This window comes from Perognathus longimembris, chromosome 3 (assembly GCF_023159225.1).
Source record: "Perognathus longimembris pacificus isolate PPM17 chromosome 3, ASM2315922v1, whole genome shotgun sequence".
NCBI classification, from domain to species: domain Eukaryota; kingdom Metazoa; phylum Chordata; class Mammalia; order Rodentia; family Heteromyidae; genus Perognathus; species Perognathus longimembris.
In genome coordinates this window covers 75,846,178-75,955,714 of record NC_063163.1, presented here as the reverse complement: position 1 = coordinate 75,955,714, position 109,537 = coordinate 75,846,178, and the positions used below count along the sequence as shown (strand labels likewise).

The window sequence follows — 109,537 nt, the reverse complement described above, 5'->3', positions numbered from 1 at the left end:
GCAGTCACTCCATAAACGAAACCCCAGATGTCCAGGGGGACCTGAAAGCAGCACAGGCCCAGGCCCTCTGTGTCCTGGGGTGGGGGAAGGGCAGTGTTGAGGCAGTTTGTGGGGGACAGGGTCTTGGGGTGCTTGGGGGTAGTTTCCAGACTCTGTCCCCTGGGCCAAACACTTCAGTCCCCAGGGTTGGCTAGCTCAGGAGAATGGGGCTTTGTCCCTGGTTGTCCTGGCTCTGGCCCCATGGGGGAAGGAGAGGGCTGTTAGCGGCTAGACTAGCAAGGGTGGGGGAGGGGGCTATAGCCTCCCCTCCCGGACCAGCTGTCCCCAGAAACTTCTCAGACAAAACAACAACTTCCATCCAGTCTGCAGCCCACTCAGCCCTTGGGCTGTGTAGCTGGTGCTCTCCAGGGCCTGGGGACCCTGAGTTCCAGACTCTTCCCCCGACCCTCCACCATCTGCCACCTTCCTACCTGTGTCCACTTACTGCACCCTTCCTCCAACCTCCTCAGCCTCTCCCAGCCTTGTGGCCCAGGGCCCTGCCTGGCACACAGGCCTTGCACTCCAACCAACAGACCACTCCCACAGAACAGCAGGTCACACTCACCCAGAGCAGCCACCAACCTGCCCACCGGCCATGCCTACACCTGAGCCCCCCCAGCCAGTGCCAAGCCCTCTGCCACAGCCACTTCCTGTTGCCATGCTCCTTGCGTGGGCCTGCTGGGCCACACGGTCACAGTCTGAAAATCTGGAGGGGCCTCGGCCTCCACACAGAGAAAATCTTCCAGATAAAAGCTAGGAGATGGGGCTGGGGATATGGCCTAGTGGCAAGAGTGCTTGCCTCGTATACATGAGGCCCTGGGTTCAATTCCCCAGCACCACATATACAGAAAACGGCCAGAAGTGGCGCTGTGGCTCAAGTGGCAGAGTGCTAGCCTTGAGCAAAAAGAAGCCAGGGACAGTGCTCAGGCACTGAGTCCAAGCCCCAGGACTGGCAAAAAAAAAAAAAAAAAAGCTAGGAGATGGAAGGACAGCTGACTCAGAAGATGATGTCAGATGAAAGACTCAGTGCTCCACACAGCTGTTTCTCCCTCCAGGTCAAACCCAAGACTGAGGAAATGGTTCACAAACCCATTAAAAGCCAGTCACAGGTGGCTCACATCTGCAATTCCCAGCTACTCAGGAGGCTGAGACCTGAGGATTGCGGTTTGAAGTCAGCCTAGGGCAGACAAATCACCTCCAGTTGACCAGAAGGAAGCTGGATGGGTGGGGAAGCTTCAGTGCCAGGCTTGAGGAAGAAAATCAAATGAGACCACAAGTTTGTGCTCAGTACTGGCACGCAGGCACATGCCAATTATCTACCTGGTCCCAGGTGGCAGCACAGTGACGGGTGCGGATCAGAGGGTCTCAGGAGCGTGGGGGACACTAGGGTGATGCCACATGGCGTCACACACATGGGGATGAGGATGTAGCTCACAGCCACTGAAGGGGACTTTCTCCTGCCTAGGGGACCAGGCAGATACTGACCCCAGTGCCCGGCACATCTCCAAAGCCAGGTACAGAAACCTGGGTAGCCAGGCCCGCACGCCATGCCAGCCCCAGTTCCTGGCCTTCATCAGGAAGCTGTCCCTACACCAGAACAGGCAAAGGCTGTGCGTGTCCCTTGAGGCTTCGGCTGCTGCACTGTAGATAATTCAGAGTCCAGAGTGCTGCTGCCCATGGCCTCGGGGGCAGCTCGGGTGACCCACTCACTGGGGCTAAACCTGAAACAAACGTGCAGAGTCCAAAATCCAGCTTTCAGGGCAGGAGGCACAAAAAGGCGGCTCCCCAGAAGATAGAAAAGACTTTTGGTGGCCAGGCTGCAGTGGCTCACACCTGTCATCCCAGCTATTCAGGGACTGAGGTCTGAGGATCACAGTTCAAAGCCAGCTCAAGCAGGTAGGAAAGACCATGAGGCCCTCGTCTCCAGTTAGCCACCAGAAAACCAGAAGTGGAGCTGTGGCTCATGTTAGGAGAGCACTAGTTTTGAGCAAAAAAGCTCAGGGAAAGCACCCAAGCCTCAAGTTCTAGCCCCATGACCAACCCCCCCCCCCCAAAAAAAAAAGAGATGCTTGGTGCTGGCTTTAGCCAGTGGTTTACCCAAGGAAGTATAAAGGAGGCATAAATTATAAATTACCCCAGAATAGTGCTGTTGTTTGCAAACAGAAACCAGCACAGTGGCCTCCGGGAGGTGGAGGCAGGAGGATTGTGAGTTACAGGCCCGACTGGGCTACATAGCAAGATCCTGTCTCCGAGAGAAAAGAGAGAGAGAGAGAGAGAGAGAGGAAGAGAGAGGAAGAGAGAGAGAGAGAGAGAGAGAGAAGAATGGAGGAGGGAGGGAGGAAGGGAGGGAGGGAAAGGGCAGGAGAGGGTTGGGGAGGAGAAGGGGTGGCTGTGTCTGGCCCTGGGGTCATGGCTCTGTGTCACGGTGAGTTCAAGTACAGCTGCAGGTAGGGTGAGCTCTGGATGTCTTTTGCCCACAGACTGGCAAGGCTGAGGGTGGGTGGCCACAGCGTGGATGGCACAGTACAGACCGGCCACCCTGGTTCCCTGTAGTGGCCTCTCCACAAGACGAGATGCCCAGTGGCCAGCTCCAGCGTGGGGTTCCAGTGGACAAGGCGTGGGAGGTAGCTGGCCCTTAGTGCTGGTGGCAGCAGTTGATCTTGCCCTCCGCCTGTTCCAGCACGTCGAGCATCTCCTCGATGATGGCCTGCAGGGCCCGGCCCAGCTGGCCCGCATTGTAGGGCTTGCCCAGGGGCGGCACGTGGACAAAGGCAGAGCGCCCGTGGCTCTGGTACAGGGAGGTGTAGTAGGTGAAGTCGCATAGGTACCTGTAGTGGAGGGGGGGAGCAGAGGCATCATTCCACACAGGCCCCTGCAGTGATGTCCCTGGGGCGTGGCCTGAAAGGGATTGTGAAGCCACGGCCCCTGCCTGTCTTTTTCAGACAGGGTCTCACTTTGTAGGCCCATCTGGCTGGGACCATGCAATCCTCCTGCCTCAGGCTCCTGAGTGCTGGCTGGGGTCACAGGCAGGGCCATCACACCCAGTACCCCTTTTCCTCTTTCTGCTTCCTGTGGCTGTACCCTCCAATAGAAGAGTCCCAGTGACCATAAGCCCAAACTCTGAGAGGCTGAGCCAAAGCCAGCTTTGCTTCCTCATCAGTGGTGCTGCCGGGCATGTGGTCAGTGATGGAAGCTGACACACACAACTCCCCCCAGCACCCTAATGGTCCACAAGCAGTCCCCACGTCCCCAAGGTAGTGACAGTGGCCAGCCTGGCCTTCCCAGGGCAGGGGCAGCATGGAGTCCTAGGTTAGTGTAGCCAGAGCTGGTGGTGGACACTGGCTCCCCAGGAAAGGCAACCTGACCAGCAATACAATCCCAACAAGGATGCTTTCTGGGCCTTTCGATATAAGAGCAAGGAAAACATCCCAGTGCAGACAATTCCAGTTGCTCAGGAGTTGGAGACTAGCCTGCCAGAGCAAAACGTTAGTAAGATCCCATCTCCGGCTAGGCTGGACATGGGGGTCACACATGTCATCCCAGCTGTGCAAAAGGTATAGGGAGAAGGACTATATTCTGAGTCCAGCTCTGAACACAACACACGAGACCCTGCCTGAAAACCAAGTAAAGCAAAAGAGCGTCTGCCTAGCCTGTGTGAGGACATTCCAGCAAAATGAACGCCTGTCACCCATCCACAGGAAAACAGCCCTGGGGTTTGAACTAAGCAAGGGCCTAGTGGTTCCCAGTGCAGGCCTTCTAAAGTGGGGCCACGCCCCCTGTGTATAGGCCATGCCCACTACCGAACACCCCCAATACCTGCAAACCCTTACAAAGGAACCAGGCTGTATGCTTCCACTTTGCCTTGTTCAGTCATGCCCCGGGGCAGGCCACATCCACCAGGGAGCCACCCCTGCAACCATGAACCACGCCCCCTGTCCAGCCACGCCCTGGGCTTGGAGCTCTTCTCTAGCCCGTGCCTCCCCAGGGATGTCTGGAGTTCAAATCCCTGGTGTAGCATGCAGACCCGACCTCCTCTGGGGGCTCCGCCCACACTCTGACCTGCAGGGTCCCGCTGCACCCACCTGCCCGCGTCCCTCGAGATGGTCACAGACACATCCAGCCCCAGCATGGTGACACGCTGGCACACCACATCCATGTCGATGATGGAGTCGATGCTTTCAGGCCCATCCTCCACACAGCACTGGGAGCCGGGACAGAAGCGGCAGTTGTCGAGGCCCTTGTAGCCTTTGTTGTGCCCACATTTCTCCAGCGTGATGGCGGTGGCCATGCCCGACACCCCCACGTGCACCACCAACTGCAGGGAGAGGCTCTCAGTGCATGCGCAGGGTCCACAAACACACACAGGTTCCACACGGGGTCCCAGCACACACGGTCCCAGCACACAGTCTCAGGACATGCATGAGCTACACACAGGGTCCCAGCTCACAAATGAGCTCAGCATGTGGGATCAGAACATGCACACGGGACTGGAAGACACAGGACCAGCACACGGATCAGCCCACATGCGCTCAGCTCACACACGCTCAGCAAAGGTGATGCCCCCTGGCCCACCTGGGGGCTGTGCTTCTCCCACAGGGCAGGGATGAGCTGCTGCACAGTCTTGTACTCCACGGGGATCTCATACACATGTAGGTCCACATGGTCACCGAGGCCCAGTTTTTCCAGCTCCTGGGGAGAGGAGAAGGGCGGTCACAGCATGTTCAGGAGCAAACACCAAGCACCCCTCCCATCCCACAGAACAGGGCATACTCCCCCTCCCCCTATCTCCCTGCATCTGAGCCCCACTGTGCAAGCTAGGGCAACACATGCGCCCCCCTCTGGGCCCCATGCCTTAGTGGTAGCACTTATGGATCATAGGGCACAGGGAAGAAAGAGAATGTTACATAAAAGGCAGGTGTTTGAACAAACTGAATATATACTGGGACTGGAACCAGGGCCTCAAGTGCAAATGCTCACCCCAGGCTGCCCCACGGTCTTACTTGCTACTTTAACATATGAATGTGTTGCCTTTAGAAAGAGATCAAGGCAAGGCTCTGATGGCTCATACCCGTAATCCTAGCTACTCACTAGGTTGAGACCTAAGGATTGTGGTTCAAAGCCAGATACAGCAGAAAAGTCTCCTTGAGACTCTTATAACCAATGAACCACTCAAAAATCAGAAGTGAGGCTGGGGATATGGCCTAATAGCAAGAGTGCCTGCCTCATATACATGAGGCCCTGGGTTCGATTCCCCAGCACCACATATACAGAAAATGGCCAGAAGTGGCGCTGTGGCTCAAGTGGCAGAGTGCTAGCCTTGAGCAAAAAGAAGCCAGGGACAGTGCTCAGGCACTGAATCCAAGCCCCAGGACTGGCAAAAAATAAAAATAAAAAAAAATCAGAAGTGGTGCTGTGGTTCAAGTGGTAGGGTGCTAGCCTTGAGTACAAGCAGCTCAGGGACAGTGCTCATGCCCCAAGTTCAAGCTCTAATGCCGGCATAGAAACAGCAATCCCTCCAGCACCACACCTCCACCTTCCATTGGTTGACATAAGGGTCTCATGAACTTCTTGCCTAAACTGGCTTTGAACTAGGGCTCATGTGATCTTCCCGCACAGCCTTGATTGCTGTCACAGTGCCCACTTTACATTACTGTGTGAACACAACCTTTGGACTCAGCTCAATCCTGACTGGTAATGAGTGGACTTGGATTCCAGAAACGCTGAGCTTACAGTGGGGCCAGATTCTACCCTTCTAGAACACAGCCAGTCAACCCTGAACGCCAGGATGGGCCCATGCCTGCAAGGACCAGGCTGAGGCTGGAGAGGGTGCCTCCATCTGCTGAGCTTCAGCCAGGCGTCTGCTGTCCCCTACCCAGGCCTGTGGGCCTGGTAACATCAAGTCCCCAGGCTGGGTGGGCAGGGTCGCGGTGCCCATGGCAATTCATGGCTGCTCAGGAGTCCTCTGATGCAAGGTCAGCTGTCCAGCCACTCTCAGCTCTTTCTCTCTGTGGGGACAGAGCTCGCAGCCATGAGCCCACTGCCACCAAGGGTTATTCGGACCAGGATTAGGGCCCAGGCATCTTGTTGTCTGTGTTTATTTGTTTTTGTCAGTCATAGGGCTTGAAATCTGGGCCTAGGTGCTGTCTCTGAGCTCTTCAGCTCAAGGCTAGAGGTCTACCACTTGAGTCACAGTGCCACTTCTGGTTTTCTGGTGGTTAATTGGAGATGAGAGTCTCATAGACTTTCCTGCCAGGGCTCGCTTTGAACTGCGATCCTCTGATCTCAGCCTCCTGAGTAGCTGGAATTATGGGCATGAGCCACTGGCACCCAGCATCTGTGTTTATTTTTGGATACCAGCTCTCACTATGCCACCCAGGCCAGCTTCAAAGTCTTGCTTCTCCTGCGTCCCCCGACCCACCTCCCTTTCTTGCCTGGCCTGTGCAAGGCTTTGGGTCCATTGCCAACACTGAAACACAAAAATTGCTCAGCTACCTGGGAGGCAGAAATGGGGAGGATCACGGTTCAAGGCCAGCCCAGGTGAAAAGTTAATGTGATCTCCATCTCAACCAACTTGTCAGGTGTGGTGCTTCACACTTGTCATCCAAGCTAGGGAAGGCCAAGGCAGGAGGAACATGGTCTAGCTGGCCCCACAAAGACCAAGACCCCACTGGAAAAATAACAAAAGCAAAAAGGGGCTGGGCTGGGCTATGGCTCAGCCTGCCTAAGCAAGAGTGAGGCTTGGGGCTCAAACCTCAATACTACTAACTAAATAAGGTTACAGGTTGGAGGGGCCACAAAGGGCAAGTCAGTGATTGGGATCTGCAGGGCAGGCCAGGCCTCAGGTGACCAGCTGGGGGTGGGGGAAACACTGGACAGAGTGGCTGGATGTGCAGGACTGCCTGAGCCCAGGGCACAGGCTTCGTCCTGTGCATGGCCAACCCCGCCCCCCTTGGCAGGGCAGCACCCAGCACAGTTAGGAGTAAGCACGGGGCTGGGTCACCACCTGGGAAGCCCCTTGGCACAAACACTCTCTTTGTTCACGGGCAGTGCCCTTAGCAGGTGTGTCTACTCACTGTGCAGCACCTTCTGGGACCTTCTAGGAAGAGAAGGCTGCTGACGGGACTCCCTGCCCCCAATTCCTCCCAGAGCCTCCCAGAAGAGGGGCTCACAAGCCAATACCCCAGACCCCTGGAAGGACAGGACTGGGACATGGGGTCCTGGGGAGGAAGGGGGCATTTCCCCCACCCCCAGACCATAGTGCCAAACAGAGGCAGGGTCCCCACTGAGCAAAAGAGACAGGAAAGAGACAGAGGAGAGGGAGAAACAGACCTGATAGACAGATGGAGAGGACAGAGGGACAGAGAATCTTGCAGCATGGGTCACCCGTGACCCGCTCCTGGGGGCTTCACCTCCAGGCAGCCTGTGCTGTGGAGCCTGCCCCAAGTCCTTCCTAGGGGAATGCCAAAAGAAACAGGGAGTGAGGTGGCAGAGGGTGGTGGGGGTGCTGCCTGGCACATGGGGTGGCCTGGGTTTCCAACTCCTAACTCCTACAGGAAGAAAGCAGCTGTCAGTCACCTCAGGGGAGGTGACAGCCACTGGCATCTGAGTCCCCCTGCATCCTCTGCAGCATGTGTTGCAACCACGGCTCACACCCACCCAGGTACAGCCCCCCCCATGCACACCATCCTAGGGCAGCTCAGCCACTCACCAGGCCACTCACAGACCAGCAGAGGTTTAAACCTGGGGTGCAGAGCCTTCTGGGAACAAGTGTAGAGGAAGGAGAGAATATTCTAGATCCTATATCTCTCAGGGTGCACACTTAAACTTCACAGACACTTCATGCAAGTGTACTCTGTGTGCCAATATCAGACTCTAGTTTTGAGTGTGTGCATGTGTGCGTGTGCTGGTACTAGGGCTTGAACTCAAGGCCAGAACACTCTCCTTTAGCTTTTTCACTCAAGGCTGATGCTCTACTACTCAAACCATGGCTCCACTTTCCACTTTTTGTTAGTTAATTGGAGATAAGAGTCTCCTGGGGCTGGGAATATGGCTTAGGGGTACAGTGCTTGCCTAGCATGCATGAAGCCCTGGGCTCGATTCCTTAGCACCACATAAGTAGAAAAAGCTGGAAGTGGCACTGTGGCTCAAGGGATATAGTGCTAGCCTTGAGCAAAAAGAAGCCAGGGAGAGTGCTCAGGACCTGACTTCAAGCCCAGGATTAGCAAAAAAAAATCTCCCGGACTTTGCTGTGAAGGCTGGCTTTGAACTACAATCCCCAGATCGCAGCCTCCTGAGAAGCTGGGATTACAGGTGTGAGCCACCAGAGCCTGACTGGGCTGATATTGGTTTGGGGCTGCTCTGGAGCTCAAGATCCAAGTGCTGAAGTCATAGGCATATCTGCCACACCTTGCTTCCACTTCTATTTTTCTGTGTTGAGGGAGACTGTGGGCTCCGAGGTTGGCATCTTGTAACCAGACAGTGGTGGGGCGCTTTCTCCTTGTTTTCAACAGGAGGCACCCTGGGTCTGTACAAGGAGGACAGCAGTAACTGGTGTCCCCTGTGGCCGCAGGATGAAAAGCCCCACGGAGCTGCAGGATCTCCAAAGATTGTTTAATTGATTTCACTCTGATTTAGATGCAGACAGCAGCGTCTGAGGCCCAGGACGGCAGACACCGGCTTTGTGTGCACGCAGCCCGTGAAGCCTCCTGTCTGACTCGCACAAAGCCACATATACAGGCTCCAGGATCACGCTGATTCTTTTTGTCTGGGTCTCTGGAGAGCGGGGTGCACGCCGGGCCCTGGCCACGCTCCCATCTCCAGGGCCCTGACCCCCTCCATCCTGCTCCCAGGGCTGGGGGCGGGGGGGGGCACAGCCCAAACTTTAAGGACTGCGGTGGGAAGCAGCAAAGTACAGGGGTGCAGCTGGGGGCTGCTTTTCCTCCAGGACTCTGGGGTGGGGCAGGGGTACTTTAAATCAGGCAGCCAATGGTGAGGATTAATCTGGGCTTGGCTCAGTGTCTGTGGGCTGATTTATAGAAGAAGGAAACCCCCACTCCTTCTCTGCTCATTGTTCCCTGGTCCCCTTTCCAAAGTCCCAGCTGGGAGCACGTCCGAGAGTCTGTTTCCCCCAGAAGCCCCAGCCGAAAACAGCCAGGGGAGCCCCAGGTGAGGCCTTCAGGGACCAGCCTGGTCACAGCCACACGTGGAAGAAATGGGGAAGAGTTTGGGAAATAAGGAGAGGTTCTGTAGTCAAACAAGTCCTGGGTAAAAGCGGGGCCAGCACCCCAAATCTGCAGCCCCTAGTTGGGGAAGGAGGTCCTCTAAACCCCTCCTCTGGGCCCTGGTTGTGAGTTCTCAGGTAACAACCTCGCAAGCTTGGGGGCTAGATTTCCATATCTGTGAAATGGGCACAGCTCCTACAATTGCTCTGTAGAATTTGAGCATCAAGCCCACAAAACCCACAAATGCTCATCCATTTCACTTTCTCTAGGGCCTGGTATTTTAGGGGACCCAGATGCCACGCCTGGCTCCCAGCCCCCCAGAACTTAAGTTACCTGGACAGCAATCCAGCTGGCATTCACAGTGTGCTCCCCAAAAGGCCCAAAACCTAGAACACAGTAAAATGCAACAAATCACCCACCTGCCTGCCACCTGTGAGAGAGGTTGAGGGACACCGGGGCAGCCCTGCCCCCACTGACCCTTGAGGGTCCCCAGAAAAAGCTGCTTGCTCCTCTACACTTCCTGCTGGGACCCTGACCCAGCCTGGGATTATTTCATCACTGGCTTTGTGAAGGGGGGGGGCCTCCTGGACGCTGGGATCTAGGGGTCCCTGCTTGTTGTGAATAACCCAGTTAGGCCCAGCCCTTCCCAGGCCAGGCTGTGGCGAGGTGGTGTAGAGGGCCCTGCCTGCAGCCTGGCACTCAGTGGTGTTTCCTGGCCCAGTTGACAAGAACAGCACAGAAAGCTGTGCCCCCTGCCTGAGGCCACCCAGCAAGAAGATGGAGAAGCAGGGACTCTTCCACCTTCTTCTAGTCTCTGGGTCCTAGGGGGTACCTAATCGTCAGCACTGCCAAACCTAGCACCAGTGGCTCTGCCCTATAATTTTAGCTACTCCGAGAAGGCTGAGATCTAAAGATCATGGTTCAAAATCAGTCCTTGACCAAAAAAGCTAAGGGTTAGGGCCTGAGTTCAAGCCCCAGTGCTAGCATGAAAACCAAAACCAAGCAGCATCTGAAGGGGGCCTGTCTGCTAGACTGTTAGTCACAGGGGTGCTGGCCCTGCAATGAGGCCCAGCTCCACCCTTGGCCCACGATTTCCGTGGGCTTGAAATGAACCCAGTGAGCTCCGGATTATTAAGTCCACCCCACCCTGGACATTCCTCAGTTATCCCACCTTTGGACAGGTATGGCCTGTCCTACTCTCCCCAAATTGCAGGGCCAGCCCTGGGCCACCAACTCCTGCTGGAAATAGCCCACTCTCCACACTGACCCCTGGGGGTAGAAATCAAGGTGCCCCCAAGCTGACCCTTTGGCCCAGGTCAAGATGCCCCCCCCACGCCGACCCCTGTGGCCTAGGTCAAGGTGCGCACCCCACGCTGGCCCCTGGGGGCGCGGGGCCAAGGCGTCCACCCCACACTGACCCCGGTGGCCCAGGTCACGTCGTCCCCTCACGCTGACCCCTGGGGGCAGAGGTCAAGGCGCCCTCCCACGCTGACCCTTTGAGGGACGAGGTCAAGGCGCTGGCCATCGCCGGCGGAAGCGACCCGGAGCAGGCGGAGCTCGGCAGCTCCAAGGAACAAGTGGGTCTCGGGGAGTCAGTGACAGCCAGTGTGGGGCTCAGCTACCCACGACCAGGCCCCCACCGGCCCAGGAACAGCCCTGCGTCCGCGCAGCCCCGGGAGCAGCGGCCGCAGTTCCTCGGCCACCCGGACACTTCCGGCCCGCAGGTCGATCCTCATCCCCAGGCCCGGGGCGGGGACGGGCAGCGGCTCGGTGACCGGGAGGTCGCTGACCCCGCTCCGGAAAGCCCCTGGATCGCCCCCGAGTTCCTGGCTGCCGGACTCGGGACCCCGACGCCCGCTTGGAACGAGCTGGGCTCCCGCCGGCGGTGACGTCCGCCCAGCTGGGGACCATCATCGCCCCGTGCCCGTCCGATCGCATCGCCCACGGCCCGCCCCTGTCCGCGGCCTTCACGCACCGGTCACCACCACTGCCTTCCTGGGCTGTTCCATGGCGGGCTGGCTGAGCCTCTGACCCGCCGGCGAACAGACTGGCGCGGCCGCCGCCGCCGCCGCCGCCGCCGCCGCCGCCGCCGCCGCCGCCGCCGCCGCCGCCGCCGCCGCCGCCGCCGCCGCCGCCGCCGCCGCCGCCGCCGCCGCCGCCGCCGCCGCCGCCGCCGCCGCCGCCGCCGCCGCCGCCGCTCTGCCCGCGCCCTGCCCTGGCCCCCTACACGGCTGCCAGTCAATGTTCAGACCCCGCCTCTAGCCCCTACCCCGCCGGGCCCTCGGCGCGCTCAAGTCACCCAGACCCCGCCCCGGACCCTTGCTCGGCTGCCAATCTCGGTTCAGGCCCAGCCCCTAGCCCCGTCCCCAGGCCCCACCCCGGCTGCCAATCCCGGTTCAGACCCCGCCCATAGGCCCGCCCCTGCCGGGCCCTCGAGCGGGCTAGCCACCCAGACCCCCTGCTCCGCTGCCAGTTGCGGCTCATACCCCGCCCCCGCCGGGCCCTCGGCGCGCGCACCCCGCCCCCTTCCGGCCGCTGGGCTTGCGCGTCCCCGCTGACAGCGCAGACCCTCCCAGGGCTCGCGGTCGTCAGTGCTCCGCTGCGAGTACCGGTCCCGCTCCAGCCCTGGCCACTGTCAGTCGCTCAGCGTGCGCGTCCCCGCCACAGCCCAGGGCCCTCGCCCGGTCGCGCGCGTCCCTGCCATGGCCTTGGCGCTTTCTGGAGGTGCAAAACCTGACTGGTTTTCCTCCTTGGGCTTCCTCTTCAGTGCTCCCTTGTCTCTTCCTCCGAGGGTCTCCTTGACTGCCGCCCCGCAATGTGTCCTCCACTGGGGCGGGGGAGTAGAGGGTCCTTTGCAATTAGGCCTCTCTCTATTCTCATTTCCTTGGGCTGTTAACTGGCACACAGTAGGCCCTTGCCTACTGTATCCTGTGCCAGAACTCCGAACTAAATACTGAGAAAAAGAAAACAGCCTCTGGCTGTGTCCATGGAGACTGGGTTGGACCTTGGACCTGGGGCCCTACTTCTCATTCCAGGCGTCCTTAACCCCAACTGCCAGGACACTGGGGACGGACCCCGCCCCTCCGCTGCCACACACACCCCCCCTCAGACCCAGGGCAGAGTTCTGGGCCCACCTCCGCCACGCTTGCCAGCTTGAGCCTGAGGTCACAGGCTCTGCTGGGCAGCTATTTCGGTGTCTGGCAGCTACAGGTAGAAGCTGGAACATCTGAGCTTGGCCAGAACCAGCCAGGGGCGCAACACCCAGTCTGGATGGGAGAAGCCGCCCGTCAGATAAAAGGAAACCTCATCTTTGGGATCTGGTGCCCCACATGGTGCTGATGGCTGTCCCCACGGGCAGGTTCCCCACCACAGATCCAAACAATCCTGGATGGATAACTTTCCAGCACAAACTGCACCAGAACTTCCCTGGACACAAGAGTATTTCCTGGTCCTTATTTCCTAAATAATGCAGTGTAAGGACTTTACAACGCCTTCCATGTAGTAACAGGATTCTAAACTACGGAGAGGTAGCCAAAATCTGTGAGGACAGAGGCAGAGTCTGTGGAAACATTATTTTGGGAGAGACACAGAGCTTTGTTAGGATAAGGCCCTGGAACCAATCAGCTTGCAGATGCCATCGCATCTGGTGGACCAATCCTCTTAAGGATACCATGGCAAAACCAGTGGATCAATCAGCCTGTGGATACCATAGGAAATGCCGGAAGACCAATCGGCATGCAGCTACCACACTAGGGTCTGGTGGACCAGCTGGAACCCTTGCTGGAAGCTGGCTTCCCACGGTCAGGCACCTCCATCTCTCCATGCACTGGGAAGAAGGGAAGAGGCCCGGTGCTGGTGCTCATGCCTGGGATCCCAGCCACGCAGGAAAGGTAGTGGCCAGCCTAGGCAGCAAAGTCCAACGAACCAGCAAAAAGCTGAAGGTGGCACTGTGGTTCAAGTGGTGGAGTGCTAACCTTTGTGGTGAAGAAGCTCAGGGACAGCACTGGGACCCTGCATTCAGGCTCCCTGGCCTGGCACACACACAAACAAAAGAATCAAAAAGTCATCATCCAACTCCACAGCATGCTCATCACTCGTCTTGCTTCGTTATTTAAATAGGGGGGGTCTCATTGTCTTGCTCTGGGCTGGCCTCAAACTAGTACCCTTCTAATCTCTGCCTCCCGAGTTAATTTTCTTCAAGGAGTCTTTTCTTTCATTGGATAGGTGCAGTGGAATTTAGACAGGAAAAAAAAACAAAACCCAATCCACCAGGAGTACATTGTATCAAATACTCGAGATCTCCTTGTAAAGAGCTGAAACAAAGTTAGGAATTAACTCCTTGGCCAGTTGGCCTTGTTGTTCTGGGGCCTGTGGCGAGGTGTGAGGTAGGGCTGACAGGTTGAGCTGGGGCCAGACAAGGTCTTCTCCAGTTCACACCTCTATGTACCAAAGGACCCCTTTGTGTCACCACAACCCAATTCCCAGCACCTCCCAATAGCACTGAGACGCTGGCCTTTGCAGATGGAACCTGAGACCCACAGGCTTAAACAGCTGGAAAGGAAAGGCTCTCCCAAGCATCAGATACAGCTGGACCTGGGATTCAATCCAGCCTCATGACTCATGGGAGCTGGGCACTAGGCAAAGTTTGTATCTGACTCATTGTGGCAGCTGAAGCCAGGGGAAGCTCCCTGATTGGTTGGGCTGGAGCCACTTCTCAGGTAGCTTCCTGATTGGCTGGGCCTGAATCATATGTCCCAAACTGGAGTTGGGGGTGGAGGCTGATTGACACAGCCTAAAATATAAGACAAGCAAATCCACCCACTCTGGCTTCTAAAGTTAACCAGGAGGCCTGGCAAGGTGGGGGTCGTGCTGGCAAAGCAGGGCCGCCTATGGCGGTCCAGTGTAGAAGAGAGGATGCTTCCATCTGAGGAGTCAAGGAGTCCACAATGGGAGGTGTTATCACTGTTGCATACCAGATACCCAGGTGGGCCTCGAGTCCACAAAAATAGGCACCAGCACTCAATCGGGCTAGGAGTCTTTATTTAGCTGTGCAGAGTGTCTGCTAGCCACCACCCGGATGGTGACAAACACCGCTGGGGCCACATAGGGCTGGGCTTGACAGTCATCACATTTACCACACACACGCAGGTGGTCCAGGAGGAAGAATCACATTTACCACAAGTAGGTGGTCTGGCAGGTTAGGCAAAGCAAGGAAGCAGAATTACTGTTAGTGATTACAATCCCAGTAAACCCCAGCCATCCAAACAATCAAAGTAATAGCGATTTCAGTAAATTCTAGTAAACAAGGCAAAGCAATACAATTCATGGTCCTAGGTGTGACTACTTAGCCTTAAGCTTTTTCTCTTCCTAGAACTCCCCCTAAACTGAGTGGTCTTCCTCATTCCTTTCTTTTGCCTAGGTCCAGCTGTTTTGGGCTCCTGTTCTTTGGCTTAGGTTTGCCCCTCCCCAGGCCCACTAGTTTGTCTAAGTCTACTGTTTCTAGGGACTCAAAGAAGGGCGTTCCCCTACACCTTTCACTTGGTTTCCACAATTGCAGACTCCACTAGCTGCCCTGGGATGGGATCTAAACTTCAAGTGGGTTAAGCAACATAGGCTTAGCACCCAGGTTGTAGTTCAGTGGCTAGAGCACTTGCCTAGAATGGGAAAGAGCCCCAAGTTCCATCCCCAGCACTGAAACAAACAACAAAACCTTCCTTGGGATCCTATTAGTGGAAATTCAGAGGGTTCGGCCTCAGGTATAGGTGGATCTAGGAGTCCTGAGCCCTTGAGTCTCACTCCACCAAACAGCTTCACTCACTCACCAGTCTTCCTTTTGGCAAAAAGCATGGACCAGAAGATGGCGCTGGGCTCTGCTATCTCATCTAAGCACACCGGTGTGGCTCGGTCCCTCTGCACCTTGTTCGGGAAGTTTCACTGGCCTTGACAGGGCCCAGGCGCCTCTTTCACAGAATCACTGTGGGGGGGGGGGGGGGGGGGGGAGGGGCGGGGATGGTGAATTCTCACTGCCGGCCTCATGTGGAAACGCCTGCGACCCAGGCATAGGGGAAACGGAGTCAGGAGGATCCCTAGTTCCCGGCCAGCCTGGGCCGGCCTGGCTCAACCTGGCCTCTTTCCAAAGCAGAACAGACTCAATACACTGCAGTGACCGGGCTCAGCCACTGGGAGTCACCCTCACAGAAGCTTCCCTTTGCGCTAAAGACTTCACACGTAGAAAAGTCTAGAAAAGTTCTGAAAGGGAGAGGCAGCTAGTGATTACCTTTCGCTGCGGTGGCTCCCCCAGCCTTCACCCAACCTCTGAGGCACCGCAAGGTCTCCCCCAGGCTTATCTCCAACTCTGCCATCCTCTAGGTGCCAAGGATTCACGTGACCCCTTTAGGCGATGCCTGGGGGCCTGGGACGCCACCGCTGTTGGGGGTGGGGGGGTCAGAGAGGTCCCCTTCAGGGCCACTTGAATCCTCTATGACTCCAGGGTAGTATTCTCTTATTCCGCTATTGGGTACTCCGTCTCAGACCTTGGGAGCCCATTCAACCAAGGGGTGGAGGGAAAGGATGCCGGGGAGGGGCCCCACGTGCAATTCTGAGCCATGACAAGTGGGACCCGAGGAGCAGATGGTCAGCTTTGCCCGGCCCTGGGCTGGGGACACCCTGAGTCCCCGTGGGGCTGGCCCCGGGACGCAGGGGGGATGCAGGCCAGGACGCCTAGACCCCCAAAGCTCTGCAGGGCGCCTGCCTTCGCTCTCTGCGGCTTCAATTACCCACAGACAACTGAAGTCCAAAAATAACACATGGAAAATTCCAGAAACGGACTAACCAGGAGACCCTGAAGCGACAACCGCCCCCCCACCCCCGTCCTCCTGGAGCTGGGGAGTCAGCTCCGGCTATGCGCATGCGCACGCCCCCTCACCCACAATGCCCGCGCGGCTCTTCCGCCTTTTGCATCATCGCCAGCGCACTTTACGGCCCTCCGCCCTACTCCCCCGGATAAGGACTGGTTCAACGTCCCGTCCCGCCTCCCTCCTCGACGATTGGTTCGCCGTCTCGCAAGCTCCACGCTGACTGGCTCGCGCGTCTGCCACTCCTTTTCGGCCAAGTGGCGCGCAGTGCGGCGGCGAGCGGTGGGAGCTTGAGCGGTGCCAGTGGCCGGGTAACCTCGACCGCGCCGGCGATATGGTGAGGGCGAGGCGTCGTTGGCGGCTTCCGGAGCGGAGTGTTGAGGCTCTCGCGGACCCTCCGGGCGGCGCCGGGAGTGGGGCGGATGGCAGCCATGTGTGGAGACCCGCCCCTTGGCTGGAGGCGGGGAAACTGAGGCGGGCGCCCCCGCGGCCTCCCTTCGAGTGGCGCGGTGAAGGCCGCGCACGGGCGTGGGCTCCGCCTCTCGTTAGCTGGGGGCGCGGTCCCCTCGCCTCCCGGGCCACCCATGCTTCCTCCCGGGTTAGGGCGCGGGGGAGCACTCTGCTCCCAGGCTTGGAGAGGAAAGGCGAGGAGTCTCCGATTTGCGGGTTTTTCTAGCGGCGTCAGAGCTGGGAAATTCTTGGCCGTCGGCACCCAGCTTCTGTAGGGTTTTGGGTTTGGGGTTGTTTTTTTTTTTGGCTGCGGGCGCCGTCCCTGAGCCTTTTGCACCCAAGTTTAGCGCTCCAGCGCTGGAGCCACCACAGCTCCACTTGTGGCTTTTTGGTGGTTTACTAGAGATAAGAATCTCACGGAGGGGCTGGCATAGTGGTAATGCGTGCCTCGTATACATGAAGCCCTGGGTTCGAATCCTCAGCACAACATATATAGAAAAAGCCAGAACTGGCGCTGTGGCTCAAGTGGTAGAGTGCTAGCTGGTGCTGTGGCTCAAGTGGTAGAGTGCTAGCCTTGAGCAAAAAGAAGCCAGGGACAGTGCTCAGGCCCTGAGTTCAAGCTCCAGGACTGGCAAAAAATAAAAATAAAAAATCTCACGGAGACTTTTCTGCCCGTGCTAGCTTCGAACCCAGATCTTCACTCAGTTTCCTGAGTCGCTGGGATGACAGGTGTGAGCCACCGGGGCACAGTCCACGGCTGCCTTTGAGGGCCCCACCTGTTGTCTGGTGGCTCTGTGTGTACTACCTGTCCCCACTTGAGCCTCCGTTCTCAGCCCCAGCCTCTCTGCCTGTTGAGAGTGTTTCCCTCCTAAGTGCAGTTAGTAATTTATCCTGGTCCTCAAAGGCCACACCCACCAAGAAAATTCTTCCTGTCTGGCTGAGCAGACTGGTAGTAAATAAACAGGGTAATTAGAGGTTGGCCGGGCCTTGGAAACGCAGGTGTCCAATGCAAGGTGGCCATTAGCAGGCCTGGCGGGTGGAGGTGATGTTCTGGGCCTTGGGAAGGTCTGGGGGAAGCTGCAGGATAGAGGCTACTCTCTGGCCTCCACAAGGTCTGGGAAAGGCACCAGGGTGGAGGCAGCACAGCAGTCAAAGTCAGCTGTGTATATGGAGGAGGCAGTACTGTCCCTTGGAGTGACACAGGTCCTTCCCACTGCCCTCAGTGTTTTCCTGGGGGGACAGAGCTCTGGGCTCTGGGTCCTTCCACCTGCAGTGCCTGTATATGAGCATAGGGGGAGGGGCCATCCCCTGTGGTGACCTAGGGTCACCTGATGGCAGCAGCCCTGGTGTGCCCCTGGGCAGGGCAGGTCCCTCCTACATAGCCCCTGCTTGGGGGTGGGGGGGCAGGTGTCTCACCCCTGCTAGGCTCCGTGGGAGGAAATAGGCCAAGCTGGGGTCAGTAAGCCCTGCAGGACCCCACTGTGGGCTTGGTGTCCTGGTTGGTGTCTCATTCAAGACAAACTTGTGGCCACCACCACCTTGTCATACCTACCTCTTAGGAAGCTGTGCAGGAAGAGGTTCAGTGCTGGCTTCCTGCTGACCCAGGCCTGTAGCTGAGCCTCTCAGATGACTTGGGGGTGGACAGTCCCCTCACAGGTTGTCCTGGTCAGCTCAGAGCCAGGTGGGTGGAAGCATCTGGGTGCTGTTGGCAATATGGAAGGGCCACTTCCAGCTGGGCCATCCAGGCAAGGTCTCATCCTCCACTCAGCACCTGGAGGCCCAGGCAGGAGGATCATTGGCCCTCTATGAAGGTTTTGTTCTCTACCCAGCTTGTGTAACAGCTAGACTTTCTGGAACCTTCTTGTGTCTGGCCTGGGGATCTTTGTGGCCCAGCTCACACATGGCCCCCCACAGGCTGGGCTGGGGCTCCCTGGGCCTCTGTCCTGTGTCCTCACCTATACCTTTCAGAGTCCAACCTGGGCAGGGAAGGGTCCCCGTGTAGGGTGTGGCGGCAGCTGCCTCCTCGTTTCCATGGTGTAGATGGAGATGGAGACTCTGAGGTGCCCTGGGCCCTTCTGGGATATGGTCTAGGGATTGGTTACGAGGAGCAAACAGGCCTTGAGTCTGGGTAGGTGTCCGTAAGCCTCAGGCTGTGGGGCTTCTGCACATGCTGCGTTACATTGGGGATGTGGGGGGGGATGGAGCCCCCACATCTAGTCACGCATACTTTATTGTCTGATGGTTTCCTGTGGCCCTGAGAGTGGGGAGGTGGGCACAACCTGGAGAATGGGGCAGAAGGGACAGTGACTGCTGAGCTGCCCTTGGATGGGTACATCTGGAGGCAGTGTCTGGACCTGACTCTCTCTCTTTGCAGCTTCCCCTGTCATTGCTGAAGACAGCTCAGAACCACCCCATGGTGAGTAGGTGCCCCTCCACATATGTCCCAGGGCCACCCTGGGACCCCAGGCACTGCCCACCCTCTTTCTCTCCCCTGCAGCTGGTGGAGCTGAAGAATGGGGAGACATATAATGGGCACCTGGTGAGCTGCGACAACTGGATGAACATCAACCTGCGGGAGGTGATCTGCACGTCACGGGTGAGCGTGGACGGGAGGAAAGGGCTGCTCATTCAGCTGGGACAGTGCCCAGGGCCTGGTGAGCATCAGGGTACAGTGGCTGCTGTGGCCAGCAAGCAGCAAGGATGCTGCTTAGGGCCCATGGCCTGGAAGGAGCCGCTCCTCCCCCCTCCTCCCCGTGATTATGGGGTCTCTCCGCTCCCACTTGCCTAGGGCTCTGCTCTCTTGTGCCAGGCAGGTGCTGGCAGCCACACAGAAGACTTGATTCAGATGGCCCAGGGGGTATCTGTGTTGGTGTGTTGAGGCAGCGTCTGGGTGTCTGGAACAGCAGGCCTCCTGGCACTGTCCTCCCTCCCCCTGTGTTCTGGGGTGACAAGTTGTGGGCGCGTGTCCACCTCTGGGAACACAGGGTCTGTGGCGGTCAGTGCTGCCCCCTGCATAGGCCCTGAGCTGGGCAGAGGCCGGGGAGGGCGCATGCTGACTATGGGCCTGGGGCATGTGGCAGGATGGGGACAAGTTCTGGCGCATGCCCGAGTGCTACATCCGGGGCAGCACCATCAAGTATCTGCGCATCCCGGATGAGATCATCGACATGGTGAAGGAGGAGGTGGTGGCCAAGGGCCGCGGGCGTGGTGGCCTACAGCAGCAGAAGCAGCAGAAGGGTCGTGGCCTGGGCAGTGCGGGCCGAGGTAGGTGGGCTGGGGTAGGTGGGTGGGTGGAGGTAGGGGAGAGCAGTGTCCCCCTCGTCCTTGGTGTGGGAGGAGGGCGACATTGACAACACACACTCCAGGATCTGGCTGTGTCTCCCCTGCCCCACGCACTGCGCACATGTCACCTCCCAAGCCTCCCTCATGTGGGGAGGGGTCAGGTGAGACACAGCTGCTGGGCTACGGGCAGGGACCTTGCTCTGGCCTGGCGTGAGCCTCAAGCCCAGGTGTCGGCTGCACCCCAGCAGTGGACACAGCATCCTGTGCTGTGGAGAGCCATGGTAGGGAGCCCCTCACAGCCACCCTGGGATGGGAACACCGCAACCTGCGTGGTGGGCACTCCTGTCCCCAGTGTTCCAGGGAAGGCTGCCCACCCATGGGGCCAACACTGCCTGTTTCTTGCTTTGGCTTGAAGGTCGTCATGTAACGTGGCTAGAAGGTTCTGTTAGGAACCTGCCCTAGTAGGGTGTGCGAGGCTGGCGGGCTGTGGCCCAGTGTAGGGAAGGCCCTGCACCCACCTGGCTCTGGGGGCACCCCTGCCCCAGGGAGCCCCCCCAGTCATGGCTGTTCTGTCCTCAGGTGTGTTTGGGGGCCGGGGCCGTGGCGGGATCCCAGGCACGGGCCGCGGGCAGCCGGAGAAGAAGCCAGGCAGGCAGGCAGGCAAGCAGTGAGGCTGGAGCCTCCTCAGGAGCCTCAGGTGGAGCCTCGCTTTTATGTTCAAGCAAATCTTCACCCACAGGACTTGTGGTGAATTTGCCGGACCTGCAGTGGAATTTCCGGAACACTCCATGCGGGGTGTCTTCGGTATGTCTGAGAACTCCACCGTGGTTATGGTCCTTATTCTGTGTTTCATATGGGAATCGCTGCATCCTGTGGCCAGCAGGGGTGGATCTTTATTTACAGCCGGTACCCCAAGACCGAGCAAGAAGGATCCTGGTCACCCCAAGTGGCCTTCTGCAAACACTGGTCCAGCCTGCCCCTTCCCACCTTCTCAGTGACAAAGTAAAGCATCTGGGGTTGACTAAATGGGGCTTGCTTTCTGTATTTATTTAGTACATATTATTAGTGCCTTGAACTGAGGACCTGTGTGCTGTCCTCTTTTCACTGAAGGCTGGTGCTCTCTCACTTCAGCTACAGCTCCACTTCTGCCTTCTTGGTGGTTTAATAAGAGTCTCACAGCCTTCAGCCTTTCCTGCCTGGGCTGGCTTTGAGTGGTGATCCTCAGATCTCAGCCTCCTGAGGAGCTGGGATGGTGACAGGCGTGAGCCACCACTGCATAGTTTTAATCAGACATGGCTAAAAATGAAAGTTTTCTAAAATCAAAAGCAGTGCCTCCCACACACATTAAATTTGCTCCCTGTGCAGCTCTGTTCACTGGAATGGGGTCTGCCTCCCTTCCAGAGTGTAGGGTACCCTGAGCCAGGAATAGACAGGGAAGGGAGCTTGTGGCTGCCCCCTCCCCCAGTGTGGGTGCCAACCAGACCCTAGTGCCTAACCGCCATGTGTGCTGGCCGGGTGCTGTCCTCATGGGAGAGGCAGCCCTGCTTCCCCAGGGCCCCTCGTGGAGGCATCTGGGTTGCAGGTTCCAGGTCAGCCTGGGCCATAAAAGGAGCCATAGCCTCCAGGGTCCCAGCATGCTCCTCTTGAGACAAGGCCTGGAGCTGACCCAGGCAGGACTGTGGAAGCTTCCCCCTCTTACTTCCTCCCGTCACCCTGGGCCACCGAGGGCTGCACAGACGCTGACACAGCCTCGGGACCCTGCAGGGGCTGCCCTGGGCTCGTGGGACATATTGGGGTGGGCAGAAACCTGCTCCAGGGCCACGGGACAGGTCAATGTACCAGCCTGGGAGAGCTGTCCCAGTGTTCCTTAAGGCATGCGGCATGCACAGGGTCTGCTGGAGCGTTTGCTATGTGGGGCCTGGTCTTGGCCCGGGCTGGCCTCTGTGCTGGCTCTTAGGTGTGCTCCTGGCCCAGCAGCGCCTGCGCCCTAGGGTCTTATCCTCACACTGCCCTGTGCAGGTTTCACAGCCTGCGCCACCTGTTCACCAGGGAGACACACCCCACGCCTGTGCCCTGCCTTGGGGGGAATAGGAGAGGGGGTAGGGCGGTGGTAGCACAGGCGTATATTCAGGGAGGAGGAAGTTCCCCCCCCCCCCACCTCAGGGCTCTGGGCTGGTGCACTGCCAGACAGGCTGGGTTCAAAGGTCAGCCCTGCCCCACTGCTGACCTCACCTCCATCTGTCCACTACCTGGCTCTGTCCCAAACACTGGATACTGTTCCTCTCCGCGCCCCACCCCCCCAACTCCTGGGCCCTGGGGCAGAGAGGTGGGTGACCTGGGCAGGATGAGTGGGAAGCCCAGGCCTCCAGCACTGGGTGACCTGAGGCCTGGCCTGCGTCATCGCCACAGCTGTCACCACTGTCCCCAGGCAGCCCCAAGCCTGAGCTCAGCCCTTCCTGTCTCTGCCCTGTGATAGGACTGCCCTGCACTGCAGCAGTGGTTTCTAGAAGCTTCTGTGAAGAGCATAGGTCCCCTCTCCTCCCCCGCTGGCTGTAGGAGGCCTCCGCCTCTGGGGAAACTGAAAGTGCAGCCAATTTCCCAGCCTGGGCTTCTAGATCCTACTGCCTATCTGCCTGTCACCTGAGGAGGCTCACTTCCTGCCATCTGGGTCCATGGGGGCAGGAGGGGGGTCTGGCTGCCTACCCTGGCTCTGCAGAGCCCCTTCCTCTGGAGCACGTAGCCCATCACCTTCCCTGCCCTCAGAGGGCCTTGCTCAGCCCACAGTTGATCAGGCAGGGAGCAGCCAGGCAAAGGCCCTGTGTCCCACGATGGATGAGTAAAATGAACGGGAAATGGGAAGGGAGTAGCCAGAGTGTGGAGCCCCTAGCAGTGCCAGGCAGGATGTGGGGGTAGCGAGTCTTGTGGCAGGGGGCAAGGGGTTGGGGATCAAGTCAGTTCCAGCAGCCATCCTGGTTTCTGCTGCCCAGGTCTGCTCACCCATTGGTGCCCAGAGCCAGCTCTAGCCCCAGGGCCCCGGGCTAGACATGGGTGGAGCTGGGACTGGAGCCTGATTCCAGGGCTGGGGCTCAGCCCTGCCCTGCCCTGCCCTGGCCTCCTCTCCAGACCTTCCTTGCCCAGTCCCAGTTGAGGACCTGGGTTCCAGTCCACACAAAGCAAGAGTACCCTGCAAGTCACCCCAGTGTACCTCAGTTTCCTGCCACTCCATGGGGATGGAAGCACCCTACCTCCAGAGAAGCTGTTGACCCTTTCAAGGCTGTCTATCCCCTGTGCCAACCGCATGAGCCGCACACAGGAAGTGCTCCTCCACATGGGCCCCACAAATCACTTTCTCGGAGGCCCAGAGCCCACCCACCTTGTCCTCAGAGCCTCACCGGCCCTGGGCCCTGGGCCATGAGCACGCAGTGCACCTGAGCCCTAGGCCGGCAGTGACTCACCCTGTGTGCTGCCCAAGTCACCCAGCTGGCTGCCGTACCAGAGGAGGGGAGGGGAGGGGAGGGGCCGGGAAATAGTTCAGGGCCACACTCAAAACTAAAAATACCCGCTGCCCCCCTCCAGATCCACCCCACCAGTCCCTCCCTCCTCCCCTGCTGCCTCCCCACAAGCCTACTCACCTCTGCCATTCATCCCCTCCCTACACCCTTGTCCCTTTCCCCAAGTCCCTTCTGTACCCCCTCCCCCACCTGCCCTTCCCCTCCCCTTTCCTCATCCTGCTCTGTCCCCACATTCCTCCCACACCCCATCCCCCACCTTTACCCCGCCCCCAAACCTATTCCCTTGCCCCGCCCCTCCCTTTTCCTCACCCTACCCTATCCCCTCACCCTACCCTATCCCCACACCCTTGCCCCCTCCATCACCTTGTCCCCTCCCCACATCCCTGCCCAGCTCCTGGGCTGGACCCTTGCCTCCTTCATTGTGAGCACCAGAGCCCACAGAGCTGGGTCCTGCCTATCACTTATTTTCCCAGGTCCTTGGGCACGAGGGGGGTGCTTTTCTATGACCCCCCCACACCCAACAAGTCTGACTTTGAGAGGAGGCATCCTGAGGGCTGAGGATGTGGCTTAGGGGTAGAGTGGTTGCCTGGCATGCATGAAACCTTGGGTTTGATTCCTCAGTACCACGTAAACAGAAAAAGCCAGAAGTGGTTCTGTGGCTCAAGTGGTAGAGTGCTGGACTTGAGCAAAAGGAAGCCAGGGACAGTGCTCAGGCCCTGAGTTCAAGCCCCAGGACTGGCACCAAAAAAAAAAAAAAAAAAAGACCCTGAGCTTTCTGACCAAGTCCAGAGACACCTTGACTCTTCAATTAAAACCCAAAGCCTGGGGCTGGGAATGTGGCTTCGCGGTAGAGTGCTTGCCTAGCATGCATGAAGCCCTGGGTTCATTTCCTCAGTACCACATACACAGAAAAAGCTGTAAGTGGTACTGTGGCTCAAGTGATAGGACACTAGCCTTGAGCAAAAGAAACTCAGGGTGGGGGCAGTGCCCAGGCCCTGAGTCCAAGCCCCAGGACTGGGTGTGCGCGTGTGCGCACACACATGCACACACACACACACCCCACAGCCTAGCATGCCAGACATGCCTATGATCCTAGGACACCCGCTGACTGCCAGCCGGCCTGGATCCCATGGCTTATGCCTGTAATCTCAGCTGTTTAGAGGACTGATATCAGGGTTATGGTTCAAAGCCAGGCCAAGCAGGAAAGTCCATGAAACTCATCTAATCTAGCCTTGAGCAAACAAAGCTCAAGTCAGTGCCCAGGGCCAGATTTCAGGTCCCGGCCCCAGCACATGCACAGATGTGCCCATCAGAGGGTCTAAAGGTCCCCAAGTGTGACTAAGGGCCACTCACTTTTGCAACATCTCTCAGGAATCCTTTTCCCTTCCCAGTGGGTGGGCTGTGGACACCCCAAGCCCATCTCCTCTTTGCTAACTAGCTGAGTCCTGGACCTTCCTGTAGGCCAGGAAAGTCAGGGACAATGAAACCAGATGCTTACTGTGGTGGGCCAGGCAGCCAGACACCCCTCCCCCCTACCTCCAGTTCCAGGGAGTGACAGGTGAAAAGGCCTTGGGGCAGGCACAGGCTGGGTGTCTGAGGACCAGTGAAGCTGGCTGGGGCGCAGTGACGCAAGGGTTTGGCACTGGCACGGGCTGGCACATAGCACGTGCCGGGCGAGGTGGCCTCCCGCTTATCCGCCCTGAGGAAGGGTGACTCAGCCTCCTCAGGTTCACCACCTGCCTCCCTGACCTCAACACTTAGCCAAGGGTTGTTTTTTGTTAGTTTTTTTTTTTTTTTTTGACAGTACTGGGATTTTAACTCGGGCCTTGAACACACTCTATCAGAGCTCATCTTCTGACTTTTTGTTGGCTGAGAGCCCTCTGGCCAAGGCCAATGGGTTCACTGGCCTCCACCCTCTGTGAAGTTACAGGCTGTTTCCCTTCCCATCTGTCTATCTCCACTCCACAGGGAAATACCACCACACTGTGCTCATGCCTGTAATCCAGGCCGCTCAGGAGGCTGAGACCTGAGGATCCGGGTTCAAAGCCAGCCTTGGCAGGAGATCCCTGAAACTCTTTATCTCCAATCAACTAGCCAAATCCCCAAAGTTGAGCTGTGGCCCAGGTGGTAGAATGCCAGCCTTGAGTGCAAAATCTAAAGGAAAGTGCCCAGGTTCAAGCCCCAGTACTTGCAACAACCCCTTCCCCCAACACACTAAAAAAAATGGTTGGCTGCACGATGAGCAGGAGGATGGGTGGGTGGACAGGCAGGTGTAGCTGTGCCTGCCTGGTAAGGTTGTGGATGCAAGGGTGGTGGCTGGCCCACCTCCACTGGGCACTGGGTCATTGCTACTAGACCACCATCGCCCTGCCTCTCCCGAGGGCCTCCCTGGGGCTCCTGCATCCCCTTAGGTGGGAGCTGGGCAGGCCACGCGGCCAGGTACCAGATGCTGCTCCCTGCCTCTGCCGCTGAGTCACTGTCACCACGGCAACGGGTGCTGTGCGGATGCTCCTCTGGGCACATGGCTGCTGCTGGCCTCACTACAGCCATCCTCCATTGCAGCCACCTCCTCAAAGGTGGGGGGGGGGGCGAGGGAGAGGGCGGAGGGCTGCTCAGACCTAGGCCTTGGAGGAGGTGGTAGGGTCTGATGACGCACGCACTGAGGCCAAGGGAAGAGTGGACAGCACTAAACAAACAGAGCTGGGCCACATGGGGGTACCAGCCACTGTGAGGAGCCCCCGAATCTGCTCTCCCTGCCTCCTGAGAAGTGGGGAAGCTGAGGCAGGGAGCGCAGTCGTGGGTGGGCACAGATGCACCCCCCCCCCCAAATCTGGAGACTCCTCATCTTCCTTGCCCCACTCCAGCCCCACCCCCATATACCTCCCACTCCTCAATCCCCGCCTCCAAGGCCTTTGCACAAGCTACCACAACTCAGAAATGGCCTCCTCCAGGCATTCTTCTGGCTCTTTGTGGTCTGCTGACCTCACTCACCTTCCTCGGGTCATTTCCTGATCCTTTTTTCTTTTGTGCCGGTGCTGCCTGGGGCCTGGGTGCTGTTCCTCAGCTCTCCTCACTCCAGGCTGGCTCTGCCTCTTGAACCACACAGCCCCACTTCCCCCTCCTCGCTAGTTGTGGGGATCAGCATCCCACCTCCAGGCTGGCTTGGAGCTGCGATCCCTAGATCTCAGCCTTCTGAGTAGCCGTGATTACAGGAATCAGTCACAGCTACCTAACCTACCGTCTCCATTTTCCCATGTTTTCTCACTCTGGAGAACACAAGGTCCCTGGGTCAGCCTTGGAACCTGGCCCCCACACACAAGGCTTTGCCTGTCTCTAGTCGGCTCAGTTTACCCAATTGGCCAGATCTGGGGATGGGGTAGAAGGTTTGACAGCTCTCTTTGTCCTGAGTTAGACTGATCCAGAGCTGCAGGGATAGGTGGGGACCTGGGGTGACCAGTGGCCCCCAGGTCAGGGTGGAGCGTCTGTAGAAGCCCAAGGGGGCCCCAGCCTCTGCCTTTTCCAAGGGGCCAGCCTGGGACTTTGCAGGTGACCTGAGGGCTCCCAACACCCCAGACCACTGCCCAGAGCAGTCACTTTCCTGAGTGGGGCCTTCCATTCTGGCCCTGGCCTGCTGGAGCCCAGGAGGCCAGGCAGCAGGTCTAGGCCCTTGCGGCTTTAAACCACAGTCACTGCAGGCCTGTGGCTGAGCTAGAGCTGCCTCCTGTCCATCCGTCTGTCCATCTGTCCTGCTCCTTGTGCAGCTCATGCCCCCCTGCAGCTCAGTCCCCATTCTGTGGCCCCCTCCAGGGCCAACAGGGAAGGGGTTAACCTGGCTGCCCCTCCCCCAGCCCACAGCTCTTCAGGGGCCTAGGGAGGGGAGTCCCCAAGACCTGGGGAATCTGAGTCCTAGGTGGCCTCTGCTTCCCTGACTGTAGCATTTAGGCTTCATGCATTCAGTGAAAACAGGAGCTGACCCCCCCCCCCCTCCAAATGAGTAATTCTCCTCCCCTCCCCCCTTTCTCTTTCTCTTTTGCCAGTCCTGGGGCTTGGACTCAGGGCCTGGGCACTGTCCCTGGCTTCTTTTTGCTCAAGGCCAGCACTCTACCTCTTGAGCCACAGCAATATTTCCGGCTTTTTCTGTTGTGCTGAGCCAGGGCTTCTTGCATGCTAGGCAAGCACTCTGTAGCTAAGCCTCATTCCCAGCCCCCACATAATTCTCAATCCAGCTCCCAAGGACCCCAGCCTGGCCTCAGTCTCCCCTGCAGCACCCCTCCCCCCACAGCATGGCCCATGGCCCTGCCTTGCTCTGGCGTCACACTGATGACATCGAACCCCGCCTGTGGCCTCCCGGCTTTGGGGCTCCTCAACCAGGCCAGAGCCACAGAATTCATAGGAAAGGCAGGGATGGCAGAGATGGCACTGAACATGAGGGGTCTCCTCCCCCTTCTCAGATACAAGAGGAATGAGTCCCCTTCCCGCACTTCCCCCCACCCCCACTGCTGAGGCATGGGCAGCCTGTGTCCAGTCCCCAGATCTCCTGGTCCCTGTGTATATACATGTGTAGGTGTGTGTGTGTGTGTGTGTGTGTGTGCGCACATGCATGTGTGCCAGTCCTGGGCCTGAGTGCTGTCCTTGAGCTTCTTTTTATGTTCATGGCTGATACTCTACCACTTGGGCCACAACTCTACTTTTGGCTTTTTGCTGCTTCACTGTAGATAAGAGTCTCATGGATTTTCCTTTTCCAGGCTGGCTTTGAACCACAGTCTTCAGGTCTTGGCCTCCTGAGTAGGTGGGATGACAGGTGTGAGCCACTGGCACCCTGTTCCTCCCTTTTCTTGGTCAAGTGAGTCCAGCCCTTTTGCCTCTAAGCCCCTAAGCCTCCCCCTAGATCCCGTACCCCTCCTCCTCTACCTCTGGGACCCAGGCACCATCCATGGCCTATTGAGCCCCGGGGACCCCCCATGCGGCGGCCTTAGTTTCTCCATCTGGCAGTCCCCTCCCTTCTTCCCCAGTTGATAAAGTACCAAGAGGGATGGATTTCTCATGCAGGCAGCAAGCTTGCTAATTCATTCATTCATTCATTCATGTGTTCAGGCAGCCAGGACAGGTAGGAAGTCAGCCCTTAGGAACCATGGGTGGAGCTACAGCCCAGGCCTCCAAGCTCAGGTGGGAGCCATTTCTTTGCTAGCCTGCCAGGCTTAGGCTGGCTCCTCCTCCCCTGGAAATGGGCCTCACCCCGCCCAGCCATGGGGTGGCAGGGGGTCTGCAGGCCACCAAGGCTCCGGGGCCCAGGAATAGTCCTCATGTCTGGCCTAGCCCAGCTTGGGACTGGCTGGCTTAGTGACCCCCACACGCAAGGAGAGGATGCGAGGTCCAGGCCTAGCCAGGGCCCCCAGGGTACCCCAGGAGGGCACATCACAGGCTTTCCTGTGGTTCCCTATGTCTGTGGCTTTAGGAACTGGTGGAACAGGAGGATCCCCAAGGAAAACACTCTGTAGTGGCTGTGCTGGGTCAGCAGGACTTCTGGCTTCAACCTCCTCCACCCAGAAGGTACCCAGCATGTGCCCAGCAGGGGCTCTCAGTTCTGTCTAGTGTGTGTGTGTGGGGACACAGCTGCTTTGTCCCCCTGCTCTGTCCTCCCCGGCTCACCGTGGTCGGTCAGTAAGTCAGTCCATCAATGAACCCTTGACAGACCAGGGCAAGGGGCTCAGGCTCATCCCCACCACCAGGCACCTGGGGGCCACTGTCCATCCATTGTTCCCACTGGAGAGGAGCCAGGGCCTGGGGTCCCTGGCTGAGGCCAGCAGAAGCAGGCTGGGGCCAGCAGAAGCAGGCTGGGCTGGGGGCTTCACTGTAACCTGATCCTCAAGAATGCACCCTCCCCCTCTGGTCCGCACCTGGGGGAGCCCCGCCCCCCCAGGGGCCCCTTGCCCCTTCTGCCTGGTTAACCCCTTTTCCTTCTTTCTGTGTTGGATTCTGTGTTTGCTGAGGCTCCAGGAGTTGCTGGTTGCTTTAAACCAGAAAGTCAAGGCCTCCACGCTGGGAGTGGGGGAGGGCACTGGCCTGGCAGGAGGGGCCTGGAATGGGGTGGGGGATCCCTTCAGAGGGCCTCCATAGCTCATGGCTACCCAGGGCTTTGGGGGGGGGGTGGGGAAGCTCTGCCTCCTGGACCACGTGGGAGGCTGCTGCCTCCCCACCCCGCTGACCCTACCCTGTCCCCCAGAATTTGTCCTCTTCACCCTCCATGAGGGCACTGCTTGACTCCCTGGCTCAGTCCAGAGCATAATTTTCCCAGCTATGAGGACTGGGTGCTGGGCCGTAGGGAGGGAGTGGGGTGTCCCTGGCTTGGTGTGGGGAGGCCAAGGAGCCCTTGGGTGTTGAGTGTGGCTGCTCCCAGTTGTGAGGCCTCTCCTCCCTGCTGGGAGACAGGGTTTATTTTAACCAGGTGAGAGGAAGGGGTCCTTGGAGGAGGCAGTGCAGGTGGGCTTTGAAGGATAAATAGTTTACCAAAAGGCTACACATAAGGCACTAACTGGAGCTGAGAGTACACACCACCAAAGAGCTATGGTTAAGTTTGTCCAAATAAACCAATCACAGAACTCAGTTATTGAGCCCTTATTCCTGCTTAAAATCCTCCCTGCAAAACTGACAGGGCTGCCTATAAACTTAGCCCTTTTCCTGGGGGGAACTGAGGCCGCAGGTACCAGGCGAGGCCTGAGAAGGAAAGGCCTTGTCCGCCTTCCATAAGAAGTGTCCTCAGCAGCTCAGGCAGGGCCCGCAGCTCCCCAGACCCTCCCCCACTGAGGCCAGGCCTGGGCCCAGGCCCAAGGTCAGGGTGCGGCCTCCTCAGCTGTCCACACCCAGCCTGGGCTGAATTTCCAGGGGATCCTGGTTGGAATGGGAATGGCTCAACCCAACAACCTAGAGGGCTCTGAGGCTGAGAATAAAGACTGGACTCAGGCGTGGGGGGGTGGGGGGTGGGGGAGCGGGGCCTGGCACAGTGGATGCAAAGCCCTAGGGTAGCAATGACCAGAGTCCTGGGAGGGGTCCCCAAGGCCGGGCTGGAGAGGAAGGTCAGCTGCGGGCTCAGGGGCGAGGGGCGGGCCTCCGGGTTCGGCCCTCAGCACTTGGGGGGACCCTAAACCAGTTATCCCAGCCTCCAGACTCTGGGGTCAGGATGCGGCTGGAGACCAACCGGGGCTGTCAGGGGATCGGAGACCCGCGGTGGGCTCAGCGCTGGCCCCGAGAAATCCTAGCTAGCTCGAGGGTGTACAGTCCACGGCTGCGGGACGAGCCTCAGTTTCCCCGCTGTAGAAGCCAACCCGGACATCCAGATTCCAGCTAGCTGCAACTTCCTGCAACTTACATGCGGGGCCGGCCCCGGCTTTCCCCCGGCAGCACGCCGGGCTCCGGGCAGAGGGAGCCCCAGCACCAAGCCTGCGCAGGCGGAAGGCCGGGAAGGCGACCCAGAGGCCGGGGCTTGGGCCTTATTTATGCACCTGGATCCCCCTCCCCCGCCCCTTCGGGCCGGGACCCGGGGCGGAGCTTCTTGGAAGGCGGGACCCTGCGAGCTCGGGAGGGAGGGAGGCAGCCTGGGGGGCGCCGGCCGTGCTCCGCGCTCCGCGGGCGGGAGTGGGCGTGTCCTGGCTCCCATGACGTCAACCCACAAGGCAGCGCGCTGTTGTGCCGTTTACGGCGCGTCGCCTGGACAACAGCGGCCGCGCAGGCGTAGAAGGTCCCACCCGCCTCCAAATGCAAATATAGACGTCACCCGCACCCAATGGGGAGCGGGGCCGGTGAGCTCATCGCGCCGGGCCGAGGCTATAAAGGGGCGGCAGCACGGAGGGGCGCAGGAGCCGCCGCCAGCGGAAGGCCCGGCGTAGCGGCCGCGGCCGGGGCGTTTGCAGGGCCCAGCGGATTGGGGGGGGTGCCGGCCCCCCGGGCGGCGGCGGCGGCCACTCCCCCCCCGGACCGGCGCGGCGGGGGAGGCGGAGGATGGAAACACCCTTCTACGGCGATGAGGCGCTGAGCGGCCTGGGCGGCGGCGGCGGCGGCAGCAGCAGCAGCAACAACGCCAGTGGCGGCGGCGGCGGCGGCTTCGCGTCCGCGGGCCGCCTGTTTCCCGGGGCGGCCCCGACCGCGACCCCGACTGCGGCCCGCGGCATGATGAAGAAGGACGCGCTGACGCTGAGCCTGAGCGAGCAGGTGGCGGCCGCTCTGAAGCCTGGCGCGGCGGCGCCGCCGGCGGCCCTGAGCACAGACGGCGCCCCCAGCGCGGCGCCCCCCGAAGGGCTGTTGGCGTCGCCAGACCTGGGGCTGCTGAAGCTGGCGTCCCCGGAGCTCGAGCGTCTGATCATCCAGTCCAACGGACTGGTGACCACCACGCCGACCAGCACGCAGTTCCTGTACCCGAAGGTGGCGGCCAGCGAGGAGCAGGAGTTCGCCGAAGGCTTCGTCAAGGCCCTGGAGGACCTCCACAAGCAGAACCAGCTGGGCGCCTCACCCGCCACCGGCCCGGGCCCCGGCCCCGGCCCTGCGGGTGGCTCGGGCCCCGGCCCCGCGGCCCCCGGGGAACTGGCCCCCGCCGCCGCCGCGCCCGAGCCGCCGGTCTACGCCAACTTGAGCAGCTACGCTGGCGGCGCGGGCGCGGCGGCGGGCGGCGCGGGGGCCGTGGCCTTCGCGGGCGCGGAGCCTGTGCCCTTCCCGCCGCCGCCCCCGGGCGCGCTAGGGCCGCCTCGCCTGGCCGCGCTGAAGGACGAGCCGCAGACGGTGCCCGACGTGCCGAGCTTCGGCGAGAGCCCGCCGCTGTCGCCCATCGACATGGACACGCAGGAGCGCATCAAGGCGGAGCGTAAGCGGCTGCGCAACCGCATCGCTGCGTCTAAGTGCCGCAAGCGCAAGCTGGAGCGCATCTCGCGGCTGGAGGAAAAAGTGAAGACGCTCAAGAGCCAGAACACCGAGCTGGCGTCCACCGCCAGCCTGCTGCGCGAGCAGGTGGCGCAGCTCAAGCAGAAAGTGCTCAGCCACGTCAACAGTGGCTGCCAGCTGCTGCCCCAGCACCAGGTGCCCGCGTACTGAGCGCCTGCGCCCGCTGGGGCGCCCACCCCGGGACTCGACAAGCTGGGCCCCCGCGCCCTTCGTGGGCGCCCACCCAGGGACTCGACAAGCTGGACCCCCGCGCCCTTCGTGGGCGCCCACCCAGGGACTCGACAAGCTGGACCCCCGCGCCCTCCGGGGGCGAGCGCACGGCCCCACCCCGCTGCCCGCCGGCGCCGCTTTGTGCCCGGGGCGGGTCCCGGGAGCGCCGCCGCCTTCCCCCCCTCCCCTTTTTTTACTGCTGCCGCGGAGAACGGAGGCCCGTCCGCCCTATTTATGTCTCTATTCGGGATCAAGCGCCGGCCGGAGCGCGCGTGCGTGTCCTGCGCGGGTTTTTACAGAAGTGGGAAGCAGCCGCAGACCCGTCCGCCCCCTGCCTCCCGCTCCCGCCTCTCCCGCCGCCCGTCTGTTGTTGTCTGGTTTTGCTACGAGGCCACATTCCTGTTTGTAATCCTCTGTCCGCCCAGTTCTCTGTTTTCAGTAAAGTCTCGTTTCGCCAGCTCGGCTGTCCGCCTCCTTCTTCCCCCGCGGGGGCCCCGGGGCGGGGCCGGCCTGGCTTGGGCCTCGGCCCCGCCCACCGCAGGCCCCGCTCCTCCCGCGGCGGTGGTGGCGGCGGCCGCGTCAGCGCGCGCCCCCTGGAGGCGCGAGCGCTGCGCTCCGCCCTGGGCCGGGACTGGACCCGGCCTGGCCCAGCCCGTGTCCGCAGGACTGATGGACAGACGGACTTAATGCCTCAGGGAGGAAGCAGAGATTCTTTAATTTCCCGGTGTGAGCGAGGGGACAGTTCCTCCTGGGCCGCTTAGCACACCACACCTGGTGGTGGCGCGGTCCGTGAGCCTCCCACTCGGGTCTGGTCCTCTCAGCTTCACTTAGTGGTTGATCCAAGTCAGAGCCTCAGGGCTTTCCCTGCCCACGGTAGCTTCGAGTCCTGATTCTCAGATCTCAGCGTCCTGGGTGGCAGGGATTACAGGTAACGCTTGGCTGTTGTTTTTCTGTGATGCTGGGCAGGCAACCTATTCAGTCCCACTCCCAGCTCTGTCACTGTACCCCGTGTCAGCCCCTTCCTTAAAAGTTTTCTTCTTCTTAAAACCATTGCTCTGAACTGGTTGTGGCAGGCATGCCTGTAATCCCTGTAATCTGCCCTCAGCAGATAGGCAGGAGATAGATAGGCAAGTTGGGCTGCTTTGATCCTCCAAACTCCGAAAGGGCTGGGGATGTGGCTCAGCCTTACATCATTTAGCTAGTATGTGGGACCTCAGGGCCTTTGCACAGCTTCTGGTACCTTCCCTGAAGTTTGTTCTCTCCCTCCAGTGTGGCCAGCTCCTCTCTGGGTTCCACTATTCATTTGCCTTAACTATCCAGTGTTTGCCTTTTGCTTGCTGGGGAATCAGGAGGGGTTTCCTGGCTGGTGCCCTGAGACCCACCTGCATTTCTTCCTTCAGTGTGGGGCATTTGGAGTGTGAAGGGGAGTCTTCCCCAAGTGGGACCTGTTGGCCTCTTGTTCTGGAAGCTTCTGAGGGCAGCCAGCCCAGGCTGTGTGGTTTTGGCGGGTGGCTGCTACCCAGAGGCCAAGAGAAGCATCAGCCTTGGCCTGACCTGCAGTGAGTCACATCGGGCCTGGGCCCAGGACATGGGCTTCACAACCCTTGAGGGTTGTGGTTCTGTGGTTCAGGGCTCGAGCCCACTTTAAATATGAATCCCAAGGTGTCAGACCTGGCCCTCCCCTAAGGAACCCCCAAATTCAGGAACACTGGACCCACAGTAACCAATAGTATGTAAAGCAAAGCCCACCCTCCCTTCCAAGACTCTTGGCTCCCTTGATAAAAGGTGACTGACTCCCCTGCCTCTGCCAACCACTGCCCACTGACGTCCTACCCTATTCCCTCCAACCACAGCCTTCTCCATGTGCCCTAAGGCCTTCCTTCTCCCCACCAGGCTTCTGTGCAGGAAGTGCCTTCCTTTCAGACATCCTTCTCCCAGGTCTCCCCAGCTTCTCCCAGGCTCCCTCTCCCCTCCAGCCTCTGCTCTTACTGGCCCATTCCCCATCTCTGCTCTGTGATTGGCTCATTCCCCCACCTCTGCTCTGTGATTAGCCTATCCCCCCATTTGATTTCTTTCTACCTAGCAGCTGTGTCTTCGTTGTTATTTTTTTTTTAAATAGGCACTCATTATGTGGCCCAGGCTTCCCTCAAAGCCCTGATCCTCCTGCCTCAGCCCCCCAAGTGCTGGGATTACAGGCAGGTATCACCATGCCTGGCGCTGTTTAAGTTTTTGGTAGCCCCAGGCCACAGTAGCAAAACATACGTACTCAGCAGATACCCAAAGGGCTAAAGACTGAAGCTGCCCCCAGATGTAGAGGGGAGATCGTAGGACCCCTCTACTCAGAGCCCTAACTTCCTGCTGAGGAGCAGCCAGCAACAGGCAGCCAACACTGTGACCTTGAGACCTGACATGCCCCCACTGATGCTCAGCTCTGGCCTCTGCCTTCTAGAACCCTCACCCCTAGGAGCTGGTGGGGATTGGCTGGAACCTAGTGAGTCACAAAGTTGCCAGGGCACCAAGGCCAAGCATTCAGGCTGGTGAGCTTAACTTCAGGGACAGGTGAGTGGGGGGGCCATGGGGGTGCACAGGGGACCTCACCATGCCCCTCTGGTCTCCCAGGACCTTCAAAGTGCTGCCACCCCCCCACCCCCCCAGTGCACCGATGGTGACTCCTCAAGTCCACACCCACAGAGGCTTTGAATGGAGGGCTTGTCATCTTGAGGAACCTGAGGTGGAGTCGATCTTAGTGTGACAGATAAGGAAACTGAGACTCGGATTTGCTGAAAATCACCGAGTCAGGCTGTCTGTGTCCAGGTGTCCCTATTTTCTTCTTCCCACCCCCATAGCCCTGGTCCTCCCTTTTGGACCCCGAAGCCCCTTCCCTCAGGTCCTGGAGGGGTCCCCCTGACTTCATCTGTCAGGGCACTAATTTATCCACGAATAGTACCGGGGCTTGAACCCAGGGCCTGCAGCCCTCGCTGGGCTTTTCCCACTCAAGGTTAGCACTCTGCCACTTGAGCCAGAGGACCACTTCTGGCTGTTTGCTGGTTCATGGGAGATGACAGTCTCATGGATTTGTCTGCCGAGGCTGGGATTACGCAGTGATCCTCGCATTTCCTTTTGTAGAGTGATGGCTGTAGCCAGGGACCTTGCAGGCCATGGCTGCTTCCCCAGGCCCCTTGGACTCCTGCTTTCCAGTGTCCTACTTGCCCTCTACAGTGGGGACGTGAGCATCACCAGCTGCAATAACAATGCTGATTGTGATCATGACAGGGTGTTTGGGGGGCCAGGCTGGGGGATGACACCTATGTAGGTATGGGAGAAGAGTGAAGATGAAGGGGGTGACTTGGGGCAACTCTGAATGCTTCAGAGTGGAAGGCTTGGTGAGTCGGTTTCAGCTGTGGACCTGGAGGTGTCCTGCACAGGGATCTCTGCTTCTCAGAGCCTCGGTTGCTCTTTCTGGCAGTGTTGGCTCGAGCAGGGAAGTTGAGGAAGTCTCAGGTCGCCAGCCTCTTCTGGTTTTCCCTGGTGGTCTATCTTCTGAGAGAGGAGGGCAATGAATCCTGCACTCACCGCTGTGGGTTGGCCTGTTCCTTTCTGTAGTTCTGTTGATTTGTTCTTTATATATTTTGTAGCACTGTGGTTGAGTGTGTGTATACATGGGGCACTGTTTTGTCTTCTAGTGAGATGACACTTATGTGAATATAAAATATAACCAAGCTTCGTGGTAGCCCATGTCAGTTATAATAAGGATATGAACATAGAAGATCAGATATAAATATAATCGGCAGACACTCTTCCCATGGGACTTCCCTCCCCCCCCCCTTGGGGCTTGAACTTGGGGCTTGTGCCCTGTCCCTGACCTTCATTTTGCTCAGGGCTGACACACTTGAGCCATAGTGCCACTTTTAGCCTTCTGTTCATTGTTTGGAGATGAGTCTCACAGACTTCTCTGTCTGGGCTGGCTTTGAACCACAGTCCTCAGATCTCATCCTCCTCAGTGGCTAGGATTACAGGTATGGGCCACTGGCACATGGCTTTCAAATACTTTTGTCTCGATAATCAACCCTGTCACATTCTTTTCTTTTTTTCATTTTTTTTGCCAGTCCTGGGGCTTGGACTCAGGGCCTCAGCACTGTCCCTGGCTTCTTTTTGCTCAAGGCTAGCACTCTGCCACTTGAGCCACAGCGCCACTTCTGGCCGTTTTCTGTATATGTGGTGCTGGGGAATCGAACCCAGGGCCTCATGTATATGAGGCAGGCACTCTTGCCACTAGGCCATATCCCCAGCCCCCACATTCTTTTCTTGTGTTGGTCTTGAGGACAGAGCCAGCCCCGAGCAGTGCTGCATGAATTGAAGAGCTGAAGGCAGCCACTCTCACAGCCCCTCAGAAGCCATTCTGAGACTGAGCCTTCCCTGCTCCTCCTCCAGCTATATGAGCATCGAAGGTGAGAAGGGGCCTGGCCAGGGCCGGCCACCCCACTTGGATGAGGGATGGAAGATGGAGGAGGGATAGATGGATAGGTGGGAGGGTTGCTGGGTGATGGGTAGATGGGTGGATGGATAGATGGATGATGGGAGGGTGGGTGGATGGGTGGGTGGGTGGATGGATGGGTGTGTGCATGTGTGTGTGTACAGTCTTTTGTTCCAAATTATGGACCAGGGTTAGTACAAAGTGTCCAAACTCTCTGAAAGCTGCGCCCTCTATTTCATACCCAAGCCCGAGGCCTGCAGTAGAGACATAAAGACTATCAGTGTGGGGAGCCAAATAACAATAGCCCAAATTCACAGACAGACAAGCGGGGTTTGTAAAACAATGTGACCAGAGCTCGTCAGGTGTCCTCAGATTCAGGGAGAGTGTGGAGAGCAGGCATGGCTGCACATGAGCACAGGCAGCACTGTGTGTCTGTCAATGCATAGAGCAGAGGTTAGGGAGAGAGACATCAGGGAAGTTAGGCAGGCGTGTGGTGGGAGCGAAAGATCATGCCCCGGGAGCACGACCTGTGGCAGGAAACGGCACTCACCCCAAGTCAAAGAACTGTGATCTGCATAAACCCTGCACCTGTACAGCCCATCTCCTGTCTCCTGCTTTCCACCCATCATCCATCATCCACCCTTACCCCATCCATCATCCACTATCCACTCATCTATCCTATATCTACCCATTCATCCATCCACCCATCCACCCACCCATCCATCCATCCATCCACCCACCCATCCAGCCAGCCAGCCATCCCTCCCTCCATTATTCATCTACAATCCATCTGTCTACTCACCCATCTACCTCTGCCCCTCCACGCACCCCTCCCTTCCCCTCTCTGGCAGGCACAGCACAGCTGCTCAGGAACCAAGACAATGCATCCAGCCACACCGCTCCAGGCTACACACCAGCTGCCACCCAACAGGCCATGCTTCCCTGTCCCCCAGCAGTCCCCGAGTCTCCAAGACAAACTGGGGAGCCTGCTGCACCAGCCCAGCCCCAGCCTCCTGGAGGAGCTGGGCATACCTCCTCTCCAGCCCCAGCCCGCGCCCTGCCAGTCCAAGGCCCATGAGCCACCAGCTGCTGCCCAAGACCAGCCGGGGCCCCGGCGCATTCCTCCAGCTGCCCAAGACCAGCCGGGGCCCCGGCGCGTTCCTCGCCTGCGGGCCGTGGTCGAAAGCCAGGCCTTCAAGAACATTCTGGTGGATGAGATGGATCTGATGCTGACGCGGGCAGCCACGCTCATCCAGGCCAACTGGAGGGGCTACCAGCTGCGGCAGAAGCTGGTGTCACAGATGACGGCGGCCAAGGCCATCCAAGAGGCCTGGCGTCGCTTCCATACACGGCGCCTGCTGCGCTCCAGCAGGGCGGCTCTGCGGAGAGCGGTCCGTGAGGAGGGCGACGCTGACATCCCCTACCACGCGCCGCAGCAGGTCCGTTTCCAGCCACTGGTGGACGAGTGCTTGGGCTGCCAGCCCGTCATGGTGAACAAGGAGACTCAGTGCCCCTCCACGAACAGCCTCGCCACCTGCACCCAGCAGTCCCCAGCGCCACTGGCACGGGCTTCTGGTGCCGGCAGAACCTGCAGCGTGGCCTTTCCACAGCCCACCCTGCCCACCAGGCTCACCTGCCCCCTCAATCTTGAGCAGAAGTTCCAAACCAGCCTATTGAGCAAGATGGTGAGAAACACCTCCGTGGTCCAGCAGATAGAGACGGAAGTGGTCAAGGCCAAGCCAGTGGCTGCCCGAGCCCCCCGAGGCCTAGAGCCCCCACCCTATGGGAGGAGCAGCCAGGCTGTGCCCGGGGGACTCAGGGTCCAGACCCAGGCCCAGGTGGACGCCGAGTGCCTCAGGCCACCGCCCAGCCCAGCGGCTCCTGCCACTGCCACCAAACCCTTCCTCAAGGCGTATTCCGGGATTTCCACCATCAGGCCCCCAGCCCAGGCATGCCCAGTGCCCACCAGCAGGACACTGACACAGAAGTGTGCCATGCCCACGCCGGGCACCGTGCCCACACCACCCCAGACGTGTTCTGCACCTGCCATGCCCAGGCCCCCAGCCCACGCACACCTTGTGGTGTCTCTGACCAGCACCTCCACGCAAACACACTCACCGGGCTCCCTGCTCAAGGTACCTGCACCCATGTGCCTACTGTCTTCCATCAAGATGCCTCCCCAGACTCACCCCACAGCTGCTGGGTCCAAGGCCCCCACCACACCGTGCCCGGGCCCTGGCCCAGTGAAGACCTCACCTCAGGTGCGCCTGGCGGTCGCCCCCACTCAGAGCCCAGCTGTGGGGCCGTCAAAGTCCTCCTCCCAGACCAGTCCGGCCGTCGCAGGGCCCCGGCCTGCACCCCAGGCACGCCTGGCTGCCATGCTCACCAGGACCCCGGCCCACATCCGCAACGTGGCTGCTGTGCTCAAGACACTGTGCCTCGTGCACCCTGCTGTGGGGACTCTGAAGACCCCACCACCAGCCACAGTCACCAGCGGGGGCCCCTGCACCCCCCAGCCTGTGAGTGCCCCCAAGGCCAAGACCACAGTGAGCGTGAAGCAGACCGCAGGTACTGTGCGGGTGTCCTCGCAATCCTTCCTACTGGACAGGAAGGCCAGGGCCGGGCCCCAGCCACGCGTGAACACGGGGGCACCCAAGGGCCCAGCCAAGGCTCCCTTGGACACTGAGAAGATGAAGAGCTGTGCCCCCAAACACCCAAAGCCGGAAATGGTGTCCAAGTCCAGCATGACACTGGCAATGACCACGGCGTCGTCGTGGACAAAGGTGGCTGAAGGGAAGCCCAAGCCTGTGGTACAGACGCAGCAGAGGACTGAGGTCATCCGGGTACAATCCCGGCTGCTGATGCCCATGGAGGCCTCCATGTCCCTGCCACTCACCAAGGCCACGGCCCAGACGCAGACGCCCACCAGACAAAGCAAAGCCATGTTCCAGCCCCGGCTGGCCACAGCCCCACCGGCCACCCCTGCGCAGTCCCCGCCAGTCCCCTGTCTCTCCAAGGCTGCCTCGCCTGGCTCTGCAGCTGCTGAGCAGGCCAAGGCCCTGTGTCAGGCCCAGCTCACCTCCTGCCTGGGCCGGTCGCATCCCGCTGCTGATCTGACGATGGTCCTGCCCAATGCCTATCCCACCGCCTGTCCACCGGCGGCACAACCCCATCCCCAGCTGTCTGCATGTCTCACCAAGACAGCGGCCCATCTCCATCCACCTGCCACGCAGACCCAGGTCCTGTCGCAGGCTCACCTGGCCACGCGCCTCATCAAGGTCTCCTCCCAGCTGTACTCATCCACCGAGCAGCGTCGGACCCCATCCAGGCCCCACACAGCTGCCAGCCCCGCCAAGCCCTCCGAGGCATGTGCACCAACCAAGCTGACCAAGGCCTCATCGCTGGCTCACCTTGTCACATGTCTGACCCAAGTGCATTCCCATGCCCGAGGACCGGCAGGGCTGGGCGGGGACATGGCCAGGTGCATCTACAGGGCCCGCCCGCCATCCACACACCTCAGCAGCAAGGCCCAGTCCCAGCCCCTCCTGGCTGGGGCCAGCTCCAGGGTGTCCGCCCAGACCTGCCAGGACCTGGGGCCACTGGGTTCTGTGACCCGAAGCCAGTCGGAAGGCCGAGCAGCCCACGTCCTGCCGCATAGCCAGGTGCCAGGCCCGTCGGTCCCAGGCCCCTGCCCGGCCATCGCGGAGGCCGCAAGCATGCTGGTGCCTCTGCTGGCCTCGGTGGGCTGCGCTTGCAACGTGGAATCTTGGGGCGACGGGGAACCCATGTCAGGCACACGGGCACCACCCAACCAGATGCTTACCTGCCCTGAGGATGTGGCCGCCTCCCAGACTGCCTCCCTGTGCGCCGAGCTGGCGGCCATGCTGGGCTCCCAGGAGGACCTGCGCAGCCTGCTGGCCAGGGCGCTGTCACAGGGCGAGGTGCGGGCAGCCTTGAACCAGGCACTTGGTGCCACCGTGGCCAAGGCCCTCCCTCACAGCATGCTGAGCACGGCCCTGACCAAGGCATTATCTTGGGGCGAGCTGGGGGTCACCCTGACCCGCGCGCTGTCCCGGGGGGAGCTGCGGACGGAGCTGGCCAAGGCCATGCAGGGCAAGCTGACGGACATGCTCAGCAAGGCGCTGTCGGGCGAGGAGCGCCTGGCGCTCAGCCAGACTCTGTGCCCGGGCGAGCCAGGCACCGTCTTCAGCCAGCCTGTGTCACATGTGTCCCCGAGGCCTGCCACCACCCTCCCCAAGGCGCCCTCGACGCTGGCCGGAAGCAGAATGACCATGCCGTCGGCCCCCAGGGCGGTGGACTGCCGAGTGGGCCAGTCGCAGTCATGGGGCGCTGCAGTGAGCCCCTCAGGGAGGCTGCCATCCCGCAAGGTCAGGGCTGATCACGTGGTAGCTGCTGGGCTCTGTGCCCTCGCAGCACTCACGCGGGGGATGGAGGACAGCGCCGCGTGGGTGGGGCCATCCTGCTCGCCCCCAGCCCCTAGGGGTTCCCTGGCCACTGCCGCGCCTCACCACAGCCCCCTTTCCACGAGTCCAGGCCCCAGCCTGTCCTGGCCTGAGATTGGCCTACATGGCAAGGTCTTCTCCAAGCCTGGAACCTTCCGTCTGTGCCTGGCCCCACGGGCTGGTAGGTCGCTGGTGGATCTTGACCTCCTGGCGGGTGGAGAGGGACACCATTTGCCCAAGTCACCCTGCTTCCAGCCACCTCCCAGCCCGGGGCAGGTCCTCACCGCCAATGGCGTCGGCTCCAGCTCCAGCCGGCCTCCGGCGAGCGGTGGTGTGGCCCCCTCCTCTCCACATTCCCCCGTGGCCAGCAGGGTAGCCCCTCACTCGTGGATGCCAGCGGGGGAGGGCAGCATGGCGTCGCTCAGGGCGAGTGGCAGGAGGGCCCCCCACTCCCCACAGGCCCCCACATCCCCCCCAGGCTCTAGCTGCTGGTGCCAGAGCTTGGGGGCCAGTAGAGCGTCCCCCATTCTCTGCACCTGCTCCGTGGCCAGATGCCTCAACCATCTGTCCAAGGTTACTGAGAATCACATCAGGAGCCGCCGGCAGGTGTCCCCGCGGGCAAGGGAGGGCGCTGGTGCCCCAGGTGCTCCCCGTGCCCGGCTCACTGGTGCCCAACTCCCAGCCTCTCCAGACACGGGCAAGGTCCAAGCCCGGCCCCGGGTCACGGGCCACAGACAGCAGAAGACTCCCAGGAAGGGTGCCATTTCTGCCCTGCCCTACTCCCGGGGCCCGGCAGCCAAGTCTCACCAGCCCATGTCCCTGCTGGATGAGCTGGTGACCGGCCTGCCCCAGCACCCACGAGAAGTCCTGGCAAACAGCTTCCTGCCGGGTGCTGCCGACCGCCGGGAGGGCAGCGGGTCCCTCAGCTTGGTACACAGCTCCAGCAGCTTCTCCCCGTGGTCCATGGCCAGTGCTACGGAGCTGCCCGAGAGGCCGTGGGCACCTGATCCCTGCCTGCCTCTGCGGGACTGGGCAGGTGAGGGCCAGGCAGATAGCGAGGACCGAGTGTGCCCTGTGCCCACTCCCCCACGTCAGCCCCAGGCCTCCAGTGCCACCGGGAAGCGCCTCCTGCAGACCCTCTGCCACAGCACCACGGCTGGCCCCAAGGCCTCCGGTCTCCATGGGGTCCCCGGGAGAGACTCTGGGCAGGACACGCCGGCCATGGAGCTGCCCAAGGGGCCGCCAGAGCCAGGCAAGGCTGGGTTGAGGAGGAGCCTGTCTCTGGGTGCTGTAGTCCCTGCCAGGGTCCCCAGGCCTAACCCCGGTCCACTCACACTAGACCCGGGCCCACCCAAGCTCACCGTGGCCGGAATGGGAGCCCCGGGACAGGGCCCTCCACCTGGGGCTCCAGAGGGACCAGTGCCTGTCTCCCAGCCACCCCCAGCTGCGTGGCCTGACCCAGGCCAGGCCCAGCCCACAGAGTCCAGCAAGGGGCCTTTGGGATGCACTAACCTACCCATAGCCAGTGGGGGTTTCCTCAACTTTGTCCAACCATCCACGGGGTGTGTGGGGGTCTCCAGCTTTGTCCAACCATCTATGGGATGCATAGGGGTCCCCAGCTTTGTCCAACCATCCATGGGGGCTGGGGGGTTCCCAGCTTTTGTCCAGCCATGTGTGGCTGGTGGGGGGCCCTCAAATTTTGTCCAGCCATCTATGGCAAATGGGGGTTCCCCAAGTTTTGTCCATCCAACTTTGGTGAGTGGGGGACCCCTAAATTTTTTTCACACATCTATAGCAGGTGGGAATTCCCAAAATGTTCCCCAGCCATCTATGGCAAGTGAGGTACCCCCAAATATTATCCAGCCATCCATGGCAGGTGGGGGACCTCAAAATTTTGTCCAGCCATCTTTGGCAGGTGGGGGTTCCTCAAACTTTTCTCGGTCATCTATGGCAGAGGGAGGCCCCCCAAATTGTGTCCAGCCAACTATGGGAGGTGTGGGATCCCCGACTCTTTCCCAGCTGTCCACAGCCAGCACAGGTTCCTCCAGTGTCATCCAGACGCCCTTGTGCCTCAGGGCGGCCCCCAGGCTGACACCAGCATTTGTGGCTGCCGGGTTCTACCCTGGACTGCCCCAGCTGTCAATGGCCACCATGGGGGCCTTGAGCCTGGTGCAGCCGTCGGTGGTGTTTGGGGTGGGCCATGGCTTCCGAGAGCCGGTGTCGCCCCCTATGCCACCTCAGGCCTGGCTCAGAGGTGCCACCCCTAGTCCAGCCAGGGACTCCAGTGAGGGCCGGGTGGCAGGCCCCCCGAGTTCACCGCCAGGCCACAGCATGGTGGGGTGCCAGGGCCCTGGGGCAGAGGCAGAGCCAGGCACCCCTTGGATCAGCCAGGTTACAGCGGCTGTGGTCACAGGGCTGGGCCAGGTTCCGGCCCCTGGGAGGCCTCCAGTGCTCCAGACCAGCTCCCCTCTTCCCCCAGCTTTGGACACCCAGCACCACTCTGAGGCTCCCACGGACCCCCTCAGCCCCCAGTACATGTCAGCAGCCCCCCAGGGCCCTCCTGTGGGCATGGCCAGTGGGAGACTACACACTGCACTTGGCAACGTGGCTCTCAGTCTCTCCCCAGGGTCTGTGGTCAGCAGCTCAGGCCAGAGTGTCTGCCCTGAACCCTGGGTGCACCGTGGGGCCCCAGGCTCAATGGGGGACGGCGTGGCCCAGAGGCTCCACTCAGGATCCGTGGCCGGTGGCATCACCCACAGACGCTTCCTGGGGACCATGGCTGGTAGCATGGCCCAGAGATGCTCCCCAGGGACTGTGGCCAATGGCATGGCTCAAAATCCCTCCCCAGGGACCCTGGCTGGTGGTGAGACCCAGAGCCCCTCCCCAGGGACCATGGGTTATGGTGTGGCCCAGAGTCCTTCCCTGGGAACTGTGGCTGGTGGTGTGGCTCAGAGTCTCTCCCCAGGGACTGTGGTCAATGGCATGACCCAGACCCCCTCCCCAGGGACTATGGACAGTAGCGTGTCCCCGAGCTGTTCTTTAGATCCTGTGGCCAATGGTGAGCCCTCCGAGGGTGGCAGGCAGGGGCCCTGTCTGCCCGGAGGCCCCTCTGGAGGCTTGGCCACCCTGAGCCCACCCGCGGGCTCCTTGCTGGTGGGTATTTCGCCACGTCCCTACCAAGCTGCCCTGGCCATGGACAGGTCCCTGACTTCCCCACAGGCTCCCTGCACTGCTGGTCTGGCTCAAGGCCACCCTGGCACCCCAGAGGAGCCATCTGGGCTGAGGGAGGAGCAGGCTGAACCGGGTGGGAAACCCGTGGGGCCCATGGGGGTCCGGGTGAGTCCAGGTGGCTCTGGGCGATCCGATGGTGACTGTGACCACCAAATACCACGGTTTGGGAGGGGGACTCCAGGCCAGGCCATTGGAACAGCCATTCCCAGAGCCATGGGGCCTGGGGCCACCAGAAATCCTCTAGCTCCACTTAAGATAGTGGTTCCGAGTCCCACAGGCCATCTTCTCGGGACAGCATGCTGTAATGAGCTAGGACGGCCATTGCCGCCCTGTGCCTTGGCAGCAGATTTGCCTCTCGGGTCTGTGGCCGGGGCAGAGGCCTCACGTGGTCCCTGGAGGCCAGCAGCTGCCACCTCAGTGTCATCTGCAGAGCCCTATCTGCCTTCCTCTCTGAAGGCAGCATCCCAGGCAGATGCTGTCCCCAGTGGGACCCAGAAACCACAGGGTCCCAATATACCCCATGGCCACAAACCACCCTCCAAAGCTGCTCCTGACAGCCTGGTGTCAGCTCTGCTGGGGGGGGCAGTGCTGGGCATGCCACCTGCCTCCACCAGCCAGGCCCTAGCCAGTGCCACGCCCACCCTCCACCCCAGAGAGCGCCAGGGCTGCACAAGGGACCCCAGTGCACCCCCCCGGCTCCACAGGGTCTCATTGGGCTATGAGAGCACGTCAAGCGGTTCCTGGAAACGCCTTGATCCGGGCTCCTGGACCTCCCTGCACTCCACACCGGCGGCCACCCAAGGGATACCTTCACCCCCGGCCACCTCCCAGGCCCAGAGAAAGTGTCACATCCCCTGTCCCCCAGCTCCCCGCCCCTCTGTGGCATCCCTGACTCCCACTGTACTCCAGGGCCCTGTGGATGCTGGTGTGGCCGGCTGCCCCTCGTGGAACCCTGCGGCTGCCGTGGTGACAAGCAGGCCCATGGACCGCTCCGTGGCTCTTGGTGGTAGCAGCAGGGAGCTTGCCATGGGTCGGTGGGCCCCCGTAGGCAGCATGGCGGACACCAGGCAGCCCGGCACACTGATGGTGTCAGTGCAGGCGATGGAGAAGATGGTCGTCCAGGCGGTGGTGATCATCCAAGCTTGTGCCCGTGGCTACCTGGTGCGGCGTGCCATCAAGGTGTGGCACCAGTGGGCCACCGTGATCCAAGCCACGTGGCGTGGCCACCGCGTGCGGCGGAACCTGGCACAGCTCTACAGAGCCACCATCATCATCCAGGCCGCATGGAGAGGCTACTGTACCCGCCGGGAGCGTGCGCGGCGCCAGCTGCTCCCCATCATCTGGGCCGAGCCCACCAGCCACGTGCGCCTGCTTTCCCACCGGCCCCGCACCCACCTCAGCGAGGGCAGGCTGGCCTCGGACCACCGCTGCTTCCTGTCCTGCCAGCCTGATGTCTGCAGTCTGTGCCAGGCACTGAGCCCGGGGCTGCCTGCGCCCCCCAGTGTGGTGATGCTGGTGGGCTCCAGTCCCCGCACCTGCCACATGTGTGGCCACACATTGGCCACGCGCGTAGTGCAGGGCATGGGCCGCAGCGTGCACGGCCAGGATGCCAAGCCCTGGGCCTGGGCCTCCACACAGGGGAGCCTGCAGCTCTGCAATCAAAACAGAGCAGCCACCGCCATCCAGTCAGCCTGGCGCGGTTTCCGGACCCGTTGCCTGCTCAGGCGGCAGCAGGTGGCAGCCAAGGTCCTCCAGTCCACATGGCGTGGCCACTACACACGCTCCTGCCTCACCACAGACGCATTGCTGGGCCTGCCTGGCCAGTGGAATGCACCCAGCCGTGCCCTGCCCCATGCTTCACGCTGGCCTGGTGTCTAGGACTCTGGCTGTGGCCAGGAGGCTGTGTGGCTCTCTGGATCAGAGGAATAAAGACATCCTCAGCCTGAGTCCTGGCCTGTGCCTCTGTGATGAGGGTTGGGCTTGAGGCCGCAGGGTGCCATGGGAACTGGGACACCACCCCAAATCCTTCAGGCAGGTACAGCCCCCATGGCCTGTGACACCATGGGCACCTCAAGTCCTCAGAGTTCAGAGGCCACAGGGAAGCCTTGCCAGTACTGAGGTCAGCCACATCACTCCACAAGTAACAGTTGTGTCTGGAGTTCCCCAAAGCCCACATAACAAACCGGGGTGCCAAGGGCTGACGCCTGTCATCCTAGCTACTCAGGAGGCTGAGATCTGAGGATCACGGTTTGAAGCCAGCCGGGGCAAGAAAGTCCATGAGACACTTCTCCAATTAACTACCCAAAAGCTGGAAGTGGAGCTGTGGCTCAAGTAGTAGAGCTCAAGGATAGCACGCAGGTCCTGAGTTCAAGCCCCAGGACCCTCACGTGCGTGTGTGCTGTATGCACACACAAAAAGACAGCAATCTCCGCTCCAGTGCTCCAGACCCCACCCTCACCCCATCCCCAATGCAATCTGGTTTTTCAGGCCCTACTGAGTTTTGAATACTGAGGCTTGGGGCCCTGGTGGCCCATTCCTCATGACTGCGGTTCAGGGACTGGCCACCAGAGGGAGGCAGAGACCAGCATGAGGGCGGGGCTCCTTCCACAGCCCAGCCCACAGCCAGCACCAATTAGTCGCCAGGCCCACTCCCCGCCTGGGCAGAAAGATGAGTGAAGGCTTTGTATCTGCAGGCAGCACACTGGCCACTCCTGTCATCATCTCAGCCTGGGCTTTGCAGAGAGACCCAGAGGGTTTGAGGCTCAGGGCTGACAGCAGCAGGGGACAAGAGGCTGCCTGCGCCGCCCAGAGCCTGGGCAAGCCAGTGGCTGAGTGCCCGTCATCGGTTTGCGGTGATGGCCATGAGGAGCTGGACGGGGTGTCACTGGACCCAGAGCAGGATGGCGCTCAGCACCTGTGGAGGAACGGAGCCCACTGAGATAAATGCTTAGGCCACCAAGATAAAGCCTGTAGTGCATGTGCTGTCTGTCCTTCCTGGCTGCTGGCTGCCTTTGCCTCCTCATGAGGCCAGGGCTCGTCCAGGCTCAGAAACAACACAGGCCACGGGTGGGGAAATGGAGACAAATCCCTTCCCCCACCCTCAAGGTCTGTGGCTCAGGTTTTTTTTTTTTTTTTTTTTTTTTTTTTTTTTTTTTTTGCCAGTCCTGTGGCTTGGACTCGGCCTGAGCACTGTCCCTGGCTTCTTTTTGCTCAAGGCTAGCACTCTGCCACTTGAGCCACAGCACCACTTCTGGCTGCTTTCTGTATATGTGGTGCTGGGGAATTGAACCCTGAGCCCCACGTGGCTCAGTTTTGACACTGAGTGGAATGGCCGCGTTTCCCCACCCTCCTCGTCACCCCCAAACATGTGCCTCTTCCTGGCTCAGAGAAGGCACCCCTATTAACAGCCCCAGCGAAGGGCAGGCAAGAGGCCGTGGCTTTCCTCCCAGCCCCCTAGAGAAACACCCTGGAGGCCCCATGCCCGTCCACACCCGCTGTTTTCTGGCTGGCTGGGGTCTAGGATGGCCTCAGAGCCTCGCCGCGCTGGCCAGGAGCTCTGGGGGTGTAGTCACTGTGCCCCGATAATATAGACCAACCCATCCGCAGCCCCCTCGTGTTCTGCACAGGCACGCTGGACAGCAAAGGGTTACCGGCCCGCCCCCCCTCGTGACGTCTCTTTCCTTTCAGGAGAGATGGGGTGGGGATCTCCGGGGGCGTGGCCTGAGAAGAGGGCGGGGCCTATAACGGGGGAGGCAAAATGGATGGGCAGGATGGGAGTGTGGGGGGGTGGTCATTGTCCTGGGTGGGTCGTAGACTTGGGGGGGTGCTTGTCCAAACTGCGTGGATGGGGCCTGAGGTGGGCGGAGTTGCTGGCATGGGCGGGGTCACGTAGATGGAGATCATTGGGCATGGGCGGCGCCTAGCACGTTGGGGCGGGGCCAGGTGAACAAATAGGATCGGGCCAAGAGTGTGGGCGGGGCTTGGAGCTTCAGCGGGGCTGTGGGTGGGACCCCATGTCGAAGGGCTGGGTCGAACTATGCAGTGGTCCAGATGAAGGGTAGGGGCTTTGGAGGCCAAAAGCCATTTTCAGTCCACGGACTGAAGACTTTCTGCCCCAGCTGGCCTTGAACTAGGGCCCTCTGGGTGTCAGCTCCTGAGTCACTGGATGACAGGCATGAGCCACCCGGGCCTGGCTACCGAGACCTGGCTCTGTGCATCTATGCAGTGTGGCTGCAGACTCCAAGTAATGAAAAGCGTGGCTGAGGGCTGGGATATGGCCTAGAGGTAAAGTGCTTGCCTCCTATACATGAAGTCCTGGGTTCGATTCCTCAGCACCATATATAGAAAAAAGGCCAGAAGTGGCGCTGTGGCTCAAGTGAGGTACAGTGCTAGCCTTGAGCAAAAAGAGGACAGGGATGAGTTCAAGGCCCAGCACTGGCAAAAAGCAAAAAGTGTGGCTGAGGTACAGCAAGCCACCTGTGGCTGCTTGGTCCCTCTCGGGAGCGGCGAACTCAGGCCTGGGGTGGAGACCCCAGGGTGACGCGTGAATCTGAGGTGGCAGGGTGCGGGGTGCCTCGGTAGGTCAGCAGGACAAACAGGGGTGCCCCCACCTCCAGGTGCCTGCACCTGAATGCTTGCGATCTTGCCACTGCCTTCTCTGTTCTGCCTTAATTCAGCTCCGACCTGGAAAGTGGGTTCCCAAGCAGGGAGGGTGCCCGGCCTGGGCTGGGGCCTGTAGACCCCTGTCCCTCAAAGTCACCTTGCCAGTCTTTACTGCTCAGATAATGACTTTGAACTTTCATCTAAGGCCAGCGACTGGTTGGAGGACACTCATTCCTCCAGCAAACACATTCAAGGGGCCATTGAACTTAAAGTTTAAGTAGGAATTTTCCAGGCAGATCATTGATTCAGTTGAGCATGCAGCAGATGCTATCCAGCGATCTTCGGGGCTTGGTCCTAGCCTGAGCTGGGGAGCGGGGTGGGGGGTAATCTCGAAACATTTGGCCAAAGAACAGCAACTGAGCACCTGCTCAGGACTGAGCTGGTCTTGCTTGTTTTGATTTTCTTGTTTCTGTAGTGTGTGTGTGTGTGTGTGTGTGTGTGTGTGTGTGTGTGTGTTTTGCCAGTCCTGGGCTTGGACTCAGGGCCTGAGCACTGTCCCTGGCTTCTTTTTGCTCAAGGCTAGCACTCTGCCACTTGAGCCACAGTGCCACTTCTGGCTGTTTTCTATATATGTGGTGCTGGGGAATCGAACTCAGGGCTTCATGTATGCAAGGCAAGCACCCTTGCCATTAGGCCATATTCCCAGCCCTTGTTTCTGTAGTTTTGAGACTTGGTCCTCTATGCCACTCAGGCTGGCCTGGAACTTGGGACACTCACCAAGCCTCAGCCTCCCCACTGCTGGGGGCACTGGGCTGGCTTAGGGAGAGGTTTGGACACCTCCACATTCTCAGAGTGGCCTGTGGGATGCACAGGGCCACCAGGGCTGAGCTCATGCCCAGGTGTGGGGGCAGCGCCAGACCCTGCCCAGCTCCCAGCCCTTCAGTCCTCTGCTCTGGAGTGCATGGCTGGGCCTGTGCCTGGCTGCGGCTTAGTCACTGCCTTCCTGCTTCATCTGCTGTGGAAGGATCTTGAAAACTGCACACTTTGACCTCCTCTGGGCCTCAGTTTCCCCACCTGTTAGGGGAGTTGGGCCTGGCTGGCACGCCCTGAGCCTCCTTTGTTCCCCTAGGTTTTGCAGAATCTTGGGCACTGTGCTGACCTCAGAAACCCCGCCAACCTGCTGCCTCTATTCTGCCCGTGGACTGACCACATGATGGCCAAGTTCTCCTGGCAGGGGGACCAGGAGTGTGCCACGGACCTGGGCTTCTGGCCCATATGCAGCAATCATATGGCCTGCGTGAAGTCCCAGGTCCCAGGGAACCAGGCCATGCCAGTGGGGTCACACAGGGAGAAGAGAAGCCAAGCCAACACACCAGCCCCAGCTTGACCCTTACCTTGGCTAGGCTGTCCTACCACTGTGGGGAGCAATGGCTTGGGGGGGGGCATTTGGAGAGAGCTTTGCAGGATGAATATGAGTTGGGTACTATGTGGCCATAGGACTGGATGCTAGGCTGTTCTGGGGTCCTCTATGACCTTTCCCCCTCTGTGTCACCCCCAGCTGGGCTTCATGGGCTACCGTGCCCACCTGCTGTGGGAGACCTGGGCTGACCTCTCCCTCCAGGTGCCCAGGACCTGCTGGACACCCTGCAGGATCACTGAGAGGGGCTCTCCAGCCAGCTACATCACAGCCTCCCCACCCCACCCCCCAACAACCTGTCAGCTGCAAGCAGAGTAGATGTGGAGTGGGCTTATCACAGTCTTGAGTCTAAGTTGGAGGCACCCACTGGGGTCTGTGGTGACCCCAGGCTCGGCCAACTGTGTTCAAGGGCCACAGAGCAGGGCAGGCTCTGGGATGGGGCTGTGCGAAGGGCCTCCGAGGGCCCAGGTTGCCTGTATGTCTCCCATCAGCCCCATGTCACCACCCCGTCTTTGGGTAAAACCAGTCACATGGTGCCTCCCACCACTTCCCGGGACTTAATTTCCTCACTGTGGCCTGCCTGCCCCTGGAGCATGGCTGGGCTTTAGCTACATGGACATCTGGGCTGCCTTTGATGTGTGGGGCCTTGAACACAGCTCTGGGACTCAATAAACTCCTCTTGCCTTAAGAGCATCTTTTCTCAAAGTCAGTGATCCCGCTGGGGGTGGGGCAGGACGCTCGCCAAGCAGCTCCTGGAAGACTGGGGCAGGAGCTTGTAGGAACCCAGATTAGGCCAGGCCGGCGTATCCGGACGTTATAATAAGTGGGTGTGGGAAGGAACTGGGGTGCAACTCAATGCCGAGCACTTGCAGAGCCTGCTCACAGCCCTGGGTACATCCCCACCAGTGGAAAAACATAGTTTCTGCCTTGTTCATGGATGGGAAACAGAGGCATGGAGAGCTGGTGCCTGCTCAAGGAGTATCTGCGCCTCCTAGTGGCCAAGGGGGGAGTGCCGGCACCCCGACTGGCCAGTGGGGGATGGAGAAGGGCACAGTGCTTAAATGTGGGGTCCAAGGCTCCCAACACCAGCCCTGGGAGCCTCAGGGTTCCCCCCCACCCACTGCCTGTGTGTGGGGAGGAGTGGCTGTCTTCGTCCTCACAGAAGTCGATTGCATTTAACATGAGAAACTATTTGAGGTTTCCAGATATCTACCTTGAGGGCTTTGTTCCCTTACAGACTGAAAAGGTGATGTGTGTGTGTGTGTGTGTGTGTGTGTGTGTGTGTCTGTGTCTGTGTCTGTGTGTATGTGCCCACACATGCACCAGACCTAGATCTTGAACTCAGGCTCTAGGCACTGTCTCAGGTTTTTGACTGGAGGCTGGTGTTCTACCACTTGAGCCACAGCCTCCACTTCTGGCTTTTCTCTGGCTAATTAGAAATCAGAATCTCATGGACTTTCTAGCCCAGGCTGGCTTTGAACTGCGACCCCCAGATTTCAGCCTCCTGAGTACCTAGGATAACAGGCCCAACTCAGAGTCTGTGCTATTTTCACCAAGGCTTTGGACTCCACTTTTATTCTCTGTGTGGGGATGAAGATAGCGCCTGGTGTGCGCTCCACACACACTGTACCCGGAACTCCAATACCAGCACTTCTGCAAATTTTATTTTAAGAAAGGATCTTGCTAAGTAGCCCAGGCCAACCTTGAATCCCAATCCTCCAGCCTCAGCCTTCTTGTTCTGGAATCACAGGTGCTGCCTATACCACTGGGCCTATTATTTTCATTTTTGAATAAGAAGTTGGCACATTTGACAATGCTGACTTCACCACTCTGGTCTTCCCACCTGGTCCTGCAGAAGCTGGACTTGCTCTATGGGGGCCCATAGCCAGAGGGAGGCTTATTTTTTCTAGTTCTCTGATTTCCTGTAATTCTCTGCAGTGGGTTTCTGGGTGTCTAGCTGAGTCAGGGAGAAAGGCCTCAGCCAACACCCAAACTTTCCCATGCGGGGAGAAAGGGGTGGCCCCAGCCCTGCGGGGCGCCGGGGTGCAGGGCGCTGGGAGTTATTCTGGGTGTCAGGCGTCTCCACAGCTGGTGAGGTTTTCAAGAGCAGCACCGCCTCCGGTGAGACCATGGGACCACGCACGCATCTTCTGTTGGCCTCTGGTCAGGCCGGGGCACCTGAAAGGTGGGCTGGGGTCCCCGGCTCAGTCTCCGTCCCCACCCCTCCGCCCCAATGCCGATGTCTCCCCGCAGGATCTGGAGGAATACGCAGTCCCGGGCTCGCCAGGCCTTGTTTTGCGTCTTGGTCACTGGGATGGACATCCCCGATCCCCCGTGATGGCAGGCTCGCTACCCCTCCCATCTCTCATTTCCATCTTAGTTTCTTTCACTAAGCAGTCGCTTCTGCACCCCAACTTTGTGCTTCCTGGTGATGGGCGCAGGGAAGGGAGGCGCCTTAGCGCCATCGGACCCTTGTTCTGGGATGGAAACCTAGGGAGAAGGGCTCCCAGTAACTAGTTCTTCTAACTTGAGAAGCAGGGGGTGGGGCCTCTTCAAGCCACACCCCTCGGTGGGGCTTTACTCGTTGCTAATTGGTCAGGGGTCCTTCTGGACCCCCCTCCTGTTTATTCATTTTTTTTTTATCACCACAACTTAGGGTGTGTGTTGGGGGGGCGAACATAAAGCATCCCTAGGACCACAGTTTCTCTTCGGTGAAACTGGGGGTACCCGGGGGTGCCAGGGCATCCTGGGCGGGGGTGCACCGGAGCGGGCCCCAGCCCCGGGCCCCCCTGCAAAGCTGTGCTTAGCCAGGGCCTCGGCCTCCCCGCCTCTCACACTCCTGAAAACCATCATTGGACTGGAGCAGGCGCTGACGGCCTCTGATTGGCTGAGTGGTCCGCCGCTCGACCGCAGAAGCCAATGAACAGGTGACAGGCAACTCCGCCTCCCTGAGCAGACGAGAGGCGGAGCGGGAGCTGAAGCATCCTCCACCGCTACTGGCTGGGACCGTCTGGCCCCGCCCCATCCGTGAGTTAATCTACGTTTAAGCCCTGCCCCCGCTGCAGGAGAGAGCGTCACTGGTCCATCTCGGCGAGGCCACGCCCCTGATGGCGTCACATCTGTATTTGCATGAGAGCCCCCGCCCCACTCTTTGCAGGACGTCACCGCGGACTGCAGGGGCCCAAGCCGCCGCCGCCGCCGCCGCGCAGCCCCGCGACCGCTTATCGGGGTTCTCGAATCGCCGCCGTCCCGCACCACCGCCGCATCCAAGCAGGGCAAGGTGAGCTCCGGGCGACGCGGGGTGCTCGGGCTCCGGGCACCTGCATAACCTTCATTTGACTGACAGGCTGGAGGGGGCGGGGACCGGCGGGCCAGGGCCGCGGGGGCCGCGGGGGCGGCCGGGGGCGATGAGCCAGGCAGTGGTGGGGTACGAAGGGCCGGGCCCGGGTCGCCCCCCGCCTGCGTGCTGCTCACTGGATCTCCGCACCCCGGGCTGCGCTCTGCGTCGGAGGGGGAGGGGAGCCCGTGCCTTGCGGGAAGCGGCGCGTGCGGGGCTCCTGCTTGCGTGTGCGCGCACGCTCCTGGTGTGCACACGCGTGCGCGCGCCCGCCCCGCCGCTGGGCCACGCCGACACTGCAGGGTCGCCAGAGGATCTAGACCTAGGGGCGCGCGTGCCCGGCGGCAGGCAGACGTGCACACCGGACCCAGGCGTGGGGACGCGCGTGCATGCATGTAACTATATATACATATATCCTATATATGTAAATATATATACATATTATATCCTATAATATGCGAGCAAATATAATGCATGTGCAACATACATGCAGATATATGCAGAGAAGATGCATATGCAAACACAATGTGAGTGCACATAGCTTCAGCAAAACCTTATTTTCACAGGACAGGATAAAGTGGAGAAACATTAGCGCAAATGGGGCACTGTCTGCCCCTCACACAGCAAAGGCTCTGGTGTGCCCAATCCCGCATTCGGACATTTTGGCTGGGTCACAGAGTCACGTGAGGGGACGGGGACAGCCCAGCTCCACCGGGCTCTGTGCTCAGCCAGCCGGGTGGGGGGACCAGACCTTCCTGTCTCTCACAGTGCCCCACCCCACCCCAGATGGCCTCGGCCACTGATGCGCGCTATGGCCAGAAGGAGTCTGCGGACCAGAACTTTGACTACATGTTCAAGATCCTCATCATCGGAAACAGCAGCGTGGGCAAGACGTCCTTTCTGTTCCGCTACGCAGATGACTCCTTCACTCCTGCCTTCGTGAGCACCGTGGGCATCGACTTCAAGGTGAAGACCATCTACCGCAACGACAAGAGGATCAAGCTGCAGATCTGGGTGCGTCCCGCGGGTGCCCAGCCGGGCTCAGGGTTCCTGGCACCGCATCCTACTGGTGCCTTTGAAATCCTGGGGCTCTAGTTCCCCAGGCCTGGGGGCTGCCACCCTGGGACAGTTTCCTTGCTAGGGTCTCCTCTCTGTGCCCAGAGGGCCTCCGGGCCTGCTGACAACATGAGAAGAGCTCGGGCTCTGCCTCAGCCTCCTTCCCTGTCTGTGGGGCCAGGCTTAGCCAGCCTCCTACCCATCCATCACAGGCCCTGAGCTCAACTCAGGCTCAAAACCTTGTTGCCCCTTTCTCCCTTCAACTTAAGTTGTTTTCTTTCTCTCTTCTGGCAGGACTGAAATTTGGGCTCAGGACCTCTACCATGAGCCAAACTCCAGCGGTGGGCTCAGGTGGATTTTTGTTGTTGTTGTTTCTGTTTTGGAGCTAGAACTCAGGGCCTGGGTGCTGTCTCTGAGCTCTTCAGCTCAAGGCTGGCACTCTACCACTTTGAGCCACAGTGCCACTTCTGGTTTTCTGATGGTTCATTGGAGTAAGAGTCTCCTTATTTTTCTGCCTGGGCTGGCTTTGAACTGAAGTCCTCAGATCTCAGCCTCTTGAGTAGCAAGGATTACAGGCGTGAGCCACAAGCACCCAGCATTTTATTTTATTTTATTTTTTGGCCAGTCCTAGGCCGTGAACTCAGGGCCTGAGCACTGTCCCTGGCTTCTTTTTTGCTCAAGGCTAGCACTCTGCCACTTGAGCCACAGCGCCACTTCTGGCCATTTTCTGTATATGTGGTGCTGAGGAATCGAACCCAGGGCCTCATGTATACAAGGCAAGCACTCTTGCCACTAGGCCATATTCCCAGCCCAGCATTTTATTTTTTTAAAGATAATAATGAGTTAGTTATGTTGCCCAGGCTGGTCTTGAACTCATTGCCTTCCTGCCTCAGCTTCCCGAATGCTGGGATTACTGGCGCTGACTCACCTTGCTCTCTCTACCCCTGTCCCATATATTTCTCTCTGGGGCCTTGTCACCCCCACAGGCCACACTTAGGTGACATTCCATCAATCAGCGTGGCTCTGATGGGGACAGGGGGTTCCGGGAGTGCTGCTTGCCACCTGTCCCACCCCACCTCATACACAGCACAACTGTGGAACCTGGCTCCACTCTGAGGGCTGTCTCTCCTCCCCCCACCCAGGACACAGCAGGGCAGGAGCGATACCGCACCATCACCACCGCCTACTACCGTGGTGCCATGGGCTTCATCCTCATGTACGACATCACCAATGAGGAGTCCTTCAATGCTGTGCAGGACTGGTGAGAGCCACCATCCCCGGTGGGGGCTGGGTAGGACTGGCCAGGGTAGAAGTCCCCCATGGGGGCTGGGCTCTGCAGGCTGTCAAGCGGCATGTCCAGCCAGGTGCTGACTTGTGAAGGAAGTAGAGGCAGGAGGAGCGGCACATTAAGATTCCCAAAGCTGGAGATCCAGCCCTGAACACCCCCCCGCCCCCCTGGTTGCTGGTCCCCCAGGTCAACTCAGATCAAGACTTACTCCTGGGACAACGCCCAGGTGCTGCTGGTGGGGAACAAGTGTGACATGGAGGAGGAGAGGGTGGTGTCCTCGGAACGTGGCCGCCAGCTGGCTGACCACCTTGGTGAGTGCCTGGGGCAACTGGCACCCCACAGGGGTGTAAGGGAAATACCAGGCCTGGTGCACCTGGGGGCCAGGAGGGGTGGAGGGAAATCCCAGGCTGGAGGACTCTGACATACCCAAGGTCTCATGGATGGCACCAATTCAGAGACAGGCAGTACACCTTTTGCAAACTGGACTCTACTCTAAAGCCATCTGAGATGGGTCTTAATGGATGTGTAGTTCTCCAAACAGAAAACCCACCACCCCACTTTTGGGGCTTCTGTACAGAGAAAACTGCTTTGGAGTTGGGAAGGTGGCTTAGTGGTAGACTGTTTGTCTAGCATGCATGAAGCTCTGTGTTCGATTCCTCAGTACCACATAAACAGAAAAAGCCAGAAGTGGCACTGTGGCTCAAGTGGTAGAGTGTTAGCCTTGAGCAAAAGAAGCTCAGTGATCATGCCCAGGCCCTGAGTTCAAGCTCTAGGACTGGCACACACACACACACACACACACACACACACACACACACAAAAACCTACTTGGACAAAGATCAGAAATGAGAAAGCTCCAGTATCTGCAATGTGAGCATCTCTACCAGGCACTGAGATGCCAGGGCTCCCGTGTGCAGAGGAGAGCCGTGTCTGGGGTGGGAGCAGGGATGAACAGTTGTTCCAGCGTCTAGGCTGCATGGTGACACAGGAGCCTTGTCAACCTAGATGGTTTTAGGGTCTGTATGGGAAACACTGACCCAGCCAGATGTATTTTTTTCTGCAGGACTTGTCAGAGCCTTGACCTGGGCAGGGTTGGTTGGGGAGGGGGTGCCGAGGGACACTGATGTCATTCCTCCCTTCCTGCCCAACAGGTTTCGAGTTCTTTGAGGCAAGTGCAAAAGACAACATCAACGTGAAGCAGACCTTTGAGCGCCTGGTGGACGTCATCTGCGAGAAGATGTCCGAGTCCCTGGACACTGCTGACCCTGCAGTCACTGGCACCAAGCAGGGCCCACAGCTCACCGACCAGCAGGCGCCACCGCACCAGGACTGCGCCTGCTGAGGCCCTGCCTGCCGGGCCCCACCTCCAGGGGATGGAGCCCCTCCCCACCCTCACCCACCTTATTTATTATTGTAGTTATTTATTTATTTATTGAAGGTGTCTCCCCCAGGAGTAGGGCTCCCGTCCCCCCACCCTCTGTACATACAACCCCTGCTGCCATGGCGTGTCGTGGTCACCGCTCACCTTTTGAACCCCCACCACAGTCACTGGTTGTGAAGAAGGGGCTAGATGATACCCCAGAGCAGGCTGAGGGCGATAGGTAGGTGGCCAGGTCTGTCAGCCTCCAGGCTCTGATTTGGGGTACTGAGGCCGTTGCGCGGAGGCCTCCATGTGGACCACCTGCTGTGGTGTTCTCCTACAAAGTTTCCTCTTTCTGGTGGGTGGGGTACTGAGGGGGGGTGTATCCGCCACTTTGGGGCCCCCTAAACTGTTCTGGTGTCGCGAGTGTCAAACGTGCCCCCCAACTCCCCTAAAGATGTCATGACACTACTGAAAACCTATTAAAGCGAATGGACCACACAGCTCCAGTGTGTGCTCACCCCACCCACTGATGTGGCCTCACCCACTGCAGCCCCACCCAGCCAGCAATCACCATTGTCCCCACCTGCAGTGGCCAAGGCCACAGGGGCTCCACCTGGCATGGCTCTGCCCACTGTTGCTCTTGAGGATCCAGCCCTGTCCTGCTAGTGGCTGCGTCCACAATCCCTTTCCCCACACAGGATTTAGAATCACAGAGAATTTAATGGCAGCCCCACAGTCTGCAGCAGTGGGAGGCCTTGAGGCTGCCTGGCCTCCTCCAAAGCTTCAGGGTGCACCAGGCTGGCTTCTGTGATGGGACACATGTCCTTGCCTTGGTCCCCGGGTTCAAGTAAGGTCCAGGGCTGGCCAGAGTGGCAATACAGCCCGTTTGGGCCAGCTGGCTGCATGGGGAGCTGGGCCAGCAATGTACATCTCAGGGGTCATAGCTCACCGGACACCATGCAAAAAGATTGACATGTTGGTCGCTGGATTCCACGTGGGAAAACAATTCAGTTTAGGTGTGGGAGTCACGGTGGGGCCTGGCTTGGTGGGGGGCTCCTCTCGGGTCCACCATGCCCAGCCTGGCGTCTGCTCTGGGGCTGGCAGCTCAGTCTGTGCGCGAATCCAGGGCCATGCAGCCAGGGGGTGTCAGGGGGCCGGGGATCTAGGCGCACAGGAGGGCTGGTCAGGGGCGCCGCAACTGCCCTGTGATCCCTGCCAGGCCCTACCCAGATGGTGATCAGGCTAGACCCTCTGCTGGGAAGGGCGCCCCACCTCCGCTGGGGAGGCCCTGTGCGCTCAACACTCACCCGGTACTTCAGGTAGGACAGGTACGCGTCCCAGCCCAGAGTCAGGCAGTTGATGTAGGTGACCCGGAACTGGGGTGGCACGAAGAGGAAGTTCACCAACTGCGCAGCAGGCCACATGCACCAGTCGGCCTGTGGAGCCGGGCAGAGGGGGACAGAGGGTGAGGGACAGGGCCACTGTGTGTGGGGTGGGGCAGCCACGGGGGCGTGGCTAGCAGCTCTGAGGGGCGGGGCTCTGCTGGTGGGAGGAGAGTGGGCCTGAAAGGGGTGGAGCACCTGTGAGCACAGCAGAGGGAAGTGGTGAGGGCTGCAGTGGGCGGGGCCTTGTCACCTGACTTTGAGGGCGGTGCTTGGGCAGGACTCCTACCTTGTAGAATTCCCAGAACTTATTCCTCAACTCTAGGTAGCTCTCCTCCAGAGTCTGGCCCTCCAGGCAGCCAATGCCTGGGAAGGAAGCCAAGAAATAAGAGTCTGAGGCCTGGAAACACAGGAATGAACGGTGTAGGAGAGGTTGGACCTCCCAGGGACATAGGTCCCAGGCGAGGGGAGGAATAGAGTGGTCAGAGGAGAAGTTGCTGCAAGTCAGTTATAAATAAGTTCAAACGCGCTCCAGGTCAGAAGGCACACCCTGAGGTGTAAACGTTTTTATTACTTCTCCTTTACTGGAGGAAACCTAGACGGTGAGAATGAACAACTCTGCCAAAACAGGGCTGGGTGATGCTGTCAATCTCCACCTCAGCCTCTTTCCCAGGCCTCAGGGCCTTCACAGGAGCCTCCCCTCCCTCAGTCTCCGTTCAGTGTCCCCCAGACAGGCCCCCCCCTGCTGCCCAGGGCATGTCGGGGTACCACCCACGGGCCACCTGCTCACTCCAGGCCCACCAGCACAGAAAGCTCATCAAAAAACACCCCTCAGCATCCTTAACACAAAGCTGTCTCTGAGCCTCCCACCCACCAGAGACAAAGCTCCAGGTCAAGGCGCTGCTTACCCAGAAAGTACCAGACGCCCAGCACGGGAGATGCTACCAGCTGGTCCACCAGGACCTTCTTGAGGACGTTCGGGAGGCCTCGCAGGCCGGCGGCAGGGAGGACGCGATCCAGCCACAGGTACCAGTAGTGAAGGCAGGGGCCCATGCTGCAGCCCACAGCAAACATGCGAGCTGAGGACGCACTTGGTGAGGGCTGGCCAGGCAGGCACACCCCCGCCCCCGCCCTCCCCAAGGAGCCGGTCCGTGCCTTCTGCTCCAGCGCGACCGGCAGGCGTGGACGCTGGTCCCCGGGCTGCGGGGAAGGGCTGCGGGGAGGGGCTGCGACCCAGGGACCCGGGGGTGACCGGGTCTGGGGAGCAGGATCTAGGCTGTGCACCGGGACCCAACGTCCTGCCAGGGACGCAGTCGCGTCCGCGTCCCGTGCGCACGAGGATCTCCCAAATCTAAGGCCAGGGTCAAAGGTACCGGGTTGATCGGGAGGCGGTGTCCCATCCTCACCTGAGCGCCGCGGGTCGAACCTTTGCCCGGGTCGGATGCGGATCTCCCAGGACTGACGAGCGCCGTCGCCGGCCGCCATGAGCACACCACATCCCAGCATGTTGGTGAACAACAGAGCGCGGCCCTGGAATAGGGGCCGCCCCGCGAGCCACAGCTCGCGCACCCAACGCCAGCCGCGCCGCGCCATTGCCACCCGCCCGGGAACCCGAGGGACGGCCCGCCCCGCCCCGCCCCGACCAATTGGGAGTCTCCGCCGCGGCCGAGACCCGCCACCAGAGCAGCATTGACCAATTGCTGGACACTGTGGAACACTATTGTCCAGGATAGGCCACGCCTCCCCCATTGGATTCGCGGGGCAAGCTTGCGCGGCTGACGTCTCGCCCTTGTTCCCGCCTCCTTCTGCAGTCGCCTATAGAGCCACCGCTACACTCCCAGCAGTACCAGCCAATAGCAGAGCGGCGTCCCAGCGAGTCGCCCCGCCTACTGCGTGGAACTGTGCGATCCCAGCCAAGCCCCTCAGTCTCTGGTCTGGTTGACTTCCGAGATTGCAGATTCTCGTGGGCTGGTTGAGGAAGCGTGAGCCTGTGTGCACATCTGCCTTGGCGGAAATCCGGGTCTGCGGGCTCTCCCGAGAGGGCGGGGCAGGACATTGACCTTGCCTCTGACCGCAGCCCCACGTGCGAGCTCTGTGGGCTAGTGATAGCACTCAATGCCAACGTGGCTGCCCTGGGTTCGAACTCCGGGCCTTGAGCTGGCAGGGCAACTCCTGTGGCTTTATCCACACGTCTTTTTAAGCCACCAAATCTTATCTAGGCTTCCCTCCTGGCTGGGATGCCAGGAACCGGTCACAACTCCCTGCTTTGTCTTTTTTTTTTTTTTTTAACTTTTTTTTTTTTGCCAGTCCTGGGCCTTGGACTCAGTGCCTGAGCACTCTCCCTGGCTTCCCTTTTGCTCAAGGCTAGCACTCTGCCACTTGAGCCACAGCGCCACTTCTGGCCGTTTTCTATATATGTGGTGCTGGAGAATCGAACCCAGGGCTTCATGTATACAAGGCGAGCTCTCTTGCCACTATGCCATATTCCCAGCCCCTTTAACTTCTTGAGATGGGATTTATTAATCTTTTTGGCCTGTACTGGATTCAAACTGAGATCCTCCTGCCCTCTGCCTACTCAGCCTCTAGGATTATGGCCTAGTAACTAAGTGTCAGTTAATGGTGCTTTTTAAAACTATAGTTAAGGGCTGGGAATGTGGCTTAGTGGTAGAGTACTTGCCTAGCATACATGAAGCCCTGGGCTTGATTCCCCAGCACCACATATACAGAAAAAAAAAAGCCAGAAGTGGTGCTGTGGCTCAAGTGGCAGAGTGCTAGCCTTGAGAAAAAAGAGGCCAGGGACAGTGCTCAGGCCCTGAGTTCAAGCCCCACGACTGGCAAAAAATAAAAATAAAAAAAAATAGATTTCTCAGGGAGTTGAGTGTCTCTGGGTACAACCAGAGTTTCCAGACTCATAGGTAGCTTTTTCTCTGCTCTAAAAGCCACACTCACCTTGGATTCCAGGAATGAATGACATCTCTATGGCCTGTCTGATAAAGCTGTGATCCTGATAAACATCTTTATGGCCTGGGATTAAAGGGCCCTGAGGAACAGCAGTGCCTGGCAGGAACTACTGGGAGGACAGGTGCCACAATAAAGAGGCTTTGCCCTGGGTCCAGGACCCAGAAGGTGCATCTGAGGAACAACATCTTTCAGAGGTGGAGGCCAACCAGCTTGCACACAGAGTACAACTGAGGCCTGGGTCTAGGGATTGAAATCCTGGGGTAACAGGTGTAGCCACCCCACCGCAGCACACTCAATTCCTGATTGGGACTTGGCATGGCTCAGTGGTGGAGACTAGCAACCTCAAGGCCCAGAGTTCAAACCCCAGTACCCCAAAATACTACTACTACTAATTTCTTTGATATGTCGGCATTTATAAAATAAAAAATAAAGCTGGTGGCTATGCCTGTAATCCTAGCTACTTAGGAAGCTGAGATATGAGGACCAAGATTGAAAACCAGCCTGAGCAGGACACTTCGAGAGACTCTTATTTCCAATTAATCACCAAAAAGTGGGAAGTGGCGCTGTGGAGAAGTTGTAGACCACCAGCCTGCGTGGAAAAGCTCAGTGAAGCACCCTGACCCTGATTTCAAGTCCCAAGAATGTGTGTACAAGTGCACATTAGCCTCTGCTCTTTGTAGGAGGGGAGTGGTGACATTTCCAGGCCAGTTAACAATGTATCAACATATACCAGAGCAATGCTCTGTTAAATTTCCTTGTTCAATTCCATATATGCAAATACATGTTAGCGACCATGCCCACCCCAGCCCCTCCCTGTGAGACCTGGCAGCCTCCATCACTCTGTTCTGGAGAGACCAGGGTGGATAAGCACTGGCCAGGCCTAGTGGGTGCCCAGCCTAGTTAGTTAAATTGCAGAACCCACCTTCTTCAAACAACCCCCTCTTCAAATCTCAACCTCCCCTCTTCTGCCCAGTGGGCTTGCTCGACCCCTTCTGCAGGGTGGAGACCACAGCCTGCAGAAATGGGGGTGGGGATACAGGTCCTCTTCCCTCCCCTCCCCCAGGGAGAAAGTGTCTGATGGGGTAGAACGGCACCTGTGTTCCTTCTAGAAATGTCCCAGGGACCTGTCCTTCCCACTATCTACTTTGCTAACCAATGAGGCAAATGCCAGTCTCTACCCAACTGTCCTGAAATTATTTTTGTTGTTAGTCTTGGGGCTTGAACTCAGGGCCTGGGCACCGTCCCTGAACCTTTCCACTCAAAGCTGGTGCTCTACTACTTGAACCACAGCTCCACTTAGTTTTTTGGTGGTTAAAGACTCTCTCTGACTTTCCTGCCCAGATTTCCTTCCAACCCTGATCCTCTAACCTCAGCCTCCTGAGCAACAAGATTACAGGTGTCAGTACCAGCACCTGGCTCCTCTTTCCATCTGGCTCCATGTTTTTCTTTTCTTGCCACTTTTTGAGGTGGGTCTGGTGTGGTGGGGCCTTTCCCTATGTGGCCCAGGCCAGCCTTGAATGTTGAGATTCATTAATCCTCCAGCCTCAGGCTCCCCAGCCACTGGGAACTCAGGTTCCTGGGTGTTCACGTTCATGGGGAGCTGAGGCCCTTGTGTTCCCACTATGGTTCTACTTAATGATGCAGGGCTGGAGCCCAGGTCTGTCCCAATGGGCTAGTGCTCACTGGAGCTTCTTTGGGTCCCTCAAGGTCTGAAACTATTCTCAGTATGGGTCTCCAGTGCCCGGGGCTGGGATTCAGCTCTGGGATTTACTGCTGGCCAGACTTGTCCCCCACTTCCCCTTTCCTGGAACAGCTTTGTCCACCACACTGAGTATCCCCTGCCCCGGGCCCATCCTGTGCTGTGCAGGCCCCAGCACCCATCCCTGAACCCAACTATAGCCCTCTGTGGGCTGGAGATGTTCGCTGAAGTCACAAGTCCTTGTTCTGTCACACAAACTCACATTCCCTTCAGAGCCCTATGACCAACACCTGTCTTCCTGAGGCAGAGCCTTGGCCCCTCTGGGTTCTTCAAAGTCCTCCTTACTCCCTCTGGTCCATGGTAAGCTTGTGCAACTGGACAGTGTAAGAATTCTTGGGTCAGGCATTGGTGCCTCATGTCTGTAATCCCAGCTACTCAAGAGGCTGATATATGAGAACCAGCGTTCAAAGCCATCCCAGGCAGGAAAGTCTGTGAGACTCTTATCTTCAATGAACCACCAGAAAACTGGAAGTGGCGCCGTGGCTCAAAGTTGTAGAGCGGTAGTCTTGAGCAGAAAGAGCTCAGGGACAGTGTGAAGGCCTGCGTTCAAGCCCCACAACCGACATCAACAACAACAAAAAAGAACTTTCCGTGGGATGGTTTTGTGATTTGCCAAGTGAGTCACAATCAGCAGGGCTGAGAGGGGGGCCTGAGTCTAAGATACCCAGCAGGCCAAGGCAGGGGTTCTGTCCACTGCAGAAGAAGCAGAAGCAGGAGGAGGGACAGAAGAAGGGGAAGGGGGAGGGGGAGGGGGAGGGGGAGGGGGAGAGGGAGGACAAGAGGAAGGGGAGAAAGAGAAGGCTGAGGGCCACCATCCCATGAAAAATAAATCAGACAAGTCAAAGCTTCCAGTTTCCTCTGAGCTTACATTTAGCACCATTTGTTCTCTGTGAGGTGGGATTTTCTGGGCTGGGTTTTGTGGGATGTCCAGGAGTGATACAGTGTAGGGTGAGGGCAGGGCTGTCCCTCCGTGTCCTACTTGTAGCAGACATCTCTGGGGGCATGGGGCACAGATGAGCACACGTCTGGCTTTGGTTCGCCCTGGTACAGCTGGCACACCAGGGTCAGGAGCTGGCTGAGGTCTTTCAGGGGCTTCTACAAAAAGGAAGAGGGGGTTGTCTGGGGTCCTGGGCTCAGGCCCCGCGTGCCCACCTGCCCGAGTGCCCAACACTCACCCCGTTCACGACGACCCAGGGCACGTACTGATGCGGGGGCTGCAGGGAGTCGGTGAGCTGTGCGTTGTGGTGCATGAGCTGCATGCCCCGTTCTCCAGAGGCGCAAGCTAAGACCTGCTCTGGGGACACCTTCGGGGCATATAGCTCCAGGCACTGTGGGGAGATGGGGAGCCGGGGGTAGCTTTGCGTCCTTCCTCCCTGCCCAGATGGCCCCGGTTCCTCTGCTGCCTCCTCCACTCCAATCCCAGAGCCCCAAACTGGCTGGAGTGCGAGTCCCCAGTCCCCAGCCCCACGGGTGCCTACATGTGGGGCTGGTGGGTGGAGCATCTGCACTCCATGCAGCCCCCACTCCGCCAGCCCCAACACGGCCGGCTAGGGGGGAGGAGCCCTTGAGACCGGGCCTCAGAGGGTAGGGGGCCGGCCCACTCCTGAGCCCTCTCCTGCTTGGCAAGGGCGTCCCACACCGGTTCCAGGTTTTTCTCCATGTCGTCCATCTCCTCCAGGCACACCACTGTCAGGAAGGACGCATCCGGGTCCAGCAAGTCTAGAACACAGGCCTGGGGGGCCAGGAAGGTGTGAGGGGCGTGGGAAGGGCGGGCGGGCGGGTTTGAGGGGTCCTGGGGTGCCCACCCCATCCCCCCAGTCCAAGGCCAGCGCTCACCTCCACCTTGTTCAGGGCGCACTCGCGCTCGCCGTGCTGGCACTCGAACTGCCAGGAGCCGCTCACATTGTGCTCCTGAAAAGCAGCCGCTCAGTGAGGACCTCCCAGCTGCACCCCAACCCGTGCCTCAGTTTCCCCGGAGCCTGCCCCATGCCTCCGTGTCCCTAGCGCCCACGCACCCGAGCGTTCCCGTAGGGCACCAAAGTGATGTTGAGAATCTCCGGCACCATCAGCCAGGTAGGGAACAGGCCGTGGACCAGGAAGCCGCGGCAGCCTCCGCACAGGGACTCGTAGTAGAGGCTCACGTTGACTGGGGGTGCCGATGCCCTCCGCATGGAGCCAGGTGGGCAGAAACCCTGGGGTTGGAGGGGGCAGGGGTGAGCGGGGGCGCAGCCCCCCTGGCTGGATAGGGGGAAGGGTGAGCAGGGCGCAACCCTGCGCCTCCTCCCGCACCGAGCGCCCGGGCTCACTCCTGTCATTCCAGCCATTCGGGAGGCTGAGATCTGAGGATCGCGGTATGAAGCCAGCCCAGGCAGGAAAAATAAGCTCCAATTGATGGCAAAATAGTTGGAAGTGGAGCTGTGGCTCAATCGGCAGAGGGCCAGAGTGAAACAGCTCAGGGGCAGCACCACCCCCCCACAAAAAGGTACTACAAAGTCCCTGGGACCCCCGACAGCGCCCAAGACTTGAGTTCAAGCCCCAGCACTTGCACAAAATTTAAGAAAAAGGAACTGAAAACTTCCTGTGAAACCCTCAGAGCGCCCAGACCCTGAGTTCAAGCTCCAGCACCCACACAAAGATAATAATAAAAAAAAGGAACTGAATTTCCCGAGAACCCCCCAACCCCTGCCACTCCTGCCACCCCGCATCCCTGAAGCGGCGGGCGGGGTAGCAGTCGGCGCTCTCTAGTGCTTCTCCCCACACCTCACCTGGCAGGCTGCGGGTGAGGCGGGCCTGGCGGTGCCCGCGCCCGAGGGCTCCAGCAGGTGCATTTCTGGCTCCCGCCCTGGGAGCCTAATTGAAGCCGTTTCTCCTTATCTGTCCTCCCCCCCCCCCCCCACCACGTTGGGCAACGCCCCGCACCCAGCCCCTGCTTATTTACTCTGCCTCTCCAAGGACCCACGTGAACCTAACCTCTGCCGGTTATGCGGGGTGGCGCCTAATCTAAGCTCACTTCCGGCCTGAGGTCGCTCTGGGAACCCCAGCGGAGGCTGCGGGGCGTCCCGGGCCCGCCCGGAATGCAGCCCAGGCGGCGGCCAGCGGCCGGGCGGCTCAGCAGGTCGAGCGACCCTCGCCCACGGGGACCCCGCAGGCGCCGGCCTTGAGGACGTCGCAAACTCGGCTCGGCAGGGGTGCAGTCTCGGGACAGGAAAGCCCGGGGTCAGTGCGGCGGGGACGCGGTCGCCAGTCCCGGGAGCCATCGGGACCAGCGAGCGCCAGAGCCGCGGTCCCACGGGGCGCCGACCGTTCCGACCCCCTGGGCATCGCCGCCCCTACCTGGCAGGCGACTGTCCCCTCGGAAATCGCTTCCATGGAGGCGGCGAGCGCTGTGGCGAGGGCCCCGAGCAGGAGCAGGAGCTGTGGGAGCTGCGGGGCAGGGGACTGGGCCATGGCCGCGGGGAGGCAGAGGAGGCAGGGGGGAAGACTCCAGGAGGCTGAGCCCGCCGCCCCAGGAGGCACCTTTAACTAGCGCCAGCCCCGCCCAAGCACACATCACCGGAGGCCACGCCCATTGGTAAGCCACGCCCACACAAACTGAGCCGCAAGACTGGCTCTCCACGAGATCACGCCCCTCCCTGCCTACTAAAAGGCTTTCAGCACTTTGACCGCGGTGGGGGGGGGGGGGGGGGCTGCGGGAACGGGGACTCCCTGCACTCCGAGATAACCCTGGACCACGTCTCCCGCCTTCCCGGGGCCCCAGCTCCCCTTCCCTCCCTGCTCAGGTTCTGCTTGGCCGCTGCTGGAAAGCAGCACTTGAGTTCGCAGCGTCCCAGAGTTTGGAGTGGGAACAGGAGGGGTGCTCCGCGGGTAGCTTGGTGAGATGGAAGCGGAGATGGGGGGAGGGCCCCTAGGAGGCCTCGAGAGTGCCTCACTGCTACTCAGCCAAAAGGGACACAGCGGAGACAGCGGGCGGGGGTGGGGGGCAGAGCTACCAGCAGGGCTGAGGCTGGAACATGGAGGAGCCACTGGGCAGAATGGTGGACACCTCCAAAGGTCTCCCCCAAAATCAGAGCCCCATAAAAGGGAGCTCCGCGTCTCTGGGAAGTTCAGTATGTGGGTATGCCCAGCCTCTAACATTCTGGGGGTGGCAGTGGGCTCCTTTGTGCACCCACCTCTGTGGCCACAGGTGAAACTCAAATTTTCAGTCCCAGGGTCCTGATACTGCTGGGAAGTGGACCAGAGACCCAGACCTTGCACAGATGCAGAGCTGCTGTGGCCACTGGAGCACTGAGACCTTCATGCATGTGTCCAAGCCAAAATCTGGCTGTGCCAAGACTGGCCAGGAACCCATGTCTGCTGCTCCACCTCCAGCCAGCAAGCCTGGCATCAGGGGTGCTGCACCCAGCTAGGGCGGGACTTCCTCACAGGGCACCATCAGATGCCCACAGGCTGGACATTGCCAGGAAGGTGGAGATGCACCAGAGTCCAGGTCAGAGACACTGTAGGGACCCTGCCAGTGTCCCTGGGATCAGGGTGGCTGGTGCAACACAGGTGTAGGAGAGGGGGTCAGGGCCACAGGGCTGGCAGGCACCATCCCCACAGCACAGCCACCACCAGGTTCAATGTTTTATATTGTACCAATAACAACGTACCAGCCTAGAAGTAGTTGACCGGGTCCCACAGTGGAGTAAAAACCTGGGGCCGTAGCCCCAAAGGAGAAAAGGGGGTGTCATAGTCAAGGAAGTACAATAAAATCCAGCAGGACAGAGCCCTGACTGGACACCAGCAGGGACTCAGGTTGTGCCCTGCAAGGGTTCTGCCGGCTCCAGTGTGATGTTCAGGTCTCTTGTCGGGTGTGTCAGGGCTTCTCCCCAGCAGCTGGTTTCACTTCAACCTTGGTAGGGGAAGTTGGGGTCCGTGGGTGGGGCGGGTCCCGCCCGGCCCCAAATGTCACAGCCAAGTGGAGTTCCTTCCTGGCTTGACCTCAGGTCTATGGCTTAGAAATGGGGCTCCTGGGCTGGGGCCTCTGTAAACATGGCTTGTGCAGCCAAGGGGGGACTTGGGGCCAGGTGGCTGGTGCCTGGGGAAGGGGGGAACCCCAACATGGAGACAGAGATGGGGTGGAAGAGGGACAGAGGCAGAAGGGGTCTTGTCCTCAGCGGGCATGGGGCGGTGGGCCTGGGCCGGGTGCGCGCACCGGGTGGGCCAGGGTGACGGCCAGCGCGTCGTTGTGCTGCACCAGGGACGCGTGCTGGTAGTGCAGCACCAGCTCCTTCAGCGATGCGTACAGGTTATAGGGCTCGGCGAAGCCGAAGCCTGTGGCCGTGCGATAGATGACGCAGTGCTTAGTGTCGCCATCCACTCTGCAGGCCAGACATGGGTTGAGGTGAGCAGGCGTGGCCCCCAATGACTCCGCCCCAGAGCTCTCATAAGAGCAGGCATGGGGTGGATGACGCCCCTACAGGGCTGAGCAGGTGCAGCACCCCAGGCCCCGTCCCCAGGACACTCACACGACAGAGCATGCATAGCAGCCCCGCTGGCTGCTCTCCCGGATGAGGAAGGTCCCATCCCGCTGGCCACTCAGCATCTCCTCGGCCTGTGTGCGGTTGATGCTGCCCACGTACCAGGTGCGCTCCTCGTGGTGGGGCAGGTCTTCCTCATCCTCCACCAGTGAGTACTGGCTGCGGGAGGCAGGGACAGGGCATTGGCCACTCACCTGACCCCCACCGGCTGGAATGCCTATGCATCCTTCTATCCCCTCCCTCTCCCCATGAGGCCCCCACTCACTCCTCAGCCTCATTTTTGATCCCCAGCCACTCATTGATCTTCTTCTGCCGGGTGCCTTTCTGGGTCAGCCACCTGTGAAACGAAGAAGAGTAAGCGAGTGCCCATCTGAGGGAACCTGAGGCATGCAGCCAGCCTGCACAGTCTGCTGGGAGTCTGCAGGGTTCTGTGTGCACACCCTCGTTGCCACAAGAGGGTGTCCTTGACCTGAGTGGAAGTGGCTTGGTTGCCCCAACTCTGCACACAGCCTTGGCTAGTTGGTGAAAGGGATCTCCTAATGTGGCAACAGGTCAGGCCTGGGTGGTCCTCACCAGGGCTCAGCTCTGGGAGGTGCATGGGGCTGCGGCCAGCAGTGGCCTTTCTTGTGCCTCAGTTTCCCCAGTGGTTAAGGACAAACTCCATGAAGGCCTCAGCCAGCTAGGTGAGAAGGGCAAATGTGAGGGCCAGTGGGAGTGGGGAGCAGCCCAGCAATGCCCCGCTACAGTACCACTCCCTGCAGCCCCGTCCAGCCGCTCACACGAGGTACTGGTCTCGGATCTTCCGCAGCTGCATGAGGTCCGGCTTGAGGCTGTTCATGCGCTTGTCTGTCTCGCGGTTCTGGGCGGCCTGAGCCCGAAGGTCCTGCTCCAGCTTCGTACGGCTCTCATGAATCTCAGCAATGCGAGATTTGAGCCTTTCAGAGTTGAGAAGGATCCTGGGGGTAGGACAAATCTGGGCTTTTCCAGAATCTTCTCTGTACTGGAGCCTCAACTCAGTGTCTATTGTTCTGTTGAACTCCTATTCATCCCACAAAGCTCATTTCAACCCCCCAACCCTGGCTTTCACTCTTTTCCCTCCCTCCGCTTGGTGGCACCAAGTCAGGGCAGGGTTGAGCAGTGGAATGGCAGAGGGGTTGCACCTCTGCATCTCCTTCTCATTGCCTTCCCGCCGGAAGCGCTCTAGGTACTCCTTGCTGCACTTCTCTTGGGTCTGTCCCTGCTCCTCAAAGATCTTGATGGTCTCATTGAAGGCCTCAACTGCTGTGCGCTTCATCTGCAGCTCCTGAAAAGAAGGGTGGGGACAGTAATCTTTTCTCCTGGGACTCCCCCAAAGGCTCAGAGCTCCTCAAGAGGATTCTGAGGAAGCATGGAGCTGAAGAGTGTGCCTGTCAGCCCAGCTGGACCTTATACCACTGTCCCTTGTTGAGTTTTGAAAAACAGCTGGGGGTGTGGCAGGGATGTGGCTCAGCTGCAGTTTGGCCCCCTGGCAAGCACAAGGCTCTGACTTGAAGCTGCAATACCACCAAAACACTCAAAGTCCGACAGAGTAGCAAAGAAATAGAACCTTCTATAGAACCACATGGCTGTGCACCTAGGTTTTCTAGCAGCCCTGCCTCTGCTCTCCTGCCTTCAGCCACCCAGCCTCAGTTTCTCTACCATACCTGGGAGGTTCTTGTGTATTCCTCATACAGCTGGTCGTATTCACGGCTCTTGTCCTGGTACTGCTGGTGGTAGATCTTCAGCTGGGCACCCACCGCCTCCACGCTGTCCTCCTTGACTACCTGGTCCTGGGGACATGAGTGGGTCAGATGCATCAAGGAGGCAGTCTCTGCCGTGCCCTCCTGGCCTGCCACGGACCTGCTGGTACTTGGACACTGGGTAGAGCAGCCGCGTGTCCAGCTTGGCGTTGTACTGGGCCAACGACTCATGGCGGTAGTGGGTGATGAGGTCCACCACAGAGCTGAAGGTAAGTGGCTCCGAGAAGCCATAGTGGCCATCACGGTGGAAGACCTTGATTAGCTTGTTGTTGCCGCCCTTCCTGCAGGGAGGGAGGCGGTCAGAGCCCTGGGGCCCATGGCGCCTGAGCCCCTCCACAACCCAGCTGCATCCCCACCTGAGTGTGAGAGTGTACTCTCCATGGATCTTGCTGGACGCATCCCGCACAAGGAATGTGCCGTCGGGCGTGTCCCGGAGCTTCTCATTCACCTCCTCCCTAGGGGACACAGAGTGAGGTGGGGACCCTCGCTGCCACTGGGTGCCACCCAGGCCCCATGTGGCTGACCTACCTGGAGATGTCCCCCCAGTACCATTCCGCATCCTGCAGGGAGGCTGGGCTACCCCCGTTGGCCAGACCCGGGGGACCCGGCTTTGCTTTGGGTGGCTTAGGTGGCAGTGCTGGGGATAGGAGAGTGCACACAGTTAGCGCCCTCTGCATAGGGTGACGCCCACCACAGCAGGATAGGGTGGGGAGGCATACAGTCACCTGGGGGCGCGGCCTCCTGCTCCTCCATGTGCTCCTGCAGCAGTGTCTCCACCAGCAGGGCAGGGAAGTCAGAGCTGGGCTCGCTCCTGGGGAACAGGGGGTAGTGCAGTCAAGACGGGGAGGGCTGGGCCCCAGTGGGGTAACGCCAGAAGGAGCCCACGCAGGCTGCCCTGCAAAACTAGGCTCTGATCCATTTCTGACCCAGAGCTCTATGGTTACTCACCAACAAAAACCTAGGGGAGGTGCCCTGGGAGAAGGGGGTCTCCCCCCATCCTGCCCCCTCATCCCCATCCTCACTTAACCCCCCAACCGTTTCACACAGGGCTTCTCCCAAGCACGGTTTCCTAAGAGGACTCTTCCCAAACCACGCCCCTCCATCACTCATTCTGAGGCATTTACTCCATTCCAATGGAGCCTCTGGCCACTGAAGCTAAGCCCCACCCTGCTCCACCCCCCACAGCCTTTACAGACCATGCCCATATGGGCTTCACCCCCGCCCAGCACTTTCCTCTGTCCAGGCATCACCTACTCAGAAGCTCCCCCGACCTAGTCTCCATCCTTCTTCCCCCCTCCTACAATTCAGTAGGGTTTCTCCAAGACCCCGTCCTGTCCCCCTCACAATACAATTCCTAGGCCACGACCCTCGGCCACGGATCACACTGGATCCACTCCAGAGGGAGTCCGCCCATGCCCCGCCCACCCAGCTGCCCTGTCCACGGCCCCGCCCACTCAGAGGAAAGCCACGCCTGCCCCTGCCAGCCCACTCACCCATTGGAAACCGGCGGCGCATGCAGCAGCAGAGGCCCGAAGACAGCGCCCAGTGAGCGCAGGGCCTGGCCCGGGGCGGGCGACTGGCGGGCAGCTTGGCCTAAGTGCTGTAGCAGGAAGCGCAGCGTGAGCGCCCGGTGCAGTGGCAGCGTGGGTGGCTCCAGCACTGGTCCCACTGGCCCCACGGCCTCTGCGGGCAGACACAGGACCTGAGCTCAGGTGGGGCAGGACGACGGGTGACACCCCGCTGCCACCCGGGTTGGATCCGACAGGCTCACCCCGTAGGGCCTGGTGCGCCTCGGCCGCCGCCTCGGGGGTGACCAGTGGTGCGGGCAGGGCCAGCAGGAAGCCCTTGATGCCGTCGGACAGTGCGGCCGCGTCCCACTGCTCCACATCGCCCAGGGACCAGTCTGTGGGTGCAGAGTCAGGGCCCGCCCAAGCCCTCCCGCCCCAGCCCCCCGGGCCACCCCCTCACCTATCCTGGGGGCCATCAGCTCAGGCCTGCAGTAGGGTTCGCAGTCCAGCCCTGGAAGGAGGGGCACCGCCAGGTCAGGCCAGGCCTTCCCTGCCCCACCTCCCATGGCCCAGGGCAGTGTGGAGGCCCCAAGGCCCTGCATCTCTCCAGTGGCCAGCAGGCTCACCAGTCTGCTCCATGGCCTCCACCAGCTTCACCAGAATGGGGGGCGCCACGTCAGGAGGGGAGAACTGTTCTGGCAGGTCCGGAAGTGTGAGCCCTGGAGGAAGGGCTGGCGTTAGTGGCTAGGGTCTTTGGGGCACCCCAGCATGTGTGCCTTGGCAGGACAAAGGCCTGGCTTGAACAAGGACCCCCCAGCTCCCAGGACTGAAGAGATAAGTTGGGGTGAAATACCCAGATCCACCCAACTTCTGAGGCAGGGAGTGGGCTGCTCCATCCCCTGAAAGCCACAGGTCTGGCCTGGGGCACCAAGAGGGAGGGGCCTTATTTGAATACATGGCCTCTGCCAGTGGAACTGATAGAAATTAGGTTCTGTGTTGGGAGGTGGAAAGGCCCGGGTGGTTTTTGTAAGGAGAGGCCACTTAGACAGCCACGAAGGTTGCTGCGCTGGGCTGCCTGGGGACACACACAGGAAAGTCCTCACGCCAGACTCAATCTCAGGAGCCGATTCTGGACTCTTGCCTCTAGAAACTCAACCGTATAAATGTCCATTGTTTGAGGCCACCTGACATGGGGACTCCTTAGAGCAGCTGTGCGAGTACTTATGCCAGGCTTCAGGGCGAAGTGCCACAGGCTATGCTCTGGGCTGTGGCTTCTTCAAGGGAAGACAGGCCGGAGGTGACAAGTCCTCTCCTTTTCTGGCAGTGCTGGGATGTACCCTAGGGCTTTGGGCCTTCCAGGCAGGCCTCTGCTGGCTGTTCACAGCCCTCTTGTCCTGTTTTCCATACAATCGGGGGCCCAATCTGGATTTCAAGGACCCTTCCCAATGGTCTGATTTTATCTCCTAAGTGTGTCCCCTCCTTTTACCACTGCACCACTGGCAGCAGTGGACTCCCACAGCCCCTGGGCGCAGCCCTGTCATGCCTCCTGCTGTTCAGGCGGTGGGTGCCTATGTCCTCAGCCAGCCCTGGCACCCAGCAGAGGCAAGTCAGGGCCCATGGCCTCTCTGAGAAGGGCCAGGTGGGTGGGCCTCAGGCTGAGGAGAGGCCCAGCTGCACAGAAAATAAAGAAAAATCCCAAAGCACCAGGGGAGGGGAGAAGAGGGGGCCTTTTTTGCCTGTGGGCAGGACTCTACACATCAACCCTGGACAAAATGGGGTCAGGGACCACTCCATTTTGCAGAGGAAGTGTGTGGGTACAGAGAGGGTGAACCCCATGTGGGGGGCACAGCTGGGGCTCTGCGAATTCCTAGGCATCCTGGAGTGGCAGGACCAGGTGCAAAGAGCCCAATGCTGCTGTTCCCAGGGGGGAAACTGAGGCCTGCTCAGAGCTGTCCTGCCAGGGTCATGCAGCCTGCGAAGACTTGCAGAGAGCAGCTGGGGACGCGTGGTGGCTGGATGCTGGCCAGGAGGGGAGGGCCGTGCCTGCTACCAGTGGGAGAGGCAGACTCTGGCCGCCCGCCCGAATGGGGCCTCTGGAGTCTGCTCCTGGCCTAGCTGGCTCCAAACTCACCAGATGCTAGCCGCCCAGGCCCTGTGCCTGTCCTGACTGCCCCCTGCTGTGGGGGGAGAAGGCCCCCAGAGCAAGTGGCCTGCCACATACTTTGGTTCCTCAGCCTGCACACCCACCCCACCCTTCCCCACAGGATGTTGGCTTGGACACTGCAGAGCAACTCCCACAACCCAGCCTCAGTTTCCCTCTAGATAGACCCCCTCTCTGCCTCAAGTGCAGCCCAAGGTGCCACTCCCACACAGCCTGACTGAGGGGATGCGTGGGGCTCTAGAAGGGCCCTCCTCAGCATCAGTGGCCAGCTGCCTTTGGACTTTGTTACTGCCCACTGGGAAACTGGGTAATGCCAGAGAGGACTGCTCCCCTAGCCTCTGGGCTACGTTCCCCACTGTTCTGACCCCCGCTCCATGCCTCTGCTCTGCCTGAGCAGAGGGCTTTGCCTTGACCCACTGAGGCCTTTCCACCTCACAGCCTTTGCCTAGGGCCTTGCCTTGTGCACTCCCTCAGTGCCTTTGCCCCTCAGTGCTTCCCACAAAGGGCTCAATCTTCACAGCTACCCCCCCCCCCCACTTCCTGAACCCAAACCCTCTGTGGGCAGAAATAGGCCTGGTGTTCTGACTGCAGATAAACTGTTCTTTGGGCCACTCCTTCTCATAGCTCACCTGGCTCCAGGGCTCCATCACAGGGCCTGGCAGGCAGTGGGCGGGGGCCTCGAGGGCTGGGGCCAGGCCGGACCATGGGCACCGGCCCCAGGAACTCCACATAGGTGCCAGGGAAGTCGCCTCGCTGTCGGGTGCGTTCGTTGAGACCAGGCATCCAGCCCACAGTCTGTGGGCAGCGCTCGCCACCCTCTGCCACGCCAAGCGCCTGCAGTGCCGCGCGACTGACCACCAGCACATCACCGGGCAGCAACTCCAGGTCCTCGGGTCGCTCGCGGCGGAATGGGTACAGTGCTCGGTACTGGAAGCCTTCGGTGCCTGCCATAGTGGCCGGGTGGAATCGCCGCCTGTGGTCAGGTGGCTGCTCCTGGCCCTGCTGGCCCCATGGGCCAGGACAGGGTCCACAAGGAACGCTTGGGGCTCAGAGATCTAAGTCTAGCAGAGGTCAGGGCGACCCTGAGGGCCGCTCATGCCTGGTGTCCCATGACTCCCAGGGCGCTGACAGAAGCGACTGTGTCACTGTGTGTGGTGTGGTCCCCCTCGTGCCGTCACTGTATTCCCCATCACAGGGGGCACAGGTACGGGCAGTCTTCCCCTGCTCTTCAGCCACACCAGATCCGGCAGCCGAGGGCACAAGCTGGCAGCATGCTCAGGCAGGCACTGCTGATGGCCTAGAGGTGAGAGACAGGGCAGTCTAGGCCCCCAGCTGGACCCAGGTGACCTGGGCTAGCCCCATCCATGCAGTGGGTGTGCCAGTGGCTGTTGTCAGGGTTACTGGCAACCCTGGGAACACTGTGCCCTCAGTAAACAGCTCTGCAAAGATAGGGAAACTGAGGCTTGGAGCAGGGCCCAGAGTCAAACCCAGCTCTGCACAAACACTAGATGGAGGCAGGGCGGCTGTGAGCTGGAGAGGGGAGGGCTGGGGGCCTTGGACCAGCTAAGCAGCCTAAGGGAGAGCTCGGGAAGCTTGGAGGGCCGGGAGGGGCTGGACCAGCTAAGCAGCCAAGGCGGCACCAACAGGCCGGGGGTGTCCCAGGCGGTGGGGCCTGTTGTGCAGAGGGACTGGCGCGGGCTTAGTCTGGGCCCCACAGTACGAGCAGAAAGAGGGGTAGGCGTGAAGGGGAGGGCTTTAGCTCAGGGAAGGAGGTGGCTCCGGAGGGTGGGAGGGTGGCCCGGGAGGGCAAGGCAGCTGCCTGGTACGGGACCCAGCTTGGGGGACGGGCGAACACCCGCCCCGCTCCCCTGTAGCTCAGCCCTGCTAGGCCCATATCCCATCGATGGGGAAACTGAGGCCGAGAGAGGGGCCCTCGGTCCCGTGAGCTCCGTGCCCTGGGGTGCACGCGATGGCGCGCGGTGCACACGGGGCTCAGGGCGCGCGCCTGGAAGCGGGGAGACCCAAGCCCTACGCCCGGCATTATGGCCCCCCCACAAGGTGGGGAGTTCTGCGTTGTCCGACGCAGGGGATTCTGGCATCGGGGCCCGCGGGCCAGCGCCGCCCGGACAGGCCCTGGCGGGCTGCGGCTGCCGCGTGGGGCCCGAGGCCTCTAGGTCCCCCGCCGGCCCCGCGCGAGGCCCGACTTGCGACGACGCCCGAGCTCGGCCAGGCCCCCACCGCCAAGGCCGGGTCCCACTCACCGGTAGCGGCGGCCGCCGCCGCCGCGGTCACAGTCACGCCGGCCGAGCGCGCCCGTGGCTGCACCGCGGCCGCCGTCGCCGCAGCCGCGGGGTCCCCGCGTCAGCCCCGGCTCCGAGCCGCGCGACCCGCCCCCGGCGGAGGCAGCCGAGCGCGTTCGGACCGCGAGGGCGAGGCGGAGGCGGGGTCTGCGCGGAGACGCAAGCGCGAGCTTCCGGAGGTGGGGAGGAGGGGGTGGGCCGTTCGGTGCCACGAGTCAGCCGAGTCCCGCCGGAAACACACGAGGCCGATCGGAGATAGCCGAGCGCCGCCGGGTCACGTGGTCGCCCCCCCCAGCCGGGCCCGCCTCCGAGCTGGGCCCGCCCCCGAGCGGTGACGGAAGTGACTGAAGTAGTTTCTGGCCAAGAGGTTCGCGCTAGACGGATCGCCGCGCGCGTGGGGAGCCGCGCTCTGGAACCGGCCTCAAACTCGGAACGGGAGGGCACGGGGAAGGCGTTTGCCCGAGACTGCTGAACACAGCTGCAGAACACAGCTACCGAACCCAACGCAGTCCAAAGGAGGAGGCGGACTGGGACACGTTGCTGTGGCAACCGCCAACGTCCGGAACGCTCCCAGGCTGCGCAGGCCTGTGGACACGGAGAGGACTCGTCCCCATACCGGTTTATTTCCGGAAGTTGTTGGAAACACTTGGGAAGGAGGCGTGGCCAAGACTTCCCAGGCTTCCTGGAGTCCCGGAAGTAGCCTGTCTGGTCCTCTTTGGGTCCCGAGGGCCGTTTGCGTAGCTCCACCGGAGGAGCAGACTTCTCACTACCAAGGACAGAAGATGGCAGGTTCTTCTCTGCCTGGCCCAGGACTGCAGACGGTGTCTGGGTGAAAGCTTTCCTCTCCTCAGAAAGGCTACCCTGTGATGCCCTGCAGCCGGGACTGCACTGGTAGGGGCAGCAGGAGCCCAGGATCAGAGCAGTCAGGGGACTCAGAAGTGAACTTCTACGAAGCCTTCAAAACCCATGTTGCCCCTCCCAGCCCCACAAATCCAGACACTAGGCTTCCTCTTTGTAAAGGTGGGCTTTTATTAGCTGCCGGCCCCAGGGTGGAAGTCGGGGCAAGTCATGCACAGCCTCAGTTTGCCCTCCATGCCCAGACCAGGCTGGAGGCAAGATGAATGGGTGGATGCAGAGCGGGCTGCAGCTGGGCAGAGCCATCTCAGCCACCTCCTCGGCAGCCAGGGACTTCTGACCCCCTCTCCGCCATCGTGCGGTGGGTCTAAGCCCTGACAGGCTGAGGTGAGGACGCAGAGGCCCCTTCCAGTCTTCTTGAGAAGCCACAAGGAAAAACTCCGCATACAGTAGGCGCTTCATAAAGTCTTGTAAACACGAGGAAACTCAGGCACAGAGTGGGAAAGCTGCTTTCCCAGAGCCACACAGTGAAGCTAAAATTCAAATGCGGGCCTTGCTGTCCTGTAGCAGGGTTCAATTTGTAAGCCTGTCCACGCAGCCACTCTTCTCCCTAGCAGGAACGGGCACTGGGGGTCCCGTAGAGACGGGTGACCTCTGCGTAGGCAAACTTCTATTTACCCATCAGATTCCCAGCCCCAACGTCCCTTCCTCCATGCTGCAGGACTGCAGGCTAGCAAAAGCGGCCTGAGTTGCCCAAATCTCCAAATTCTGTCATGGAGAGGACCAATGTTTACCGGCTCTCCAAGCCCTGCCAAAAGTCGGCTGGGCCAGGTGAACCCCGATGCCCAGGCCACACAGCCCTGGGTCAGGGAATGAGCTGGGGTTGCATGGACACACAGACACACACACAACCCAACAGTGGAGACACCTGGAAACACAAACACGCGGACTTGTCCAAAGTGCTTCTGTCTTGGCCCAGAGAGCAGTGTGTGCAAAGTCAGGCCGTGCGGGGCCTGACGCCTGGCCCAGGGCGGCCCTCTGCAATTGCTCATAAAAAATAATAAATTAGTTGCAAGCACGGCGCTATATATATATACAGGTCCTCGGGCCGGATGGGGCACGGGCTGGCTGGGGATCAGTGCTGAGGGCCCGGGAGGTGGACAGCAATGTGAGGCACCGCAGCAGGGGTGGTGGCGGGGCCGGCCTGGGCCGCCACTTGGCTCCGTGCACGGCTTGACCCCTCGGGCGGCGCGGGCTCCTCCACAGGGTCCGCGGGGTCATCGAAGCTCACCTCCTGCACCGCCTCCTGTTTCTTGAAGGAGTCGCGGCGCTCGGACAGGTGCAGCCGCCGCATGACCACCAGCTCGGCTTCGGGGCCGCGGCTGCGCCTCCCCGGGTCGGCATCCGGCCGCTCGCTGCAGCCCAGCCCAAGCTTGTCGGCGGACTGGCCGCGGCGCAGCAGGCGCGGGGAGCGCGCGGGCCCGAGGCCGGGCAGCGGCGAGGGCGCGCGGGGCGCAGACGCGGGCGGGCAGGCCAGCGGCGACGGCGGAATGCTGCTGGTGGACTTGCGCCGGCCGGACTTGTGCCGGGGCGGCCCCAATTTGGCGGCCAGGCCGTGCAGGGAGCTGGGGCGCGCGTGGCCCGCAGCGGCGGGGGACGCAGGGTTGCTGGAGCCTGGGGACACGCTGGGCGGGGAGGCTGCCTCTGCGGGGACAGGCAGAATGCCAGCCTGAAGGCGGGCCCGGCACCAGCCAAACCTGCCCCGGGCCTCGTCCTTCCCATCGCCACCCAGGGTGTTCCTGTGACCTAGATCTGCCCACCTCCTGTGCCAGCCCCTTCTCCCAGAACCTCCCTGTGGTTCCATGGTGCTGTCTCTCTATCTGTCTTCAGTCCAGGCCCTGGGCACCCACCTGCAGGGGGCTCCGGGGCCGGGTTGCGGCAGGGCATGGTGGGGCTCGGGGAGAGGCTGTGAGTGGGGGACCCAGGCAGGCTCTCGCTGGACGACAGCGAGTGGTGGAGGCCGGAGGAGAAGCTGCGGCTGGTGTGCAGCGCAGAGGTCTGCTTGGAGATCTTCTTGAACAGCGACTTCCGCCTGGGCCGGGAGGGAGGGCGCAGTGAGGCACGGGCGGCTGCAGGGCTGGATTCCCGGGATCCCTGGCCCGCCCAAAGGGCTCACCGGTCCTGCGTCTCCCGCCGGCGGCTGCGCTTACTCCTCCGTGCCATGCGGCCCTTGGCGGCCTTGCGCGCCGGGCCCACCTTTATGGACGTGTTCTCCAGCGCCGTGGTGCGCAGCGAGATCTTGCCGCCGCTCTGTGGGACGTCCGGGGTTACCCGGGCCGTGCGGGGTGCCTGGGCCCTCACCACCGGTCCACCAGCCCGGCCCCGCTATTGCCCTGCCCCTAGTCCCCAGCTCCCCCACACCATGGAGTGGGGGAGCAGATGAGGCGCCCAACGGGATGTGCCCTCCGGGCGTCAAAGGCCTGGGGCAGCATTGCAACCAAGCCGGCTAGTACCCAGGGGGACAGAGAGGCAGCCCTGTGCGGGTGGGCACCCTAGGGATTTGGAGAGCTCACTGACTCATGGGGGTGGAAGGGACTTGGCGGGGACCTGCCCTCCCTCCTTCTCCTGGGCGGGGTCGGGGGCTTCATCACCTTCAGCAGCAGCTCCACCACGTCCACGTGCACCAGCCCCAGGACAGACTCCCCATTAATGTGGGTGACCAGGTCTCCGGCGCGGAGTCCAGCCTCCTGCGCAGGGCTCCCCTCCTCCACACTCTGCGGGCGGCAAGGGACAGCGAGGTCAGGGGCCCGGCCAGCTCCGGGACACTCAGGCCACGGGTGGCTGCGGGGGTGGCTGTGCCTCGGCTTCCCCAATGCAACTCAGGGCCTGGAGGGCGCACGGACCTCGTCCACCCCTCCCCCAGGCAGGGGCGGACACAGTCGGCCCTCACCCAGACCACGTGGTGCACGGTGTAGACGTCGCTGTCTCCCATGTAGACGCGGATGGCGCGCAGGCTGAAGCCGAACTTCTTCCCTGAGCTGTGGATGACCACGGGCGGCCGCAGACTCCCGCTCACAGGCGATGGGTCCCGGCTGGGCGACGAGTCCCGGGAGGAGGGGTTGGAGGACAGAGAGCGCGGGGACAGCGGACTCATGAGGGGGCCGCCGCTGCCGTCGTCTGCAGGGGTGCGGAGGGGGCACATCAGAACTCCAGCATCTCAAGACCCTCAAATCAGGCCCGGGATGCTCCCCGCCCAGACCGGTAGGCCTAGTCTCTGGCCCTGCCCCACCAGGGAGGCCTATGCGCTGCCGAGGCCCCGCCCAGGACACGCCCCCACCCGGGGAGGCCTATGCGCTGCCGAGGCCCCGCCCAGGACACGCCCCCACCCGGGGAGGCCTATGCGCTGCCGTGGCCCCGCCCAGGACTCGCCTCCACCCAGATAAGTCTACGCGCTGCAGGGGCCCAGCTCACTGCTCGTTTGGCCCCGCCCCGCCAGGTTTCCAGGGGTGCGGCCAGGTGGAAAGCCTGGGCAGCTTGCAGTCGCCTTTACCTGCGGTGATGATGAGCGACAACGCCGACACGGAGGCTGACTTGGGCACGCGGCCTCCATTGCCGCTGCCACCGCCGGGAGAAGACCGGGACTTCTCAGGGGCTTGGTCTCTGGGTCCCCCCAGGCGGCGGCCCCGGCCTGCATCCAGGGCCCGTGAGGTTGAGTGCCGGGCCCCAGTGCTGTTACTCCGGAGGCGTGCGTGGCTGAGCGTCACGGCGTCAGCTGCGGGGTGTCAGGGTCAGCAGGGCCAGCCCCTTGATCCCGAGCTGCCCCTCAAATCCCAGCCTGGGCCCCCACCCAGCCCTGTGAAGCTGAGGTTTCTCTCAAAGTGTTTTGCAAGCTCTGGAAGGTTCCTGAGCCCTCAAAACCCATCTCCAATAGCCCCCACCTGTGGGACAATACCTCTCCCTCCCAGGCCCTACCTACCTGAAAGGCTGGAGGGCTTCGGAGTTACAGGGGGGGTTGGAGGAGGGGCATCAGGTTCCCCTAGAAGGAAGACTGGCTTCCTGGGGTCCTCAGGGCCTGGGCCTGGTGCCTCATCTTCCGAGGAGAAAGCAAACTTGGGCATGGTGTCCAGGCTGATGGTGCCCAGGAGAGATGGGCTGGGGCCGCGCTCTGGCTGGGAGGGACCCGAGGATGTCCAGGACCTCAGCCTGCAGGGACGAGGAGCCCAGGTCACTCCTGCCCCAGGCAAACCCTCAGCAGGAGAGTGGGCGAAGTTGAGGGAGAGCAACTCCTATTCCAGAGAGAATTCCTATTCCTCCTGTAACTCCCAGCCTCCAACTCCCATCTAGCAGATATTGTGGAGGGTGGGCTTTGAAGAATGAATAAGAGTTCGTTAGTAACGGGATCCAGTAATTGTGAGAACAAGAGCCTATCAGTGCATGGCTGCTTTGTCTGCTCTTGTTTGGAGTCTGAAGCCAAAGGAAAGAGGGTGTCAGGGGCCTGAACATGTTTCCCCCCTTTCTAACAGACCACTGGGAAGCTCCTCTAACATCAAACTTTGTATCTCTTGCCTGGCCCACATACCGGACTTCAGTGCTCAGCCGATGACCATTCTCTCCTTCGTTGCGCTCCCACGCCTCCTCCCGGTCCTCACTGGAGGTCCTCTCGGAGAACGCTGGGGTGGGCTGGACAGCCAGGAACTCGGAGCTACTGTACACCTGGGAGGGAGGAGGGGACAGCAAGGCACTAGGGCAGTGGCCACATGCCGAGGTAAGGGCAGGAGGACGTGGGTTCCAAGTCAGCCGGAGCCACACTGTGAGACCCTGGCTCAAAACAAGTGAAGAGGCTCACATCTGTCATCCCAGCTGCTCAGGAGGCTGAGGTCTGAGGATCAAGGTTCAAAGCTAGCCTTGGCAGAAAAGTCCCTGAGACTCTTACCTCCAGCTAACCAGCAAAAACTCTGAACTGGAGTTGTGGCTCAAGTGGTATAGTGTCAGCCTTGAGTGCAAAAAGCTCAAGGAAAGCACCTAGGCCCTGAGTTCAAGCCCCAGGGCCAGCAAAAATAATTTTAAAAGTAGAAAAAAAAACACAAAGAAAACCAGAGCTAAGACTGTGGAGGGGGAAAAGCCTGTTAACCGGGCGATGGCAGGTGTAGCTCCCCAGTGCTCCCCATCCCAGCCTGACAGCAGGCCCTGTAGCCACTGCACGAAGCAGAAGATACCCTGTGTGCACCCCGGGATCCTATGTGGACACTGAGCCACAGCCGGGCTCCTGCTGCCTGCTGGAAGTTTCTCCCATTGCCAAGACTCAGCCCCAAAGCAGTGCCGAGAGCTCTGAGTCAAATCACAGAGGGAAACATGTTAAATCAAGCTTGTAAGGCTGTTGGTGGCTCTGTCACCCTAGGGTGGCCTGGACAGGCCTTCCTTGGTCCACCCCACAGGAGAATATTAGCCATGAAAAGCAACAAAGCTCTGTCACTTAGTAGCAACAGCTGGGCACAGAAGTCATGTGGTGTGAAATCCATGGATAAGAAACACCAGAGTTGTGAACCAACAGAGGTGGGGGGCAGGAGCGGCTCTGGAGGCTGGGGTGGGAAGGGGGAGGCCGGGGAGGACAGAATCTCCTTTGGGGGGCAAAATGGACTGGAAGCAGACAGACAGTGGTTACAAAATACTGGGACTGTGGGGGCTTCACTCTGCTGCAAGAGGGTGGGGACCATACTTCGCCTAGAGATGAAGCAACCAGACCACACCCAGCCCTGGCCACCCACGTGAGCTGCGGCTACACGCGCCCAGGCCACATCAGACCCTGCCATACCAACCACACCCACCTTGCTGAAGCGGTGGGAGCAGGAGGAGAACTGTGGGATCTCTGTGGATGACTCCTCGTCGTTGGTTTCCTCATCCTCGGAGCCCAGATGTCGGTACCTCTCCGAGCGGGCTGTGGGAAAGAGGCAGGGCAACCTGGGCTCCCAGGACTGGGCAATCGGTGCAAAGGCCCTGGGGTGAGCATGGCCCAGGGTTCTTGGGGTACATAGTGTGGGGGGGAGAACATTCTAGAAAACTAGCAATGGGCTGGGGCGCCAGTGGTTCTTGCCTGTAATTCTAGCTACTCAGGAGGCTGAAATCTGAGGATCTTGGTTCAAAGCCAGCCAGGGCAGGAAAGACAAAGACACTCTTATCTCTAACCACTAGAAAACCCAAAGTGGTGCTGTGGCTCAAGTAGAATGCTAGCCTTGAGTTGAAGAGCTCAGAGACAGCGCCCAGGTCTAGACCTCCTCCCAACCCCCCCCCCAAAAAGAACTAGCAATGATGCACACAGCCTCCACCTCTGGTGGGCGGGGACACATCTGAGCCACAGGCCCCTACCACCTTCCTGTGGGACAGCCAGGACCCCAGCAAGGGTCTGCCACACCCAGCCTCTGTCACCCCTTGAGAAACCCTAGTAGACCCTGAGAAGATGGGGTTTTCTGGATCCCCCTCCTATGTAGGGCCAGGGACTCAGTGTGGGTGGAGCCCGGGACCCCACAGGCCCCCACGGGTTCCCACGGGCCCCCACGTACTGTCAAAGTAGCTGGTGTCGTCTTCTGCTTCGAGCTGAGGGACAAATTCTGCTTTGTGTCGCAGGAGCCCCGCCCAATCCAGAGCCCAGAAGAACGGGTGCTGTTTTACTTCGTGGGTGCCACCTGTAGACATGTCACTGAGCCCCATGCCCTGCCCCACCCTACCCCCCCCCACAAACACAAGGAGCCCAACAAAGTCACCCCATCTCACCCACCCCACGCCTTGCTGTCCTCTGCTGGCTGTGGGAGGCCATGCACTTCCTCCACTGGTTCAGGAGGGGCCCCAGTGCACAGCACACTCAGCACAAACTATGCCTTCAAGGAGATTCTGGAAAGTTGCTGAGTACTCTTTGAAACCCTGGCGGTAAACCCCTTCCTCCTGACAAGTTGTCTTTCCTTTTGTTTTCCTGAAATGAGGTCTCTTAGTGTGACCCAGGCTGGCCTCAATGCAAGATCCTCTGGCCCCTACCTCTCAAGCATTGGGACTAAAGGAGTGCAGTACACTTCTCTTCTATGCATTACCATACCCAGCCCACTGAGAGCTTACACTCAGTCCCTTTCCCAGGACCTGTCCTGGACACACCTCACACACACACACTTACCGGTGCCCAGGCGCTCCATGGGGCTCTGGCGTAGCAGTCGGGTGATGAGGTCCTGGGCCTCGGCTGGAAGGGCCTCCTCCCCCTCGGGCCACATGATGTCATCTGCGATGAGGCACAGAATGAGGGTGGGCCCCTTCCCAGCCCCTGGGACTGCACCTGGTGGTGTCTCATGGTGCAGCTGTCCGCCCTGCCCTAGCTGAGCCCCCACCACACCGTGCTCAGCCCTCGTGCCGCATCCCTGACATTGATACATTAGTTGAGACTGGGCCTGGCTCTGGGGGACGCACCGCTGACCACCTGTCCGAAGAGCTCCTCGGGTGTGTCTCCAAAGAAGGGCACGCAGCCCACCAAGAACTCATACAGGATGATGCCCATAGCCCACCAGTCCACGGGCTTCCCATAGCCCTGGCGGAAGATCACCTCAGGTGCAATGTACTCCGGAGTCCCGCATACCTGTGGGGGGCAGGACAGGGAAACTGAGGCCTGCCCCAGCCTGGATAAGCCCTTGAGAGACAGGGACATGCACGCCAGGGTGAGGGAAGTGGGGTGACTGGGCTTGCTCTCATCCATTCTCTCCTATCTTGCCCACATCTGTGGTCAGGTCTCACACCCAGACCCACCACCTGCCCACCTGCTTGTCCACAAACTCTCGGGCATCCTTTTCGATGTGGCCTTCGTAGAGGTTGGTGGCCATGTTCATGAGCCCGATCTTGGACAGGCCGAAGTCAGTCAGCTTGATGTGGCCGAGGGACGTGATCAGCAGGCTGCGGGGTGGTTGGGATGCCCCCCCACGCAGGGCTCAGTATCCAGAGCCAGGCCCAGGGCCCCAGGGAAGACTGGGCAGGCACAGCCAGAGACCAGCCCAGCTCCAGGTCCTACCCGACAAAGCCCCGCCCCAGTCAGTCCCTCCGCAGGCCACTCCCTCTTGCCCCCCCCGCCCCTGACCACGCCCCTAACACTGTAGCCCCGCCCCTTCCTAGTCCTTGGCCTCTGCCTCTGGCCCCGCCCCTAGGACCATGACCTTGCCCTCAGATCGCTAGCCATGGCCCCAAAGCCTGGGGTGCCCAGGCACTCATGTGACCCCGCCCCTGCACCCTGACCTCGCCCCACCCCCTCACTTGTCTGGCTTGAGGTCGCGGTGCACGATGCCGTAGTTGTGCAGGTACTCGAGTGCCAGCACGGTCTCTGCGAAGTACATGCGTGCCATGTCCACGGGCAGCGGGCCCATGTTCTTCAGCAGCGTGGCGCAGTCGCCGCCTGTGGGAGGGGCGGGAGAGGCCACCCGGAAGCTGTGCCAAGCGCCCCGCCATCCCGGTGTACTCCCCACAGGCTTCCAGCTGGTGCGTGTCTCCTCCTCACTGGCCTCCCCTTAGCCCCACACGCGGTGGCCCGGTGCCCCCACCCTCCTGTCCCCCGGGGCCCTTCCACTCCCCACCCACCCCAACTCTGCCCCAGGGGGGACTCAGGGAGCGGCGCCACTCACCCTCCACATACTCCATGACCATGCAGAGATGGCGGCGCGTCTCGAAGGAGCAGAACATGCCCACCACGAAGGGGTTCTCGGCGAAGGTGAGGATGTCTCGCTCCACGAACACCTGCTGGATCTGGTTCCGCAGGATCAGGTTCTGCTTGTTGATCTTCTTGATGGCGAAGCGCTGCCGGGTCTCCCGGTGCCGTACCAGATACACGGCCCTGCGCGGGGGCGGGAGGGGCGAAGGGGCACCGAGGTCGGTGGCTGGGAGACACCAGCACCCACATGCTGGGCTGGACAGCCGCCCATGACTCCCTGCTGGGTCACCCTTTCTCTCCTTGGACAGGGCCCGGCTGTGCAGTCCTGCAGCTTCAGACCGGCTCCCAGGGCTGAGGCCCCAGTTGGGCCTCCACAGCCTGCCACCAGCTCACACTTTCAGACATGCAAGGTGAGTGTGTTGCTGATCAGGTGCAGGCTGAGGCACCCTGAGCTGCTGGAAACGGAGGTCCCAAGGACTCACCCATATGCCCCATTGCTGATAAGTTTGATGGTCTCAAAGTCGCTCTCACAGGGCTTCCTCCGGGATGGGCCCACCAGGGCACGGTTCTGGGGACAGGAGAGGGGGACTCAGGGTCTGACTGCAGTCACCCCAGCCCAGGATGCCAGTGCTGGGCCAACACTTGTCTTTCCTAAGCCTCACAACCAGCACCCCAGTTTCTGAGGTTTGGCTCCTGTTGTGCCTGCCTCCTTGAGGACTGCTACATATCCTCCCAAGTCCTTTCCCATGCCTTTTCCAATCCCACCCTGTCCTCTCTGACCTCCACAGCAGGGTGATCCCACTTGCTACCCCCTTTCCCCACCAAGTCTCGGTGTGCTTTTGTTTTTGTTTTTTCCAGTCCTGGGCCATGAACTCAGGGCCTGAGTACTGTCCCTGGCTTCTTTTTGCTCAAGGCTAGCACTCTGCCACTTGAGCCACAGTGCCACTTCTGGCTGTTTTCTATATATGTGGTGCTGGGGAATCGAACCCAGGACTTCATGTATACGAGGCAAGCACTCTTGCCACTAGGCCATATCCCCAGCCCCTCGGTGTGCTTTTGAAGCACCTACTACATATAAAACTTCAACAAACTCAGCTTCACTGAACTACCCCAAAAAGAACCACAGAGAAGGCCTGCAGGCCCAGCTACTCACCTCAGGGGACTCGGAAGCTGGGGGCTGTCCTTCATCAAGGTCACTCAGAGGCACAATTTCTGTACATTGAAGGAAGAGCCTTTTTTATTTCCCAGACCTGGTCTCTCTGGGTAGCCCAGGCTGGCCTGGAACTCACAATTCTCCCGCATGCCGGCCTTCAACAGGGTGCTCCAGTCTGGCCCCTCCTGGGCTGGGGACAAGGTCCCAGGTCCCACTGCCCTATCTTGAAGCCAGGGCAGGCAGCCAAACTGAGGACTAAAGAACACTCTAAAAGGCTTAAGAACCCAATGGGCTTTCCATATTTGAGCATTGGAAATGGGGCCTGAGCTCTGACTTCTTCAGCCCAGGGTGCTGCCTGTGGAGATCCAGTCCTTCCGGGAACCAGACTTGTAGAGAGACAATTTCTGGCTAGCCATGGTGAACACAGGCACCACTGTTACTGTGCAACAAGGTCCTGTGGTCACAAACCGAGATTGGCCCCAGGGGCAAGGCCCTCTAAAAGGCTGGAGGCCTGAGTCGGAACTCAGCTTCTCTCCATCCTCTTATACCGCTCGTTCCAGAGCACCGAGTGGTCTCCTTCTACAAGCTTGGCCACCAATACCAGGCCACTAACTTTGTTCCCAGCTCTACCACTTGAGTACTGCCTCCAGCCCTTGTTTGCTTTATTTTCTGAAAAGTCAGTTTTTTTGTCCAGGGCTGGGCTCAGACCTGACCTGGAGGACAGTCTCTCTCTGCAGCATGGGTTGCCCTAGTGCTCATGGGCTCTCAAGCTCAACCCTGAGGGCCCTGATGGAGCCTGGCTTACCTAACTATTCCTGCTCTTTCCTTACTTGTCTTGAGGTGCTGGAGATGGAACCTAGGGCCTTGAAGATGCCAGGAAAGTACTCGAACTGAATGGCCTCCCCAGCCCACCGCCTTTCCAGGTATGCCCTTTAGGGGTATGGGGAAAGGAGTCCCAGAAGGCAGGACCACTGGTGCCAAGTGGTGAGGCAGTGGCATAAAAAAGGACAGCAAGGAGAGTGGGCTGCACACCCACTTCCCTGGGCCTGTTTCTTCTCCCCAAGCCCAGCTCACCCTCCAGGGGGTCCTTGGCTAGGCCTAGCTGTCCAATGATGTACTGTGGCAGGTCTGTCTTAATGCCCTGGCCATCCCGGGCTTGGCCCTCGGCTGCCTCCAGTAGGTGGTAAAACTCTTCAGGATCAAATTCCTGGACAACAGGGAGGATCAGAATGGAGAGCTCAGGCTCCAACCCAGCTCAAGGCCCTGGTCAGCCCCCCAGCTCCACGCTCTGCCCCCAGGCATAGCTCAGGTGTACAAGCCCAGGCCTCACCAGGCACTCCAAGAGCCGAGCAGGCCGCGAGATGATGATCAACAGCTTCCGGACCAGCTGGAGAATGAAGCCCACCTCCTCACTGTCTGAGCGCTCATGGGCCTGCAGAGGAGCATGGCGTCACCATGGCCCACCTAGCTGAGCATGGGATCAAACCCAGGCCCTAAACTGAGAGGCACGGCTACAGGGACCCAAGACTGTCAAGCAGGGCATCCAGATCCCGCCAAGAGGCGGGCGTGGCAACATGAGGCTCCACCCACACCAAAGTGTGCCCCACTCACAAGGCCCATGGCAGGCCTGGCCCAGTGAAAAACTGCCTGCCCAGGCCTGCCCTGCATAGGCTCCACCCACTAGATGCCCTGCCCACCAGAAGCTACGCCCACCCAGGCACCAGACATCCTGCCCACACGTGGCTCTGCCCACCACACACATCCTGCAGCAGCCGCTCGAGCTTCTCCTGCATCTCCAGGAAGTAGCGGGAGGTGACCAGGGCCTCGGCGGACTTGGCCAGGCAGTCCCGGGCCAGCTCCATGATCTGGTGGTGGATGAAGCCCAAGACGCCATCCGCCAGAGCCAGGCGGGCGTCGTCCGGCGGGTAGGCTGCCAGGAAGTCCTGCAGGCGGCCCTCCATCTGGGCAGTGGCCTGGGCAGGGCAAGGTGGCAGTGTCAGGGGCAGGGGCTGGAAGGAGTGGAGTGCGCAGGGCGGGCAAGGTGAGAGGCAGGGGAGGGCCAGTCCACCCCGCCACCACGCACCTTGGGGAACCTCTCCCTGTACACGTGATTCATCATGGCGATCTCATTGTCAAAGGTCCCCGATGTGCGTCCCGGGCTGCAACAACACGAGGGCCGGCTTGGGACCTGGGACCTGGGATCTGGGCCCGAAGCCAAGGGGGTCAGGGGTGGGCCTGGATAAGGGGTGGCCTGGGATAGGGGAGCTGGGCCGGGTATGGGCGCACCTCAGGCTGCGGGAGCGGGGACGCATGCGTGGTGAGCGGCCTCCCTCGTCGTCCACCACACTCTCGGAGCTTCGGAAGTGCTTGGACAAGAAGTGCAGCTCGTCTGGTGTGGGCTGGAAGGGAAGCTGGTGGAGACGTTCCCGGGAGGACGAGCTCGACTGCCGAGAGAGGGGGATCAGGGTCAGGGCTAGGACCCTCGAGCATCCTTGGGAGCCTGCATCCACCTTCTGTCTCCTGTGCAACCTTCATGGCCCCACCACCAGTCCCCCCTTCCTGCCTGCAACCCCTAGATCTTCCTTTGATCAGACTGTGACCTCACAAGTTAAAGATATCAGTGTCTTCCAGACTGGAGCATCTTGGGGTCATTGTGGGGGCGGGGAGATGGAGAGGGACAGCTGGGGCAACTACCTAACACCCTAAAAGGCACCACGTGTGGGTCCGCCCACCCTGGAGCTGTGGATACCGAGACTGTGGAACTGGGTGTGTTGGTGCCATAGCCAGAAGACGGGAGAGACGCGAGGGACCATCTTCTGCCATCTGCCCTGCAGAGGATGATGAGAGGAGATGGAAGGACAGCCGATGGGTGTGTAGGGGGGTGCTTGTGAGGAGCATGGCAGGTGTGGTCTGGCGGATTCCAGCCCCTCAGAGAAGGTCCTTCTGTGAGAATCTCCATAGGGCTCAGGCCCAGGAGCCTCTAGGACGCCCTCCAGGACAGCTCCTGTGGCCCAAGCTTTGGCCTGAGATGTAGCTGCTGGGACAGAGAAGCCAGTCCCTGGCTGGAGGACTTGGGGGGCAGAGTCCTGCTTCCTTTACCAGGAAGAAGGCAGGCACACAGCAGTCCTCCCTCAAGTTTGAGGCTTGACACTTGGGTTAATGGTTCTTGCACTGGTGCATCCCCAGCCCTCCAGATTGTTTGCAGTTACCTGTGTCCTTGCACAGGAGGTGAACACACAGGGCCCAGGTGTGCCACAGGCAGCAGTCATGAAGGGTCCACCAGCAGGCAGGCCAGGAGGTGGGGGGGAGAGCACTGCCCCAGCCCGCCCCAGCCTTCCCCACTCACCTCCTTGCAAAGGGGAAGCTGATAGCAGCTAAGTTCCGTGGACTGTCCAAGGGGCTGCTGCCTGCTAGTGGGAGGTGGGGAAACTGAGTCAGGGGTGCACATGGGACGCAGCTAGCCTCACTTCTCTCCCCACTCCTGCTGCTCTTACACTCACCCGTGGGGACCGACAGAGGCGACAGGGGCCGAGAGAGAGTGGGCGATGGTGTCCCTACCACCAGGCTTTTGCGGTTTCCACTTCGGCAGCTGTGGGGATGAAGAAACAAGGTCACGAGTGGCTGGCAGGCTCTTGAACCTGGTGCTCCCTCCATGCCAGCTGCCCTAGACAAGTGCTATGAGCCACTACAGCAGGGCTGGGCCATCCTCACTCCTCTGCCCCAGACTCCCAGCCAAGAGTGGTGACAGGCAGGGCCGAGGGGGCCAGTGACTGGGTGACAGAGCGGGTTCCACACTACGCACCTCCCTAGTTTCCCCCCTAAAATGCCATCTGGGCACCCCCAGTAAGTGCAGAGGCAGCCTATTTTTACCACCAGGACCCACTCTTTATTTTGGGGATGGTTGGGTGGGTACTGGAGCTTGAACTTGGGCATGGGCACTGTCCCTTAGCTTGTTTCACTCAAGGCTGGCACTCTACCACAGATCCACTTCTGGTTTTATGGTGGTTAAGTGGAGAAAAGTGTCTCAGGATTTTTCTGCCCAGGCTGACACTGAACCACAATCCTCAGATCTCAGCTGGAACAGCTCGAATTACAGGTGTGAGCACAGGAGTGCCTGGCTTAGGACACGCTAGTTCTGTGAACTGCCACCATGTTTTACTTGCTCTGCAAGTGCCCAGCACTTCAGCCTCCAGCCCCCCAGGCTTCCCTGCCAGGTCTGCCCCCGCCCCTGCCCTATCCTGCCAGGGGAAATCAGGCAACATGGTCCCGCCTCCTCCCCCCCAGCAGTCGCCTGGCAACGGCTCCGAGGGTAATAAGTGCACAGCCCACGGCTGAAGCCTCCAACGCTGCTGGGCTCAGCTGGCTGGGCGGAGCCTGGAGAAGCAGGGACGCAGGCCCAAGGGTCAAGAAAGCAGCCTAGGTCAGAGTTGACAAGGTGGCAGGGAGGAGCCCAGTATGTGTGCGGAGCCACCACCTGAGCCTCAGTTTCCCCTTTGCGTGGAGGGTTAGTGTGAAGTTCCCCGCACCACAATCTGGTGCCTGCGACCACGGCCAGGGTTACAGACTGATGGAAGTCGCCCACAGGTGCTGGTCCTACAACCCCGGCCCCACCATGTCCAAGGCTGGAAAATTGAGACCGTCAATATCAACAGCACAGTTATGAGACTCAGAAATACAAATGAAACTCGGCAGTTCCTGCAGGACTTCCTGCGGGCCTCTCCCCATCAGCCCGCGCAGGTGCTACTTCCTCCAGACTTCTGTCAGGCAGCACCCTTGCACCCCGACACCTACAGTGTTTAGGAAGTCCCAAACCAGCTTCCCTCTTCCTTCCAGGATGGGCCTGAAAGTACAGCCACGTTTGTCACCCCCCAGCAATTGCTGTCACTCACCCCGGGCACCTAAGTGCCAGCCAAGTATCTGTGCGCACCACACGGCGCACACCCCGGGCACCCCCGTGCCTGCCAGTACCTGTGAGCACCATGCCCACGGCACACACCCTGACACCCGAGCACCAGATGAGTACCTGTGCGCACCCCACAGCGCACTCCAGCACCCAAGTGCCAGCTGCATACCTGTGCGCACCGCACAGCGCCCTCCCCGGGCACCCAAGTGCCAGACGGGTACCTGTGCACACCCCACAGTGCGCACCCCAACACCCGAGTGCCAGCCAGGTATCTGTGAGCACCACATGGCACACACCCCGGGCACCCGAGTGCCTGCCAGTACCTGTGAGCACCATGCCCACAGCGCCCACCCCGACACCCGAGTGCCTGCCCATACCTGTGCACACCCCATGGTGCGCACCCCGACACCCGAGTGCTAGACGGGTACCTATGCGCACCCCATGGAGCGCACCCCGACACCAAGTGCCAGACAGGTACCTGTGCATACTGCACAGCGCCCACCACAAGCACCCGAGTGCCAGGCCGGTCCCTGTGCGCACCGCATGGCGCGCACCCGGGCACCTGAGTGCCAGCTGTGTACCTGTGCGCACCCCGGGCACCCAAGTGCCAGCCGTGTACCTGTGTGCACCCCACGGCGCCCACCCCAGGCACCTGAGTGCCAGCTTCATACCTGCGCACACCCCACGGCTCCCCGGGGGTCTCAAGGATCTGCACCCAGGCCCCGGTTCAGCCCCAGATGCTCCACACCAAAGCCCAGACAGGCCACACAACCTGGTAGTGGTTGACCTGGCATTCTAACCCGGGTCAGCGACAAGCCCAGCTCTCAGGGGAAGCCAGGCCTCGGGACGGGACGGGACGGGACGGGACGGGACGGGACGGGACACGGCAAGGCAAGGAGGTCCAGGCTCCGCCACCGCACCTTCGGGGCCTCGGCCGTGTTCGCTCAGTGTTGGCGTATGATCCACATTTCCGTCAGGCAGTGTGTATGTGTGTTGGGGGGCAGATCAGCCCGGGGCTTCCCAGCTAGTCCCACTGCCCGCGGGGGCCCGGAGCAGGGGACCACCTGGCACAGGGATCCCGGCTTGGCGCTCCCGGCGGAGACCCCGACCGCCCCCTTCCCGGGGACCGCGGCCGCCCCCTCCGCACGGGGACCCCGGCCCACCCGGCCTACCTCTTGGAGCGCTGGAGCAGGGCGCCCTTGGCCAGACGGCTGCGATGGCCCGGGGCCGCCACCGCCGTCCAGTAGCTGGGATCAGACATGCCGCGTCCCTTTGTGCCGCCGCCGCTGCCGCCCCGGGCTCAGGACGCGCGGGGGCGCAGCTGGCGGCGGCGGGACGCGAGCCTCGGCGGTGGCGCCGGCCGTGAGCCTCGTCGATCCCGCCCGGGCGGGGTCGCCGGGGGCGCTGCGGAGGGGGGCCCCGGACGCGCCGAGAGGAAGCGCGCGGCCGAGAGCCCCGCCCAGTCGAGCACCGGGGCAGGTCCTGGGCGGGGGCGGGTCGAGAGACGCGGAAGTGTAGAGCGCTGGGCCGCGTGCGGAGGGAGTGGGTGGGGCGTTGTTAAGGCTGAGGACGGCAGGGCGGGGCGTCGCCTGGGGTGCGCGCGGCGTGGGCGGGGCGTCGCTAAGACGGCGGGCGACATGGGCGGAGCGTTGCTGGGGCCCGGGCGACGTGGGCGGGGCGTTGCAGGAGCCCGGGCGGCGTGGGCGGGGTGTCGCCGGGGCCCTGGGGGGCACTCCAGGGTTCGGCCAGGGTTTTGCCGTTAATCCCGGGTAAATTCCCCTCCCTTCCCCGCCCCTCTCCCTTCAAGGCCTCGGCCCGGAACCGTGTTGACTGCCACAATCGCGGCCCGCCCAGCACCCAGCCCGGCTGCCACAGCCGGCTTTGCCCGCCCAGGGCCTGTCCGGCCTCCGGGGCCAGGGCTCCTAGGGTCTGACCCAGACTCCTCCCCCGAGCCCCACCGCAGTCAGGGCCGGGCAGTGGTTGCCACCCCACCACTCCAGCCTCGGCCTCCGCGACTGCACGAAGCGGATAAAGCCGAGCTGCGGCAGCTCCCGAGGTTGGGCGGCATCGCTTGCCAGCCTTGCCCTGACCCGCAGGCCTCAGTGTCCACACGCTCGGCCCGCAGCAGACGCGGGGATCCGCGGTAAGTGTGGGGAAGAGCTCACCACACACGGGTATGGGCGGAACGGAGGCTTCTCCCACGCCAGCCCCAGGAGGCTGGAGTGGGGTCGCCACGGGACAGACACTTCAAAGCCTAGGAGACCCCAGTACCTGCGTGGAGAACAGAAGAAACTGGCCAGAAGTGGCGCTGTGGCTCAAGTGGCAGAGTGCTAGCCTTGAGCAAAAAGAAGCCAGGGACAGTGCTCAGGCCCCGAGTCCAAGCCCCAGGACTGGCCAAAAAAAAAAAAAAAAAAAGAAAAGAAAAACAAACAGACACGGGGGTGCTGTCCAGGTACTCCCAGACTCTGCCATGCCATTTGGCATCTCAGTGCCACCCCGGTGTCCCTACCCTGCCAACTGTCCCTCCACAATCACTCATCAACTCAGCATACATTTGTTGGGTGTTATTGTCTCTCACTTGTCTGTCCCTGCACAGCCCTGGGAACCAGTTCACACCAATTCATTGCCCTGAGGGGGTAAGGATCCAGTCTGGGGTAGGAGGCAGAGAATAATCAGGAAAAATACATAAAGATAAGCTCACAAATGGATTTTCTTTGTGGTACTGAGGATCATCAAATCCAGGGCCTGACCCATGGCAGGCCAAGGCCAATACTGCTTTTTTTTTTTTTTTTTTGCCAGTCCTGGGGCTTGAACTCAGGGCCTTGAGCACTGTCCCTGGCTTCTTTTTGCTCAAGGCTAGCACTCTGCCAACTTGAGGCCACAACACCACTTCTGGCCATTTTCTATATATGTGGTGCTGAGGAATGGAACCTAGGGCTTCATATATACCAGGCAAGCACTCTTGCCACTAAGCCATATTCCCAGCCCCCTTTTTGTTTTATTTTGATATGGCTATAGTGGGGGATTTTAACTCAGGGCCAGAGTGCTGTCCCTGAGCTTTTACATTTAAGGCTGGAACTCTACTACAGTCACACCTCCACTTTCTGCTTTCTGATGGTTAGACACGAGTCTCATGGAGCCAGGCACAGTGGGTCACTCATCTAATCCTACCTACTCATGAGGCTGAGATCTGAGGATCATGGTTCAAAATCATCCCAGGCACGAATGTCCTTGAGACTCTTACCTCTAATTAACCATTAGGAAACTAGCATTGTGGCTCAAAGTGATAGAGCACTAGCCTTGAGTGCAAAGGCTCAAAGACAGCCCCCATGTCCTGAATTCAAAATTCATGACTGACAAAAAAAGAGTCTCTTGTACTTTCCTGTCTAGGCTGCCTTGGAACTTTAATCCTTAGACCTCTGTCTCCTGAGTGGCTAGGATTACAGGCATGTGGCACAGGGTCTGACCTGCAACCCTGATTCTTGTTTTATTTTGGTTTGGCATTACTGTGGGGTTGAACTTAAGGCCTGGAACTTGCTAGGCAGGTGCTCTACTGCTTGAGCCTCACCTCCAGCCTGAAGATAGTTGTAGACCTCCTAATGAAGAAGGGAAGAGAAAAAGGGGTCACCCTAGCAAATGGTGATCTACCCTGAGGCCTCTCAAAGGAGGCCTGGTGGACCTCTAGGGCAATGAGGAGTGTCTCCAGCAGGGCTGACCACAGGCCTCAGGGCTGAGGGATCCGGGAGCCACAGGGGGGGTCAGAGCAGGGAGAGGCATGGTCTGGATGCCATTGTCGGACTCCCAAGTCTGCTGTGGGGAGTGGGGGGTAATAGGAAGGTAGAGGTAAGTTGAGGCTGGGAGGGCAACACTGAGGCTCCTGGAGAAAAGTGGGCTCTAGGCCTGTTTTGAGAACCAGGAATGTACCTGTGGGGTCACTTGAGACCATGAAGGATGAGGGTGGAGCCCTTCCTGACCCTAGTATGAGGATTGAACCCCCATATACTGCACCCACAAGTCCATTGCTGTCTCCCACCCCTTCAGCCTCTCCCACACCCCTCTAGCCTCAATTTCCCCAGCTAGGCACTGAAGACAGCCCAGAAGGCCTCTTCCTGGCATGGGTCGGTTCTAAAGGCTGACCTCGATGGCCCTTCCCCAGCTCTACCTGCATGGCTGGCTCCTTATTGCCCCAAGCAGCAACTGGAACTCTTGGACCAACTCTGTCTTGGAGCACCTAAGTGGCTTCTGGCACTTCCAGGTAGAAAATTCAACTCATAGTAGCCATTGTCTCCTTGTACACCCCCTCCCCATGGGGAGAGCTCTTTCTCTTCACCATGGGGAGGGCACCAATGGATCACTGGCTTTCTCCCAGGCCCAGCCCTCAGGACAACACCTGGCCAGCTCACTGATCACACCCAGGCCAAGGCAGGTGAAGATCAGGAGGGTTGATGACCAGAGTCAGCCTGGGCAAATAGTGAACAAGACCCCATTTCAACCAATCAGCCAGGCGAGGTTGTACATTGCCTGTAATCCTAGATGCAAGACAGGCTGTGGAAGAGAGAACAGCCCTCCACATAGGGATGGATATCTCAACTCCAGACCTTATTAGAAAAACAACTAGCTCATGAAGGTATGGAGGCCCTCCACAGTGGTGTGCTGCTGCTGCCCCCTGCTGACCAGGGGAGGTGCTGGGGCCTCAGCTCTAGCCCCAGGTTCTGCCTCCATTTCCTCCCAGTAAAACCTCAGTCACACCCAATGCAGAGGTCCCTGCCTCTTGTCTAGGGCCTCACTTGGGGATGCGGTCAAGTCCCCTCTGGCCTGGCCTTTCTCCCAGGCTGTTCCTGGACGGCTCACTATGGGGTCCTTCTTTCTCTACCCAAGTGGGAGTGACAGCAGCCCACCCACTCCAGTCTTCATCTTTTGCTTCACTGCTTCTCTGCCACTTCATTTCTATCCCCAGAGACCTTTCTCCCTTGACCCCTGCAGGCAACCAGAGAGGCTGTGAAAGTCTCTCCATCCTGCCTCAGGTCTGTTGCACAGGCTGTGCATACTTCCTAACATCAGTCCTCCCCTGGCTTTGTCCCCAGTGGGTGGTGCAAACACCAGCTCTGCTTGAATCTAGGTGACCCATTCATACTTTCACTGACAACTTCATCCGGGCCACCAACAGCCCTGAGGGCAAGGCTCGGTTCCTCGGGTCCACAGCTATACATAATCTTGGGCATCTACTAAACTTTTGCTGGCAGGCACTCGCTGAGGGTTCAATACCACCCCTCCCCCCCACACCTTTACTTTTTGCTCTGCCTTCTCCTCTTTCCAGTTCAATGGAAAGTGCAGCACAGCGTATTCATACTAAGTTGTAAATGATTGCAAAACACACCAGGAGAAGAGTAAACAGCATCCCTCTGGTAGATGGCAGGACTCTGAGTCCTGCCAGTCACAGAAGTTGGCATTTCCACAGGCCCTGATACCACCACAAAGACACCAAATGAGAACGGGCTTCTCCAGTTTGAGCCTCAGTTTCCTCCTCTGGGGAACCGGATGGGGCAGGGCGCCTCCCACCTGGGCCCAGGGGCGGGGGCAGCTGGCCTTTGGGTGCCTGGGCGGCAGCCTGGGAACGCAACACCTGTCTGGAGAGCTCTCGGTGGAGCCCCGGCCTCCCTGGCCACCTGTCCCAAGTAGAGCCAGGCCAAAGACTGGAATTTTTCCCAGCCCCGCCCCGGCGAGAACGGCGATGCCATCACCAGGAGGGGTAAACTGAGGCCAGAGGGGCGAGGCCGCGCACTCTCTCACTCACCTCCAGGGGCGCAGGCCCAGGCCCGGGCTGCCAGGGCTGCAGGGGCTGCTGGGGCTCAGCAGGGCCGGGCTCTGGCTGCTCGGGGACAGGCTGCAAAGGAAGGCCGCGGACAGTGACCCCGCGGCCGCGCTGCGTGCGAGTCCGCGAGGGATTCCGGGGTGCGGGGAACCCGGCGGGCTCCCCCCTAGGCGGCAGCGCACGGGGACGCGGAGCGGGGAGACGTCGCCCCCTCGGCTCCCGGGCGCTAGACTCACTCGAGGGTCAGCGCGGGGATGCGCAGCCTGTCCCTGCGGGACTTCATGCCGGGAGCCGGGAGACCGGGCCGGGTCCTTGGAGCCAGCGCCAGCTGCGGGTTTCTCCGCCCTGGGGCGGGGCTCCGGCTGCACCTGCGCAGGCCCAGTCCGCGCGCTGGAAGCGTGAGCCGCCCCGCCCACCGGCATGGCCCCGCCCACTGGGCCCACGCGCCCACCCCATCGGCCAAGCAGCTCCGCCTTTCCTGGGTTTCCACGCCCACTTGCTAGGTCTCCCCGCCCACCGGCCACGCCCAACAACCAGTAAGCACCTCGCCTGTTAGCACAGTCCTCGACCCGGATCCCCGCCCAGTCGCCAAACACCACACCCACCTGTCACTCAGCCCCCTCCCTGTTCCACTCGCCACGCCCATCTCCTCTTGGTCACGCCCATCTCCTAATACACCGCCCCCACCTTCAGGACTTTCCTGGCAGCTCTGTCCTGGGTCCCTGAGGTCGCCTGGATCTAAGTCTCCCCTGCCCACGTGGCCCGGGAGCCGCAGGGCAGGTGGCCAGCACGCGGCCTCCTGCAGGGAGGCCTTGGCCCTTCTGCCCCGTGGTCCTGGACTTTGCCCTCCGAGGTGGATCCGCTGCCCACCACCCTGCCCCCAGCCCGGGCAGTGGCTAGGGACCAGGCCTGGGCAGCTCCGCCCCACCAGCTGCCCTGGGCCCAGCGGGGCCATGTGTCCTCCCAGTTCTTCTGCCTCCACCTCCCCTTTCCTGACCCCACTTGACTCCCGTGTCCACGCTGACCTTTCAGAGCCAAGAGGTCTCGGACCACAATCTCGGCTCGCGCCATGGCATTTCCGGAGTGATCCCCATTCCTCCTCTGCCACATCTGGTCACCACTTCCCAAAGGCCTCAGCGAGCAAGCCAATGCCACCGAGGCCTCTCCCTCTCTTTTCTCTGTTTAATTTCCCCTCCATCACAGCATTTTCCTCCCCATGCAAACCCTAAGTCCTGCAGCAGGGGTGCAATGTGTGGCGTGTCTCCTGCCTCTAGTGTGAGAAGTGACCCTACCCTTAGCCCAGCCAAGAATGGGGTGTCCAGGCATCCACACACATACTATCAGGTCACAATGGAAGGCAAGCCCCACCCCCTCCTGGGAAAGCACTGAACAAAATTGGCCTATGAGCCTTGGGGGCCCCAAAATGCAGCCCACAGCTATAAGGTGTGAGGCCAAGCAAGGCTCTTGCTCCCCAGAAGAGGCAAGCTAGCCACCACGGAGGTATCCAAGCCAGTTGGTTTGGGAGGCACTTGATGGGATCTGCCACTGAGCCATGTCCTAGCCCTTCCGTGGCTTGGAGTCTCCATCCTCCTGCCTGTGCCTCCTGCTCCACTGGGTTCACAGATGTAGTGGTGGCCATGGCACCCTGGTTGGGTTGCAGTTCTATGGCGTGGATTCTCCTCTTCCGACCCCTGAAGGCAGGGCAGGCTCTAGGTGGTTAGGGCTGTAGTAATTCCTAAATAAATTTGTAATTCTTCACCCAGAGGCCCTGATGCACTCACCCGCGTCCCCTGCGAGGCAGGCTCAGCTCCTTCTGAAATGAGACATACAAAGAGGGGAGATCAGCCCTGTGGAAAACAGGTCTTGGGACCCCTGGCCCTCAACCCCCTGTGCTCCCAAATCAGCACTTCTGGTCCCTTGCTCTACCAGTGCCCCTTTCCTACTTACACCTACTACATCCACCATGATGACCTTTGTCCTTTCTGGCCACAGGTAACTAAACTGTAAGTCACACCTTAGGCTATTGAAGACCCAGTGTCTTACCCTGCTCCCATTTAAAAAAATGCAAAGCCAAAACAATAACTCTAAAGAGGAGTGCCACTGGTTCACCCCTGTAATCTCAGCTTCCCAGGAGGCTTAGTTCATAGCGAGATCAGGCAGGAAAACCCTTTGAGACTCTTATCCCCAGTTAACCTGGAAGTGGAGCTGTGGCTCAAGGGGTAGACTGCCAGCCTTGAGTGAAAAAGCTGAAGGACAGAGCCCAGGACACACATACATACATACACTCACGTGCGCATGCACGCACATGCATACACACACACTTTACTGAAAATAACAAATGACTTTATGAAGTGTTCTGTTCACAGTGGCTAAAAACTTAGGACACCAATGAACCATACATCCTGAGGGTTGCAGCCTGAGCCTCAGATGTCACTGGAGGCTGTTCTGAGATTTAGGCCCCCCAAAAAACAGAGCCTAGGAAGGTATGGACAACTTACAGCTCCGAAAACTAGCCTATGCTGCCCCTCCACCTGCAGGGAAGAAAAGTGACCCACATTGTGGCCCAGAGTCCACCTGCCTGTGGGATTTCTTTCTAGTTTTGTCTTTCCTCCCACCCCCACCCCCCATGGGGCTTGAACTCTGGGCCTGGGCGCTGTCCCTGAGCTCTCTGGCTCAAGGCTGGCGCTTTACCACTTGAGCCACAGCGCTACTTCCAGTTTTCTGGTGGTTCATCGGAGATAAGAGTCACAGGCTTTCCTGCCTGGGCTGGCTTCCAACCGGGGTCCTTGGACCTCAGCCTCCTGAGAGCTGGGATTATCTCCTTTTAACTCTGAAGAGGCTTTGTAGAATCTAGAAATGCTGTAGTTTGTTTTTACGAAGAGTGGACCGTGCCACTGAGGAGGCTGGAGGGTCACTGACCTGCCCAGATCCCCCGCGTGGGTGGGAGGCCTTGCCCTGCTCTCAGCAAGGGCCCCACGGACCATGCGAACTCCTCCCATGTTGACTGACGGACTCCCTATACACGGGCGGGAAAACCGAGGCTGGGAGGGAGGCTTGGCAGAGGAAGTCCAAGGGATTAGGATCTCAGGACGCCCCTCCACACGCACGCCGGGCCGGAGCGCTGGGGACGCGGGGCTATTTTTACGCCGGTGGGTTCCGGATTGCCCACGTCCCCGGCGGGCGATCGCCATGGCGACCGGTGACGTCCGCGGCCCCCGCAGCCAATCGCAGGGGCCGGGAAGGACTGGGCGCTGGATGCGGGGGCTTGGCGGGGTCCCCAGCCCGGGAAGGGCCCCAGGAGGGGCGGGGGCGGGGCGCGGGGGGCCCTGGCGGAGTCCCGGGCTAGGAAGGGCCTCCGAGGTGGGCACCGGGTCAGGGGACACTGGGGAGGACGGAAAGGTGAGCAGGGGGCCGGGGGCCTGGGAGCGCGGAGACCCGCAAGCGCCAAGGTGGGCACCGAGTCCCAGACGGCTCCAGCCACTCCTTCCCTCCCCCACATTCGTGGGCTCCCCACACCTGCGTGGGCGAACCCTGCGCTGCCAACCCGTGCCTCAGTTTCCCCGTGTGGAAGCAGGCAGAAAGAGCTAGCTTCCGGCCTGCTGTCGGGAGGGACATTTCCCAAATGGGTGCGGACGCCAAGTACCAGAAAGAGGGAAGTGGGGGACCTCAGAGCCTGCCGGAAGTGCACCCCACACTGCACGGCCCGCCCCACCCTCGGCTCCCCGCACCATCTGCTTCCGCCTGCGGCTGCTCTGGGCCTGCTGTTCCCCACCAGCACAGGGCCACCTCCAGAACTGCTTTCTTTACTTCTGTACCTGGGTAGCCCTGGCTGGTCTCGAACTGGCCAGCCTCCAGGCTTGGTTGGAACTGACTTTTACAATTAATGGGCTCAGTCTCGCCCTAATGTGCCCTCCACGTTGGAGCCAACAGCATGGGCAGGACAACCAGAAAATGGAGGAAATCCATGGAGAGGGGCAGAGGGGAGGACTTCCTGGAGTGGGGGGTGTGACATTAGACTGCAAAGGGTGGACTCGGGCTGCGGTGACTGACTGGAGGACTTCCCAGAGGAGGAGACTGGGGGAGGGACAGGCTGCCCAAGGGGCCTTTCCAAGGGACAAAGGCCCCATTCAGGCCTTTGTCACTTTCTCTGTCCGCAGGGAAGCTCCAGCATCTGGTATTTGGACCTTCCGTTAGATGAGGCCCGGCCTGGGGAGCGCCAGTCCTGTGCCCTGTCCCGCACCCTGCCCCGCGCCCTGCCCCGTGCCCTGCGAGGCCAGGCTGGATGCTACTGTGCACCTGCCAGTCACTGCGCAGGTTTATGAATTGACTCTTTGACCTCCAATAATGCGCCTCGGCCCGCAGGAGATCTGGTTGGCTGCTGAAGGCAGCCTGCCACCTGATTGGCTGTGTTGCCCCCCCCCCCCCCCCAGTCCTCCAGGGACCTGACACTCACAAGCCAGGTTCTGGAGGGGGGAGTGAAGGGGGGCACGAGACTGCTTGGAATTGCAGCTCGGTGCTTTCTGGATGTTCCTTTCCCCCCTGAAACCTGTGCTGAAGGGGAAATGTAATGTAAGCAGGGTCTCAGTTTGTTAATATGAACTGCTATCACCGCATTGTGTTATTATTACTTTCATCTCCTCATTTGGTCTTTGTTCCAGCCTGTCCTTCCTGCCTTCCTGTTTCCCCTTTGACCCTCACTGGCTCCAGAGGTGTCTCTTTCCAGATACACGACATGGAGGCGGCCTCCCCTGGACCCAGAACCTCCACAGCTCCCATTACACTCAGAAGAAAGTATAACTTCTTCTAAATCACCCTGCTGCCAGCCCTCACCCCTCTCACATCTGCAACACTGGCACCAAGAAACCGACTCATGTATTTCCCAACAGAACAGCTCCATGGCCTTGGCATGTGCTCTGCCTACTGTCCAGAACCCTTCCAGCCTACACCAGGGCGGTCTCCACTCCCTCCTTGTGCTCGGAGGCGGGCCAGGCCAGGATGCAACCAAGGGGGCAGCCAGCCCTGGCCACCCAGGGTATCATCCTCGTGAAAGCTGGAGAACCAGTGGCTGTGTTTTCCAAAGCCTCAGTTTCTCCTTCTGTCAGGCAGGACTCAGCATCTGGAGTATCTGCGCCCCCCTCATGGCGCAGGTCCCACTTCTGACGTCAGCAGCACCCCCATTTGCCTACCCGGAGGCGGATTCTCTATTTTAAGAGGCTGAGGGCGGGGCTCACATCTAACTAGGGCTCCAAGCAGGCCTCCTGTGGTGTCCCCCCCATCCCAAACAACCCAGGACTGGCCAGGCCCAAACCCCCTGGTCAGCTACCTCCTGCATCCGCAGGGCTTGATGCTGCGGGGTCGGTGCTGCCCCGGTCTCCCCTTCCCCAGCAGGTTAGGAGAACCCAGGGCACTTTGCTACCTTTCCAGAGGCTGGCACACAGGAAGTGCCCAGTAAATGTTGGAAATGGAGGAAAAGAGGGGTTATCCCATCCACACACCTGGTGGCTTCCCAAAGGTGTGATCTAAACCCAGAGGAAACCAGCCTAGAGGCAGCCTGGAAGTCTTAACACTCATTGGGAGAATCACAGTTGGGGAAACTGAGGCACAGATAAATCAAAGGAATGGCTGCCCAGGGTCATTGATTGCCCAGGGTCACTCAGGTGGCTTCTGCTGCCGGGAACCCCCACACTCGTACAGCTGCCCCAACACAGATCCAGAGGCCAGGGAAGGAGGCTGCTACATAAGATGGAGACACTGAGGCAGGGAGCACCAGGGTCCTCTGCCTTCCCCAAGTTACACACCCTTTGGCAGGCCCTGAGAGGCAGACAAAAATGCCAGCTGGTCAGCCTCTGCTGTGCTTCCCCGTGCTGGGCCTCAGTTTCCCAATCTGACAGGTGGGCGCCTGGACAGCCTGGACCCGTCTGCGTTGCTGTGGACCGGGACTGGGCAGGTGCAGGACTGCGCAGGCAGGCGCTAATCTGGCAATTACAATTCACCCATCGCTGAGAGCCTACGGAGGTCCGGCTGGCCGCCCCTGGGGGCAGGTCGTCGGGGGACTAGTGGGCAGGGGGCACGCTACCTCTTCTCCCAGGCGGTCCGTGGCGGCCTCAGTTTCCCCATATGTCACACGGGGACACCCCCTTCCACTAGGTGTGTAAAAGCAGCACTTTTTCGGAGCAAGCCCACCAAAGGTACCACAGGACACGCCCTCCCCAGCCCCTCTGCCTCAGTTTCCCCACGGGCCGCGGAGGCTCATGCTGCGCCATACCCCCCACCCCTCACCCCCCGCCCGCCCTCCGCCCGCGCGCGCGGCCTCACCTGGAGCCCGCGGCGCCGCAGGAGGCTCGGCTCATCCATGGCCAGCAAGTCCGAGCGATGGCCCCACCCCCGGCCCCGCCCCGGCCTGCCGAGCCCCGCTGCCCGCTGCCATTGGCCAGCCCCGGTCAGCTGACGCGCCCCGCCCCGCCCCTCCCGGGTACCGGTCCCGCCCCTTCCCGAGTTTCGGCCCCGCCCCGGCGGCAGGCCACGCCCCTCCACGCAGCCAAATGGATAAACATCTTGAAACAAATCACCCACCAAAGCAGGGGTGCGTGGCCCATCCCCATCATCCAGAGCGGGAAGCCGAGACTCTGAGCGGGGAGCCCACGGGCACACGGCGCCCAGCAGGACTGGGCACAGCCAGAGGGGTGCTGCTGGGTGGGGGGCCCGCCTGCCCTGGGTCCCTCTCTCCAGAGCCTCAGGAAAATCCTGGCATGATCCGCCCGAAATTCACCCTTGTCGCCTCCTCATATGTGAATAAAATAATACACATACTGACATGAACTCCAAAGATAGGGAAGCAAGGGATGTTTTTCTCAATTTGTTTTTTCCTTTTCTGCTGACTGTACTCTTTACCTCATATACAATGTACTCAAGTGCACATTTGTGGGAGGGCGTAGGGAGGGCACGGAATCCGAAGAAAAAGGGTGAAAAAGTGCAGCAGTGGAGTACACAGGACATAGATGAAAGTGAACTATGCAACTCGTGGGTGGAGACAGGGAGGGAATGGGAGAGGAGGGAACAGATGACACTCTGGGAAAGGAAATGCACCTGACATATGCAAAGGTAACCCCGCTGTATATCACTGCTAACACAACAAAGTAAATTAGAAAAGGGGGGGGGGAATTTCACCCTTGTAAGAACATTCTATTTATAGTTGCACAACATTCATCACTAATGAATTACAGCACATCTCCACTGCTGCCCCCCCTCAAATCTAGGACGCCTTTCCCTCCCCAGCCTCTGGCACCCACAGATCTGCCTCCTGTCTCTGTGGATTTGCTGTTCTGGAAGCTTCCAGTCTGTGGTCCCACACAGTGCTGTGGCTTCTGTCGCTAGCAGTGTGTTTCCATGACTCATCTGAGTGGTAGCAGATGTCAAAACTGCATTCCTTTTTGTGGCCAAATAATATTCCACTGTGTAGAAAGATGGCATTGAGCATTTCCTCCTGCCCATCCCTGGATGGTCCCCTGGCTTTTCTGTGTCTTTGGCTTAGAATGGTGAAGCTGTGAATGTCAGCCTGGAAGTCCTGGTGGACGTATGTTTTCTATTCTCTCAAGAAAGTACTAGAAGTGGTCTTTCCCAGCCATATGTTGACTCTGCTTTAAAGTTGTTTTCCAAAACAGACACCCAGCAAAACTTGAAATTCAACAGTGAATAACTTTTTCAGTATAATGCAATGTTTGGGACACCGTTTGGGACACAGCTCAGATCTCATATGCTGGAACTCTAGCTGAGCTGGGTGCCACTGGCTCATGCTGATCATCCTAGCTATGCAGGAGGCTAAGATCTGAGGATCGAGGTTCAAAGCCAGCCTAGGCAGAAAAGTCCCCATGAGATTCTTATCTCCAATAAACTCCTGGGAACAAGCTGGAAGTGGTGCTGTGGTTCAAAGTGTTAGAACACCAGCCTTGAGTGAAAGAACTCAGGGACAGCACCCAGGTCTTGAGTTCAAGCCCCATGATCAACCAAAAAAGAAAAAGAAAAAAGAAAGAAATTCCAGCTGAGTTGGATGTGCGTGTATGTTTCATGTTCCATCCTAGAACCAGACAAGACGGAACTGCACCCTGCAGCACCCTTCTCTTCCGCATGGCAGGGTGATCCACTGTTAAGGGCTTGTGTGTGACCCTGGCTGGGCCCCCTAGAAGTTCACCTTTAATTCAGATGAATATGAACACATGATAACCCAGCCTCCTGTATCTGTCTCTGCGATTGTGATTGGCTCAAGGTGGTCATGTAACCAAGACCCTTAGCCAATTAGAGCCTTCCTTGGGACTTGAGTTTGGAGTCCAGAAAAAAGAGAGGTTTCCCGACTCAGATATGGTTGGGGCTGTGCAACCCTGAGCCCCCTGGGGCTTGAACTCAGGCTTGGGCACTGTCCCTGCTCAAAGCTAACACTCTACCACTTGAGCCACAGCGCCACCTCTGGTTTTTTCTGTATATGTGGTAATGTGGAATCAAACCCAGGTCTTCATGCATGAATGCTAGGCAAGCAGTCTACCACTAAGCCACATTCCCACCTCCCCATATCTCCCCCCCCACAAGCAATCTCTCTCACGGTGTTTCTGTCTCCTTTATTTTATTTTTTTCTTTCTTTGAACACTGTATTTAGAACCATAGACTCAGGGTGCTGCTTACAGGGCATGAGGAGGGGGGATGGATGGCTGCCTGGAGGAGGCAGCAGGGTATCTACAAAGCCATCTTCTTCTCTTTCTCCTCTCCCATGGGCTCCTTCTCCTCCAGCTCCAATCCTAAGTTGCTCTCACCTTTCTTCTGTGCATTTTTCTCCTTCTCTCTCCTCTCCTTCTTGTCTTCTTTACTTACAGGGGTGAAGGTGAGGATTCCTGGCCCATTGCATGGATGGGTGGGTGGATGGGTGGATGGATGAATGGGTGGATGGTGGATGGATGGGTGGATGGGTCTCCTTTTCTTTATTATTTTGGGACAGAGTCTCACACTGTAGCCCAGGCTGGCCTTGAAGATGTGTTGCCGGAAGGTAGGGATGACATGACAGGTGTGGCCTCTAAGGTCCGCTTCACATTCTCCCTGAGAGGCATTTCCTGAAAGCTCAAATATGTTTTTCTTATGATCTTTAGAAAGTTTTTTTTTTTTTTTTTTTTGGCCAGTCCTGGGCCTTGGACTCCGGGCCTGAGCACTGTCCCTGGCTTCTTCCCGCTCAAGGCTAGCACTCCACCACTTGAGCCACAGCGCCGCTTCTGGCCGTTTTCTGTATATGTGGTGCTGGGGAATCGAACCTAGGGCCTCGTGTATCCGAGGCAGGCACTCTTGCCACTAGGCTATATCCCCAGCCCCTTTAGAAAGTTTTTAATCATGGTGAGGAAGCACTGAGACAACCAGCTTACCAGGAGGAAAGGTCTTGTTGGAGGCATCAATCGGCAGACATGTGGCCCTGTGTCTTTAGGCCTCATAGAGATAGCAGAATTCACGTGAGGAGGGAGTGTGTGGCTGAGGACCGCTGCTCACATCACGAGGAGTAGACAATGAGGGAGAGGTCAGGCCCTGGGCCAGGAGCTTTCCTGTCACCCTGTCACCACAACCCCTCTCACTACCTCCCAGGCCCCACCCCCTGCTGAGAACAAGCCTTCACAATGCACTCAGGACATTCAAAACTGGGGACATGGCTTGGTGATCCAGGGCCAGCCTAAGATGGCATGAGGTGCTAAGTTCAAGCCCTGAGTTCAAGCACACACACAAAACACGTTTTTATTGATGAATGTTGCCCATCAGTGATTTCTTCCTTATGAACTCCTATTCATCCTTCAACACCCACCTTGGATGCCCCTTAGGGGAGGGAAGTATGGCCTACTTGAACTTCAGGTTCCTCTCCACAGCCCAAGCAGAGGCTGTGTGGCAGGATGCCTTGTGGTTTCTCTTGTCTGGCCCTGGGACCTGTTCCTTCCTGCTTCCCCTCCCCCCAGCCTGTGGGGCCTTGGAAACTGGGGCAGCCCTGGGCGTCAGTGTCACCCCTGCATGGGCTGCGGTGGCCCTGGGGAAGGCAGGTGTGGCCCAGGCTCAGGGAGTGGAATGGCCCCAGTCGTGACCTCAATAGGAACAGAGATACAGAGATACAACTGCTCCCTCGCCCACCGTGGGCCCTGGCTCCGGGGTTGTTCCTGTGGGCCCGTCTGTCCTGCTCTGCAGCCTTGGTGGTGGGTAGAGCTGTGAGGACTGGAGGCAGCTGGTGGCACCACCACCCACAGACACAGCAGTGCACACTGCAGGTGTGGAAACTGAGGCTGGAGAGCCCCTGGTGTGGGCTGCCCCTGGAAGGGGCTGTGAGAACCCCTCTTCACCCCAGCCTGGGCTGGGGCCTGCCTCAGTTTCCTCACTTGTGAATGGTATTTGGGAGTGGGGGAAGGGAAGATGCCTGCCCTCACCCCCACTCCCCCTACGCGCCTGGCACTGAAGGCCACTCTGTGGAGGGCCCCGTGCCTGTCCACGCTGTGCCAGGCCGGGGACACTGGTGCTTTGTCCTCTGCCACTGACCTCACGGCCTCTGGACTCCTGACCTGGCTGGCCCAGCTGCCCAGGGACCCAGCTCCAAGGAAGAGGGTCCCCATCCCAGTGGCTGAGTGCCCCAGGCTGACCCTCAGTTTCCCTGGACTCTGAAGAGAGTCGGCCAGTCCCCGAGGCTGTGTGATCGACGGTGCCCCCAGGGCTTGAACTCGGGGCCTGGGCACTGTCCCTGGGCTTTTTTGTTTCTCTCAAGGTGGGTGCTATACTCCTTGAGCCACAGCTCTGCTTCTGGCTTTCTCTGGTTAATTGTGGGTGTGAACTTCATGGACTTTCCTGCCTGGGCTGGCTTTGAACCACCATCCTTTGATCTCAGCCTCCTGCTTTTTGTGTTTTGAAGGCATCTGTCCTGGTGGCTCAGGCTGATGTGGATCTCAGAGTCCCTCCTGACTCAGTGTCTCCAAGTGCTGAGAGCAGACCTGTCTTCAGGAAACAGCTTTTAAGACACCCCCGCCCCAGGACCCAGGCTGCTGAGTGGGGAC

The 109,537-nt window shown here is 60.0% G+C and overlaps 9 protein-coding genes across 14 annotated transcripts; 4 read left to right on the top strand and 5 right to left on the bottom strand.

Moving 5' to 3' along the window:
- Window positions 1-1,977: 1,977 nt before the first annotated feature.
- On the bottom strand, window positions 1,978-11,344 carry Pgpep1 (pyroglutamyl-peptidase I). The gene is made up of 5 exons (XM_048342584.1): window positions 11,236-11,344; window positions 9,594-9,646; window positions 4,612-4,728; window positions 4,122-4,354; window positions 1,978-2,867 (listed from the first exon to the last, which is right to left on the bottom strand). Exons 1-5 carry the CDS (start codon window positions 11,267-11,269, stop codon window positions 2,675-2,677), a joined length of 630 nt encoding a protein of 209 aa, XP_048198541.1. The 5' UTR covers window positions 11,270-11,344; the 3' UTR covers window positions 1,978-2,674.
- Window positions 11,345-16,297: 4,953 nt separating this feature from the next.
- On the top strand, window positions 16,298-20,872 carry Lsm4 (LSM4 homolog, U6 small nuclear RNA and mRNA degradation associated). The gene is made up of 5 exons (XM_048342578.1): window positions 16,298-16,451; window positions 18,939-18,980; window positions 19,062-19,160; window positions 19,645-19,828; window positions 20,426-20,872. Exons 1-5 carry the CDS (start codon window positions 16,449-16,451, stop codon window positions 20,515-20,517), a joined length of 420 nt encoding a protein of 139 aa, XP_048198535.1. The 5' UTR covers window positions 16,298-16,448; the 3' UTR covers window positions 20,518-20,872.
- A 10,326-nt stretch (window positions 20,873-31,198) lies between these two features.
- Window positions 31,199-32,953, top strand: Jund (JunD proto-oncogene, AP-1 transcription factor subunit). The gene is made up of 2 exons (XM_048342577.1): window positions 31,199-32,464; window positions 32,513-32,953. The coding sequence occupies exon 1, from the start codon at window positions 31,354-31,356 to the stop codon at window positions 32,434-32,436; it is 1,083 nt and encodes a 360-aa protein (XP_048198534.1). The 5' UTR covers window positions 31,199-31,353; the 3' UTR covers window positions 32,437-32,464; window positions 32,513-32,953.
- Window positions 32,954-38,079: 5,126 nt separating this feature from the next.
- Window positions 38,080-46,542, top strand: Iqcn (IQ motif containing N; the record flags this gene model as incomplete). The annotated part of the gene is made up of 2 exons (XM_048340694.1): window positions 38,080-41,358; window positions 45,574-46,542. Coding segments are annotated over 2 exons (4,248 nt in total), but the record flags the coding sequence as incomplete, so codon positions are not given.
- Window positions 46,543-53,860: 7,318 nt separating this feature from the next.
- On the top strand, window positions 53,861-58,225 carry Rab3a (RAB3A, member RAS oncogene family). The gene is made up of 5 exons (XM_048342575.1): window positions 53,861-53,963; window positions 54,807-55,034; window positions 56,219-56,337; window positions 56,551-56,675; window positions 57,516-58,225. The coding sequence occupies exons 2-5, from the start codon at window positions 54,807-54,809 to the stop codon at window positions 57,704-57,706; spliced, it is 663 nt and encodes a 220-aa protein (XP_048198532.1). The 5' UTR covers window positions 53,861-53,963; the 3' UTR covers window positions 57,707-58,225.
- A 203-nt stretch (window positions 58,226-58,428) lies between these two features.
- Window positions 58,429-60,730, bottom strand: Mpv17l2 (MPV17 mitochondrial inner membrane protein like 2). The gene is made up of 5 exons (XM_048342576.1): window positions 60,516-60,730; window positions 60,018-60,188; window positions 59,399-59,475; window positions 59,035-59,163; window positions 58,429-58,889 (listed from the first exon to the last, which is right to left on the bottom strand). The coding sequence occupies exons 1-5, from the start codon at window positions 60,700-60,702 to the stop codon at window positions 58,833-58,835; spliced, it is 621 nt and encodes a 206-aa protein (XP_048198533.1). The 5' UTR covers window positions 60,703-60,730; the 3' UTR covers window positions 58,429-58,832.
- Window positions 60,731-64,677: 3,947 nt separating this feature from the next.
- On the bottom strand, window positions 64,678-67,330 carry Ifi30 (IFI30 lysosomal thiol reductase). Its single transcript, XM_048342574.1, has 6 exons — window positions 67,163-67,330; window positions 65,845-66,021; window positions 65,666-65,740; window positions 65,469-65,561; window positions 65,005-65,157; window positions 64,678-64,924 (listed from the first exon to the last, which is right to left on the bottom strand). Exons 1-6 carry the CDS (start codon window positions 67,274-67,276, stop codon window positions 64,805-64,807), a joined length of 732 nt encoding a protein of 243 aa, XP_048198531.1. The 5' UTR covers window positions 67,277-67,330; the 3' UTR covers window positions 64,678-64,804.
- Window positions 67,331-68,439: 1,109 nt separating this feature from the next.
- Window positions 68,440-91,017, bottom strand: Pik3r2 (phosphoinositide-3-kinase regulatory subunit 2). 2 transcript variants are annotated; one of them, XM_048342573.1, is made up of 17 exons: window positions 91,006-91,017; window positions 90,771-90,772; window positions 75,425-76,127; window positions 73,261-73,353; window positions 73,095-73,145; window positions 72,898-73,029; window positions 72,620-72,809; window positions 71,852-71,937; window positions 71,655-71,763; window positions 71,483-71,581; window positions 71,227-71,407; window positions 71,031-71,156; window positions 70,509-70,651; window positions 70,128-70,304; window positions 69,614-69,685; window positions 69,337-69,507; window positions 68,440-69,189 (listed from the first exon to the last, which is right to left on the bottom strand). In XM_048342573.1, exons 3-17 carry the CDS (start codon window positions 75,744-75,746, stop codon window positions 68,982-68,984), a joined length of 2,160 nt encoding a protein of 719 aa, XP_048198530.1. In that variant the 5' UTR covers window positions 75,747-76,127; window positions 90,771-90,772; window positions 91,006-91,017; the 3' UTR covers window positions 68,440-68,981. The 2 variants fall into 2 exon arrangements, with proteins under 2 accessions (XP_048198530.1, XP_048198529.1); XM_048342572.1 differs by lacking the exons at window positions 90,771-90,772; window positions 91,006-91,017 and adding an exon at window positions 77,057-77,231 and having other exon boundaries at window positions 75,425-76,092.
- Window positions 77,933-98,784, bottom strand: Mast3 (microtubule associated serine/threonine kinase 3). 5 transcript variants are annotated; one of them, XM_048342566.1, is made up of 27 exons: window positions 98,723-98,784; window positions 98,469-98,558; window positions 91,272-91,360; window positions 91,118-91,181; window positions 90,521-90,599; window positions 90,058-90,215; window positions 89,855-89,930; window positions 89,532-89,744; window positions 89,102-89,203; window positions 88,846-88,978; window positions 87,772-87,830; window positions 87,101-87,186; window positions 86,593-86,801; window positions 86,228-86,366; window positions 85,741-85,873; window positions 85,397-85,562; window positions 85,110-85,211; window positions 84,508-84,630; window positions 83,776-83,885; window positions 82,530-82,663; window positions 81,927-82,153; window positions 81,501-81,722; window positions 80,901-81,127; window positions 80,602-80,724; window positions 80,127-80,260; window positions 79,861-80,042; window positions 77,933-79,654 (listed from the first exon to the last, which is right to left on the bottom strand). In XM_048342566.1, exons 1-27 carry the CDS (start codon window positions 98,767-98,769, stop codon window positions 79,086-79,088), a joined length of 3,996 nt encoding a protein of 1,331 aa, XP_048198523.1. In that variant the 5' UTR covers window positions 98,770-98,784; the 3' UTR covers window positions 77,933-79,085. The 5 variants fall into 5 exon arrangements, with proteins under 5 accessions (XP_048198523.1, XP_048198524.1, XP_048198525.1 ...); XM_048342567.1 differs by having other exon boundaries at window positions 77,934-79,654; window positions 91,118-91,178; XM_048342571.1 differs by having other exon boundaries at window positions 79,520-79,654; window positions 79,757-80,042.
- Window positions 98,785-109,537: the final 10,753 nt, after the last annotated feature.

Excerpts from the sequence above, each read along its gene's own strand:
- Lsm4 (XM_048342578.1), top strand. Across the intron at positions 19,161-19,644 it reads AGGTGATCTGCACGTCACGG|GATGGGGACAAGTTCTGGCG; the intron begins GTGAGCGTGGAC and ends GGCATGTGGCAG. Across the intron at positions 19,829-20,425 it reads CCTGGGCAGTGCGGGCCGAG|GTGTGTTTGGGGGCCGGGGC; the intron begins GTAGGTGGGCTG and ends TTCTGTCCTCAG.
- Rab3a (XM_048342575.1), top strand. The coding sequence starts at position 54,807 with ATGGCCTCGGCCACTGATGCGCGCTATGGCCAGAAGGAGTCTGCGGAC. Across the intron at positions 55,035-56,218 it reads GGATCAAGCTGCAGATCTGG|GACACAGCAGGGCAGGAGCG; the intron begins GTGCGTCCCGCG and ends CCCCCCACCCAG. Across the intron at positions 56,338-56,550 it reads TTCAATGCTGTGCAGGACTG|GTCAACTCAGATCAAGACTT; the intron begins GTGAGAGCCACC and ends CTGGTCCCCCAG.
- Jund (XM_048342577.1), top strand. The coding sequence starts at position 31,354 with ATGGAAACACCCTTCTACGGCGATGAGGCGCTGAGCGGCCTGGGCGGC.
- Mast3 (XM_048342566.1), bottom strand. The coding sequence starts at position 98,769 with ATGAAGTCCCGCAGGGACAGGCTGCGCATCCCCGCGCTGACCCTCGA. Across the intron at positions 86,367-86,592 it reads GGTCATGGAGTATGTGGAGG|GCGGCGACTGCGCCACGCTG; the intron begins GTGAGTGGCGCC and ends CCCCTCCCACAG. Across the intron at positions 79,655-79,860 it reads GGCCCCGGAGCCCCCTGCAG|AGGCAGCCTCCCCGCCCAGC; the intron begins GTGGGTGCCCAG and ends CTGTCCCCGCAG.
- Mpv17l2 (XM_048342576.1), bottom strand. The coding sequence starts at position 60,702 with ATGGCGCGGCGCGGCTGGCGTTGGGTGCGCGAGCTGTGGCTCGCGGGG. Across the intron at positions 59,476-60,017 it reads GGGCGTCTGGTACTTTCTGG|GCATTGGCTGCCTGGAGGGC; the intron begins GTAAGCAGCGCC and ends CTTCCTTCCCAG. Across the intron at positions 59,164-59,398 it reads AGTTCTGGGAATTCTACAAG|GCCGACTGGTGCATGTGGCC; the intron begins GTAGGAGTCCTG and ends CCGGCTCCACAG.
- Pik3r2 (XM_048342573.1), bottom strand. The coding sequence starts at position 75,746 with ATGGCAGGCACCGAAGGCTTCCAGTACCGAGCACTGTACCCATTCCGC. Across the intron at positions 73,146-73,260 it reads GGAGGCCATGGAGCAGACTG|GGCTGGACTGCGAACCCTAC; the intron begins GTGAGCCTGCTG and ends CCCTCCTTCCAG. Across the intron at positions 71,764-71,851 it reads GCAGGAGGCCGCGCCCCCAG|CACTGCCACCTAAGCCACCC; the intron begins GTGACTGTATGC and ends TCCTATCCCCAG.
- Pgpep1 (XM_048342584.1), bottom strand. The coding sequence starts at position 11,269 with ATGGAACAGCCCAGGAAGGCAGTGGTGGTGACCG. Across the intron at positions 9,647-11,235 it reads GAAGGCAGTGGTGGTGACCG|GTTTTGGGCCTTTTGGGGAG; the intron begins GTGCGTGAAGGC and ends ACTGTGTTCTAG. Across the intron at positions 4,729-9,593 it reads CCAGCTGGATTGCTGTCCAG|GAGCTGGAAAAACTGGGCCT; the intron begins GTAACTTAAGTT and ends TCCTCTCCCCAG.
- Ifi30 (XM_048342574.1), bottom strand. The coding sequence starts at position 67,276 with ATGGCCCAGTCCCCTGCCCCGCAGCTCCCACAGCTCCTGCTCCTGCTC. Across the intron at positions 65,158-65,468 it reads TGGAGAAAAACCTGGAACCG|TGCCTGGAGCTATATGCCCC; the intron begins GTGTGGGACGCC and ends ATCTCCCCACAG. Across the intron at positions 64,925-65,004 it reads CCTGGGTCGTCGTGAACGGG|AAGCCCCTGAAAGACCTCAG; the intron begins GTGAGTGTTGGG and ends TCCTTTTTGTAG.